The sequence below is a fragment of the Acipenser ruthenus genome, chromosome 5 (genome assembly GCF_902713425.1).
Source record: "Acipenser ruthenus chromosome 5, fAciRut3.2 maternal haplotype, whole genome shotgun sequence".
NCBI classification, from domain to species: domain Eukaryota; kingdom Metazoa; phylum Chordata; class Actinopteri; order Acipenseriformes; family Acipenseridae; genus Acipenser; species Acipenser ruthenus.
The window spans coordinates 20,882,752-21,026,930 of NC_081193.1; the positions used below are offsets into that span (position 1 = coordinate 20,882,752).

The window sequence follows — 144,179 nt, forward strand, 5'->3', positions numbered from 1 at the left end:
ATTTTCTAAATTGTAAAATACATATATTTTTCCAACATCTTTTGATGTTAAAATCAATATTTTATATATTTTTCATATACCAAAATTGGCCCCTTTTTGGTATATGAAAAATACATTGTAAAATACATGTTTCATATAAAAATACTTTAATTGTAAATATATATATATAAAATATTTTTAAAATTTATGAAATATATATATATATATATATATATAAACTGTTAAATTTTATACATTTATAATATATGCAAAGATATATTACTTTTATGTGGTACAGTTCATATTTATATAGTACTGCAAATATAAAAATGCATATTTTATATAGTATAAATATAAATTGTATATACATTTTTTATATGTTACCTAGTAGTACAATACATTATTATTATATAAATTAATGTATCCAAAATGTATGTTTAATATAATTTAAATGTATGTATTAAACACTATTTGTATATATGTTATATATATTTAACAGGTTAATATCATTAATACTTTTAAAGGGTATATTACATGTATCCATTACATTGTGAACTAATACAAGTAAAATGCAAATTGTGTGTATTTGAAATACATTGCATACAATTTTAAATACATAAAATAAGCATTTTTCCATGACAAGATACATGGAATATAATTTTTTTTACATATTTAAGCAAAAAAGACTTGTGTCAATAAATGATCCTACAAAGTATGTGCATTTGTACAAATATGACAACAGGCAATAACATGGATATTCTATTTATTCTCTCAGGTCTGTGTCTATTCCACTTACAATAATGTGCATGAGAGAAAGGATACATGAACAGATCCTAAATCAGAACATAGAAACATTTAGAAAGTTTTGAAACCTTTCTAACAACGATAGGAATTAAGCTGCATAAAACACTTTAATGATACAGACGATGAGCCAAATCTTACACTCTAGACATGCGGTTATTACAACAATTCTGCAGTTCAAAATCATCTAGGTACATGGTGTATGCTAATTACTAACAATTTCCATATTTAAGACAAGAAGTGTCTTACCAAACAAGTACCAGTAGTTAAATTTAAGAATTCAATAGGCCTATGTGATTAAGGACTCAATTGGCTCAAAAAAGAAGACAAAGGCTCTGTGGGTCAGATTTACACATTTGCCTTTTGAAATTAGTACCGAGTCAGGAGACTTATCCGTATTTTGTTTTCTGAGATTGTGTCTTAGTTCAGCGATCTTTCCGTTGATTGTTGAACCAATCTGTGACTTTGTTGCAGTTGGAAACTTTGCTAGTGTTGCAGCTGAAATACACACACACAGAAAAAAGATTAACAGCATTAATAGATGGTTAGCCAAACACCTAAACACTGACTTAAACTTTTAAAACTATAAAAACATGCCTAAATGAAGCAATATACTAAAACAACTACATCCTCTCCAATCCCACAGTACCATACAACTGTACGAAGATTGCTTCTGACAAGCGTTTCAACGTCAAACACAGCAAGTGTTAGAGAGCGTACAAATGAAGTACAGGAAGTTGCTTTATTTGTTAGAGCCCAAGCCAATTCCTCAACAAAAACATTGCTTCCTGGATGGATTTCAACCTGTGAAAATAAATAGAATTAAAAAAAGATTAACCTAAAGTAAAACCCATTTTCATCAACACACTGTTATAACAACCCTTCCATGCAATGATGTGGTAGACTAATATTTCAAGAATAAAAGAATGCTCCTCCAAATTACTTCTCAATTTGCATACTGAATGTCAAACTTACATCTAAACCTTAAGGACAAAACCATTTTATCCCACCTCAGAAATACAAATTATTTGGCAGTATAGTGGAAGCTGCAACATTGACAGTGTTTACATCTAAGTGTAATTTGCTCGAAGGGTCACAAACTGAAGGTGGTCTTCCTAAATTGCAATAGTGCAGTTACATAGACAATCCTGTCCTTTTCTGGGAGTGCAATACTTTACAAAATGTACTCAGTACATTTTAAGTGCAATAATAGTAATAAGTCGAGTTTTTGCCATGTGCTCATCTGGTCATATCTGGCCATTCTTTATCAAACTTTACTAAACTGTAGTGTAGTTTCAAGTCACACTTTTTCCAGGGTGGATTAATATATGGAACACAATGTATGAGACCCTTGAATGATGACAATAGATTTTGCAAAGTGTATTAAAACTGAAATTGAGGTAGACATTAAAACCAATGTCAGTTATTTTTCAGTCTTCAAATTTAATTTGTCACAATGAAGATTAAACAGATACGTTTTACCTTTCCAGCTGCTTTCATGGGAGGAGAAACAGGTGCTGATAATACAGACTTCAAAGAAGCTAAGGCTTCTATTGAATTCCCAGTGGAACGGGTAGGTGTTCCATAACGTGTCTGTAAATCAGAATCAGAGGAATAGATGATTCGCTCACATGTTTTCTGTTCAAGTACTTCAAGTTTTTGGAGTATTGCTGAAAAGTAAGAAAAAACACAATTTCATGAACAAGTAGAAATCCACTTAATATAATTTTTGTTTTGCCAAAGTTCATATACAGTTTTGAAAGTGGGCCTGTGTTCTCTGCTTTAATCTGCAAAGTTTTTCTTAGGGGGCCATCTTACTTAATTGTAATTCTGCTATTTTATTCTTTACAGAATATGAGAAACAGCACATACATCTTTTCACAAATGTATTAAAGTTTAATGAGTATTTCAAGGGTATACTTGTATATGTCAGATGAACTACAGACATTCTAGAAGATAATGTGTAAGTTACTTTCTATATCTTATATTGTGACTAATGTAATCTTAGCAACTGTGGTGCTAATTACTTGTATAAAAAGGTGTAATAATGCTAGAGGGCACAACTTGGACTTGCATTTCTACTTACCTTGTACTACCTTGTGCTTGAGTGAATTGTTTTCTTCCTCCAGTTTTTCAACTTTATTTTTCAATGCCATAAGTTGGTCTGCTTCACTATCTACTTCCTCATGTGCTGCCTTCAGCTTATTCAGAATGTTGTCACATCTGTCTTGCTTAGCAGACATCTTTTTATTTTGCTAAAAAATAACATTGTTCATTGCTCTTCAACATTTCAAAATACAAATTAAATTAAACCACATTTAAACATTATATAAACAGAAATATTACATACAACATGCAAACTTGCAACTCACAAATTACTATCACTGCAAAACAATTTAACTAAATGTAAACAATCATATTTCACTCATGACATTGGAATGTCTCCCCATATTTTACAGTATTGGCTTGTCAGCAAACTTCAGAACAATAGAGATCAATTTTGTATTAGCTTTAGGTATGTTCCCAGGTTGTTAATGAAAATGAAAAAATGTTCTCACTTAACATACCTGACTAAATGAAGGTTAAATAAAATAAATAAAAATAACGTTACTCTGAAAGTGACATAATTCACAATATGCAAATTGCAGGGTCAGGCTCCAATTTCACACCATTAACACTGTTTGTACTAGCTATCTATATCTGTCCAAAATCCAAGCATAACTTTACAATCCAATATGTACTTCAGTGAATTGGCATATCAGAATAATTCATATCATTAGTATGTATAATCATAATAAAACCTAAGAACAGGAAATGTCTCACTTTGCGCTGAAACCAAAACAGAAGGGTAAAGCCAAGGCTTTTCAAAATGTACTTAGTTTAATGCCCTAACTCAATGTTACATAAGGCACAGTCGCTATCAGCTACCATTTGGAAATCATTTCTGTAAATTTACCTGGATTGGTTCGGAGTCACTTGACGAATCATCCATGTATCTTTTATTCCGCATTATTAATCTTTTAGAAGCTGCCGTTTTGTTCTAAGTTTGGTCCACCTCATTTATTTTCAGGTCAGATTATTTTGCTATACACGCACACAAAATTAAAAGAAAAAAAAGAACAATGGCTGCAAATGTTGTTCTTTCAGTGCAAGTAATATATTAGCTTGAAAAAAAAAAACGGTCACACAACTTATCATAAATTACGTAATTAAATACATACCTGACATTTTGAGCACCTCGCAGTCACACAGGCCAGCCTCCACGCGGTGTTTTCTTCCCTGACCTCCATTCTGCTATATAACTTCTCGAACCTATGTCTCCATTTTCTTCAAATGTGTCTTCATCAAAATTCCTAACCCATACTGCTGGAATGATGCTAATTTTGTACTTATCTGACCCACTACTCCGTTTAACCAGCAAATACATTGCAACTGTCCAATCTTCCTCTTCGAGTTCAAACCGTATTCAACGTAAATGATCACGTTTTGAACTGTGGCGGTCATTTGCATACTCTCGAGCCTCTTCTCGCGAGTCATGTGCCAGATCAGTTCGCGCCCAATTACAACAAACCCACATACCCACTGTCTTGTCTGTGCCCGTAGATTGTTTTATTGCGCATCCTTTCCATTTGGCAATGCTATGGCATTGGGCTACTTTTTTCAATTTTTTATACAGTCAGAGAATAATAAAGATTAAACTAATTATTACGTGTGCTTGTGTGTTTAAAATGGAAGAAAAAGAAAATATTCCTCCAGTATCCCGAAGAGAACAAATTAAAGAATGAAAAGAAAGCTGTAGTGTAAGTATTACTTAAACACATATTTTATGTGGTATATTTTTGTTATTTCAGAGTTTTGTATTTTTTTCTAACTTAAAACAATCCCTAAAGCTCACAGGAATGCAGACAGTTGGAAAAAAACCGAAAGGAGTCGGACACAGAGGTAAGCAGCAACATTGTATTATTAGAAAATGTAACCAGATCGATATATATATATATATATATATATATATATATATATATATATATATATATATATATATATATATATATATATATATTTAAAATAAAAATAAGGGTGGATGTGGAAAAGGTCCTAAATAACAAGGGTATTTAATCAAGAGTAATTATTATGTAAAGGTGGGTGATGCCATGATAAGTATGGTGAATTGTGATTTTGCCAAAATATAAATTACAATTCACCTACAACCTATCTGGCATCTCCCACCTTAATATGCAATTATTTAATTTGTACATACTTATTTTTTGGTGATATTTAGTAAAATTCAGAAATAATTTATATTGTTTTGTTAAGTAATGCAAATTAAACAGTAAGATATGTTTACACTGTGCATTCTGTATTACAATTTCTTTTTACAGGGAACACCTGTATCTGAACAAGTCACTGACACTGAGATATTGGCTTGTCCAGAGGAGAGACTTCTTTTGAAGACGAACACAAACTTGGAAGGGGGGTTTGACACAGTAAAGGAATATCTTTCAAGACCCACTGCACAGCCTCACAGAACAGAAGAGGGTATGTCAAGACCCAGTGCAGGCTCTGAGATGTATGCTCAGGAAGAGGAACAACCAGAAGATAATCCAAACTGTGAAATAGAGGCACGTGTTTTCACACACAACACATATGGCCTGAAAATAATGCCCAGTCACCATGTAATGCTGTTATGGTACGTAAAATGCACAGACCCAAACATTTAAGGCCTCCTACTTGGATGATTCAGTATGTGATTATCTAATGATATAATTAGCCCCTCTTAAGATATGTAAAATTCTGTAACAAACAAGGTATCTTTAAATTGCACTTTCAGAACATTCATTTGTTGACCTAGAATAGCTAATGATTGCATCCTCTAAAACATAACATTTTAAATGAGCAAGTTGCCTCATGAGTTAAGCATTTATCTCAAAATGTTAAATTTGTTAATTTAGATTGGACATTACTTTCAATTAATATGCTGATGCTGGTGTTACATTTAAAGTATTAATATTTCAACATTTTTATGTCATGTAAAGCCTGTAATGGAGTTACAAGAAATAACTCTTATTCCCCTCTTATTTTCTCTGCAGGCTGAGACATCTTCGAATGCAATATCGTCCACTGACCAGAACTACCTCCTTCTTTTAGCTCTTAAAACTAAACATCAGCTCACTAATGAAGCCCTGGAAGACATTTTAAAACTATTAAATCACATTGGTGGTGATGGCACAGTACCAGCTTCCAAGTACTATTTTGAAAAGTACTTTTCAGACTGTAAAGGGGTAATAGATATTTATTTAATCTGCGAAACATGTGAAATGCTTCTAGGGAACAAAGCTACTTCTGGAGATTGTAGTTTTTGTGGGGAACAATGGGTGGCTAGTCACAACATAAGCAAAGGGCAATTTTTCTTCTGTATGCCACTCAAAAGTCAAATAAAAGCACTTCTAAATGACATTAGTGTACAGAAACATTTGGCTTTTCACAAAGAAAGATCAACAACCGGCAATTACAGTGACATTCAGGATGGAACTTTGTATAAAAAAGTTTTAAACAGTTCTCCTTCCAACACTTTATCAGTGAATTTCAGTTGTGATGGCGTTCCAGTCTTTAAGTCCTCCCAGTATAGTGTTTGGCCTGTATTATGTGTTCTGAATGAACTTCCTCCAGTGGAAAGATTGAAACATGTGCTTATGGCTTCTCTCTGGTTTGGTAGCAAAAAGCCAGATATGAATCTATATCTTCAGCCATTTGTTAATGAATGTCAGGACTTAATGCAGAGTGGGGTTGACTGGGAGAATGCAGTAATGCAAGAGAAGATCAATTCCAAAGTTGTGTGCACTTTAGCTATTTGTGACTCTGTTGCCAGACCACTTTTGCAGAATATGATGCAGTTCAATGGCCTACATGGATGTGGGTTTTGTACAGATCCTGGTACAAATGTACCAAAAGGCAGAGGGATGACTAGGGCATACCCTTACAAGAAAGATTTTGTACTGAGGAGCAGTACTGAAACCATAGAACAAGCAGAGCATGCTTTTCAGAATAAGAAAACTGTATGTGGTGTGAAAGGACCTAGTATTCTTATGTGTATCCCTAACTTTGACATTATCAATGGGTTTATTCCTGACTACATGCACTGTGCACTTCTGGGTGTTGCCAGACAAATGATGAGGTTGTGGGTGGAATCAAAGTACCACAGATACCCATTTTATCTTGGTACACAGGTAGAGCGTATAGATTCCAGACTCCTTCCTATTAAACCACCATCAAATATATCCCGCATACCACGCTCAGTCACTCAGTACAAGTTTTGGAAAGCGCATGAATGGTTTGCTTGGCTTGTCTTCTACAGTGTTCCAGTGTTAAAAGGAATTTTGCAAGAAAAATATTTCTTACACTGGTGTTTGCTTGTTGAAGGTATTACAATCTTAACCAGTCAGAGCATTAGTGAGGAACAGCTATACCACTGTGAACGGGTATTCATTCATTTTGTAGTCCTGACTGAAAAGCTGTATGGTACAGAGCATGTGAGTTACAATGTTCACTGTACATTGCATCTTGTGAAAAGTGTACGGGACTGGGAGCCATTATGGGCGCACTCTGCTTTCCTTTATGAGTCATACAATGGACATTTGCTTGACATGGTTAAAGGCACTCCGGCGGTTCCACTGCAAATGTGTCGTAAGTTTCTGATGGAACAATCGCTTAAGATGTTTAAAGAAAAGTTGCATAACACGCCAGCTGAAAAGTTGTTTCTTTCATTTTGCTGTAAACAAACACCAGTTCAGGGAGCTGATGAAGTAGACAACATTACTGTGCTTGGTACGCCAAAAAGAAAAAAACTGGAAAGGAAGTACTACCATGCTTTACACAGTGTTGCAGAACAGGTACCGCCTGGTTTATATTTTAAGCAGTACGACAGAATAATTGTGAATGGTGAGATAATTCACTCTGAACAATATGGCAAACTGAAAAAGAGGAATAGTTTCACAGTTTCTCTCAGAGATGGGAACTTTTTCAAAATAGAGACATTTGCTGTTGTCAATCTTGGGAATGGAGAGAAATGTTATGCAATTGGAAGGTACATGACTGTAATCCGAAACAGTTTCTGCAATGATGATGTATCACGCATAACTTTGAGCCATATAAAACGCATTCTTTCCAAATTTGGACACCTTGTTGCTGTAGAAAGCCGTGCAATTCAAAGAAAATGTGTACATGTGCATCTTCCTAGAGAAAGCCTTAATTATGTTTGTGAAATGCCCAATAATGTTGAGTGCTGCAAATAAACAGATTTTATTCCAAAGAAGGCAGATACAGTAAAACATCAGAATTTTATACTTTTACCGGGAGTAAATCAAAACTTTGACTTATCCACTAAACCTGTAGTTAATACCGTTTTCAGTTCTCGTAAAATGCCACTCTCTTCTACTTGTAAAAACATTAAATTCTGAGTTGGTTTTGGCCATTAACGGGTAGGTCAGTTTTTTTGTTTTGTTTGTTTTTTTATTGGTTTAATTGTTTAATAAGCTGGATAATTAAAATCTATCTAGACCCCCAAATATTTTATAGACAATTTTTGTCTTGAATGAACGGAACACTATATAAAATACCTTGAGAAAACAATTGTGTAAATAGTAATATAAATTACATAATTAGGAACAGACTTGAGAACAGACATTGCTGCCCTTCAGGAATGGAGCTCAGTTACTCAGTACAATGTCTGGAAAACTCATGAGTGGTTTGCTTGACTTGGTTTCTACAGTATTCCAGTGTAAAAATTGGCTTTTGCAAGAAAATATTAGGCTGTATCTGCTTGTTGAAGATGTTGCAATCTTAACCAGTCAGAGCATTAGTGAGGAACATCTTTACCACTGTGAACAGTTTTTTTTCTTTTCATTTTGTAGTCCTGACTGAAAAGCTGTATGGTAAAGAGCATGTAGGTTACAATGTTCTTTGAGTTATACAATGGACATTTGCTTGACATGATTTAAGGCACTAAGGGGGTTCCCAGGTCTTCACCCAGTTGCGGATTGAAAGGTGTCTATAAAACCTGCTGTAGAACATTTATGAATTATATAAAGTATACATTTGTAAATATGTTTGATACATGTAGAATGTATAAATTACATGTAGAATGTATGCTTGTAAAGCTATGTATTCTTGCTTCTTGCTTTATCTGTTTAGAAACTAGCACCTATTGGGGAACATAATGACAACTGAAAATGAAAAGTAGTCAAATGATACCTAATATGATATGGAAAGGATTTGTTTAGCAAAAAATAAAAAATAAAGTGTTAACCTTGGTTATCAGTTTTTCGCAGTGTTATGTTTTTGTCAAAAATGTGCAATATTCAATACCGTTGTATCATATTGCTTGCATCCCAAGTATCTAAAAAATAGAGTTTTCAGTGCTAGGAGAAAACTTAGAATAACAAAGGTTTTAACACCTTATCAAAACACTCAAAAGTAGAAATGCATGTTATGAAGTATTGTTTTAACATTTTTGCATAAAATGTAATACATTTGATATTAGTTGCACTCGTATTTGTGGCAGAATATTTTAGTATTTAATATTATTATTATTTATTTCTTAGCAGACGCCCTTATCCAGGGCGACTTACAATTGTTACAAGATATCATATTATTTTTTACATACAATTACCCATTTATACAGTTGGGTTTTTACTGGAGCAATCTAGGTAAAGTACCTTGCTCAAGGGTACAGCAGCAGTGTCACCCACCAGGGATTGAACCCACAACCCTCCGGTCAAGAGTCCAGAGACCTAACCACTACTCCACACTGCTGCCCTATATAAAAAGATATATAAAAAGCATCCACAATGGATTTAAAATATGATTTATGCCAGTTTAGAAAACATTGCAAGTTATGAGAAATGTATTTTTAACAATATATGGCAAAATATATTTAAGATTTTCTCAGAACATATATTTCTAATATATGCAAAATACATTATGAAAAAACTTTATTTGAAAATAATAGAAAAATATATTTTTTAAATCGGTGAGCCATGTATTTTTTATATGTTGAAAATATGTTGCAAGTTCAAAAATGTATTATTCATATATACAAATTATTTCACATATATATTTTATATATTAAACATATATTTCCTTTCCGTATGGGCATTACCTTTCAAAACGATTGGCAAAACATCATCTACTTTTTCTGTTACGTACTTTATTCTTAAAAGTTTAAGCTCTACATTACACTTTAAAAAAATATTTATGTGAAGCTTACCTTAAAATAGTCGGATGTAGCTGGCTAAATAATTAAATAAAATGAACCTAACTAACTACGACCTAAAATGACTAAAACACACACACAAATATTTCTCACTCTATTTCGCTTTCCTGTCACCGTCACCTTCTCAGAACATCGCTCGAGCACATTCAGTCCTTGAGGGCATATTACGTCACATAAACAGAGCGTTGCAGTAGATTATTATTGTTATTTATTTATTTTATTAGGAGGAAATATTAAGAGTGTGCTGCTCTGAGTTTGCAGCGTATTAATAGGGGTAACTCTCCCCCCCCCCCCCCCCCCCCCCGAAAGCTGCATTACCCCAAATTAGCAGAACTTAAATAATAATTAAATAATTTTGTACACATTTTTTAAAGAAAAAAAAAACATTCACCCTAATTTGGAAAATAATTTCACTTCTGAATATCTTTATAAATATCACGTTTTTAGAATGTTTTCTCAACCTTGTGTAAAACACAATCAAACCAGAACCTTGCAGCAACGTTGTGTGTTGGTTGAGATACAACATGTACAGAACGTTACAACGTTACGCCTAACCAAAAATGTTCTAAGAATGTTGTAGCGACGTTGTGTTTGTCACAACCTTCCAGGAACGTTAGGAAAACGTTTTGTGTTAGCTGGGCTGTATGTGAAGATTTTAGAAACACATTATTGATATCATTTTTATAGGCCTTTGTTTGCAGACCGCAAAGGAGAGGACCCTGTTCCAAAAGTGATAAAATACATTTTCTATTTCATTATTGATGTATTTGTGTGTTTATTTCTAACAATTTCTTATAATAAATCCCCCCAAAAAGATTATTGCAAGGGTTTGTGGTAAAAATCCAACAATTAACCGAAGTCTTCTTTGTGAATACAATAAAATGTAGGCTATCAATGAAAATCAACGAAGCCACAGCCGTCTAGTGCATTGTCAAACTGTGTATTAATATCAACAGAAAAAAAAATACCCACGAGTTTTGTGAATACAAACCTTTATCACATATCTGACCAGGCCATGGACTGAAGTTGTATACGAATGTGTTGGTAGGATATTATCACTAAATTTTGGTAAAAGAAGTAAATGCAATCTAAAAACACTGTAAATAGAGATAAGGTTTATGTGGATAAAGCATTTATCTCCACATTTATTCAGAGTGATTAAAATACTAAATATGTACTTGTTTTCACAACGATCACATTTAAGAAATGACTGCGGCTTTTAAATAATTATGCAATCTGAAATAAAACCATTGCCAAACAGGGTAACTAAGAAGTAAAATAAGCACCAGACAGATTAGCACACTGGCGTAAGAACGCAACAACAGATAAACAAAAAATACGTATCCCTGACATAGTGAAGTTAGCAAGCAGTTCGCAGTTTGCTATTCCAGCTCACATTAATCCAGATCGCTATTCCAGCCTGCAGTTCGCTATTCCAGCCTGCAGTTCGCTATTCCAGCTTGCTATTCGCTACTTCAACTTCTTATTCATTTTCCAGTTTGCTATTCGTTTCTACAGCTTGCTATTGATTTTACCGCGGTTTGATGTTTGTTTGTTTTTCGTCAATTTTTGAACTGCAGATGAAAAAAACTGAAAAATGAAAAGAACAAACAATATTTTCAGTTTTTCAATTTCTGAAAACGATAATAATATTAATTGGGGGGGATGTAATGAGCAGATATCTATGAAGCGCACTGTAAAAAAAAAAAATCTATGGTGCAAATATTAGAAACACTTGATTTTGACGTGAAGTTTACAATTATTGTGCACAAAAATAAATACACATTGTGGAAATGATAAGCGGCTCACCTCTTACTAACTCCAGTCTATCTCATCTGGTAACTTGCCTGTCACTGAGGCTACAGACCGCGCAGCACCCTTGGCAGCTCGTACTGCTGTTTCCACACCAGACAGCCAAAGGGAAGGCTCCCTGTCTGTTTGCAGGAATCACGAGCTTTCCTATTGGCTAAATGCACAGGAATTTGAGGGCACCAGTAAACTACTCAGTATCTGCAGCGCCCAATCACAAAAAAAATAGACACCTCTAGGATAATAATATAAAAACATATATAATATATTGTCTTTGATCTAGTCCACATCACCATGGAACGTAGTTCCGCACGGGGTATTTCCACTGCCTACTTCTTGACCAACTTGTTATTAGGGTTTCCAGCTTTGCTGTTCATTGTTGTGGCACCTATAGTGACGCTGCAGTGAAACCGAATAGCTAACTGGCTATTTTGACCTAGAACTACCACCAAACTTGGCACGTGAGATGTACTCGACGTCACTTACATTTTGGTACCATTCATATTGCTATGCCACCTATAGGGGCGCTGTGGTGAATAGCTAACTGGCTATTTTGACCTATTTCCCGACAGCTAGAACCACCAAACTTGGCACGTGAGATGTCCTGGCCATGGGGTCAATTGTAACATCTGACTATGGGAATTGGTAGACAACAGATGTAAGTTGTTTGTGTCAGAGTGTGGTCAGCTCAAGTCGCCTATCTCCCCTACTATGGAAACGTGGTCAAACAATAAATACTGTTTTTTAAAAATCTATTTTTGTCTGCTTGTTACTTTTTTGCAGCCAGCACAAACCCTTTTAAATGACTCTTTTTTCCTGCACAAGTTTGATGCACTGTACATACTTATGCGAATGAAAGTTGAAATATGGCTCGAAACATTTCGCCAAGACAAGTGTCAATAGGTAAAACGCAAAGTGGTCTTCTGGGCTCCAGGTAAAAGCTCCATTGTTGGCCCCGCCCATTTGTGACATCCTTGTCCTATCCTCCTTTATATAATCCTTATTAGTGCAGTTTTCAGATATTAACAATAATGTAATTTAAACAAATTTGACATTCGTTTGTGTTACCGTTGAGCTGGTTAGTGCTGTAGAAACCAAGGTTTGTGCTGCTATCCACTATGTAACACAATTTTTGTTCCTGGGTAGTAAGTATTATTTCCTAATTGCTTATGCCTCAAAAGTATAGAAAATGGCTATTATTCCCCACAAACTTTGCTTTTGTGACCAGGACAGTGATAATTTTAAATTTACCTATTTCCAATGAGAAAACGGGCGAATTTGTGTCTTTTCGTTCACATAAAGTCAGAAAAAAACAACATATGAATCCAAATTAACATGTATTTATACTAAAGTAATACAAAAATGACTACAAAAGATTTAGAAGTGAGTAGTTTTTCGAGATTTACGATTATACTGTAAATCACTTTCACGAATCAGCCCCCAAATGTAGTCTCCCATCATGTTCTCGTTATACTGTCCTTGGTAGCGGCGTCCAAAGTCCAGTATATCCTGGTGGAAGCGCTCGCCTTGCTCCTCCGAGTACGTTCCCATGTTCTCCTTGAATTTATCAAGATGAGCATCAAGGATATGGACTTTGAGGGACATCCTACAGCCCATTGTGCAGTAGTTCTTCACCAGAGTCTCAACCAGCTCCACATAGTTTTCGGCCTTGTGATTGCCCAGGAAGCCCCGAACCACTGTGACAAAGCTGTTCCAAGCCACTTTCTCCTTACTAGTGAGCTTCTTGGGGAATTCATTGCACTCCAGGATCTTCTTTATCTGTGGTCCGACGAAGACACCGGCTTTGACCTTTGCCTCAGACAGCTTAGGGAAGAAGTCTTGAAGGTACTTGAAGGCTGCCGACTCCTTATCTAGAGCTCTGACAAATTGTTTCATAAGGCCCAATTTGATGTGCAGTGGTGGCATCAGCACCTTCCGGGGGTCCACCAGTGGCTCCCACTTGACGTTGTTCCTACCCACAGAGAACTCGGTCTGCTGTGGCCAGTCCCGCCTGTGGTAGTGCGCTTTGGTGTCCCTGCTGTCCCAAAGGCAAAGATAGCAGGGAAACTTGGTAAAACCTCCTTGGAGACCCATCAGGAATGCCACCATTTTGAAGACTCCTATGACCTCCCAGCCGTACTCATCATACTTCAAGGCGTCCAGCAAGCTCTTGATGCTGTTGTAATCCTCTTTGAGGTGCACCAAGTGAGCCAGGGGAAGAGACGGGTACTTGTTACTATTATGGAGCAGCACGGCTTTGAGGATCCTGGATGAGCTGTCAATGAAGAGGCGCCACTCATTCCGGTTACAGGCGATTCCGATTGCCTCGAACAGACTGGTCACATTGTGGCAGAAGCAGAGCCCATCTTGACGAGTGAAGAAGCTGGAAAAAGGTTGGTGACGCTTCCTCTGATCTGCGACTTGCACACTTTCATCCAACAAGTTCCACTACTTGAGCCTAGACGTCAAAAGCTCGGCATTGGACTTGGTGAGACCAAGATCTCTAATCAAGTCGTTGAGGTCTTTTTGGTTGGGGTAGTATGGGTTTCTCTCCTCAGCTCCACCTCTGAAATTGTCATCTGGATCTACAACGTCTTCCTCGCTCTCTGACTTGCTGCTCTCTTCTAAAGACGGCTGCTCTCTCTCCGGAGGAGTGGGTACGGGAAGCTCATGGCAGTGTGGCACCGGGGCGATGGATGAAGGAAGGTCCGGATACGTGATAGCAGGTGCATTCTTGCCAGTCCGACGTTTGGAAGGGTCCACCATGCAGAAGTAGCAGTTGCTTGAGTGGTCAGTGGGTTCCCGCCAAATTCTTGGGATAGCGAACTTCATGGCTTTCTTTTCCCCTCTGTACCATCCTACAAAAATACATTTATTTCACCCATGACTAATGTGTTAGAGATTCTCTCAACATTTTTCATATATGATATATTTTTTCTTTAACATTGAAAATTGTAAAACATTTTAAAATTAAAAACTTTTACAATTTTAAAAATTTTAACAAATTTTATAACATAAAATTCCGAGCAACAATTGTCCATCTTACCTTCCAGAGTTTTTTTTGCAGTGCTCGCAGGTGAAATGAGGTGCCCAGGGTTTGTCTTGATCACCGACAGGCATGCCGAAATATGCCTTGTAGGCCTCACACATCTTAGCAGATGCTTCCACGGAGTACTTTTTCGCTCTTGTCTTGATAAATTGGCCGCAGACATAGCAAAATGCGTCTGCCGGTTGCTTGCAGCCTCTTGATGCCATCTCAGAAAAATGCAGATATGTATCCACTTAGGCAGCTGGAACTAAACTGAACTGGTGGGCTTAAGGCCCCTGTATTTATACTACTATTTACATTACTGGAAAGTTCTAGAAAGTTCTAGAAGTTACTCCAAGTTTACTCTGCACTGAAGCTATCTGGAATGTTCTGGAAAATTGGTAAAAATGGTAAATTTCAAACTATCACTGTCCTGGTCACAAAAGCAAAGTTTGTGGGGAATAATAGCCATTTTCTATACTTTTGAGGCATAAGCAATTAGGAAATAACACTTACTACCCAGGAACCAAAAAAAAAAAAAAAAAGTTGTTACACGGTGTTATCGATTATTTAGGGGACTGACAGTGGCATCAAGTACAATAACAGATTTGAACCAGATATGTGTCATTTGTTTGTGCTGGTTAGTGCTGTTGAAACCAACGTTTGTGCCGCTATCCTTTTCAAGGTATTAATGATTATTTTGTAGGGGAGAGACGTCACAGCCTCCCTACGATAACGGAATTAGTAGCCTACCATTTGTCCCACCTGTATTTGGCTTTTTTTTTTAAATGCCTTCTCTATATATCAGCTCACTGAAAATATGTAAATCAATATGCGCTGAAAAACCTCTAAATATTTTTTTTATTTCTACAGTTTTACTTGAACTAATTTGCTTAAAATAATAATAATAATTGTAATACATTGTAAAATTCCAACACCCTTGAATATACTGTAATACTACTATACTGTTAATACTATATATATATATATATATATATATATATATATATATATATATATATATATATATATATATACAGTGCCTTGCGAAAGTATTCGGCCCCCTTGAACTTTGCGACCTTTTGCCACATTTCAGGCTTCAAACATAAAGATATGAAACTGTAATTTTTTGTGAAGAATCAACAACAAGTGGGACACAATCATGAAGTGGAACGAAATTTATTGGATATTTCAAACTTTTTTAACAAATAAAAAACTGAAAGCTCGAGCTGTTTTGCAAGGAGGAATGGGCAAAAATTTCAGTCTCTCGATGTGCAAAACTGATAGAGACATACCCCAAGCGACTTACAGCTGTAATCGCAGATATGTTAAAAAAGTTTGAAATATCCAATAAATTTCGTTCCACTTCATGATTGTGTCCCACTTGTTGTTGATTCTTCACAAAAAATTACAGTTTCATATCTTTATGTTTGAAGCCTGAAATGTGGCAAAAGGTCGCAAAGTTCAAGGGGGCCGAATACTTTCGAAAGGCACTGTATATATATATAAAAGATATATATATATATAAAGATAAAACATAGTGAATGATGCCACTTCATTCTGTTTGGGGGATACTCGTATTTACTAGCTGAACTCTATTTTCAAATGTTAGCTGCTGTTCCAATGATTATTGTTGCCGATTTCTTTTCTGGGCGGCACTGTGGCGTAATGGTTAGCGCTGCTGCCTTACAGCGTCAGGGTCCTGGGTTCAAATCCAGCCTAGGGTACTGTGTGTGTGGAGTTTGCATGTTCTCCCTGTGTTTGTGTGGGTTTCCTCTGGGTACTCCAGTTTCCTCCCACAGTCCAAAGACATGCTGTCTTGGTTGATTGGTCACTCTAAATTGCCGTGTGTGTGGTGCCCTGCAATGGGCTGGTTTGCCATCCAGGGTGTAGTCTCGCCTTGCACCCTGTGTATGCCGGGTTAGGCTCTGGCTCACTGCGACCCTGTAAAAGAGTAAGCGGATGATGATGATGAATGGATTTATTTTTACTTGAAGAGTTCCAATTACTTAACTCCTTTAAGTATAAACATCTATTAAAGTGGAGGCCACCCATTTTATGGCAAGCCTTCCTGACTAATACTTGAAAGTAGCTGGCCAATTGTAGAATGAGTCACTCCAAGGACTATTTCTTTATATTTGTCTGCTGCATCACACTTTTAATATACCATTAAAAAGTTCAGTATTAAACTGTTTAACATATTTACTAAATATTGTTGTATTTGGTGCAAAAGCAACTTGGAATGCAGTTGTAAATAAGACATGTTGTAGTTCAACAAGATTTTACTTTGGTATAATTTAATGGCCCACGCTATGGCTTTAAGCCTGGCATTTCAATTAAGTTCAATGTTGCCAGGTGGTAAATGAGCACTTGCACACATTATGGAATGTAAATCACCAGATTTTATTAAAAAATATATATATATATATATATATATATATATATATATATATATATATATATATATATATATATATATATATATATATATATATATATATGTCCAATTGTGTATTCTGTGAGAAATGGACAAAAATGTTTTATCATACCCTGGTGGTTCTCACTTTATTTTGTAATTTAAGAGGATGGCTATTCCTCCAGTTTTATTTAGTTACAGTTATAGTCAAGCTATAATTGCTGTAATATGTAATATGGTTGTTTGTAGACTCAGTTGCTGTAACTATTGGCTGATGTGACCAAAGGTCAGTGAGGCTGATCAAAAAGCTTTTCAATGAAATTACTTTTTGGGCCCCAAATGGGGATGCAAGATAATCATTTTTATATCTTATCTTTGCTACAAACATAGCTAGGATGCTCAAATTGGGTATGATATTATACATGCCTTAAGGGTCATAGGTCAAATAAAAGATTGTAGTAATCTAACCACTGCAACTTGACACAGCTACAATGCTAAACTTTGGTATTGAGACACTATAAGGCCTGCCTAGTGGTCTTGGGATAAAATCCAAGATTGCCTCAATCAAACCTGAAGTAGCCAAATTTATGTACTGTCTGCCTAGGACATTCAAATTTGGTATTTAGGCACAGTAGTTCATTTATATGGTCAAATCTTAGATGGTCATATCAAACCAGCAGTGGTCATACCTCGGAAACCAGCGCAGCTAGGATGCTCCGATAAATATTTCTATTCCTCGTATTTTTTTGATCAGCCTTACTGACTGGTGGTGAGATCAGTCAATAACAGCAATTGGGTAGCCATACTAACAACCATATATGGTTTTATATGATTTTAAAACAACTTGAACCAAACTCACCAGTTTAACCAAAATAACCAAACTAATAATTTAATAATGTTAAGTCATAAAACAATAGTGCTTCTCAGAAAACAAAATAGGACAAATTGCCACTCTGGACCCCTGAATTAGTAACGTTGGTCACGTTTGTTAAGGAATTTAATGTAATAAATTAACACACTGTTTTACTTGTTTATTTCCTAACATCAAATAAATAATGTTTGGTACTAACATGATTTTGTTTGAATGTTACTGGGGTAAAGCCAAACTGGTCTGGACCACCAGGGAAACTTCATCATTTCCTTTATGTGCTTTCAGAAAAAAGTCTACAGTCTTGAATCACCTGCATTTACATTAACTATAACATTTCCTAGTATAATGCAAACCACTGTATTTCATCTAGCCTATTTACAGCCTCCAAGGGAGAGAAAAACGCCTGCAAAATATTCTCACATAGTCTTTGAAACCACACTACCCTGTTTCAAGAGGAAATCTGTGAAAAGTTGCCATTTCGCAGACAAGAAAAGATCTTCACAAGTGCAAAGCAAGGCACAACATGTGGGCAACATGCAAGCACATTCTGCCACAACAGAAAATAAGAAGTCTTCTTTGCCCCCCAAAAAACACTGGAGGTGCTGTCAAATTATGCAATCAACAAGATCTGATGAAAAGGGAACAAAGGGTTGTCCACATCCAAACATTTCTGAGGAAGGATATTCAAGTTATGATAAAAACCAAGTGCATCAACAGAAGGTTTCTGAATATGTAAATATGGTGATTGAACACAAAAGTGAAGAATGTAAACAACAGGGCATGAAAAATGATGATATAAAGACAGGGCCGCGAATTAATGAGAACCTAGATACAGAAATTGGTTGGATGACAAAGGATACACTACATAAGCAGCTTGATTCATCTATGATGGACAAAGATGGAATACCTGAAGAAGTCAATGAAGGGAGAACGCAAGCAGATAGAACCATAATTACAGTCAATGAAAGAATAGACAAAGAACAAATGCCCTGGGAGGAATTCGCATGGACAGACGAAGAACATGAGGGAAGTGCAGGCTCAGTGCAAGAGGGGCAATATAAGACAACATTTACTGATGAAATTCCAATAATAGACAACGTAGAGGAACCTGATGAGAAAAGTAAAATCTATGAAACAAGGGCACGGCAAGAATTTGAAGAACATGTACCCCTTGATGAAAAAGATGATGAAACACACGTTGCTAAATTTTCAAACCATGAATTTGAAATTCAGCTTACAGCAGAGGAATACACGTCTATTAAGTCATTGACAACTGCACCAGGTAGACGAAGAGGATTTCAAGAACAATGGACCTCCTTGATGGCTCCAAAGATGGAAGAAATCTTTATTGGTTGTACCTTTGTTTTTAAAATAAATCAGGTGAAGGCATTGGGCAGTCAGAAAAAGGGAGCTTGCTTCTGGAGGGGATGTGCCTTTGCAAAAAAATGCACTGCTCTTTGAAGATAAATCTAAGGATACAAATGGAACCAAACAAATGTGAGAGTGTAACAATTATGGGAGTTGCTGATTGAGAGGTCTGTCATGTGAAAGGCGAATATGATAGGCGTCAACTGAAAGGCACTAAACATTTGTTTGTTGCAGAGGAAGCCAAACATTCAGGAGTAATGAATACTTATTACAAGAGACTTGGAGAAATGAATGAGGGTATTTTGAATGCTGGAAACGCTACCTATTGTGAAACTCCAGCAGTTATTAGGAAGGCTGTATCAGAGTATGTTCAAAAGGAACTTCTCCACCATGACATCATACAAGAAGTGCTGGTTCTAAAAGAGGGATATAGAGATGATGACACAGAGGGTGGTCGCTATGCTGGGTACATACAGTATGTTGCTGTTGAGCCATTTACAATGATCCTGTTCTGTAAGGAACAAATTTCACTGGTCATCGCATCAAATCGCAACCTTTATATTGATGCAACTGGTAAAGTGATGAGGACAATTCCTGGGCAGCACCATCCATTCCTTTATTCTGCTGTTGTCAAACCAGATGCATCACCTCCTGTATCAGTTTGTGACATGGTGACAACAGATCACACCATACCATCACTTTCCCATTTTCTGATGGTCTTTCAAAGAGTTGTTTTGGAAAAAAAACCCATGTTTTAGACCCAAAAAGTTGGAAACAGATTGGAGCTGGGATCAAAGTTGAAGAAGAGCTTGAATGGTCATATACGAGAAGCCAGTCATCCAGGTCTCAGATCCACACAAAAAAAGAGGAATTACCCCATCACCTCTTCAGTCGAAAAATGGAGCCGTAAAATGAAAGGGACAGATATCAGCCAGCAAAGAAAGTGGTTTGTGGATCAGTAAAGAAACCAAAGGAAAAACAAGTAGGACCATCACAGAACGCCAAAGCAATTTCAGAACCTAGTCCAAGACCACCACAGAGTTCTGAAGAGCAGCAAGAGGCTTGAATGGCAAGTAACACTAGGGAGCTGTTTTCCAGAAAGGTACCTGCAACAAATGATGGTAATAAACAAACCAATCAAAAAATGCAATGTATTCCATTACCTAGGGTCCCACCATGGGACGGGACCAGTACACGGGGGATACAATTGATAAATACATGCACAATTGACAACTTTCTTACTGTTATGTACATAATCTCCCTGGAAACATTTCACCTCGAAGATGTATTGAGGGCCCACAGGTCAGATGTCACAAGTACACTATTGACATGTATAACTTTAATGAAGCAGCATGAATTTATTGATGCAAAGTTAGTTTGGAGCACCCTCATGAAACTACAGGTAAAAGATAACATGCTGGATTTTCATGGTGGAGATGATGAAGTTTATGAAGGGTTCTTCTACAGGGAAATAGTAACCAAAATCAGCAGTACATGTGACGGTTTAGTATGCCCCTGTCCCTACAGAGAAAAGGAGGTGTGTGGTTGCCTATTACTTGTTGCAAGGAAAGGAGAAAGGTATGATTTGTTAATGTTACATTTCACATATTGACTGTTTAGGATATATTACAACTGAAAGGATTTATACAGCTAAGTTTAGAATAAAGATTGATAATTTCAAGCAATAAAAGCATGCTATGTAAAAAAGGACCATCAGTCTGAAAATTATAGTATCACTTTTAAGATGGATTCTGTACTACTGATAATACCTACACTTTACATTTACTCCAATCAAAGTTAATTTCTTATGGACTAGCACGACTTAGGTCTAAAATTGGCCGATTAGTACAGTATGTATTTTGCTTTCATTCTGCCTTCAACTCACATTAATTATAGCACTACCATCATTTGTTGGTTTTGATGCCATCATATATATTTTTTTTAGTCAGACTTTCATGTGTATGCTAGGTGTTCATTGCAAGAATGTGTGGATGAATGGCTCAATCCAAAACCACAGTCCTTTTACCACGAATTTGCAGATCAGTATTGTGTTGATATGCCACCACATGCTATTCATAGTCCAGCCACGTGAGTAAACTATCACCATGAAGTGTCATCAATGAGCCTTTAAAGTGGCAAAAAAATGTAGAATTTGAATTTATAAAAAAATAACAATAATTTTGAAGCATTGAAATACCAAAATGTGGCCAATTTAAAGTGCTAAAAATGTAAAACATTATAGGATTTATGACTTTTTAACAACATAATTAAAATGGGATTTAAAGTGTCTAGTTTTTTTTGTGTTATGGCTTTTTTATAATTAGAATAATATAATGATATATCCTAATACTTTGTAAAATTACACTTTCCACATATTTACAACATTTCTATCTTTATCTATTATTTATACTTGCATATCCTTAAAATGCCTCTCTCACAGACATTTTTTCTCTTCTTTAGATCGTCCTGCTACTGTTCTGGTGTGAGGGTCTGTCGGAGGCAAATCGTCCACCAGCCTCCTGTGGTCATACTTAATGTATGGCCAATGCAGACTTCATCCGCCAATGTGAAGAGCATTCCTGAGACTATCAACATCGGTAATTCAAGATATTGCCTTGCTGGTGTGTCCCTACACAGACCAGGGCATTTTGTTGCAGCCATTAATTGAAGGAAGTATGGCTGTCTATGTTATGACGGCCTCCAAGCATATCTCGTACCGTACACATCATCTGGCTTTGGACACAACACGCTTGTTCAACATGTTTGATATGTTTCCAGTGAAGCCTTTGAATAAGTGCTTGACCAATATTCTTTCTGTTGTATGCAGACAGCTTTTAAAGTACTTGCCTTCCTGAACACTTTGGACTTGTGAATAAAGGTTCACTTGAAAATATAACTGGTTTTATGTATAGATTTTGCAGTAGCATTTGCATAACATTCGGTTGACCTCAGTAGTTTTATTATTATTATTATTATTATTATTATTATTATTATTATTATTATTATTATTATTATTATTATTTGGCCGACGCCTTTATCTAAAGCAACTTACAAGTGTTACGGGGCAATACAAGAACAATATTTAAATGCAGTAAGTTTACAGGACGTGCAAGGTATAAAATAAATGCAAGATGCAGCAAGTTAGGATAAAACCTATTTATAAATACAAAGAAATAATAGGAGGCTGTGTAGTCCAGTGGTTAAAAAAACTGACTTGTAACCAGCAGGACCCCGGTTCAAATCCTAGTTCAGCTGAGTGACCATGTCACTTACCTTCTTGTGCTCTCTCTCAGTTAGAAGTCTGCTAAACTAAACATTTAATCAAAAAGGTCAGCTATTCACCACAGCGCCCCCTATAGGTGGCACAGCGATATGAATAGTACCAAAATGTAGGTGACGTCGAGTACATCTCACGTGCCAAGTTTTGGTGGTTCTAGCTGGTCGGGAAATAGGTCAAAATAGCCAGTTAGCTATTCGGTTTCACTGCAGCATCGCTGTAGGTGCCACAACAATGAACAGCAAAGCTGGAAACCCTAATAACAAGTTGGTCAGGAAGTAGGCAGTGGAAATACCCCTGGCGGAACTACGTTCCATGGTGATGTGGACTAGATTAAAGACAATATATTATATATGTTTTTATATTATTATCCTAGATGTGTCTATTTTTTTTGTGATTGGGCGCTGCAGATACTGAGTAGTTTACTGGTGCCCTCAAATTCCTGTGCATTTAGCCAATAGGAAAGCTCGTGATTCCTGCAAACAGACAGGGAGCCTTCCCTTTGGCTGTCTGGTGTGGAAACAGCAGTACGAGCTGCCAGGGGTGCTGCGTGGTCTGTAGCCTCAGTGACAGGCAAGTTACCAGATGAGATAGACTGGAGTTAGTAAGAGGTGAGCCGCTAATCATTTCCACAAAGTATATTTATTTTTGTGCACAATAATTCTAAACGTCACGTCAAAATCAAGTGTTCCTAATATTTGCACCATAGATTTTTTTTTAGCGTGCGCTTTATAGATATCTGCTCACTACATCCCCCCCAATTAATATCATTTTCTGAAATTGAAAAACTGAAAATATTGTTTGTTCTTTTGTTCTTTTCATTTTTCAGTTTGTTTCATCTACAGTTCGAAAATTAAAGAAAAAGCAAACAAACATCAAACCGCGATAAAACGCCACATTCGTGTTTTTGTTTTAAATTTGCAATAAAGCAAAAAAAAAAAAGAATAGCAATCTGTAGAAATCAATAGCAAGCCGTGGAAACGAATAGCAAGCTGGAAAAAATGAATAACAAGTTGAAGAAGCGAATAGCAAGATGGAATAGGGAACTGCAGGCTGGAATAGCGAACTGGATTAACGTGAGCTGGAATAGCGAACTGCTTGCTAACTTCACTAACGTCTGATCCCTCCGAGCGGCTTCTCACGCGGCTTTTACTCTCATCAATGCAGTTAAAACATGAAAATACTTAAAACAAAGTAAAAAAAAAAAAAAAAAAAATGATATTGCTGTGATATAAAGTAATATCCTAACCGAAGTCGAAGTTCAGATTAGACAAGTACATGGAATTGTTAAACTCACACACGTATTAGCATACACAACTGAAATGAATGGCTTTGAATGAAAAACCCTTTTTATTGGTTTGTACATTCTACTGTTTATTTTTCACATAACTCCAGGTTATATTGTACCTTTAGCTAGAGAAGATTAAAGAATGTTATTCTCTCAAAAGACGTAAAAGTAGTGCTTTATTGAAAGAAAATGTGTCCTTCATATGCCTATAACAAATAGGAATTGAAAACAAGTCCCCTAAATTGCATTCATCTATTGGCTGAACAACCAAAATGTTGACAATTAAACATGTTCAATTCAAGTTACTGAAACCAATGGAAACAAGCGTACAAAGCCAACTGAACTACTAACCTCCGTTTGGCTGCGAAGGTTGGCAGAGATTCAAAGCAGTGCCGACATGGGAAATGAAACAGGAGTAAAAGGCTGAATGCTTCTCAATACATCACTATCACCATATATTCAATATTTGTTATGATTTAAATTTCTATATTCTATATTAATTTTAAACTATAACAAAGTACTTTATTATACTAATAATATACTTTACTACCACTACTACGACTACTACTACTACTACTACTACTACTAATAATAAAGTGGACGTTTTGCTACATAAAAACAACATCAGTTACTTTTAAACCTAAGCCTTAAAATCAGCATTGTATTGTATACTTGATCCCTGCATGTTATATTCATTTCTAACTTGAAACTATTACAATACAAAACATCAACATAGAATCATATACGCATGCACAAATCAATCAAATCAATCAACCAATCAATAATATGATTGCAAATGAACTGTACGGTTACAATCACATGTTGTTAAACAAAAACAAAAACAAAAACATCAGTAGCATTCCAAACAAACTGGTCGGATAATCAAAACCAGTTCCATTGGTATCAAGGTATAATACAAGAAAAGAAAAGCCATAGTTCGTAAATACCCCCCCAGCCAACTTATTTATTGTCGGTCCCACAATTTTTCTTTCTATTTGTTTTAGCTGGTGTCAGGTATTGTGTTGTTAGCAGAGATTAAACGAATATTCAAACATCGGCTCATGCAGCGCTGACTGCACGCAACAATGGGAGGCGACACCGGGAAACTTTTAACTAGAACAGCCGAGAGTTTACTCAGAGTTAAAGTGAGAGAGAGAGAGAGAGAGAGAGAGAGAGAGAGAGAGAGAGAGAGAGAGAGAGAGAGAGAGAGAGAGAGAGAGAGAGAGAGAGAGAGAGTCTCCTTGAGGAAAAAAAAAAATCATGTAATACAGCAAACCACATGGGTCTGACTGTGACGAAGTAGGATCCTATTTGTCAATGAATTGTTCATTACAAATCAATTGACCTGGGATTCTATGACAAAGGTATAAATAATAGAGGTGCACACAGATTGGAGCGCTCACAGGGCTTAGCTGTAGTTAATGTGAATGAAGTAGCGGCTGGGACGATGAACATTATTATAATGCAGATCTTATCATAAAATACTTTTTTTTAGAAAGACGGAATTCATTTTGTGGATCCTCATTGTTATTATTTATCTATATATTTTTTTTATTTGTGTGCATACATTTTAAAAAAATCACCTGCATGAAAAATTTTTGGTGTATGCAGCTAACCGGCTATTTCACATCTACATCTCCTATTCCCAGAACTGTCACAAAACACCATCTACTGAAATCGAAATCGGTGACAAGTTTGATTTGTGGACATCTGGACAGACTTCGCGGTGAAATGCAACTGTTTATGTTGTACCGCAAAGGGGAATTACAGTGAGAACACCGCATCCATAACTCCGCTGCAAAGTAACTTTCTGACAGAGTGCACGCGTGCAGTTTACCTGGCGTGCCTCTTGCATCAAGCCCTGCGTGAACAGACCGTCGGGCTGCATTCCAGTTAACAAGAGCGGCGCTTCTGTGCTATCTGATTGAGGAGTTTGGCGCATCTAAAATAACAGGTACTCGTTTGCAGCCTTTCTTAAATATAATTCGGAATTATTGAGAAACACACATCGCTGTCTTTGTTCAATTTCTCAATGTTGTAGCCCTTGTAGTCTAATTCTAAGTGTCTCCATGCCAAATGGTTCATAATCTTTGAATATAAACTATTAACAGGTTTGTCTTTCTGTAATACAGGTTAGCTATTTATTTATGCATATATGCTATTATTACAAGTAATTCAAACTTTTAAAAACACCTGTTCTGTTTAGATTGTGTGAGTTTTTCATCTCAAAAGCAGCTAATACAATTTGTGTTGGTCTTTACAGGTCCTAAAATGAGAATGATCAAGATTTTGGAGGAGATTTCTAGACCGTCTCCGCAGAGCGTTTTGCTGGTTTCCTTGACTGTCTTAGCTGTTGTGCATGTCTGGAGATGGTTTCAGCAATGGGTTAGGAACACAAAGAAGGGGACAGGTCCACCTGGCCCTTTCCCTTGGCCAGTAATCGGAAACGCCGCCCAGATTGGCAGCACCCCACATATAGCATTCACCAGGATGGCACAGAAATATGGAGACGTCTTCCAAGTCAAACTAGGCAGTCGCAACGTAGTGGTCCTCAACGGCGAGAATGCCATCAAGCAAGCGCTCATCAAGAAAGGGTCCGACTTTGCTGGCAGACCGGATTTCCTCTCCTTCAAATTGGTCTCCGGTGGAAAGAGCATGGCATTCGGTAGTTACTGCGACTTGTGGAAGGCGCATAGAAGGATCGCCCAGTCCACAGTCAGAGCGTTCTCTACCAGCAACCCGCAAACCAAAAAGGCATTCGAGCAGCACATTATAAGCGAGATCAGAGAACTGATTTATCTTTTTCTGAAGAAAACGAAGCAGGAGAAGTATTTCCGACCGAGCCAGATTCTGACTGTGGCCACCGCCAATATAATAAGCGCACTGTGTTTTGGGAAGAGATATAGCTACGAGGACGTGGAGTTTAAGTCGGTGGTTGGCAGGAACAACCAGTTCAGTGAAACAGTAGGGGCTGGGAGCCTTGTGGACGTAATGCCGTGGTTGCAGAGTTTTCCAAACCCAATTAAGACTATGTTTGGCAACTTTAAGAATCTCAACTTAGAGTTTTTTGCATTCATCCAAGATAAAGTGACCCAGCACCGTGCCACCATTAAACCGGGGATCATTAGGGATATGACTGATGCCTTCATCTTGCAGCTCGACCAAGGGAAGCGTGACACCAACGGGGTTCTATTGGGAAAAGAACATGTGCCTCCTACTGTCAGTGACATCTTTGGGGCGAGCCAGGACACCCTCTCCACCGCACTGCAGTGGATAATCCTGCTTCTCATCCGGTAAGTTTTTATATTTTGTTTGTTAACTTAGATCAGTAAAGTGAATGCTGAAATCTATTAGCGAGTCTAATATTAATATTATAAAAACAATAAGCATATAATAATACTATTATTATTATTATTATTATTATTATTATTATTATTATTATTATTATTATTGGTAGTAGTAGTAGTAGTAGTAGTAGTAGTAGTAGTAGTAGTAGTAGTATTAGTAAATAGTACTATTTGACTTACATTTAAACTGATGTATACACACTGTATCAGTGTAGTTTTGACTGAATAGTATACATCTTATTGACCCTTGTTTCATAGCCTGATGCTAAGATATAGCATCATTATAGCCTACCCTAAACTAAACTATATGCTTTGCTTCATTTCATGTTTCCAAAAAGGACATTATTCTGTTGTCATTGCTCCATATTCTGTAGTTGTGCCGTGCCTTAATTCGGAAACAGGTGGACTGTCAGTCCTGGCATCTTTCCAATACTTGCTCTACTCAACATACCTCCATTAACATTTTTTTTTTTTGCGTTTAATTTGAATTATTTGCTACATACAACTGGTAAAAAAACATGATATTTTCGAGTTCTATACAAAATGTATCATCAATGCACGTGATAGTATAATTCACATGCATAGGTTCGCAGGCATTTTGGAGGTGTATCATTCTAGTAGTACAACGCTTTCCTGAAATTCATGTACCATGATACTCAGGATAATACAATTGAATAGCGGGGAGGTTAAAAAGCTGCCTGCGTGCCCAGGCGCAATGTAAAAGTTACTTATTTAGATATATGACCCGATAAGCATACACTAGCCCTATCAGTTTTTATGAGCTTTTGTGCGTAATAGAAAATGAATACCAACACCTTTGTATTGTTTATTTTAGATAGCCTTTGATTTTTAAAACATGCATTTTTTAAATATTGAAACCATTGTGTGTTGTAGTTTTGTGTAAGATCTTTTTTTTAAAAAATATTGATATTGTTACTCAAATGAATAGGGACCGACTACACATTTGTCATACAGACTATTTTTAAGATTTATTCAGTCGTTATTGGGGTAAACCTTAAGGTTATGCAGTAAAAACAAATAATTACGATCAAAAGAAATACGGTAACATGCCTGTTGAGAAGTTTTCATGCAGCAGTGTCCTTGTCCTATAAAATAAACATGCCTGCTCTATAGCCTGCAGGTTGACCTACAGGTCGCATTGCCATAAAAACCTTTGTTGGCAAGTCGTGCATTGCAAAGGGGACAGTGCGCCTTTGCATGCCATTACATTCGCACGAGAGGTTACTTTTGTTTATGTTCACCCTGATTTTATATAGACTGGCGTGTCTCGTTACAAGCCATAGGAAACGTTCTCACGTTCTCAGAAGGTTGTCAACGTCCAACTATCAGTTTACATTACAGAAGTCAACCGAGTTTCCCCTTATAAAACGAGTTGCAACCAATTCTCCAGTTGCGAAGGTGTATTATACCATACAGTTCTTTATGTGGTAAGATTCCCTAATGTATTCGCCGAAGTGAAATTTCCTTTAAAATTGTAGAAAAACCTAACATAACTTTACGCAACACAAATTTAAAATTACATGTCATTAACGATGATCTCGGTATGCAATTCAGAGCGTCAGATTATAATAATACAGTATGTGGAAAGATCAGTCACTCCGCACGCTTTGTTTATTTATCTGTCTAAGGATTGCAAAGCAACACAGTTACCAGCAGGGGGCAAAAACCGTCATTTCAACACAAGTGAGATTGCGGCCAGAAAGGTCTCAGATCTAGTGATTAAAAACCAAATTGGAATGTGAAATACACATGGCCCATATGTATAGTAGTTGTCTGAAAAAGTTGAAGGTATAATGAAATAAGATGTGTAATACTTTACAATAATATTTAACCATTATCATTTGTACATCATACCCTCATCTCTCAAAAGATAATATCCTCAAACACAGATGACTAATCACTTTTTTAAAGGAAGTCTAGGAACTTGAAAGGTTTCCCACCAAAAACATGCTTAACCTTCCAACCTTCAATGAGTTATATACATTGAGTGATTTAAAGCATTTCTAAATTAGATTTTTCCGTAGCACACATTTCAACCCCCTAAAACCCATTTTTTTGTTTAATTTGTGACATGTTGTTTCCAAAGTTGAAAAAGGGTGTTAACCCTTTAAGTCCAGGTGGATCCCACCTTATCTTAGTACAGTTTAGAGTAAGTCCCATTTACTAAAATATATACTCAATAAAGAGTTCCTTTTGATTTATATAACTTAATTTTGCATTCTTCAGCTCAACAAAAATAATTCAGGATGGAAAGGGTTGAATCAGGTTTTCATCCGTGTAGACTGTGTTGCCTGTTTAAGTCTTTCTTTGTTTCTCTCTTTCCATTCATTAGGTTTCCTGAGATGCAGACCAGGCTTCAGGAAGAGGTAGACAACGTTGTTGAAAGAACTCGTCTGCCGTCCATTGAAGACAAGCCCAGTTTGCCCCATGTCATGGCATTCATCTATGAAGCCATGCGCTTCTCTAGTTTTGTGCCAGTCACTATTCCCCATTCCACTACTACTGACACCTCAGTAAATGGCTACCACATTCCCAAAAACACAGTTGTCTTCGTGAACCAGTGGTCAGTCAACCACGATGCACAGAAGTGGCATAATCCAGAAGTCTTTGATCCAACAAGGTTTGTGTCTGAGACTGGCGATCTCAACAAGGACCTCACAAACAGTGTTTTAATCTTCTCAGCTGGAAAGAGGAGATGCATTGGGGAAGAGCTCTCCAAAATGCAACTTTTTCTTTATACGGCTATACTGGCACATCAGTGTAACTTTATTGCAAATCCAGATGAACCAAGCACACTTGACTCCTGTTACGGCCTGACTCTCAAACCGACTCCGTTCTCCATCGCTGTAACACACAGGGGCACCATGGAGGTCATGGACTCTTATGTCAAGGACCTGCAGAAGTCTGAAAACAGCATGTAAACTAATGTAATGCAACTGCCTCTACAACAAATGAAGGTAAAGAAGAATACATAAATTGGTTGCTGGGTGGCCACTAAGTTTCTCTGACTTAGATGGACAATCAGTGAAACATAGCATTATCTTGCCTTTTTACATTACAGATCTTAAATGATGTACACAACCATTTAGAATTATTAAATTGTATTGATTTTATGAATTACTGGAATGCACTGATGTATTTTTCAGCAAATACATAAATACACTGTACGTAAACCAAACTCCTGGAATTCACAGAAAAAATAATCAAGTATTATCATAATCCCAGTAAAATGACTGGAAGGGTTTTATTCTCCCCAGCATATGAAAACACAAGCAGAAAGCACAGCTATAAAGTATGTTTAAACAACCCATGCAGATAAAATAACATGTCTCTGCAGACAGCAATGTTTTTTTTCAATTACACAAATCATTATAAAAGAAACTCAAATGAGGTTTGGAAAACCTTTGCAGTCTCTTTGTTAAACTGGAGTTGGTATTGATTAAACTGGTGTTCAGTTATAACTCAGAATAACTGGCAGTTGACTAGACCACGGGTGGCCAAAGGTGGCTCTTCCACTCCTGTTTGTTGTCCCAACACTTTCCTAAATTGTTTAATTGAACCAATTAAACCTGCACCCAGACCCTGAAGTAGTTAATTATCAATTTTTTACAACAGTTTCTAATTAGCCTATAAGGGAACTACTGCTATGTAGCCAAAATAACACTGGTTCCCATCCCTAACCTATCAATTCCAGTTCAGATATTTATTCCAACCATGTATTAAACTGATTATTTCAACTGGCTAAGGGTCAACTACGGTGACCCTGAAGTGCAAAACACAACAACATTAAGGAAAACGCTGCAACATTAAGAAAAACACAACATTAAGGAAAACACAACGACATTAAGAAAAACGCTGCAACATTAACTTCAAACCGGAATGGGTAGGTACATAGGAAAAGGGGTTCCACATCACTGATAGGAGGAACAACCTGTCAATCACTGTGCTGTGGAACTGTGTGATGAACACAGTCCATATTAATACAATATAATTTCCCTGCGCCTTGTCCTTAATATCATGTAAGGTATATATATATATATATATATATATATATATATATATATATATATATATATATATATATATATATATATATATATATATATAATAAATTATAGATAGATAGATAGATAGATAGATATTTGTGTGTAAATACTCGGGAATGGGTAAAAGCAGACCAAGTTAAACCCTGCCAGACGGGGCATTTAACCTGCTCCAATCATCTTAACCAACATCAATCAATTCCTCCTTGCCAGCTTACATAAAAAAAACATCTTTATATATATATATACACCCTACATGAGAGCAAGGATAAAGTGCTGGGAAATTAAATACAGTTCCACAGCACAGTGATTGACAGGTTGTTCCTCCTATCAGTGATGTGGAACCCCTTTTCCTATGTACCTACCCATTCCGGTTTGAAGTTAATGTTGCAGGGTTTTCCTTAATGTCATTGCGTTCTTCTTAATGTCGTTGTGTTTTCCTTAATGTTGCAGCATTTTCCTTAATGTTGTTGTGTTTTGCACTTCAGGGCCACCGTAGTCAACCAATTTATTTAGGATTTGATTGGAACAAAGTTCTGGACTGGAATACACTTTCATTGCCAGAGTTTGGAAGCACTGTTGTATTTCAGTGCCTATATTGTGCTGACAGCTGTGATATTTTAAAAATATAATTCAGCTTTTTGTCTAGCTATAGAAATGCGGGCTGTAAAATATAATACAACGTCTGTAAATATGCTGCTATTAGATGTAGCTCACCAACACACCTTGTACAGATTTTCGTACATCCTAAAAAAGATGCTATGGAATTTCTCTCATTCTGAATACAAGCAAAAAACAAGAACCTCAGGTGTTCAAAAACTGCAAAACTCAACTTAGCTTGTCCAACTACTGTGAACTACTGTAAAAAAAAAAAAAAAAAAAATCATTATCATCATCATGTTTCCAGTTTAGATCTATATTGGATCAACTTGTACTGTTTATCTTTTATATTGTGAGATATTTGTCATAGAAACAAGTTATAAAGTTGGTCTTTTATTTAAAGTCATTATTATAATATTTCTGCTGCTAATGAAGCTAACAACATATTAATGTGTAATCAGTTTTTAAAAAATAAATTAAATAAGAAATACATTGTGATATTTTTTTTTCTTATAATACAGACATTTACAGTACATTTAAATGTGCATGATATAAATAAAATCATTAATACTTTATATACCACTATAGCTAAAAAAAAAAAAGTAATACCACCCGCAGTACACCAGTTGCACAACATTTAGAGGAACTTATTGTTTTATCTATTTCAACTGTGTAAAAAACAACAGTACTAAAAAAAAGTATCACATTTGTCTAAAATACTTCCTGGACAAAAACATTTTTTTTTTACAAAAAAAGAACAAAAAGTTATGAATGACCAAGGAACTAAATAAACAAGCAGCACAAGGATCTAGTTCTTATAGTCTACACATAAGCAGAGTACTTTTAGCATTACCAGTCCCATTCATAAATTTTCTATTTGTTTTCTGGGTGTAATATAAAGTTATTTGACCGCCAGTCATCTGTTAACTTTAAATGACTGACATTTTATTTCAATTAATATATTAGAGGCTGACTTCATGGCTAACACATTTGCCCTTCAAGATTGGCCCTGTCACCTTCTCTTGTAAATGTCATGAGTGGCATTTGTTACCAACAGCACATGCCATTACATATGTATTTTTTTTTTAACCTGACCATAATTAGCTTGAAACCAGAATCCTGTTTAAACAATGCGCAATGCTGATACTTGTATGAAATATAGGTCAACATTCAGGCAACCTTTTCTGGCAACTATTCAAGCAACTTAAGTTTCTTCAAAAGTGTATAAATCATAAGAGAGACAGCTAGAAAACAGGTAATTTAAAGTTGTGGTGTTGAAAGTAATGTATTGAAGCCTATCTGAGTACAGCAGGTGAAGCGTGATGCCCAAGGCAATGCTGAATCACTAATCTTCCCTATAGATGAGAGTAAGGGCCAGGAGATTGATATTATTGGCAAACACACACACACACACACACACACACACACACACACAGCTATTAAAGTTCAAATACATTCCACCTGCAATATTAATGGGGATGAGCGGCTTTCAAGTAAGCAAATAAATAAAAAAAATACTAATTTACTGCACTTTAACTCTCCATTTCCAACCTGCCAAGTGTCAGAGAAAGTTTAAATGAGAAAGCATTTAAAACTAAACCCAACGGGTGTAACATCAGATGTGATTGGCTGAAATAACAGTACAAAATGTGAATCTTTCAAATTGGCACAGATTGAGTGCTGACAAGTTATAAAAGAAAGTGACATGCACGCACACCAGCTTTTTACATACTCTCGTGCTGCAGAGATGACTGAATACATACAAGTCGGTGAAGTGGCTTTGCTTTAAACCAAATACTTTACTTGTTAAGACAGGTTTGCTTAGTTTTTCTTATGATGTCATTTGACACATATCTAATCTTTCCTACTTTAATCTACCATTGAAAGAGGTTATTTTCAACTCACTTCCTAATGATGTGTCCACCTCTACACCTGCACTACATTGGATTATAAGAGTTACAAAAAAAAAAAAAAAAAGTTTTAGGTCTGTTGCTTAAAATGCATCATTAAATACATGAATTATTTACATAAATCAATGTACCACAGGCAGGTAATCAGGACTTAAGCACTTTAATGTTTTACAGTATCATCTGAAACCTGATACACATAAGAAATATCACTGCTACATTAAAAAGTAACTAGCATTTTTACTTACATTTCCCTTTTATGTTGTGTTGTTTGCAATCATCCTGAGTGGTTCTGGGTTCCGTTGCTACGAAGTTGACATACTACATATTTTTCTCTAAACCTGCCATTATACTCTGTGGCTCAGACTTGTTTTATCTGGAAAGCCCTGAGTGCCGGTGTCAGAGAATATATCTTCCCCCCCAAATATTTGTTTCCTCTTATTTATTTTTTTGGGGGGAAAAGTAATCTTTCTTTGCATATTAGTCTATTTCCATGCACTTTCAACTAAAACCTTAATTTTAAGACCACTTTCCCTAACCCTAGACTTGTACCCTCCAATCCTCTAGCAGGTCCAGTCTCACCTACAATAATACATGATAACAGCCTGCAAACACTGCTCACATTTACTAATATTATACATGCGTAATTTACACAAAAACAGGATAAATAACAAATATGCATGTAGGGGGGAACAAATGTTTGCTGGTGGGAACACATGTTTGTTCCCCTGGGGGTATAGATATTCCCAGAATATTTGTTTCTTGGGAAACAAATATTCTGGGGAACCAATATTCATTTACACCAGCACCGGACAGACTTCCTTATTCCATTCAACTCTTCATTTTAACTCTGCCAGCCCAGCCCCAACTGCTCAATATCCACATAAACCGAGTAGGTGGGGTATGAGAGGTCACATGATTTGAATGCAATGAGTAAGTCTGTTTACTCCAGGCACTTAGGATTCTCCAGACAAGCTCATAGCAAGCTCAAGCCAGGTAAAAGCAGATTTAGAGAAAAATGAGAGCCACTCAGAATTATAGCAAAACCACAAAACAATAAAGGGAAATTAAACAAAACAACTAAAAGGGCAATTGAAGCTACTTTAAGATTTTTTTTTTTAATCAGTGATTTGTCAAGTCGATGTTCTTTTGTTGTCACTTACCTTGGTACTCTTGGCTCAGGTACTGATAATTACACCCACAGTGCACAAAAACATGCCCAAAGAGGTGCATTGTGGGTAGCATTTCCAAGTGGCACAGGAACAAAAGGCAAGAGTTTAAGATAACCTTTCCGTGTGCACTGCTTTATCTTACACTCCCAAAACATCCTGTATACTATCAACAAGGAGCTCAGAGTCAACCAGCCAGCCTCAAGTGCGTGACAAACGCAGATAAAGAAAACCGATTGCTGATAAGTAAAAACAAGTTTAGCCCTATTTAAAAGTGTCAGTATAAAAACAAAATAGAAAGCCATAAAATATAATGAAATAAAGACGGTGCTATTCCAGGAGAAATTAATTCTGTTTTAACTGTTTGAAAAACAACTAGAGATAATCTTTAACTTACTTATACTCTGTATATGGAGTTTAAACACACTGCAACATGCAACATGCAACTACTATTAATACTATAGCCAATTAAACATAACTTGAACCATGAGCTGTGCTCGACTGGCAGACTTGTTGTATTAAAAACATCTCATCCTTCTATGTCTTTCACGATCAAATTTAAGGGCATATTAAATATGTAATTTGCTCTTTGTTTAAATATCTTATTTTAAATGACTGTTTTAAAAATCAAGAGCAGGCTTACTGCGCACCTCCACATATGTTTAATAGTCTATATGCTATTTCAATTATTATTATTATTATTATTATTATTATTAATAATAATAATAATAATAATAATAATAATAATAATAATAATAATAATAGCAGATTGTATTGACAGGTCATTTCAGCTGCACGGAGACAGAGCTAGTGCAGATGGCAGTTGATATTCTGACAAACCATAAACAGCAGACAAAGTATTACCTTTAAAATGAATACACATGAAAAGGTGACTGCAAGTCCTCTTCAGCTCATTATTAACTACATAAGCTCTGTTCAGGTTGCAGGTGGTTTGCGGGTTCAAATGTGGGTCTTAACATTGTAAGGGTTGTGACAACTCAGCTAGAAAAACAGACATTAAGAAAAGGTATCACCTGTTACAATGTTGTGCTTTTGTTATGTTTGGGTCCTCGGTCATAGTATTTATTGAAACCTGCTCTGAACCTTATTCATTGCATTTAGTGATGTTAATAAATAAATAAATAAATAAATAAATAAATAAATAAATTAAAAAAAATAAAAAATAAATAATAATAATAATAATAATAATAATAATAATAATAATAAAACACCAGCAAATTAAGGCTGTCGGTATTTAGATCTGCCTACATTTGGATCCTTCAAATAGAATCTAGCATGGTCAGCTAGGTACCAAGTACACAATGCATTCCGGGAATGCCCCTTAGAGGTACATTGTTTCCAGGTTGGGCTCCACTCTCTCTCTCGCAGGGTGGCAGGGACTGTATATCCTTCCCTTTCTCTAGGGATGATTCAGGGTTACAGCTATCAATCGCTCTGCCTTAAAACCAATATATACCATCTAGAAACTGGAGCTGTAGACAGAGATAGACGAGATAGACAGACAGACACAGATAAACTTTGAAATTAAGTAAAATTGAAATTGAAAAAAAAAGTAAAACTCAATCAGAGATCCCTTTTTATTGAAAGGACTTTACTGTACCCTTTCAAATGGAAACATGCTCTAGGCATGCAGCTTTTCACTTGGTAGATACTCCCCCACCCCCCCACCTGGGATTCAAGACATGATAAAACTTCCTCTAGTACAGCCGTCTTTCTCATCAGCTGGGCCAACAGAAACGCTGAACACGACACAGCCACAAGAGGGAGCTAGTCGTAGTGTAGAAGACACTGTATAAAATCAAGAAAAACTTATCAGGAACTTTAATTAGTATGCTGGAGACAGCATGATCTGAACTTCCCAACTGAAACAGAGCATTTTGAGCATTGCAAAGCACAGATAGTTGGTGAGAGGTACGGATCAGATATCAAACTTTTCAATTCTTAAACCAATCGTACCTGCAAAATGTCTTTTAAAGCGCTGTCAGAGGATCGTGGGCCAAAAGCTTAAAACCCTTCACATATTAAGATTAATCTTAATACAGAACAATTCCCTTTTAACTGTATTAACTGTCAGTGTTAATTGTACAAACATGTTCCTACAAAATAACAAATCTTTCTTTTGGTCATTAGCAACATTTACAGTAATTTGTTCCTGTCACTAAGATAACTAAGCACATACAAAAGCACCGTTGCCCCATACAGATGAATCCACATGTGTCTGCTTTTTTGGACAAAACATAACTCAACCAGTTTAGTGCCCTTTGAGTTTAAAGGTGCACTGATTTTATAATTAAGTACCACTGAAAAAATAGAAATAACACAATGGACTTATGGTTGTCTCATATTTCCACAACAAAAGCTGTTCTGTAACTAGGAGCAGTAGACTGGAAAAATGAAACATATACTGATTCAGATATAACCCTTTGAAGACTATGTTAACCTGTTAACACATAACCCAAGTACTGCAAATAAAAGGTTTTTGCAAAGAGCATTAAAATAACCCTTTCAATCTTCAGTCGCTTTTATTGTTTCCTGGAAGCTAAGCTTAACGACTACAGTAGTTTTTACAACCTGAGAATCAATGAGGAATTCTCAGATTTCTACAGGGCTGCCTACTTAGTGGGCCTTTGATAGAATCTTTGCTGTCGTGCCTATCCAATAATTCAGTTCCCACTGGGTTCATGGCAATACACCTTTTACTGTAACTTCTTTTATCACACATGAAGACGTTATAATCAAAGTGAGTAGAACCATTCCTTGATGCATCATAGTATAGGGAACTTCAAAGTATCAGGTGGTTATCTGATATTTTCAGTCGCCACAAATATTTACCAGAATGCATTCTGAATCGACATCAAGAATTACCATAAAGGCTTTACACTACAGAAAATGATCCTCCTCATATATCACTTTTAGAATTAAGCTGGGATTCTCATACATATTTCATTGGAAGTCTAATATGTTTTGCTTTGTATTTTAGCTTCTTTAAAAAGTTGGACTGGTTTAAAAGACCAAATGGAAGGAAAAAAAGATTTTTAGAAACATTGGAATGCATTAAAAAACACAACTGTATTGGTACTTTGAGATTATAGTGAAAAAGACACATTGAAAAAAGCAATACTCTGCTGATATTTCACACTTGTATGTATTTGTTTAGTGGCCAGCATCACCAAATAAAACTAACACCAAACGATGACAGAACTCAATGGAAATAAGAACATAAGAACATAAGAAAGTTTACAAACAAGAGGATGCCATTCAGCCCAGCTTGCTCGTTTGGTTGTTAGTAGCTTATTGATCCCAGAATCTCATCAAGCAGCTTCTTGAAGGATCCCAGGGTGTCAGCTTCAACAACATTACTGGGGAGTTGGTTCCAGACCCTCACAATTCTCTGTGTAAAAAAGTGTCTCCTATTTTCTGTTCTGAATGCCCTTTTATCTAATCTCCATTTGTGACCCCTGGTCCTTGTTTCATTTTTCAGGTCAAAAAAGTCCCCTGGGTCGACATTGTCTATACCTTTTATTTTGAATGTTTGAATCAGATCGCCGCATAGTCTTCTTTGTTCAAGACTGAATAGATTCAATTCTTTTAGCCTGTCTGCATACGACATGCCTTTTAAACCTGGGATAATTCTGGTTGCTCTTCTTTGCACTCTTTCTAGAGCAGCAATATCCTTTTTGTAACGAGGTGAGCAGAACTGAACACAATATTCTAGGTGAGGTCTTACTAATGCATTGTAAAGTTTTAACATTACTTCCCTTGATTTAAATTCAACACTTCTCACAATATATCCGAGAATCTTGTTGGCCTTTTTTATAGCTTCCCCACATTGTCTAGATGAAGACATTTCTGAGTCAACATAAACTCCTAGGTCTTTTTCATAGTTCCCTTCTTCAATTTCAGTATCTCCCATATGATATTTATAATGCACATTTTTATTGCCTGCGCGCAATACTTTACATTTTTCTGTATTAAATTTCATTTGCCATGTGTCTGCCCAGTTCTGAATGCTGTCTAGATCATTTTGAATGACCTTTGCTGCTGCAACAGTGTTTGCCACTCCTCCTATTTTTGTGTCGTCTGCAAATTTAACGAGTTTGCTTACTATACCAGAATCCAAATCATTAATGTAGATTAGGAATAGCAGCGGACCTAATACTGATCCCTGTGGTACACCACTGGTTACCTCGCTCCATTTTGAGGTTTCTCCTCTAATCAGTACTTTCTGTTTTCTACATGTTAACCACTCCCTAATCCATGTGCATGCATTTCCTTGAATCCATACTGCGTTCAGTTTGAGAATTAATCTTTTCTGTGGGACTTTGTCAAAAGCTTTCTGGAAATCTAAATAAACCATGTCGTATACTTTGCAATTATCCATTTTCAATGTTGCATCCTCAAAAAAGTCAAGTAGGTTAGTTAGACACAATCTCCCTTTCCTAAAACCATGCTGACTGTCTCCCAGGATATTGTTACCATATAGGTAATTTTCCATTTTGGATCTTATTATAGTTTCCATAAGTTTACATATAATAGAAGTCAGGCTTATTGGTCTGTAGTTACCTGGTTTGGTTTTGTCTCCCTTTTTGTGGATCGGTATTACGTTTGCTATTTTCTAGTCTGTCGGTACAACCCCTGTGTCAAGAGACTGTTGCATGATCTTGGTTAGCGGTTTGTAAATAACTTCTTTCATTTCTTTGAGTACTACTGGGAGGATCTCATCCGGTCCAGGGGATTTGTTTATTTTAAGAGCTCCTAGTCCCTTTAACAGTTCTGCCTCTGTTATGCTAAAGTTATTTAAAATTGGATAGGAACAGGTCGACATGTCGGGCATGTTGTCCGTGTCTTCCTTTGTAAAAACCTGTGAAAAGTAATAATTTAATATATTTGCTATTTTTTTTTCTTCATCTATGATTTTGCCATTTGTGTCTCTTAGACATTTAACCTCCTCTTTGAATGTTGTCTTGCTGTTATAATATTTGAAAAACCTTTTGGAATTGGTTTTAGCCCCCTCAGCAATATTGATTTCTATCTCTCTCTTGGCCTTTATAACTTCCTTTTTGACTTGTGTTTGCAGTTCCAAGTACTCTTTTTGTGTACTTTGTTTTTGGTCCCTTTTAAACGCTCTGTAAAGTGCCTTTTTTCGCTGAATATTTTTTTAAATTTATCTATTAAACCATTTTGGCCATTTGGTTTTAGATTTAGATTTGTCTACTTTTGGGATGTAATTGTTTTGCGCATCTAGTACTACATTTTTAAAAAACAGCCATCCTTTTTCTGTGGATGTAGGGTGGATAGTTTCTAAAGCATACAATTCAAATATTTTCCTGAGAAAAACAAATTGGGTAAGAAGCTGTCTTAAATCACTATTTCATTATTTTTTATCAGGGAGTTGGACGAACACCTATCTAAATATTTATTCAGTGTTACTGAAGTTTCCCCAAACATTCAGAAGCTTGTTCAAAGCTCCTGAAAGTTGTTTCTGCACATGATTAAAGTGTTTATTTAAGGGAAACAGACAAGCTACAACAAAACAGTTTATTTAATAAATGTGTTTCACTGTTGAACATACATGTTTTAAAAGCATACATTAAAAGCCCTTTAATGTCTTTAATTAAATGTGCTATTGATAATCATTTATAAATTCATAAATCATATATTTTTTATATAAATACGTACATCTTTAAATTATTACATTCTCATTATCTATTGCAATTTACCCGAAGTATTATGATAACTATAGTGTACATTCTAAATTACTGTTTAATAATTTTTCTTTTGTTTTTGAAATGAATACATTAATTCACATTACTGTAGTAGCAAGTGGCTTGAGTTCACAATAAATCTCTATCATGCTGGTAAAATGACCTATATTCTGCTGCAAGGAATTCTGAACAATAGAAATATTTGCTGACATCCTCTGTGCAGGTATCCTAATTCACTGGATTCGTACACTTGACAGTTTATATACGCAGTTGTATCAGAAATCTTTAACCCTTTCTCTTGAAGAATGGCTGCAACACAATAGCTCCCTGAAGAAATAGCCTGTTGAAAGAATTATTGCAGCCAAATAATGTCAAAAGTGATCAGTAAGTCAAATAGTTAGAAGTGGATCAATTAATAGTTAAAAAAAAAAAAAAAGTTGCTCCCAAAGGAAATCTACAGGTCTTTACCACAGTGGATATATGTACTGATTTTTTTCAATATGATTGCACAACCTGGGGTTTCAAATATTTAAAATCCGTTATTTGCAACATACAGAGACAGCAGTAACCCCAGTTGCTTTATAGCAACGTTTCACTTTTTGCTTTCTGTTCAACACGCTGTTTTCAAGAAGGTGAGTGTTTGGTGTGCTACTTTTCTTAGCACGCACTTTTTAGGAAATAGTGGTATTTTGTTTTGCCAGGAAAGAGAGATACCATCTTTTAAGGGTGTTTTTTACTCTTAAAAAAAAAAAAAAAAAAACTTGTCCTTTGAGTGCATGTAACGAACAATGTTGTTGAAACCACTTAACCGGGAGTGCGTGTCATCCAATGTCATGCTTGAGATAATTACAGTCACTTCATCCTGCGCTAAGGATCAAAGCACACAGCAGAGGGCTTGTGGTGCAGTTTAAACAGCTTACTAGCCAAAAGACATTTCACTTGTTATATAATTGGTTTACAAAATTTTGCACCAAGGTGTTTAAATGCAGTAAATAAATCTTTAACGTTGTTTAAACATTGATCTCGGAATGTATTAAAACCAGTGTATTTTTGTGCTGTGAAAGCACCTCAGGATCCCCAGGGTGCAGTCCAAAAAAATTCCATTATGAATACTATATATATATATATATATATATATATATATATATATATATATATATATATATATATATATATATATATATATATACACACACACACACACACACACACACATACATAAAAACACAACAGAGATTTCCAATAAATCTAAGAGACTACGTCACACAACACTTGCAACAAATTACACATGTCATAGTTCTAAACGTCATTTCATCTCCACCGTCTGTCAATGCTGCTCTGCCGTAGGGAAAGTGTGTCTTAGTTTACTGACTGAGGGAAGACAGAATAGAGTCCAGCTCCTTCTGGGCTTCTTTATCCTGCAAGGAAAGACAGCAGCACATAATGGTCATTGTTTAGATCATGACCATGTCATACATTCATAATGGAAAATGCACTTGTTATGACATAAATTGGTATAATCCATTGATTAAACAGGTGTGTCCAATCATACAACTGTCTAAACCAGGTAGACAAATGCATGTTGTGATTCTTTATTATTTCAGAAAATGTACAAATTATGCTAAATGGATATGGGTTTATGTTTAATCACCAAGGTTTGCAGTGAAAATAATAGGCCTTTGATGCAGCCCCAAAGAAACAAGGCAAGAACACAAGGTTGTGGTGCAGTTACATAGTAAGGACTCCTTGGGACAATAAACACAGGGGTTCAAATCTTCCCAAAATATTGTAATAAATCATACACCTTTTTCAAATAATGTATTTGTTTTGAGCCAAACCAGGCATTTCATTTTTACTTCATGAAACCTGTCCATTGTGCAACGAGTTGCAGTGGATTTTGCAATTAATGTAGAACTTTCAATTTGTTCCTTATTTCTGACAAGCTGCAGCTGACCCTGTGCCTGACTGAGTGTGGCAGGGACATTCAAGGAAAGACAGCAAATAGGGTTCCTCATTTAGGGGCTGATTTCATCAACTGATCGCTCGATATCTTGGAGGTTTTTTCATTACTGGTCCCATTTGTGCAAATGTTGAGAACCAATGTTTGTTACAGTCTTTAAAAGTATGTAAAACACTAGTGTGGGGATGGCTATTCGAATGATTTAAATTAATTAACCATCTGGGTCCTTCAAGAATGATTGATCCCAATACAGGGTTACACATAACACTGTAATTACCAACCTCATTAGAAGCTACTGCCATAGCAGATGCAGCATCACACCACTTTAGTGCATGGACTCTTTGTCCTAGATCTTTGTAACACTGAGAAAAATTAAAAAAATTAAAAACAAACAAAAAAGTTTACGACTAAATACACATATATATATATATATATATATATATATATATATATATATATATATATATATATATATATATATATATATATATATATATATATATACAGTGCCTTGCAAAAGTATTCAGACCCCTGACCAATTTTCTCATATTACTGAATTACAAATGGTACATTGAAATTTCGTTCTGTTTGATATTTTATTTTAAAATACTAAAACTCAAAATCAATTATTGTAAGGTGACATTGGTTTTATGTTGGGAAATATTTTTAAGAAAAATAAAAAACTGAAATATATATATATATATATATATATATATATATATATATATACAGTACTGTGCAAAAGTTTTAGGCAGGTGTGAAAAAATGCTGTAAAGTAAGAATGCTTTCAAAAATAGAAATATTAATAGTTTATATTTATCAATTAACAAAATGCAAAGTGAGTGAACAGAAGAAAAATCTACATCAAATCAATATTTGGTGTGACCACCCCTTTGCCTTCAAAACAGCATCAATTCTTCTAGGTACACTTGCACACAGTTTTTGAAGGAACTCGGCAGGTAGGTTGGCCCAAACATCTTGGAGAACTAACCACAGTTCTTCTGTGGATTTAGGCAGCCTCAGTTGCTTCTCTCTCTTCATGTAATCCCAGACAGACTCGATGATGTTGAGATCAGGGCTCTGTGGGGGCCATACCATCACTTCCAGGACTCCTTGTTCTTCTTTACGCTGAAGATAGTTCTTAATGACTGTCGCTGTATGTTTGGGGTCGTTGTCATGCTGCAGAATAAATTTGGGGCCAATCAGATGCCTCCCTGATGGTATTGCATGATGGATCAGTATCTGCCTGTACTTCTCAGCATTGAGGAGACCATTAATTCTGACCAAATCCCCAACTCCATTTGCAGAAATGCAGCCCCAAACTTGCAAGGAACCTCCACCATGCTTCACTGTTGCCTGCAGACACTCATTTGTGTACTGCTCTCCAGCCCTTTGGCGAACAAACTGCCTTCTGCTACAGCCAAATATTTCAAATTTTGACTCATCAGACCAGAGCACCTGCTGCCATTTTTCTGCACCCCAGTTCCTGTGTTTTCGTGCATAGTTGAGTCGCTTGGCCTTGTTCCACGTCAGAGGTATGGCTTTTTGGCCGCAAGTCTTCCATGAAGGCCACTTCTGACCAGACTTCTCTGGACAGTACATGGGTGTACCAGGGTCCCACTGTTTTCTGCCAATTCTGAGCTCATGGCACTGCTGGACATCTTCCGATTGCGAAGGGAACTAAGCATGATGTGTCTTTCATCTGCTGCAGTAAGTTTCCTTGGCCGACCATTGCGTCTATGGTCCTCAACGTTGCCCGTTTCTTTGTGCTTCTTCAAAAGAGCTTAGACAGCACATCTGGAAACCCCTGTCTGCCTTGAAATTTCTGCCTGGGAGAGACCTTGCTGATGCAGTATAACTACCTTGTGTCTTGTTGCTGTGCTCAGTCTTGCCATGGTGTATGACTTTTGACAGTAAACTGTCTTCAGCAACCTCACCTTGTTAGCTGAGTTTGGCTGTTCCTCACCCGGTCATCAGACCAGAGAACCTTTTTCCACATGTTTGCTGTGTCTCCCACATGCTTTTTGGCAAAATCCAAACTGGATTTGATATGGGTTTTTTTCAGCAATGGCTTTCTTCTCTCCACTCTTCCATAAAGCCGGGCTTTGTGGAGCGTCCGGGTTATAGTTGTCCCATGGACGGTTTCTCCCATCTCAGCTGTGGATCTCTCCAGCTCCTTCAGAGTTACCATTGGCTTCTTGGTTGCTTCTCTGACTAATGCCCTCCTTACCCGGTCACTGAGTTTTGGTGGACGGCCTTCTCTAGGCAGAGTCACAGTTGTGCCATATTCTTTCCATTTTTTAAAAATGGATTTAACGGTGCTCTGGGGGATGTTCAAAGTTTGGGATATTTTTTTATAACCCAACCCTGATTGGTGCTTCTCCAGAACCTTATCCCGGACTTGTTTTGATAGCTCCTGGGTCTTCATGATGCTGCTTGTTTAGATATGCTCTCTAACAAACTATGGGGCCTTCCAGAAACAGGTGTATTGCATCTGAGATCATGTGACACTTTAATTGCCCACAGGTGGACTCCATTCAACTAATTATGTGACTTCTGAAGGTAATTAGTTGCACCAGAGCTTATTTAGGGGTGTCACAGTAAAGGGGGTGAATACTTATGCAATCAAGACTTTTCAGTTTTTTATTTGTAAATAACTTTGAAAAATATGTTGATTTTTTTCCCCACTTTGACATTATGGACTATTTTGTGTAGATCAGTGACACAAAATCCTAATTAAATCCATTTTAATTCCAGGTTGTAACACTACAACATGTGGAAAAGTCCAAGGGGGGTGAATACTTATGCAGGGCACTGTATATATATATACATACACAGTGCCGTGAAAAACTATTTGCCCCGTCTGATTTTCTGCATTTTTGCACATTTTTCACATTGTATTTGGTCATATTTTCTGGGGGTTGTTGTAGTAGTATATAGAGGGAGTCTGAGAGAAAAAATGACTCCAAAGTTTTGTGTTTATTTCATTTGTTTGGTGTGCAAGGTAATCAAACATGCAATCTTCAGGTGTGAAAAAGTTATTGCCCCCACCTAGTTAACTCAACCCAATTAAAGGGATAATTAGGGTCAGCTGTTTGAGTACTTTGGTTAACATCCAGGCCTGATTTGGGCCAGCCCTGCCCAATATAAATCTGACTAACTTTGGCCCTTATCATCAGAGTGAAGTTGTCAGCACGCAGGTTCTAGAGGCACATCATGCCACGAACAAAAGAAATTCCTGAAGTTGTTGATGCATATCAGTCTGGAAAGGGTTACAAAGCCATTTCTAAGGCTTCTAAGGCTCTGGCTCTAAGGCTCTGGGGCTCGACCTCAGTCAGAGCCATATTGTCCAAATGGAGAAAGTTTGGGACAGTAGTGAATCTTCCCAGGAGTGGCCGTCCTGCCAAAATCTCTCCAAGAGCAAGGCGTAAAATCGTCCAGGAAGTCACAAAGAACCCTAGAAAAAACATCCAGGGATCTGCAGGCCTCTCCCGCCTCTGCTAAGGTCAGTGTTCATGACTCCACCATCAGAAAAACACTGGGCAAAAATGGGATTCATGGCAGAGTAGCAAGGCGGAAACCATTGCTCACTAAGAACATGAATGCTCGTCTCAAGTTTGTCAAAAAGCACCTGGATGATCTTCAAGAGTTCTGGAACAATGTTCTATGGACAGAGGCTGACATGGGCCCTGTTATGTCTGGTGAAAACCAAACACTACATTCCACAGGAAGGACCTCATACCAACAGTCAAGCATGGTGGTGGTAGTGTCATGGTTTGGGGATGCTTTGCTGCATCAGGACCTGGACGCCTTGCCATCATTGAAGGAACCATGAATTCTGCTCTGTATCAGAGAATTCTACAGGAGAATGTCAGGCCATCAGTCCGTGAGCTGAAGCGCAGCTGGGTCATGCAGCAAGACAATGATCCGAAACACACAAGCAAGTCTACATCAGAATGGCTGAAGAACAAGAAATTTAAAGTTTTGGAATGGCCTAGTCAAAGTCCAGACCTAAACCCACAAATGTCACTGAGTTGAAGCAGTTCTGCATGGAGGAGTGGGCCAAAATTCCTCCACGGCGCTGTGAGAGACTAATCAATAACTACAGGAAGCGTTTGGTTGCAGTTATTGGTGCTAAAGGTGGCGTAACCAGTTATTGAGTCTAAGGGAGCGATTACTTTTTCACACGGGGGCATTTGGTGTTGCATAACTTTCTTTAATAAATAAATGAAATATGTATCACATTTTTGTGTTATTTGTTCACTCAGGGTCCCTTTTATCTAATATTAGGTTTTGGTTGAAGATCTGATAACATTCAGTGTCAAAAAAAAAACGCAGAAAATCAGACAGGGGGCAAATATTTTTTCACGGCACTGTATATCTATCTATCTATCTATCTATCTATATATATATATATATATATATATATATATATATATACACACACATACATACATACATACACACACAAAGGGCATCAATATAATTTGCTGCATCAAAAAAACAAACAAAAAAAAAACAGCTCACCTTTGCTAAGCAAACATAATTGAATTTGGAATAGCAGGGACGAATTTCTTCTACCTGAAAAAAATCAATAAATAAAAATTAAATGACTGGAATGATTGTTCATGTTTCCCGTAAGTGTCTATCACAGGATGATGACCTCTCTATACAAAACGTAAAGGCTGAGGGGATTGTTGAGGTTTACAACTCATAGCACTTCGTGCTTTAAAGATAAGTGCATCCAAGAAGCAGTGGAATATTTCTCTCTGCAGGAATTTACAGAATTGCCACATCTTTTGCTTACAGTAATTCCCACCATGCAATTCCCATAAATTTCAAACTGTTCATGATGATGCATTATTTAGACACCTTAGTATAAACATGACTGTAACAGGATAGCATCAGGAATGAGACTGAGGAAGCTGCAGTTTAAAGCACTAGTGCGTAACGTTTATTAATAAGCAAAAAACACACCAACAAATAAACAGGCACAAGAGCCAGAATAAAAGGTTAAACAAAACAATTTGGCTGTCAAGCTCGGCATTTGCCTTCACTGACCATTTATAAATACACAGCTCATAAACACTCACCACCATTCCTCTCAAACCCTAATGCCCAAACAAATGATTTTCTCCTCCTTAAATATCATGGGGCTAGAGCCTAATTAACCATTAATCATTCAATTAAGACTCGAGCCACATTTTTACATGTTTTATGGCAGGGAGGATTTTAACCCCCTCCCTGCCAACCCTATATTCCCAGCACCCACACACTCTATTTACATGTAGGGCTTTTGCTCTGAAGCTGGCAGCGGGATGGGGCACTCTGGCAGTGGTGAAGCTGGCAGAGGTGCAGGGCACTCGGGCAGTGGAAAAACTTGCAGCGGTGCTGGGCCCTTTCGGCGATGGTGATGTCGGCGATGCTGGGCACTCCAGCAGGGACGGCGGTGGCGGCGATGGGTACTCTGGCAGGGGCGGCGGCAGCACTTGCAGGACGGGGCACTCCGGCCGAGGCAGCGCAGGGTGCAGGGTGCAGGGCGGGGCACTCCGGTCGAGGCAGCGCAGGGCGCAGGGCGGGGCACTCCGGCCGAGGCAGCGCAGGGCGCAGGGCGGGGCACTCTGGCCGAGGCAGCGCAGGGCGCAGCACTGGACGTGCTGACTCTGGACCCTCTGGAGACCGCAGCGGCTCCTCCCCTTTGGCCACTCGAGTAGGCAGCATCTCTTTTGCTCACCTCCGAGAACGGACACTCCTCCGCTTCTTCTTTCGGGCAGGTGGCAACTCCTCTTCATCCTGAAGGAGGCACCGTGCCATAGGGTGCCCGAACTCTCCACAGGTGAGGCACCAACATTCAAGGAGGATGTCCAAGCCACCAGTCTAGATGGCTTGGGAGGCAGAGAGGCAGGTCTCTGGCTTTCGTTTAGGCTGCTGGTCTTGGGCTTTAAGGTGGAGCCACTTGTCCGGGGACTCTTTTTTGTGGTGCCCAAACTCCAGGCAAGCCCCAAAAACGACAGCCCCTTCAGCTTGCCGACGCCTCTGCTCCTGCTCCCACTCCTCTATCAAATTTGTCATTTTTTTTAAAAACTGTAGTCCTGCTCCGAGTCTCCAGGGGCGCTATCCCACTCACACCAAATGTAACAGGATAGCATCAGGAAGGAGACTCAGAGACCAGAAAGCTGCAGTTTAAAGCTCTGGTGTCTCCTTGAATACCTATGCGGCTAGAGCCTAATTAAACATTAATCATTCAATTAAGGTAGGGCTAAGGCAGGGGCATCATTGGGGGGGGGGGGGGGTCGACAGGGGCGGCCGTCCCTGCCAAGCTCGCCAGGGGGGCCCCTAAATGGCAGTTTCTGTGAGAACGGGTACGATTCAGGGCGTACCAAAGGTCCCCAGATACATGTACCAGGGTGGTCGTGGAACGGTTGTGTGACCACATGGTACACTGGCTGACCCCCGCCAAGAAGACCAATCTGCAAATGGGGGAAGCAGTGGTAGTGCAGCAGTTTTGCCATGTGGTTGGCGCCGAAACCCAAGCCTGGATACGGCACCACTACCCCGACAACCTGGAAGAAGCTGTGAAACTGGCAGAGGATTTTGAAGACTCCCTGGTCTCTGCCCGGACAGGGATACTCATGGTTCCACATCTCTTCTGAGTGGTGTGTCGTGACAGCCACGAGGTCAGGTGGCTATCTCCTGTATCCAAGGAGACACGGCGACATACCCCACACAAAACATATATTTATTGGTAATTCCGATAAAACGTCACCTGGTAGTAGGGGTAGAGATTTGATGAAATTAATGGCAGTCTCAGACACACACGTAAATGTGGCAGAAAAAGAAAGAGGGGAACTGATTGGTGATATTTTCCCCTTACAAGCTGAAATGTTTTCGTCTGTTTTCCGTCCTAGAAAAACAAACAAGGAGAGAAGGACTGAAAAATGGGAGGGAGCATCAATGAGGTGAGGCTGGGGTTTGGTGGGAGAACGCTCGGATGGTAACAAAACTCCAGTCAAAGGGGGTCGGAATGCAGTGTGACAGAGTGGGTGAGGTTACTGGGCCATGCAGGGCAGAAGTTACTCCCGCCCCTCTCAATATACCGGACATGTGGCACTCAAGCGCGGACATCGTGTGGGGCCAACATAACGACCCCTCACTATTATTGGTTCCCCCATCTTGTCGGCCAGAGGTCATGAGGCTGACGCATGACATCCCTTTTGCGGGGCACCTTGGAGCTGACAAGACATGGGAGCGAATATTGGCTCGATTCTATTGGGTAGGTCTTCATACTGATGTGTCGAAATATGTAGCCACATGCCCAGACTGCCAGCAAGTAGCGCCGGGTCGAGTGCGCCCACGCCCTGCCGATTATTTCCACTCCTTTTGAACGCATTGCAATGGACATAGTGGGCCATTTGCTACCTTCTGATTCTGGGTATATGCATATATTATTGGTGGTAGATTATGCAACGTGATACCTGGAAGCAGTTCATTTGTAGTCCACTAGTGCAGCTGCGATTGCCAAAGATTATGGCTAGAGTAGGGATCCACGAGGAGATTTTGACTGATCATGGAACTAACTTTCTGTTGAACACGTTACAGCAGGTTTATAAAATATTAAAAATACGTCCCATCAGGACATCTGTTTATCATCCACAGATGAATGGTTTGGTGGAACGCTTTAATCAGACCCTAAAGCAGATGCTGAGACGTTTTGTGAATCAGGAGCAAAAACATTGGGCATCGCTTCTTCCCTACCTCCTTTTTGCAGTGAGAGAGGTGCCGCAGAGTTCGACAGGGTTCTCCCCCTTCAAGCTCTTGTACGGCCAACAGCCTCGGGCATCCTTGATCTGTTGAGAGAGGGTTGGGAGGAGCACAAAGGCTCGTCCACAAATGTAGTGCAGCATGGGATCCTACTTCGAGATCGCCTAGATTTGGTCGGTCGTCTGGCCCAGGACAACCTCAAAGCGGCTCAACATCGGCAAAAGCAGCATTACAATCAAAATGCAAGAATTCAAACCTTTCGACCAGGAGGCAAAGTAATGCTGCTGCTTCCCTCGTCAGAATCGAAATAATGTGCTACATGGCAGGGGCCATATGAAGTGATTCAGGCTATTGGTAAAGTGAATTATGAAATTAGACAGCCCGATCGCTGAAATGAAAGGGACATTTATCACATGAATTTATACTGCTCGAACTTGGCGTGATTGAGCCTTCCAGGAGCGAGTGGTGCAGTCCAATTGTGATAGTGGCCAAAAAGGACAGCACCAACCGCTTCTGCGTTGATTTCCGTAAGGTAAACGCTATTGCCAAGTTCGATGCCTACCCCATGCCTTGGGTCGACGAGCTTCTAGATAGACTGGGAAAGGCAAAGTTTATTTTCACTCTGGACCTGACAAAAGGATACTGGCAGATCCCCTTAACCCACAGTTCTAGAGAGAAAACCGCATTTTCAACCCCTGAAGGGCTGTTTCAATTTAAAACCATGCCGTTTGGGCTACATGGTGTGCCCGCTGCCTTTCAGAGACTGAGACTTTATGCCCAAATCGTGAATATGCAGCAGCGTATATTGACAATGTGATTATTTACAGCTCCACCTGGCGAGAACATTTGGCTAGGGTTACAGCCGTCCTTCAGTCTCTAAGGGTAGCCCAGCTGATAGCTAACTTGGGAAAATGTGCGTTTGCCAAGACAGAGACTCAATATTTGGGATTTTTAATGGGGAATGGAAGGGTGAGACCCATGGTCATCAAAATCTGGGCTTTGGTCGACGTGGCAATCCCCAAAACCAAGACTCAGGTGAGGTGCTAATGGGTTTAGCCTGTTATTACCGCTGATTTATCCTCGAGTATGCCACATGGTACATCGTGCAGGGAAAGCACCAAAATGCAGATTATTTTTCCCGGGAGGGGGGAGTAATGGGAATGGTAGATTCAGCCGAGTGTTCCTACGGCTCCGCTCTGAGCGGTGGGATATGCGACAGAAAGACAATCTCCCTCCCGATTTGTGAGGGTGCTAAGTAATGGGAACAGAATACCCTGGACTGTTTGGCCTGACAATTTATTCAGGGTTAAAAGGAAGTCGGTCATCTAGAAAGGTGGCAGAGCTTCGGTGCACGAATGCATCGACCCGAAAGGGAAACAATGTGGCAGCCGCGGACTGGAGGAGTGGCTACAATTGTTTACCAAGGGGTCATGTATGACGGTACAAAAAGGGGACGAAGCAACGTAATCTATTCCTTTGTTTTGATTTATGAAAAGTGATCTGGAAGGACCTGTGTTTCGTGTTTTTATTGTTATTGTTATTAGTAGATGGTTAACACGTCTAGAGTTGTTGTCTGAGGCCAGCATGAACCCAGACAGCACTCCACTTGTGTCACAAATAAATAATTGTAAAGCACCACGAGCACTACAGCACACACCCAGGACTGGTGACCATGTTTGTGTCAGGCCTATATTCCCAACACCGACACACTCACACACTATTTACATATAGGGCTTTTGCCCTGCCACAATGATACCTTTCCTCTTTTGGAAAGACCGGGTAATTTGTTTACAAACCATTTCTCACAAGCATATAGAAAGAATGAGAGTGAAAAGCATGCTTCATTAGCTTCCTGTAGTTCAATCTTGAAACATGCTACACTCCTCCTCAGTGCAACAAATAACCCCTGAAAAGGCCAAAGGTTCACAGCTGGGTCTATGATGAAAAGAAGGAAACAAAAATGCAATCTAATAACCAAGTTAACAGCTAATAAAACAATACCTTTTTCTAAAGTCACACAGCCGTTAGCAAAGAACCGAGTGCTTTAGTCAGCTCTCAACAACAATCAGCTCAGTCCGTCTGTTATTACGCAGCCTAAAGGGTCTGGTCATGATTTATATAAGAAAAGTTTAGTACCTTAATGAGTAGTGGGGTAGTCTTCGTAATCAGTCTGTTAAATTAGTTAATACCCCATTAATCTAGGAACCATACTTAATATACTGAGCACCAAAAGAAACTTATCACTATTATAACACATTTATTTTTGGAAAAAAAATAAGGTATACAAATGCTGTACATTGACTAAATGTTTTTGGTTTCTTTTTAATCACTTGATCATTCATCCCTGACCATGACACGCTTGAGTGACTATGACTGAAGCATATGCACTTAGTCACCTAATTAGTGAGACAGTTGATTGGACACTGGATATGGAGTGATTTCAGCTGTTGAATTGCAAGCTTGAATAAAAGCAATAAAAAAAATAACAGAAAAAAAACAATATTCCAAATCTGTCAAGACCGCAGCGCCTTCATGCAATCGGCATGTTGGAAGCTGGACTAGGGCAGCGTCCTGTGGCTCGCAGTCTTGGGTGCTCACAACCAGCAATTTCAAACCTGGCGAGACAGTATAACCAGACACACTCTGTCAATGACAGGCCACGAACTGGGAGACCAAGAGTCACAACACCCGCCCAAGATCGACAGATCATTTTGCAGCATCTTTGTGATGTCAATTGTTAATCAGCACAATACAAAGTCACTGCACCTGCTCTAAAACCGAGTTTGTCATTTTTCGATCACATCTATTGAATTTTATTCAACTATAAGTGATAAGTTTCTTTTGATGCTCAAATACAAGTGATACTTTTCTTTTGATGCTCAAATATAAGTGATGTCATATAATGTCATAAAATAAATACTGAAATATGTGAATTGCATTTTACTTTGAAATGGAAGTGTGTAGATACTTTTGGGCACCACTGTATAAGCTTCTCTCAAGGGGATGCTTTAAAAGAACCTCAGTATATAAGAGTGCAGTCTCAGTGCATCACATAGATTCGTGCTGCAATCATTTTCAAACTAGACTAATGCCAATTATTACAATTAAAGATACAACTCACTCTTCAGCAGTGGGTTAGGTAAATGACCATGAGATGTACGGAACAATGGATTCTCATCCTAGATTAATAATAAAGATGCTGTAAACATATTGAAAATAGACTATTGCACATTCTCATGATAATAATACAAAAAGGTTGTGTTTTTGCCATATAAAACTTACAAAACAAGACCCCATCCGCCTCATTAAAAAAAAACAAAAAAAAAAACAGCAATCATTACCAAATAAAACAATGAAAAAGGGTTGTTTTTTGTAAATGGACCTGCAATCAAGCCTGTATTAAAAGATCACCAATATAAATCGATCTTCTTGTTGGAAATCAAGAGGCAGAACATCCTTAATTTCCTGTAGATCCTTGCTTCCAAGCCTCCTTTTGCTGGTGGGAGACAGAACACATCATGCACAACACCGGAGAGATGTAGTCTTGTTATCTACAGGAAAAGGTACATAGAGCTAAATACCTTGTGGAAATAATGAAGTGCATCCTGTATTGTTGCAGTTGGTGGGTTTCCAAAAAGAGTAGCAGCTACTTTCCTTTCAATCCAAGATAACTGAGAGACCTGCAAGTGAGGGAATGTGATCAGTATCCCATTTGGTGAAAACAGTTTGATTAAACATAATTTTCTTTTTTAATAGATATTTTTTGGTTCAGGACAAGGATCATGTTTGTGTTTGGGGATAAGCAATTATGAAAACTCTTTTATTATGGCAGGCATCTCTCCTTGCTTCAAAAGTTTGGCAAAATAAGTCTTTCCAAGGAGTTCCAGAACAAGCCGATTAGCCAAAAAGAACTCAGGTTACGTATATGGAGGGTCTGGATATCGTTTCTCTACACTCCATTAGCTCTTACACATGTACTTACAGGTTGCACTGACAATGACAGAGTGATTCAAACAAGGCCCTTGGTTGCTTATAAACAGAGGATTACTACACAACAGCCTCTTATGCAAGACTCTGTGAATCCAGCCCATTCAAACATAACAAGATTTTTTTGAATGGAAGGCTTTTGGCTGGTGGTACTGGGTGTAGGAATGAATAAATAGCATTTCTTTTCCCTACTTAGCACACAATGTGACACAATCATGATGCCAACATTTCAGATGAGATTGCCAACCTTCAAAGGTTGTCTAGGACTTTATAACTCTATTACTTCTCGATCATTCACAATAACGACATTCCAAAGATGCAAAACACCTGCTTTAATAATTGTTCGTAAATAAAGCAGTATCGTCTTGTTAGCTATTACAATATTCATGTACCTAAAGCTGTCTTCTATACAGCAAGACCAATCTGGAATTAATTTCAGTCTGATTCATAGTAGACAATTATCAAGAGATTTACAAGAGTTGTACCATTGGATATTGTTTGTCTGTGGTCTGACAGCCACCGTAGCTGTTTTGCCTGTCAAAGACAGTGCATATACACTTCAGTGAACTGAGCGGCATTGAGGGGAAAAATAATACTAAGACAGTGCTTTCATTCCAAGATGGCAAAGCCGAGTGCCTCGGAAGTAAATGAGCGTTAATGAGTTGATGAAACTAGTTATTTGATGGCTAAGAAACTGAAATGAGGTCATTAGATTGTGGTGGGATTTTTACATGGGGTCTTGGCCAATCAGAACCCTCAGTTTGTCAAAACCATTTATAAAATACTTGTACTGCAGGGTAAAAGATAAATATTTACTTTACTAAGAATGTTACTTTTTAGAATGTTACTAAAATAAGTGATTTTGCAACTACTGGTATAAATTGTGTTTTGAATATGAAACCTCATGTCATAAATCATGCATAGTCTTTTCTGTAATCTAATTATCCTTTGAGAGACCCATTTAACATTTCACAGTGCAACATAAAAGTGAAATCCTTTGTTCTTCTTTGTATGTTTTGTATCAACAGTGCATGGCCCATGATGCTTATGGTTAATGAATTCCTCAACAATCAAAATGTTCATGTCAAGAGATGAAAGCTTACTGCATAGCACCATCTTCCCAGGAGGTAGTAAGACAGGGGATCCTGAGGTTTGAGCTCAATTGCTTTGTCTAGATGATCCTGAACAAAGTAAAATGAAAGCAAATGTCAGGGTAGTGCCGTTAGAACACATGGTCTTTTGGACTAGTGCTATCATGCATAACAATACCCACAAATATTTCAGACGCACGCACAGAAACCACACAACTCTTGCCTCTCATGCAACATTTCTCTCTCATTTTGTTGATGACCTTATTGATGGCAGATTCTACTGAAAACATTAAAAGGGAATAGCAACATGCAAGACAGTGTAAATAACAAAAACTGTTTTTCTTCATTTAAAATGATTAAACAACCACCAGCAACAGTAGCTTGACAGAGTGTTTTGATATAGTAGTCAATGAACATGTTCAGATGCTGAGAATAACCATTTAAAACAATACATTCAATGGCTCATTAACCCCTGCAGAACCAAACATTTTTGCTGTCTTGAAAAAAATTAAGACATATATACAGTATTTCCTTTAAAGTGTTATAAAAAAAAAAAAAAATAATAAATAAACCTATGAGACAGTACATTTTTGCCAGTAAATAATACCAACACATTTCCTTTTTTGTGAAATGTTAGCCTTGGGGTAAGCTAAAAGGCATTTTGGATAATTTAACATTCATTATTGCACTTACATAAAACTCAGCAAATTAAAGTTCACAATTTAAACAAGTTCCATAACTACATTGTATAGAGTTGGCAAAAGTTTGAACATCAAACTGCATAGTTTCATATGTAAAAATGTCAATGCACAGGTACTGTCATTTTATGTACTGCATGGTCACTTTGGAACAGTTGCAGGCCCCTCAACGACTGCCATAATTACATAGCTTGTACATAAAGGGAAACAATGCATAGACCATAGTGGCTACACAAAGACCACAAAGGGAACCGAACAAAGATGATGAGAGGTTACGATCAATCCTTTTAAATACAATTAGTGACTACATAAAGGCAAAAGGAGGCTTGTAATCATACAAGAAACACATTACATATGTAAGTAATTGACAATGAAGTCAGTCAGCTCTTAGAATAAACTTTCAAGGAACCCTGGTACATTAGGCATCCAATACATCCATATAAATACAAACCTGTGGTCCCTACAATCACCTGCTTTAAATGTATAATGCCAAATGGCATTTCTTGATTAAAGTAATAAAGTAAACTTTTGAGGAAACAGGGTCAAACTTTTACACACTCTTCAAAACTGTAACACTGCTCTTTAAAACTGTAACCCTGGCAAGTTACTATTCAGTGCCAGCAGAGCCTGAATCATATCTTTAAAATAATATGGGATTACTTTTCCATGAACGTACTATAGTAGTCATGTTGCTTCTAGCTACAGTAGTATTGTTTTGGTTGTGTTCATTCCTTGAATGTCTTCCATGTTAATTGCCGTGTTCCAAGTCTGGAAATCTATGCTCCATGCTCACTGGAGCCTGAGGAGATAGAAATTCAGGAGATACTCATTTCATTACTGACTTTCCCAGCCTGTGGTTTATTAAAAGAAAAACGTTAAATACAAGTGGGATAACTAGCTTACGCAACATTACTGCTAGTAATCATTACACTCCATGAAGTACGCCGATAAGACCCATTAGCCACTTAGTCCTTTATTTCTTATGCAAGAGTAGCAGTGGTTAGGGTTAACATCTGAAACCAATTTGTATCCATTTACTAAGGTTTCTATTCTCCAGCAGCATTTGCAAGTAAATCGGAGGACTCTAGGTGCAAGAAGTTTACTGTTACTTCATTAAACAACAGGCAGCCCTCCAAAAGGCATACTCAATACAGGACCACATCTTTGTAGCATCTTTATAGGCTGTTTGAGCTAGCTGTTTGTGGTTAGCATTTTAATACAAGGCAGGCATCAAAATTGCAGTGAATTGTTTTTCTTTACAAGGAAAATATTTGTACGATTCCATTTTTAGTCTTGCGTAACTGGAAGAAATGTACAAAAGCAATTAAAACATTTTTCTACACTAATTGGGGGGTGAGGGGCTGTGGTGCAATACGTCCACCAACATGTTAATAAATATGCAATAAAATATAAAATCTATCAAATATCTGTGTGTATATTATATGTATTCGTTTTGCTATGAATCTGAGAGAAGAGCTGTTTTTATTGCATCTGGGAGACATCAACATACTGATTGCTACATGTGTATCCTTATTTATTTAGTTTCAATCCTTGCAGTTTAAATGCTCAAGACGTGATGTTGTATAGACATGCATAAGTAATCTGTTAACAGAAACACTGGCACCTCAGCAAGAACACCCCCGGAGGCAGCTTGCTTGCTGGAAAAACTGAGTTTACACACTGTCAGAAAGAAGTAAATTAAGAAGCGCAGCTGCTTAGCATAACTGCCAAAACATACCTTAAAGAGATAGCCATTCTTGATTTTGTTCTGCACACTCTCGTACTCAGACATGTAGCCACACATAATGGCAAACCTGCAAAATGAACACAGGAAGTTGGGAAAATATGCTCCCTATTAAGATACAAGATTATTTCATATATCATTCTAAAATCAGGAATTTCAATAATTTAATCCATTCATCAAGTGAAGACACACTGAAAACGTTTGAATTCCAGACCAAGATATTTCTTTAGTTTAATCTCTCTTCTTTGCAGGAGAGCTAACCACCCACACGGGAAACCAGGACAAGGGTAGTTAATTCTCCACTCATACTCAAACCAGCCTCTGCATTAACCTAATTGCTTTAAAATAATAATTTTAAAGTTTGCTCTGTTTGGTTCATGTGCTATGAGGAATGTGTAAATAAACTGTTCATGCATGTGAAATATATGAAATAAAACAAAACATTACACACTGTACATAAATGTGGGATTTCTTTGATTTGGGCACTAGATAACACAATGTCAGGTGTCATGAAAAAGGGGGTAGAGATAATCTGCAGATTTAAAATGATTAGCATATGGTGAGCACATGTTTATATATTACTGATATAATATATGATAAACCAGCAGCCTCATTTTTGAGTCTCCCAACCACAATCCTTTAAAATTGACTCTGACCATTCCATCAAGCTGGTAAAATGCTGTTGTTGTGCACCAGGGTTGTGCAAGACAAAATCAGAGCAAGTTAATACTGGAAGATTAATATACAAGACCATGTCCTTGTACTAAAGCAGGGCATAACGTAACAATCCAAAGTGAATGAATTTTTAACATTCCACTGAACCACAAAAAATGAGTCAAAGATTATCAATCATTATTCATGTTGAAAAAAAATGTAATGTTCACACGCTTCATGGCAGCAATTCCAAACACTCACCGGTATCCTGCCATTGCTTTTACTACAATAAAATAATAAAAATCGTGAACTACTCAAAACACAGAGAATTAGAGAGGGGCAATTTGTATGTACTATTTACAGTCAACATGGCCTAACTGTGAATCAACAAAATTTACAAATCATCAAATTGTGAGATAAGACCAAGGTCACAGAATACCAGGCAAATCCTCCGTTTGACATTCTAATGATAGGATGAAAACTGATTATACAATATGGATGAACTTTTGTCCACTTACAGAGTTAGGAACAAACTTGCTTCCTATTGCGACTGAGCAAATCTGCAAATGTGTGAGGACTAAGAAAAATAGGCCTATCCTCTATTTCCACCGTTTATGGAACAAACTCGGTTCCTATTCACTTAAAAAATATACATGTTAACGTGGAAGTAGGTAATGACCTCTGTCTTTTGCAAGGCACAGTGCAGATGCTACGATGCTGTCTGTGTCAGTGCAGGTATCAGGCTATCATCCCAGTTTATTTAAATGTTATATTGCAGTTTGTCTTTTCCTGGTGGTGCATGCCAGAGGAAAAAAAAAACAAAAACTGTATTTCACAAGACTAAGGCAAGAAAACTTGCTTCTTCAATGCAAAAGTTGGCTACAACTAATTAATGTTAATTTCCTTGTTTTTACAAGCTTTATATTTTGATGCGGGGGTGGTGAATATATTATAATTATTTCTACAAGAAAACTATTATACACTGAGTGGGGAAATGATTTATTTATGCATTAAAAAAAAGCCTAACTCTTTCCTAGGATAGATTCTGATTGCAAGAAACAGTAGTTCTATGGTTTAATTGAGCCTCAGAGGGTTTGTCAAACATTGTTGAGCAGGATGTATGGTGTGATCAAAGCAGTATGAATATAATAGTTAATCCTGCTGGTACTCTTGTCAACTACAGCAACAGGGTACAAGCAACTTTTACGCAAAGGCTCAGGGGGTGAAAAGGTCAAGGAATTCAGTTGCTGAGGAAGGGGGGGCTGGGTAGTTAAAACCTTATTTGGCAGTTCTTGTTCAGAAACTGGCAAGAAACCTTTTTCCTTTCACTCGGTGGGTGCTAATCAGATAAACACAGCATACCGTGGCTAAACGGATTGCCGCTTGAAAAGAAAACAATGAAAAATGAACTGGCTTATCCTGTGTCTTGTTAAATTTCTCCTCTGTGCGTGACCAAAAAAAAGAGACCACCAATTTATACTGTTTAAAATAATACAGTGTCCAGCTTGGGATTTGCACACATGGTGTTCCATAAGTGAAATGTACTGCTCAATATTAAAGGACTTTTTATGCTGGTCAGTCTAGATTGTTTATGCTAGTAGGTCTAGATTTTACATCTTAAGCAGCGAATAAGCAGCTTCAAATGTCACTGACTTTCTTTATGTTGTTTGCAGTTATTTTGGAATTGATCTGGATTGTGTTGCTTCAGTATTGAGTTTTTATTTTTGCTGTACTGTATCTTGTTTTTACCTAGTTGGAGGGGATCTCCAGGCAAACTACTGTAAGGGAAATTATCATTAAGAAAAGATGAAAACTATTTGGCCAAAAACAACCAACCATTCTGTGGGAGTGTTTCCTTGTTGGCATACATTCTAAACAGAAGACAGGAACGAGGTCACACTGTTCAACAGGCAGACAGGCATCCTTTCAGAGTTTACACTAATGGAAGGAACATCGCTATCCTACGTATTAAAGATTACGAAGCAACAGCCCCCTTTAACATTTTAGGACTGTGGCAGTGTAATTTGTGTGATGTGTGAATGTGGGTCCCTGCCAACAATCGCAGGTGGAATGTTGCCATTCCCTGATTAGGCAATTGAGTGCTAATTAGGGAATGGCCACATGTATATAACTTGTTTGGTGGTGTTTTGAGGAGAGAAGCCAGTGAAGGTGTTGCTCAGCCTGGCAGTAGTAAATGTTTGTCTTGTATATATTCCTTATTATTTATGTTTATTGGAGCATTTATACTCTAAAAAAATGTAGAAAGATTGTGCTTCACTGATTAATATTCACTTATACAACAAGTTGAGAACTGCAAAGTTCATGAGCAGAGTTCTCCATAGCAGAATTGCCAGACGCCTGCTTCACCCACCCTAATATCAGAAGAAATCTGCTCAATCGAAATCATGCATCGTACACGTGGATGATCATTTTTTAAACAATACTATACTAACCTTTGAGCTGCTAAACAAAAATGAAATATTTATGCACTGTGGTTTAGAGATAATATATAATACTGTTAAAAAAACAATGCAAGATCTTAATTTAATTTTACTTTCATTTTTGCATTTCTCAGTCATCTTGCGTACACCCTATGATCCTTAAAATAACAATTGCTACTCGTGCTGGAAAGACCAGCATGATACTTGTTTGGGGTTCGTCCACTGTCTGTCTATTTATTTTGGCAAACATGTTTTGTTCTGTGTTTTGTTTAAACGTTTTGTTTGTTCATTTAATAAACCGGTGCAAGCATGCATTCACTACACAACTCTGTGTCATTCAGTTCCTGGTCATATGCCACCACACAAGTAATCCGTGACAAATACAGAACCCTTATTGTCGACCGATGACTATGAACTAAAGGTGGCATCATGTATTGAATCTTTTCATATTCTTGAGGTGTATTCAATGTTTAGTAAAATATGATGTGTTATTAACATAAACGGTCAATATTGTAGTAGTTGTTCTTTCACAGTTTACAGTACCGTATCTGAGAGACGGAAGAAGCTGCAAGGACGTTCAGACACTGATGTCGCTAGCTCCAAAAGGCGAGTTCCACGTTTTACGAAGACACACAAGATTGGGACGTGGAATGGGAGAAATATGAACCAGGGGAAGCTAGAGATTGTGAAGAAAGAGATGAAAAGAACGCGCACAGAAATTATGGGGATCAGCGAGCTCAAGTGGACTGGCATGGGACATTTTCAGTCTGATGATTACAAGGTTTTATATTCAGGACACAAAACACATACAACTAATGGAGTGGCTTTAACGTGTGGGAAGAGGAGGGCAGATTCAGTTATAGGCTGCAACCCAGTCAGTGACAGGTTAATGTAAGTTTGTCTTCAGGGCCACCCAGGAAACATCACCCTGGTACAGGTCCCAAAGATTAAAAAAACCCCTATTAATCTCACAGGCTGCCCTGTTGTGTCTGGTATTGATTCTGTGACTTCGGCTCTTTCCTCTTTCGTGGATTTTTTTATTAAACCTTTTGTTGAGCAACTACCTTCGTATGTTAAAGATACAGGTGATAAGATTTCTAATATTGAATCTTTGGAACCTGTTACAGAATCAATTATACTTGTGACATTTGATGTTGAAAGTCTGTATACAAATATTCCTCATAATGGTGGATTGCGTGCTCTTGAACACTTCCTCCAAAAACGAGATGATCCTTTACCTTCTAATTCATGTATTTTGAGGTTGGCGGAACTGGTACTTTCTCATAATTATTTTGTTTTTCAAATAGATTTTTTTCTTCAAATTAAAGGAACTGCTAAGGGGGCATCCACGGCACCAAATTATGCTAATTTGTATGTAGGCTATTTAGAGGAACAATCTATTTTTGATCTGCAAATTAATAATTTTTTGCCTAATATTTTACTTTGGAAAAGATATATAGACAATATCTTTGTTTTGTGGAGAGGAGGTGGTCAGGGGCTCTTAACATTCTACCTATTTCTGAATTCTTGCTGTGAACATTTAAGATTATAGAATATAATCTCGAGCAAATTAACTTTTTAGATTTATGGATTATTAAGGAAAATAATACAATATACTATTGTATATTTGTACAAAAAGCTTACTGATCGTAATACTTTATTGACATCAGATAGTTACCATCCTCTTCCGTTGAAAAATAGTGTACCCTACAGCCAGTTCTGTAGAATTAAGTGCATTTGTCAACGAGACTGTGATTTTTCATCCAACCTTATGGATATGAAAGAAAGATTTCGGAGACGGGGATACAGGGAGAAATATCTCAGTGTTGCTGTTCAAAAAATCTCTCACAAATCAAGAACAGAGTTTTTATAAGCTAAAACTAAAACTAAGCACAATTCTGTAAATTTTTCCACTAAATATATCAAATGTTCGGAAACAAATTAATGGAATTTTACATAAATATTGGCACATTTTAAAATTGGACAGCAATTTGACACATCTGTTTTTGGATCCCCCTCTTGTTGTTTTAAAAAAGGACAGAATTTTAGGGATCGTCTGGTTAAAACTGATTTGCTTCCCTCTCCTCAACAAGTCCTCTTAACACCTATACCAGATGGTATAAATGTGGAGCATGTGCTCAATGTAACAGTACTTTGAAATGCCATTCTTTCAAACACCCATTTACTGGTAAAAGGATTCCTATTAAAGGTATAATCTCTTACTCCACAAAGGGAGTGATATACTTGATTCAATGCCCTTGTTGTAAATCTTATGTCGGTAAAACTAAACATGCTCTTAAAACTAGAATAGCTGAACACCGTAGCACGATAAGAAGTAAAAATGAAACCTCTCCAGTTGCTACTCATTTTATAGAAGCCAAACATTCGATTTCATTGCTTAGATATTTTGGTATAGAAAAGGTTGTGTTTTCAAGGAGGGGTGGTGATTTTGATACTTTTCTCTTAAAAAGAAAAGCTTTTTGGATTCATAATCTAAAAAATCTTATTCCTAATGGTATAGACAATGTTGACCCAGGGGTCTTTTTTGACCTAAAAAAAGAAACAAGGACCAGGGGTCACAAATGCAGATTAGATAAAGGGGCATTCAGAACAGAAAATGAGGCACTTTTTTACACAGAGAATTGTGAGAGTATGGAACCAACTCCCCAGTAATGTTGTTGAAGCTGACACCCTGGGATCCTTCAAGAAGCTGCTTGATGAGATTCTGGGATCAATAAGCTACTAACAACCAAACGAGCAAGATGGACTGAATGGCCTCCTCTCGTTTGTAAACTTTCTTATGTTCTTATGAATACTGATTTAGATCTCAGACCATTCCTTTAATTCATTATTATGACTATTATTGTGCATGATTATTATTGATGAATTACGCAACATTATTCAATTGATTCTATATTTACTTTTACTTAATAACTTGTTTCAATCTATTATGTCTTTATACAACTATCAATTATGTAGATTGATTGTGATTTCTTAATTTGTTGATTGTCAACATCTGCTACTTTGTCTATAAAAAAAAACAAAAACACTCTATTAGTGTCTCTCTAAACCCCGATGAAGGCTTTGCAGCCGAAACATTGGTTTCTTTCTCAATACATTTTGTAAACGTTTAGGAGTATGTTTGAGTGTGCAGCTTTCCTTTTTTTTTTCTTCTAGGTCTACGCACCCACATCATTAACAGAGGAAGAAGAGATAGATCAGTTCAATGGGAAGCTCCAAGACGTAATGGACAGTGTACCAAAGGGAGATATCCTGGTAGTCATGGAAGACGTTAACGCACAGATAAGAGACATTGGAGAGACAGGAATAGCCAACTTTAAAATGTAAACATATTCTAATATGCTATGAATGACACATGTATTTCAGATCCTTCAGTAAAAGAAAACCCATTTTGAACATCGCTTATTGGTAGTCGACTTTTTGTTGCCAATATACTAACTATTATAAACCAATTCTTCATACATTTCTATTGTACTGCAATTTCTATTTTGAGAGACTTCAAATAAAATTATATTGGTTATATTCATGAATCGGAGACAGCTAAGTGAAACAGGTTTTCAGTGTGCTTTGAGCTTAACATCGTGTACTGTACCATGTTTTATGTTAACCATTAACTCGATGCATTTTTTTTTTGTCTAGGAAAGCAAATGAATAGTGTCAATTTTCAAAACCACGCTGACTTTTAATCAACAGCAGCATTTCATGAATAGGACAGGAGATAAAGCACCGTGTGATACAGAGACACACAATCCTGTTTCCAAGGTCTCGGTAATTAGACTACATGACAAGATGTGATCAGGATCAGGATCAGGCTGTGATAATTAATAATCCTCTGAAAATATCCTTTGATCTGGTCCTTTGTATTGGAAACATGGAGAGGGAATATCTCCTTGTATGGAATTTCAGTTGTAACTTTTGGCACTGCTGTTAGTGCACAATGAACATGGGACGCCTATTTCTTGTTCTATTCAGAACGTAATACCATTTTTAATTTACAGACAATTTACAGATTGACATCTCAGACAGAACATTTTTGTTTAGTGTAAAATGCTCCTATATTTTAAGATTTAGGGTGGAGTGAAAGCAGCTTAAGTGGAATAGTATTATATTTGTCAAGCTGAAATTCAGGCCAGCTGATTACTTTCAGATTCAAACTCGGCACCATTCTGAGACAAGGGGGCGGAGCTACAAAGCACGCACAGGCAAACGCACAAAAGTAAGGCAGTCCAAACAGCGGCAGTGTGGGGGAAGTGCTTTGTGGAAAAGTGAAGGGCAGTTTAGAAGCAGTTTGAAAGTTGACAGCTGCAGAAACTACACTTAAACTTACAAAACAATTAAAAAATGAACATGGCCTTCAAGCCATCTGTGACACCTGCATGATGTGGGAAATCAGACAAAACCCAGCAGATCTAAACCAAATGTGTGTAAAGTGCTGCAAGATCCAGGACTTGCTTCAACGAGTAAGTATGCTAGAAATTGAACTGCACGAAATGACAGAGCAACAGGAGTTTGAGGAGCTGGCACACCCGAAATTCTTGGAAGTTTGCACCCCTAACCGACTGAAAGCCACCAGGGAGATAGAAGAGGGTCAAAACAGCTGGGTTCAGATAGGCAGAGACAGGGAAAAAAAGAAAAGCAGTCAAACACAACCACCAGAAATCAAAATGTCAAATTTGACCCACTTCAAAATTTGGATGACAAAACCAGCATCAAGAGAACGAAAGGAACAACATCCAGGACACCATAAACGGTGCTAGCCAGGCAGCAAAAAAAAGGGAGGTTATGGTTGTCGGGGACCCCATATTGAGATACACAGCAAGTTCAATGTGCAGTCTGGACCCCCTTACAACAACAGTTTGCTGCCTTCCGGGAGTCTTTGTCACGCACACAAGGAGATGACCCGGTAGCAGTCGTCCACATCGGTTGGTTATCCGAGAGTGACGGAGACGAATATAATATTAGTAGGTATACACTGTATAGGAAAGACATGCAGGACAAAAGAGGCGGAGGGGTAGCGCTACACATCAAAAATAGTCTTGAAGTACAGGTGTTAAATATGGAAGAAATAAACAAACGTAGAATCAATATGGGTCAGAATAATGGACAAAAATTCAAAAGGGCATAATAATAGAAGCATGCTACAGACCGCCAAATACAGATACCGAGCAAAATAATCTGTTATACAATGAAATGCATGTAGCAAAGGAGAAGCCATACTAATGGGGGATTTCAACTTCCCCCATATAAAATGGGAAAACCTGGTGGGGAGCACAACAGCCGAAATTGAAATGGTAGAAATGACAAATGATTGCTTCCTAACGCAATTTGTCAAAGCACCAACTAGACGGCATGCCTTGATTTAGTCTTTTCAAATAACGAAGACAGAATAACTAAAACAGAGGTCAGAGAACCATTGGCAAACCCAACATGGTCTCATTTGAAGTGCTTTTTAAAACCCCAAAAGTAATGACTAAAGCTAAGGTTTACAATTTTAAAAAGGCAAACTATGAAGGAATGAAACAGAGACTAACAGAAGCAGATGGGAGTAAAATAGAGAAAAGTATGGCTATTCACATCCACAGAGAAAGGATGGCTAATTCTCAAAAATGTACTACTAGAGGCGCAAAACAAATACATGCCAAAAGTAGACAAATCTAAATCTAAACAAAATGGCCAAAATGGTTTAATAGATCAATTAAAAAAAAATATATATTCAGAGAAAAAAGCCACTTTACTCTCTCGGGTCAAGTGGATCTTCAGCGTTGCTGTGCGTTTATAGTGCACCAATGCACGATGGCAGTGTGTTGATCAGGCGCTAATTGAGCGACAACTGGCTGTCATTGGGTTTTTATGAGAGCAACAGTCAAGCGATGGGGTGTAAACCGGCCTTTATGCATCACTCATATTTATCTCCTGGGGACGGAGACGATGTCTGACACATACAGGGCTCTTAAAGTAGAAGCTTTGATATAAGCGCTCAGGCAATTCCGGCTATAAGAGATATATCCCATATCAATGATAACTTATCAATGATACCCCCCCCCCCCGAGCCTTTTTTAAAAGGCAAAGGCAATTAGAAAATAGGTTCTTAAAGTGTACAAATATCATATGGAATTATTACGATAATACTAAAAAAAGAAAACTATGTTTTGTAACAAGTAATTGCAGCATTATAAAAACACCTGTTTGGATGTAACAGGCAGCCAAACTTGGTTCCTCTCCAGTATGGCTCATGAAAAATTGCCCCAGAAATAACTTTCTGCTAATGGACCATAAACATACGTGCAAAGCAGTGTTTGCCAGCAACAATTTGTGTAAGATTCATCAAGCACATAGACTCTACTGTGTAAAACTGAGTGGAAATTGAAGACTGCCATGCAGAACTGATACTGAAATGAGTTATATTGGGCACATGATAATTTAGGCGCATTCATTAGATATTCTTAAAAACAGCACTTATTTGGGGCAGAAACTAGTTATCTAAAGTTTACATTACCAACTCTGAAAAACCTTTTTGTTTTCAAAAAGAACATCATCATAAAAGACAAACAGTGCTGGAGGCTATTTTATTTGGGTTGTGTTTTTCCTTTCATTTCAATCAATGCCTGTAAAGAGTTATATAAGGCGTCAATGCCAAACTGTTGAGCAATCTTTTCGTTAAAAAAAAAAAAACACTGCAAATTATTAAGGACAATCTTCACCTGCTTAGCTAAAGTAAGAGAAGGTTAAACAGTCAAACATTTGAATAAGCTCTGACTCAGGCTTTCCATCAGATTTAATTATTCTAGATCTAAGTACTGCCTTTGATACTGTAGACCATTCCATCCTACTGAATCGTCTTGAAAGCACAGTGGGACTGTCTAGCCTTGTCCTACCCTGGTTCAAATCTTATCTTTCTGATGGGTTTCAGTTCGTCTCTATTTGAGAGGTAAAATCGGCATTATCAGAAGTTGTCTATGGTGTTCCACAGGGCTCCATTCTAGGTCCCTTGTTGTTTTCATTATATATGCTACCGTTAGGTGACATTATCGGCAGACACGGAGTGAACGTCATTGCTATGCTGATGATACCCAGCTATATTTGTCCTTGAAGTCAGGAATTTCCTCTGCCTGGGTGTTATTAGCTACTTGCCTTACAGACATCAAGCATTGGATGTCACAGAATTTTCTAATGTTGAATTCTGATAAAACAGAGGTTATGCTAGTGGGCTCACAGAACCAACTACATGGAAATGCGGGATTACATGAGCTTGACCCTTGCAGTCTCTCATCAAAACTTAAACTAGGAATTAAGAGTTTGGGGGTCATCTTTGATCCTGATCTATCATTTGAGACTCATATTAGGGAAGTTACTAAAGTATCTTTTTACCATTTGAGAAATATAGCCAAACTTAGACCAATTATTTCTGTACCTGATGCTGAGAAACTAATGCATGCTGCCTTTGTTTCATCTAGAATTGATTATTGTAATGCACTTTTTTTCTGGTATCCCAAAACGTGTTGTATCCCGCTTGCAGCTTGTTCAGAATACCGCCGCTAGAATTCTAAAACTCTTTTTACACTGGCTCCTTGTGCAGTATAGAATTGATTTTAAAATTTTGCTGTTAACTTACAAGGCCCTGAATGGATTAGCACTTAGTTATTTGCAGGAGTTACTGACCCAGTATCTTCCAAACCGCACTCTAAAAATCACAGGCCGCTGGTTATTCCTAGGGTCAATAAAAGAAAATGGTATTTTTCTTGTAGAGCTCCGTCTGTCAGGGAAACTGGGAATGTACAGTTTTCAAGTCAAGACTAAAGACGTACTTTTATAAAACGGTTTTCTTATCTTGGTGGCTTTTAATGTAACTTTAAAATTGCTGCTTTTGTATTGTGTATACATTGGTCTGATTGTCCAGAAGTTTTGAGTATTACAGTGGCTTGCAAGTGACGCTCATGTTTTTGTGCTAACTTCATTAGACATCATAGATTAATGTTGCTGAACAAAAGAAAGTTCCAGCAGTATACTTTTTTTAATTGACAACTACTGGTAAGTTACAGATACCTTTCATAATTTGAATTTTGGAAGTGGCAAGTATATCCCTTCCTTTCTTGTGTTAGTTTGGGTATTTGTGGTGTATAACTCCCTTTTTTAACAATCTCCAATTGTTCTGAGAATTCTGCTTTGTAACCCAATTGACTACAATGTCTCCGTTGTTATTTGTAAAAAGCAATTCAAAATATTACTTTTAAGTTCTCAATATAATTCCCAATATCGGTCTCTATAATAAGCAATATTGCACGAAATTCAGCTATTTTTACACCGCTTACCCTAGCATATTTATGTCCTGCCTCTGCTCACTAATGATTGGACAGCTGCAAAACCAGGGCAGATCTTTGACTCCCATTGGTTAAACTCCCAAGACCTTCAACTGAAACAGATAATACCTTCAACAGTTTATGTCCTGCCTGTGCTCACTCATGATTAGACACCTGCATAACAAGTGGCAGATCTTTGGCTCTCCCATTGGTTAAACCTACTCAAGACCTTCAACCAAGGCAGAGAATACCTTCAACTGTGTATGTCCTACCTCCGCTAATCAACTCTTTAGTTGATTAATTGGTCCCATTAATCTGTTCATCGGAACAGCCCTAGTAAAAATGTAAGTCTTCCATATACACCCTCCATTCTGACACACTTGTAAGCTTTATCACAATTTAATAAACAGTTCCAAAAATGTTAACGTATAGCTAGATAGACTCAATGTACCCCCAGATTATGCTCAATTGCTTGAGCCAAAAGCTCAATCGGCCGGGAAGAGTGATTACAGTACATACAAAAATAAACTGCAACGGTACACAGAGTACAGAAGGCAGCAACATTAAGCAGTGAGAATTATGTAAAAATTTCCAACGTTGGAGGGGTTCCCGAGTGGCGCATCCAGTAAAGGCGCTCCACGTGGAGTGCAGGATGCGCTCTATAGTCTGGACGTCGCGAGTTCGAGTCCAGGCTATTCCACAGCCGACAGTGGACGGGAGCTCCCAGGGGGCAGCGCACAATTGGCCGAGCGCCGCCCGGGGGGAGGGAGGGTTAGGTTGGCTAGGGTGTCCTCAGCTCACCGCGCACCAGCGACCCCTGTAGTCTGGCCGGGCGCCTGCGGGCTTGCCTGTAAGCTGCCCGAGAGCTGCGTTGTCCTCCGATGCTGTAGCTCTTGGGTGGCTGCATGGTGAGTCAGCAGTGTGAAAAAAAGCAGTCGGCTGACGGCACACGCTTCGGAGGACAGTGTGTGTTCGTCTTCACCCTCCCGAGTCAGCGCAGGGGTGGTAGCGGTGAGCTGAGATTAAAAAATATATATATTTGGCCATTCTAAATTGGGAGAAAATAATAAAAATAATTGGCAACGACTAAGTTTAAAAAAAAAAAAATTCCAACGTTGGAATCCTTACATCTCATTCTAATGTTTGCGTCTGTTTAGTATTCCAGATCCTTGCCCAATTCCATGCTCATTTCTTCATTTGAATAAATTTCAAAATCATTAAAATGGATTAATGATGACAAAGTGCTAATTTGATAACGGGTGCAGAACGGCAGGTGAAAACCATTCTTTACATACGCCGCATTTTTAGTGGCCGCTAAAGTCCCACTTTATGCCCTTTATGTGCATGCAAAAACCAGATTTTGGCCACAATATGGGTGTTTTGCAGCCACAAATCACTTTGTATGTATCCTTACATCAGCCACTTAGTCAACAGGAAGACTTTGGTTGATTCCATATATTAAAGCAATTTTCAGTCATGGGGAACACCAGTTATACTGTACTGAGTCAACAAAAATCTTATATAAACCGATTTTCACAAAGAAATGAGTACAAGCAGCAACAATCCCTGGTCCTATTGTACAAAGCAGCGTTATGAAAAGTATTTAAGCATTGATTCAAAAAATGTGGCTACTAAAGACAAAGTGATTGATTGCTTTTTGCACATGGTTTTAAGGAAGCGCTATTTTGCTGACATTAAGATTACATTTCAATTCCAAAAAAACCAAGACTTTCCCATGTTGCAGTGGAAAGATCATGCCATATTTGACAAAGCTCTTCAAGTGAAATAAAAGAAGAAAAACAGAGATATATAACCTATACAGAGACAGTCTTCCTAGGCTTTTCTAATGGGATCTGAAGGAAGCAGACATTTTAAGAGACAAGCTGGGAGTATCCACAAGTAAGTTTCTAGGAGGATGGGTCACCACCCGGCTCAAAAGAGTTGACGCTGTGCAAAATTGGTCATTTAGTATGGGGGCACCAGCACATCAGAAACTTGACGATAGTTCCAAAAATTATACAGCAATTCTTAGATGCAATCAATCACTTCACTTGGACTTGTTACCCCACTGCACTCAGTTGAGCTGATTCTAAAATAGCAAAAGCATTCACAATTAAATTACTTTGAATTCAATAGACTCAATAAGAACTGTACAAAACTAGTCATGCAGCAGACTTTCATCAGTTATTTTTTGTTTCAATATGAGCATATTTAGCTTCCATACATCAAGGGGACTGTCAATTGAAACTGTCAATTTCAAGATTCTACTTCCAGCAATCACAGAGCCACTCTCACTTGTATGTGTATATCTAGTGATAGTCGCACTCGAAGTAGATTTTCCTCAATTCTCTGTTGCTCAGGAACAAACCAATCAGATGTGCTCCAGCCCTTCTGCTGAATCTAGAGCAGGGGTGTCAAACATATGGCCCCAGGAGCGATGTCATCCAGCCAACGGAATATCGCGGAAATATAATTTTTTTATTCAATAGGATACAGGTACAACAATTGCCAAAAAAATCATAAAGTATAAATAGATACTGATCCATTTTTTATTTAACACTCACCAAAAAGAACAAAGAATATTCATGACTGCTGCTGCTTCCTGATACCTAGGACTGACAGCAATATGACAATTTGTGTTGCTCATGCGAAGGAACTCGCTCAGAGGCATGTTTGCACATGTGTTTTAAGAGGTGACGGTGACTGAAATAATAAAAATATGTGCTATTTAGGGGAATGTAAATATGATATGTAAGAACATTTTTGTTAAATGCGATATGTTTGAGGCTCTGGATTTGTCTGTGTATTTTTATAATTTTCACTTGGCCAGCTACAGTATATTTGTTTTCCAGTTATTACCAAACATTATTTAGTACTTTGTAAAAAGGGAAGTTTTGATGAACAGAATACTATTACTGTGTGTGGCAGAGATAGGTGGCCGATAGTGTCACAGTTTTGAACGGAATCCCAGAGGTGCCTTAGCAGATATGCATTTTTTTTAAATGCAATGTCAACCGAGCTGATAGAGAATACAGCACAGTAAAAACTGAAAATGTTATGGTTCAGCTGTTTATACAAGGTCACATATTAATTACAATTGGACCAAAAAGAAAAGCACCAGGAAATATTGAATGGGTTGGGGAAGAGTCATAAAAGGGTGCTTTTTTTATTGTTATTATTATATATATATTTTTTAACTTTTTTTAGAATTGCTTCTGGATACTTTTTGTAACAAATTTGAGCATCATGGAATATAAATAAGAAGCTTGGCATCCAACTGCAGTATATCGATATCACTGAAAACAGTTCTCTCTCATAGAAGCAAAAGAACAATATCCAACAGATTTGCCATATAACCCAAGGCAACAGAAATAAGTGCCATTGACAAGAAATTAATTCATAATTTTCATTTTACTCATTGTTTTGCCAGTTTCCCTTTTTTATTTGATCTGAAAGAGCTATGGACCAATAAATCAAGCAATGTCTCTTATCATCCATCTTCATTACATCATTCAACTCTAAGAAAATCTGCAATAAGGATGAATGATATCGACAGAGCAGCCCATCGCATACAGCTTACATATTCTAATGAAGCATTTTCTAAATGGATAAAGGCCTACAATAAAATTGGGCTCTTGCTTTTTTATGAAAACAGTATTTACTAGCACACAAAGGAATACATGGGAAAGCAAAAATTGAATGATGAAAATGCCAAATAAATAAAAAAGAAGAAAAAGAAACCCATACAAACAGTGTGCTAAAATCACCAGATTTTTTACATTGGCTGCTAACTTCACGAAAGTTCAAAAACAATCACAGCAATTTTTAATCTTTTTCCCCAAGTAGCCATTTAAGCTTTATTATATTACACGTGGTTCATTTAAATGTGGTATCAGTTAAAATGTTCCAACAACATTGTGGAAACTGCACTTGGCATATGCTCCAGAGAAAATACATTTTAAATAAAACAAACTTCAGAACTTTTTTTTAACAGTGAAAATGTTCAGAGTAGTGCTAACTATTTACCTTTTATACCAATAGGGGATTTACAACACCACAATAAAAGGGCAACCAATTGACCCCATTTTTTCATTTTTCTGTAAGTCAAAAGCCTCAATGAATTATTTGTAATAAGACAGCCCAGTGGTGAATGCAGACCACCAGATATGGGACGACATCATCATCTTTAAAAGAAAAAAAAGTTTATATTTGCTCTGGCTGTATCTTGGACACCGAACATGCATTATTAACGCAGAAATATCAAGCTACAACTTTATCAAGTGGATCAGCTGTCAAATTATAAACATCATGTCTTATTCAGGTGAAATGTCAGACCTTGTTGAGCATATTTTTGAACTCATTGTTCAGCTGTCCCTTAAATATAGTGTATAATGGCCCTCTTAAATTATACATTTAAATCACCTGACCTATATAGAAAAATCAGCAAATCCTGCAGCACATCTCCAACAGATAATGCAGCAAGTACTTGTACTGAGCCCAGGTGATTATATTGTGTAAGCTTTCACAGAAAAAGCAATTGCCTTGCAATAGGGCACAAAGTTTTCTCATGATTAATGAATGCTGGGTTAGCCTACATGTGCTGCACAGGATTCAAGAACCAAGGCTCTCGTGCAGGTAGAACACCACAAGCATGGCTTTAGCTTATGTGGTTATCACTTGCAAAACAATCCCTTAACCGTAGTTAGATTTGAGGCTTTACTGTCACGCTTAACCAGGTTCACCACAGGCACACAATGTGACCTCCTAGTAGCTGATATGTTCTTCTGCTTCTTCAGTAGGTCTCTTTTCAATGGCTAACTGTGTTTTTTCTGAGCCTTGAAAACAAATTCTCAATGTTCCTTTTTTTATATACAGTACCTTTATGTGTTTATACAAATATAACAAGAATAGAAGATTATATAGACAACAGAATAAAACCTTGCAAGGTTTAAATTTACAGAACCTTAACTTCAAGATAGTTCTTCTTAAGTGACCACCTAACAGCAAAACATACAATTATTATTCCTTTACTGGTAAAAGTATGTCGGTTTAACTTCACAAACATGTTGGCTGTGTACCAAAAAGAGCATATTTAATTTTATGCAATTAAAGAACCAACGTAATGACTTCTATAAAAGTGCTAATGTTTAAAGATATGTCGTTGAATTACTTTTTCGTAATCAATGCTGCAGTGTGAAATACTTTATTTAAAACCAGGGTCTAGTTTCGGATAACACAGTTCGCAAGATCGGTAGATCATATAGTGTTTGGACGCTTGTAAATAGCTTCATCTAACATTTTTACTTTTTTTTTTACATGTTTTACCGGTATAAAAATAGAAGTTTACGAGGATGTCCATCATTAACAACCAGCACCCACTGGACATCCTCATTCGGCCAATAAACATAGTACAGCACGGTATCCACTACATAGCCACCTTTGGGTTAAATACTGTAATTGCATCCAGAGGTCCTAGTGAAAAACACAACATTACTTTTGTAGAATCTTGGAACATAAAACCCTTCAAGTAAAATGCATAAAATAAACAAAACACAAAAACAATTAATTGAAAAAAATAATAATGTACCACTTAAGCTTACGGGACATAAATATCCAAATAACCATGGATTGAAATGTTAATAACTGTATAACTACCAATATTTACTGCCCCTAAATGGTAACTATTACTAGAATAAGTGTGCAGTTACATGGAAATGGCCTGGAGCATGGCTTTAACTTACAGTAATTACACAGCATTTACTGTGTAAGAGCAAGAACGTTAGGTTATTATCATAACCCTGGTTCCCTGAAATGGAACTGGAACCCGGAAAGACCCGGAAACCTGAATAAGATATATGAAAGCTGCTCGCAGAGCCTGCGACACAGTCATGGCCCGCCCCCGAGGGCACAAAAGTGCTGCGCTCACAGACCTCTGCATCATTTTTCCTTCAAGCCTGCTGCAGTCATGGGTTACATTTCTATTTCAGGGAAACAGGCTCATGATAACAACCTTACGTTCCCTTTCAAGTACGAAATGTAACCATTACCGTATGGGTAGGAGTACCAAAGCTGTTACAAGGGCAATATTGCAGAGCAACTGGAATGCTATAAGGCTAAGCCAAGAGGCTGCCTTGTGCATTATCATGCAGAACCCCAGTAACAAGTAGCTAGGGCTAAAAAAATGAGAGAGAAACTCACCTGGGTTGACTGGGAAGCCAACCTTAACACACTAGTTCCAAAACCAGTATTTTGAGGATCCACAACATTCAGTCTGTAGAACCTAGTAAAGGTATGGAGAGCATCCCACACCGCTGCATTACATATGCCCTTGACAGATGCATCCTGGAAAAAAGCCCCTGGTGGAATGGGCAGTGAGCTTTTCTGAAGGGGACAAGTTCGTCACCTCGTAGGCAGTCTGTGACTGTGTCTGCTATCCATTTGGACAGCGCTGCTTAGACAGGGCTTGACCATGGGACATAGCAGACAAAAAATTGTTCGGACTGCCTCCAACTTTTCGTCCTGTCAACGTAGTATGCCAGGGCCCACACTGGGCAGAACGTATGTAGTTGTCGCTCCCTGCAAGACTGGAAAGGAGGTGGATGGAAAACCTCCTATTCCACAGACTGGTTGACATGAAATGCCAAGATCGTCTTCTGCAAAAGGCAGGATTGGTATGGAGCATATCCTTTGTCCTGGCCGATGTAAAAATTAAGCAGGCTTTTGCAATGTAGAATGCCTGCATGTCACTCACCCACTTTGCAGAGGTGATAGCAAGCAAGAAAGCCACTTTGAGCGATACAAATTTCAGCTCAGCTGAAAGCATGGGCCCAATTGGAGGCTTCATGAGTGTATTAAACACCATGATTCAGGAACAATGTCCGCCAGTCAGGAACAATGTCCTTCATAGGCAGCCGAAGCCGCCCCAAAAATTGCCCCACCAGAAAAATCAATTTTGACAGGGCAAGCCGAAATGGCTTCCAGATAGACCTTTAATGTAGAGGGGGATTTCACCTTGTCAAAAAGGTCCTGCAAAAACTGCAGTACAACTGCCATGGGATAAGGTAGTGAGGTCAAACCCATGAGGCAGGCACCACATCTGAATAACACTATTGGATAGACCGAGACGGCTCAAATGCAGCTGTTCAGGGGCCAGACCCAGAGCTGCAGACTCGATGGGTCAGGATGCCATAAAGTCACCCGTGCCTGACTGAGCAGGTCACAGCACTTGGGCCGTCTCCACGTCTGGCTGCTCAGGAGCTACACCAGGGTTGATAACCAGAGTCTCCTAGGCTAACAAGGAGCTACTAGGAGCACATTGGCCCGGTCCTGCCTGATTCTCTCCAGATACAGTGGGAGCAAGGCGAGTGGTGGGAAGGCATATAACAGTTGCCTCGGCTACTGGTGTGCCAAGGCATCTACGGCCAGCGGGTCCCCACCTCCTATTATGGAGAAACAGAGGGGACAGTGGGTTAATTCCTGGGAGGCAGAGATCTACTTTCCCGAACTTCTCCCAAATGAGGTTCAGCACCCCAGAGTGAAGCCTCCACTCCTCTGAAGCCCTGTGAACTCTCCTTGAGAGGAGGCCCACCGCCCAGTTTGTCACCCCGGGCAGATGTAGTTCCCGCCGTGTGAAGAGGTTCTCGTATGCCAAGAGCAAAAGCTTGTGGTCAACATGATGGAAACTTGGCGACCTGAGGCCGCCCTGCTGGTTGATGTAAGCCACCGCTGTTGTGTTGTCTGTAAGGACAAGTACATGTCTCCCTCGAACCTCCTGCAAATAAATTCTGCAAGGCCAGGTACATTGCCTGCAGCTCCAAAGCCCAGGCTGGAAGCATCCGTGGTGACAACCTCCCTTCTGGTGAAACTGCCCAGCCAAGGCGTAGATGGACAGACTGTTCCACCAAGACAGCACCTTAGACAGTGACGAGACACTGTCAATAGGAGGTCATGATTCAACGCGGGCTAAAAAACCCTGCTGTTGAACCAGGCCTGAAGAGGGCACATGCGCAGGAGAGCCAATGGAAAGGTCTGGGAAGCTGCTGCCATCAAGCCCAGAAGTCTCTGGAGCGTCATTACCACGAGCGCTCTATTGAGCCAAAAGAGCTCTAAACAGGCGTCTATTCTCTACACTCTGTCGTCTGATAGAGTGGACAGCATGGACCTAGATTCCACGCACACTCCTAGATAGGAGGCTGTCTGAGAAGGCTCTTTGCATGATTCACCATAAGGCCCAACCGTTGAAGGTGGCCGATGAGAAGTTCTGTGTGGGCCTCTGCCTGTGCTGGAGACTGGACACAAATGAGCCAGTCGTCCACATAATTGAGCACTCTGATGCCTTTCAGTCTCAAAGGAGCCAGGATAGCTTCCATGTATTTCGAGAAGGCACAGGGAGCGAGGGAGAGGCCACATGGTAAAACACTGTTCCCTGAAAAGCGAACTGTGGGTACTTCCTGTGCACTGGTTTTATGGGGATGTGGAAATAGGCGTCTTTGAGGTCCACCGTGGTTAACCAGTTGCTTGGCCTGATTGACTGCAACATCTGTTGCATCGTAAACATTTTGAACCTCCTTCAACTGAGGTCAAGGATCAGTCCAAGCCACCATTCCTCCAACTGAAGTGGGTCTATCATGCAAATAGCCTGGTCGCTTGGGAAGCAAGTGAACTAGCTCCTTCGTGGATTCCCGTGCACACGGCAAAAGCGCTGCAGCATCTCGTCCACTGTGGGACCCTGGTGTAATAGGGGCATCCAACAGCAGTGCTTTGTACCAGTCAGGCATGCGTGCCTGGGAAAGCCAGAGCTGCCTTAAATAAGCCTCAATCTGCTTATAGCAACCGACCGCGTCAAAACCCTGTGTGCTAAGCACCACGTTACAGACCGGCCTGTGCATAGTCTCTGTAAAAGAAACAGAAAATACAAGAGAAACTTCTCTATAAACAGCAACACAATATTACAGTAAATAATATGAGAGCAAAATGTCCCATGACAAAAAAACGAGAAATAATAACTCCAGCTAAAGATATGCAGCCAGGAGGGAGAGCACAAGTCAGCCGACTTATGTTGCTGGATCCCTGGGAAGAAGTCGCTAGCTTCATGCAGTGGAACGTAACAAGTAACAGACTGTAGTGCACAAATTACACGTAATTATTTTAATATCACATACATTTTGTGTAAAAACACAATAAATGTGAAATATACAGCAGATAGAGGTACAAGTACTTATCTGAACAAGGCTAGTCCGTCAGGTTAGTCTTAAAAGGCAAAATAGCGCAGAGGTCTGTGAGCGCAGGGGGCGGGGCCATGACTGCGTCACAGGCTCTACAAGCAGCTTTGCTATATCTTATTCAGGTTTTGGGGTCTTTAGGCGGTAAATACCCATATGGGTAATGGTTACATTTCGTACTTGAAAGGGAACCATTGGTAATTACCTAGTTATTACAATGTAGTTACAGGGTTATTCATGTCCTGTAATATGAACTGCTAATCTAAATCTAACTCAATCAATTAAAAAAAAAAAAAAAAACACCTTTAGGATTACATTAGATGTAGTCACTTGTCTCTTAAAAAGCTATCCATGCAACATTTTTGCAACAACAAAAAACTCACTTACAATACACTTCAATACAACTGAAAACCAAAGACTACAATACGAATACCTTATCTGTGGTTTTACTATCTTTTAAATCACCCAGATATTTGTCATACAGCTGATCTTCAGATAAACCAGCGTTCAACCAACAATCTGTTATGTATATCTTGAACAGGTTCTCAGGCTGCACTGCACGCAACCCAAAAATATTTTAAAAATTGTACACAGTGAATATATCCCTTAGCAAATAAACATCCAAAAGAGAAACCACAGCATACAGATAGAATATAAATGACCCGTGTGACCGATTTGTACTAAATGCAAGGATTGCAAAAGCATATAAAACTACAAGAACAAGAGAACAAAGGACAGTAACCTGAAAAGAAAATATAACCTTGGATCAGCTCACAGCCCATTATCCCTCCTCTAAGAACAAATGGTTCTAAAAGGATTGCTGCTTTCTGGCTGCATAAAGTTTGAATTCATATATATATATATATATATATATATATATATATATATATATATATATATATATGGTCATGTTGGCTTCAGAGTGACATCCCGAACCAGTTTCCGGCTTGCCCGGCTGCTCAGTTTGGGAGGGCGACCTGATCTGGGTAGTGTTTAGGTGGTATGATGCATCTTCCACTTCTTAATCATGGACTTCACTGTGATGAGATGGATAATCAGCGCCTTTGAAATTTTCTTGTACACTTCTCCTGCTCTGTGTCTCTCTATCACTTTATCCGACTTGTTTCGAAAGCTCCTTGGTCTTCATGGTTGCTTTGTTGGATCACTATGTGAGTTGCAACTTGAACGTCTTTATATACCTGAGGGAAATTATCTAAGTTAAACCACTTTGAGTACACACAAGCTGAAACCATTTCACTAATTTTGTGAACTTTCAAACAAATCACTTGCACCTGAGCTGATTTAGGGCTGCAGTAGCAAAGTGGTTGAATACTTATGCAACTGAGATTAATCTGTTTTTCTCTGTAAATCTTACTTATTTATATCTATATGCATTTTTTAACTTTATCACTGTGGAGTAGTTTGTGTAGATTCTACATGTAAAGTTTAATTTGAAAACATCGTGGAGTACGCTCAGGTGCCACAAAATGTGAAAACTTTGCAGGTTTTTTTTTTTTCTTCACAAACCATATGCATCACTGCAAAACAATAAACTTAAATTGTACTTTATAATAACTGCAGGCAATATTAGTGTTTCTATAGCAATATCAATTATGTTATCAAAGTAATCTAATTCTACATTGAATGACTGGGGGAGTAGGGTATTTTAATGATTAACTGCAGACATATCTAAATATCATCAACCGTATCTTTCAACATGTAAAAGGACTTTTAAATGTAAAGGACTTTTAAATTATGAAGGCCAAAGGTATCTAAATACGCCACAGTTGTATCCAGATAACCAATTCTATGCTGCTTCTTTTTCTTCTTTTAGTTTGCAAGCATGTACAAATCTTTAAAATGTTGTTAGTTCTAATTTTGCATGATTCATTGTAATATTGCACGGGAAGTTATATAATATAACTGTAATGCTTTTTTTGATATGTTTGAGTTTGTCTAACATATACAACACTCTACAAAGTGTAAAATAAGGATTACATTTTGGGCTTCCAAAGCCGCAGAGTCTGAATTTCTAACCAATTAAAATTTTAAAAAATAAAATAAAATAGAAAACTTAATTTTTTGATTTTTGTACTGTGCTCCCTCGCTATAAGGCTCTCAGTTATAATGTGCCTCAGACAGAATGCTCCTACAGCATGTCCCCCAATTCCTTATACTAGTGATTCATGCAATATTTCTACAGCAAATACAGTACCGGTGTTCAAACTGTAAACAACTTTGCAGTCTAACTTCTGTTTCTGTCTCTCCCTTTTGATATCTGTATCTGACCTGATGAACAGCTGCGCTGGCACTTTATAACACAGACATCTTATTCAGCATTAATTTTATAAACTAAATAAATATTAGGCCTATTACGTGGTTATCTTTCCTAATGTATTTATTTTTTTTGCTGCGAGAGGAGCTGCTGCTTTCTCCAGGAGACGAGACACTTCAGCCCTGCTCCGGCAGCCAAACCTGGGGCGAGCCCATCTTCACCTTTCCCAACCCACTCTCCTTCTCGCACTTGGTTTGCTTGTCTGTCGCTTTGAACTGAACTCCCGACCACCATTTAGCCAGGTTATTTATAGTTTAAAAACTGCTAATTAAAATGATCCATGTGTTATAGCAAGGGAGCACTGTATACTTTTTTAAAGGCCAAGAGAAGTTTAATGAAAACTTAATTTAAAGTCTATTGTGCACATATGATACTTATCCTTTTCAACATGCGGAACGGGTTGATATATTTGTTTACTCTTTAAAATCACAAGCAGAAAAACTAGAGAACCATTTAGAGTCTCTCTGCAGCCCTATATATAAACTTACAATACATAGAGCAGTTTTAAGAAATCAAAACAGCCTATTTATTAATAACATGCAATCTGTTTTGCTTTTATTTCACTGTAATCTATGTCCCTGCAACACTGTTGCAGCAGCAAAGGCCATTCAAAATGATCTAGACAGCTTTCGGAACTGAGCAGACACATGGCAAATGACATTTAATAGAGAAAAGTGTAAAGTATTGCATGCAGGCAATAAAAATGTGCATTATAAATATCATATGGGAGATAGTGAAATTGAAGAAGGGAACTATGAAAAAGACCTAGGAGTTTATGTTGACTCAGAAATGTCTTCATCTAGACAATGTGGGGAAGAGGCCAACAAGATGCTCGGATATATTGTGAGAAGTGTTGAATTTAAATCAAAGGAAGTAATGTTAAAACTTTACAATGCATTAGTAAGACCTCACCTAGAATATTGTGTTCAGTTCTGGTCACCTCATTACAAAAAGGATATTGCTGCTCTAGAAAGAGTGCAAAGAAGAGCAACCAGAATTATCCCGGGTTTAAAAGGCATGTCGTATGCAGACAAGCTAAAAGAATTGAATCTATACAGTCTTGAACAAAGACCACGCGGCGATCTGATTCAAACATTCAAAATCCTAAAAGGTATAGACAATGTCGACCCAGGGGACTTCTTTGACCTGAAAAATGAAACAAGGACCAGGGGTCACAAATGGAGATTAGATAAAGGGGCATTCAGAACAGAAAATAGGAGATACTTTTTTACACAGAGAATTGTGAGGGTCTGGAACCAACTCCCCAGTAATGTTGTTGAAGCTGACACCCTGGGATCCTTCAAGAAGCTGCTTGATGAGATTCTGGGATCAATAAGCTACTAACAACCAAACGAGCAAAATGGGCTGAATGGCCTCTCGTTTGTAAAGTTTCTTATGTTCTTATGTTCTTATGACGATTGATAATTGATTTGTACAATATATTGCCTTTCAATATATGAGTATTTGATGGGATGGGGAAAAAAGGCAATTGTGGGTTGGTTACAGGTATAGGAAGTGGTGTCTGTATAGGTCAGAACTCACATAATGGCCCAGCACAGTAATAGAACATTTTAGTACTGTGCTGTGATACTAGTGTGTGTGTGTGTGTGTGTGTGTGTGTTGGGGAGGGGGGCGGCTATTGTGGAAATCCTGTCTGTTTTTATGCACAACCCCATTTATGCATAAAAGGGTTTTAGTCGGCTAGTATAAATGGAAAGATATGTGCAGTAATATTTTTAATCCAGGAAAGATGTCCCTTCCTTAGTATAAAGTAGAACCTTCTGTCTACAAACATTGTGGTGTGCTAACCTTCTTGTTTGGATCCTAAGGCAGTTTGGTCCAAAGCCAAAACATTGGGAAAAAAAAGAAAAAAAACTCTCTAGGTATTTAAATACACTGTGGCGCCTCAAATAACTCACTCAGTGGAAAGTCCTGTTGCGCTAATCCCTTTTTTCATGGAACAAAATCAGGGGTGACACTTAAAGTATACAATAAATAATCCACCATCCCTGATGCCCTCTATCACAATAGTCTCAAATCCTCCGGAATGAGCAGCAAAAACAACACGTAAAACGTGCACTGTGGCTCAAAGCAATTATGTGAACCACTTCCTCGAGCCACTTCATCTAATTCTGTTTACATTTTTACATTACCAAGATGTAATCTGAAATGTCTGCATGAGATCGCGACAAGCAGAACCAAGATTAAAAAACTCTACTTGCTTGCTAAACTCATTGCATCAGCCCTCCAGGACATCAGTTTATAAACAAGATACAACTCAACACATGCAACACTTGTCTGAAATTACCAACGCTTTGGATTTCTTACAATTACAATCCCCTGATGTTTACACTTATTTCATGAATAAAACGCCACACCAATAACACAATTACTGTAGTGCAAATTGCAAACATTTAAAAAATTGTCCGTTTTAGTTTATTTTGTATTTTATTTTTTTACTTAGAATTTTTTAATTGATATCCATGCAAAGATAGCCTTCTTCATTCAATGGTTCATGAGGGACAGTATTGTAAGAAAAGGTGCATCCTGACCTATATATTTCTTTAACAAAGTCGATACAAAGTTGTCTGTTCTTTTCAGATGTATAGTAAAAACAACCTTAGTTTAGCTTTCAGTTGTGAACACTTTTTTTCAGATTTATTCCCAAATACACCAACACTGCATAGTTCTGTACATACAAGCAAGGCTGTTATCTGTATACCTCACCAATTCATTTATCACGAAGATAAGCTTACAAAGCAAATTTCTGGCACAGACTAAAAAAAGTCCTTGGTAGGGGGTTTCACTGCCAAGTCTTCCAACAGCACATTTTCTTCCATCAAAATAGGAACATTTGTAAAGGATTTCATTTAATAGCACTAAGCTGTCTAATCATATTCCATTTGTTTGCTTCCTTACCTGGCAAAAGGGAAAGATGTTTAAAATACCAGTGCTTGTATAAACAAGATACACATAGAATTGTATGAAGCACTAACAGGCAAAAGTAAACAGGCAAAGTAAATGAGCTGAAAAATCAGCCTGCAAGGAGACATGTCTCACTGTCGATTATTTGTATTACTAATATCACTCAACATCATGGCGTAGATTTAATTAAAGAACTGTTTCTTTTATCCTTGACTTATCAAATACAGGGCTTTAAAACATATTCTCAGGAGGGGGTTTTCAGAGTTGAAGAGTCAGTACGTATTGTTTAGGAAATGCCAAAAGACAAAAGCTGGATTTTTGGTCAGCTGGAGCTTTTACAGATACATTAGGATCATCAAACAAACATCTGGGGTGCGCAAGGGTGGAATAGTGAATACTGGCGTTTTTCTGTTTCTTTAATTGCGATTTGTAGGAGCACATGCCCTTGGTTGCTACTGAAGTTCTACCAATATAGAATAGTAAATCTCACGTGTTAAGGATCTACAGTATGTGTGGAGCTATGAGTTTCCACAGATTTATTTTGTTGGATTTGAGGGGTGGAGTTTTTAAGGAAAGTTGGTCTGTTGATGATTTAATCTTCAATGGTTTTCAATTAATCCATGTTAAGGTAAACATTTAAAAGTTATTAAACACTCATCACTGTGACTGTACAGCACGGGATGGTGACACTGACACACCTTCTGTAGTAGCTTTGTTTCTATTAAGAAAGTTTAAGGTGGCAAACCAAATGCTGTATACAAATGTAGTAACAGCAGCAATTTAAATACAAGATAAAGTAATGCGCAATTTCTGATTATTCTGATAAAATATATTTTCCTGTGTTCAAACTTTGAAAGATAAATCTAATGAAATTATGAGTATCCAAAAAAGACTGCAGGGGCCATGCCATATAAACAAATAGTTAGTTGGATTTTCTGCTTTACTATTATTATTTTCACAGGCTTGTGAGTGTGGACGTTGGGGAGCTTTATCTACAAACTGTAAAAGTTTTCCGCTGTGTGTTAATTGTGCCCCATGTACACACTTTCACAAAGACAAAAATAAAAAGATCACATTTACCCAGTTGAAGGAGTATTATATAGGTAAGATTTCCTCTCACTCACTAGCATGGTTGCCTTCTGAATATGAAAAGTTAATGATAACCTCTTTAGAAGATATTGATTCTGCTTAGCGTCTGCTAAGAAATAAATAATAATAATATTGATTATATTAACAACACGCTTTTGGAAAAGTAACATACATTACTTTACATAAAGCTAAATCACAAAGCATGTAAAAGTGAAGTGAAATAGCTGAACAGAAAAAAAAGTAAAACAATATATATTGGTAAATATGTATCTGATGCATCTGTGTCATTCAAATTCCCAGCATGTTTATCAAATGTATTCAGTTTCTTTTGTCAATTTTTTTGGGCCGCATTGCCTGTAACATTTGTGTTTCATTTGCAAAAACTCACCACTGGTGACTATCAGCACTCATGGGATCCAAAGTAATGGCTTTCTCAGCAAATATCTTTCCTGCAAAAGACAACAGAACCTTGAATAGTTTTAATCCAACCTTGAGTCATTGCTGCATCATATGACCAACTGCCAGATTCACAATACTTGTCTGTGTGGGGATCAAATAAAGCATTCATTCAGTGAGAAATTGAGCTTTTAGAAAGCTCTTAAGACAGATGGGATGGGGAGAATGACCGAGCACCTTTATTAGGACCTATTTCTACACACCAAGACAAAACCATAAAAAAGTTGAGTGATGAATGTGGTTTCATACTTCAGATAGCAATCATATTTAACGGCATTAAACAAAATATGCTCCAGAAAGTATCATGTTGCACTTGAGGTACTGGAACAGGGCATGGTTATTTTACTTCTACATGCAATTTAAAAATCGCTTTAATATTAAAAAAAAAAAAACAGATGCCATTGCCCAAAGTTGAATGATCATTAAAAATGGACAAAACTGATTTGTACCTGAACTAATCCATTTGTTTTAATAATCTGAAACACACCAGATGTGTTTATCATTATTTGAACATGATTGACTAATTGATTGATTTGTTATGTACTACTAAATGTAATTTCCTTGCATCAGATGTTTATTGACCCTTACCAAAAGTATGAATGCAGGTTTAACATTTTATGTATTGGGCATTTTGAAGACATATTTAAACAAGGTAGGATTGGTTTTCTACAACACTTCATACTTTGGATTTCAACGTTCCTAATACTGAACATCCTCCACCCACGTAGAGGTGTTTCCAAGCTGTAATAGCTACAATTCTAAGCTGTAATAGTGCTGGGATTCAGATAAAATGTTTTTGATAAAATAGAAGTAAATACTGCTACAACATAATTACTAAAAATACCCCTTGTAGCAACAATTTTATTGAAGAAAAAAAAAACATGTTATGAAATCTCTTGATTAATATATATAGTGTTTTTTCTTTTTTTACAAATAGCCAGGGTGTAGCAAATTACTTCATTACTTAAAATAAATGTGGCTAATTTATAACGTTCAACAGGTCAATGTGCCGCAACACTGTATTGTCCGTAAATATATGATGGTCAAAGAACATTACTGCCTACCAGCCTCTGTATAGCTCTTCTTGTCCTCAATGTCTGAAGTCAAGTCAAACATGTCCCCATATGATCGTGCCAATCGCCACAGAAATGGAACCTCTTGACCATACTAAAAAAAAAAGAAAAGAAAAGAAAAAAAAAGGAAATTAGAATTACAGGGGTCATTTCAACAGTGTCAGATCTAAATACAACCACCCTTTTAATCTATAGGAATCCCACTGGGTGATGATTTATTTATTTAGAAACCACGAAATATAAGAAAAATACAGTGGAAAGAGGTCCACATTGGATCTGGCTTACAGGTGTCAGAAAGGCTGCATGTTTTAACAGAAGATCTAGTGATCTGCCACTTTGGAACCAAGTTTCCTTTATTTTTGCTGGCAATACACTGCTGTGCATTAGATGGTGCCGATGCTCACTACAATAAGGCACTTTGGATGCTCCAGCCTACATTACATGTCAGGCAACTGGAACTAGACAAGCAGCTCCTGAACTCAAAGCACCCGTACACAGGCTTATCATAACATAAGATCCACCAAAACGCTTGCAAATATCATAAAAAGGTTCGGGGACATTAAAATAAATACATTAATACATAGGAATAAGCTCATTTGAAAATATTTGCTCTCTAATATTCTTAGTCTAACCCGTTCTTACATGTAATCATGTACTGTATTCTCCATTTTTTTTCTCTTATTTGAATTTGATCTTTTGTTACTGATGTAATGTGATATTTTGTAATGTGGTACTTTGTACTGTGATATTTTGTAACAATTGTAAGTCGCCCTGGATAAGGGCGTCTGCTAATAAATAAATAAATAAATAAATAAATAATTAATACAATATACATCTTATTCATAAAGCATTATGTGGGAGCTACTTTATGCAGCTTCCAGTGCACTACCCTTTGAGAATAAGGCATGGTATCTTACATCTCAAATTGAGGGATAAGGTTTATTGCACCTTAATCTTCTAATTGGACAAGAAACAACGTCTACATTTCAATATTACATATATTACTCAAACAACGTAGACAGCACTAAAAATGAGTGAGCACTTAAATATGTGAGAAAAAGAGAGGTAATAATTAAAATACAGATTGAGGATTTCCAATTGCTTTTAGATTTCTAACATTCATGATGGAGGTCTCATAACTGCAGTACTAGTCATTTGGTGTCTCAAGCTACCAATATGTTTCCATTCTCTTGTTTCACTCTAATACTGTATGTGGTTTGGAGGAATTGGAAAGAAACATGTCATGCATTTAAATTCAAGTTGTAAGAACCTGAAAGTTAAGTAGAATTTACTTTTACTGAAGTAGCCACAAGCTGACATATTGTACATTAAACAAAATAAGATAAAATGAACAGGAAAGACTAATTCTAATTACAAGCAGGAGTGTTATGATTAATTGTGTATGGATGAATTGTGATTTTTTTTTACATGATTTTATTGTAATAGAGGTATGTATCGTTTGTATTGTGATACAAGACCAAAAGCACAACATAACATGTAATTCACCAAATGTTTCTTAGGCAAATAATTTTATAGTTGGTTTGATTTTAAATTGTGTGTATGTGACAATTCGGAGTAAAGTCCTTTGATAGTCTAGTTCTAGATGTCAAAGGCTGGAAAACTTGCAAAACACAGTTATTCCAGTTAGGAGTTGTGTTGTATAAATGTATTATATGTGACAGGCCATTATTTTAAAATTGAAGAGCATGTAAGTAAAAAGCTGATGTACTCATGAATTAGAGGAATGTATGTTCAAATGAACTCCAGACAGTAAACACAGAGACTTCAAAAGGCTCTTAAAAAGCTGATGTACTCATGTGTGACCATGAATTAGAGGAATACGTCTTCAAATGAACTCCATGCAGTAAACACAGAGACTTTGAAAGGCTCTTAAAAGGCACTTCCTGCATAATGACTGTCCAGTAACAAAGTCAAAACTAGGTATTTAAAAAGGGATTTCAGTGCAAAGAGCTAATCTCACACCTGATCTTTCTTCTCTAGCAGCATCATAAATCCTTCCTTCTTCTCCGATTCTGGACCTGTGTGTAAGCTGTCAGCCTTTTGCATGAGGAGCGTAAATTCATCCTTCTCTTCTATCAAGTCTTCTGTTGTTGGGAAGTTCACAGTAGGATCTTTGTTTCCTTCATCAGATTCCTCTTCTGTGTCCGTGTGAGCAGTGACATAGCTGAAAAAAGAAAAACAAGAAAAAAAAAAGACACAGCTGTAATGTCATGCAAATACAGAGGCATATCATAAACAGGGCGGCTGCTACCATGGGAATGAGTGGTTCAGTGTGTGAAGTGGAGACAACAAAGAAGAGCAAGGATGGGAGTTTCCAAGGACAGAACAATATGCAACTGCTAGTAAACAAAAGGGCCATGATTTTTCCATTGTATACATAATTATACAGCACACTGTACTAAGAAATCTAGAAATTCAGACAATATATTATAATGTAATGTACTAGATCAGGCTGTTTTGTATTACACGGTTTTGAAAGTACCAAAAGCGTCAGGTGTGTTGATAAAAAAACCACACACTTTATAAAATGACATATACATACACTATACAGTTAGATACATTGCCCATGGTCTTGCACTGTTAGATCAGTCACCAACGCATATTCCAGGGAGTCTAATTAGCAGTGTGATATGTGTCTCATGTGTGGCATTGTGTTTATATGTCTCTGTAACATGGGAAATAAGCCATGCTTTAAAAAAGTTACATGCTTATGGATCTTTTCAATTTTCACGCATGTAAATAGGTAATGGAAAAAACTATGTACAGTCTACATGTGTGTGGCACTGAAAGAGCTGAGGAATGTCAAGCCATTTGTAAAAAGTGGGTGCCAAAACAGATTTACAGTAACTAGCCACTAAATCTGTAAATACACCACATTTTAGCCGTGTTGTGATTTCTTAGTTAACTTAGTCTACTTATTATTAATTAACTAATTAGTCATTTAGCAGAGGCTTTTATCCAAAGTGACTTACAGAAACAAGGGGGTGAACGATGCATCAACAACTGCTGCTGCAGAGTCACTTACGATAGAACATCGGAGCACAAGCGACTTGCTCAGGGTCACACACAGTGAGTCAGTGGCTGATCCTGGATTTGAACCTGGAACCTCCTGGTATCAAGCTCTTTTCTTTAACCACTGGACAATACAATCAACATTCTGTTCACAGCAATAACAAAAAGCTATAAAAGAAGAAGATATCTTGCACTGAAAAGATGAAAGAACAACTCTTAACAATGCATAACAACTCCTGGCAGTTGCTTTATGTGCGTCATAGGAAGCATTTAAGATACGATTTTCCACTAACAGCAATTCTTAAGACTACATATCAGTAGCCTTTGGGTATACTGTAGTTGACAGCCAACTTTAAACCTGGGCAAAGTACTTCCATCATGGTACCACACCCTGCCACTGATAAAAGGATTAAAGCAAAGCTCCAAATCTGCCTAAATAAAGCAGATTGCTATGAATGTCTTTGGTAAATACATTTCACTCAATTAATGTACTTTTATGTAACTATTGTCCCATGAGACCCTATCGAGATCATAGCTAATGATGTACAATAGTTACTTGCTGTGTACAATTGCAGCTCCAGCTTTTGAGTAGTAAGGCATGACCCAGACAAGTTTTTTGCATCCCGTGTATTTCAATGTTGTCACTATGTGCACGGTTGCACCATGATATTCTTAGCAACTACTTTTGGATGCTCATCCACTTTAAAGATTGTTTTGTGTTGCCTTATTCATTTTTAAGAAATGAGTGGTACTAATAAATATAAAGATATAACCTTTTTCAAGAAACAGTTCCTGGTGCAAGGCCACTACAAAGTCAAAATCCGGGCTTCAGATTTAATAGAGCATCAGTAACCAGTATTGTAACACATGCTAATAACATGCTACCAGCTTGAAGTTTAGCAAGCAACGCTATGTCCAAATGCCTTTATAAAAAAAAAAAAAAAAAAAGGGGGCTGCAGTACTGGTTCACGTAATTTCTGTTGTGTGCCTTAAGAGATGTCAACACCAGACACTTAACTGTGCCTAATGTTGCAATTGATATCCATATTTTGTTTTAGATACAAGGTTCTAAATCTGTCTTCACCCTGATCTCCCAACCATGTTGGCTAAGAGATGCTGAGGGTGTATGCTAAGTGTTTCAGAACTACAGCTCATTCAGCAAAAAAAAACAAAAAAAAAAAAAACAACATATAATTTGTTGTGTAAACAGGCTTTTCCTCAATCCCTCACTGCCTGAATTGTTGTCAGTTTAAATTATGATGGTTATACTTGTTGCTGGATCCTGTACCAGTACTTTGATTTGACATTTATCTACACTTGTTTAAAAAAAAAAAAAAAAAGTAACTTTCTTTCTTTCAATACGCAGACCTTAAAAACTGTGTTGAAATACACTTTATTTTAATTGTTCCTTCACTGGTCCAATGTATTAAAAAAACTCACAGCGTTTTACTTCCATCTCAGTCACAGATTATACTGTTGAGTCGTGTAGACGCCGATGCGAATCACATCCTGTATCAACAAAATGTACGTTTTAAAAGGTATATTGAAAATCCTTGTCACATAATTGCTACAATGTTGTTGTAACTTGAAAAAAACCTTTATCCACCGCAGAGTCGGTTTATTCCCACTTATACATTAACAACTCTAAAGTTATCTCTAAGTACATACAGTATTTTGTATTCTGCACTGTTTTCAGTGGTTGTTGGGACTGCTTCAACAGACTTTTTGGTATATTACTATTTCAATCCTTCTAGCTGGCATGATTTCTGAAGTTCCCTCAATGTACTTGCTCTCCTATTTCTATCCTTAAGCTGTCCCATCTACTGTTGAACAGTGAATGCTAATCCTTTGGTTGTAAACACGCTATTGGGTCAGTTAAATTTCAGTGTTGTTTCTACAGTACTTTGGCTGGGCACAGTCTTCTATGTTCTTAGTAGGCCTCTAAAAATCTACAACAGATTAAATAATTTTGAAACAGACTTTTTTGCATTAAGCAGCAACAAACTGGCTGGGCTTGAAAGAGCAAGTGAGTTTGTCTCTAACAAAATGGACTACAGACATTCGCACACTCACAGGACAGGGCTTACTCCCAGTATCTCCCAGTAACCTTTTCAAAATTAAAGGTCAACCAATATATTTACAAATGGGGCCCATACAAGTCTGTTTTATGGAAGTAAAGGAAGGCAGCAAACATCAGAAGCTGAGTCAGCCCCTTGGGTCTATCCCACAGCTCTAACACAATGCCACGGCATGCTGCATGGCAAAGTGGTTTCTCTATGGCAACGTCAGTATTTAAATGGAACAACAAGTGACTAAATGAGGCATTTGCTTTTTCATTTTGCAGTACACTACAAAAAAGTCAAAGAACAAAAAGGCAAATGCAATTATGCCCCACTTTAGACCAATAACAACTATTTGTTTGACTATAATGTGCAAACATAAATGTATCCAACTCTTTTCCAGGCAAATGTTTTTTAAACAGAGCTTTAGTAAAGCAAAGCATTAATAGTTACCCTGTACTTTGTGGGTTTGACCACACCCATACTTCAGTAATAACTCACTAGAAAGAAAATAATCATGTCACGAAGATAATACATGTGACTTACTGTTCTGTACACATAGACTTAATAGAAAAAAGTAGAAACATGATTTGCACACATGTGCTTCATTGGGTGAATGCCGAGCATTTGGAAAACATGGCTTTTTTTTACATTTTAATGATCTATCGGAGGTTAGTTATGTATTGTCATTTGACACAACTGTTAATAGATAAACTGATACAGACTTATTTGCTGCTTAATGTTAGTTTATAGTTTATGCATTTTCTAAATGTTTATTTCTAGTAAACTAAAGAGAGGCGTTTACATGTTAAAAAGGTTGCAGCCTTATATTTGACTTTCAGCTTCCTATACTGGACTGTAGTGGTGCACATGTAATTGTGTAAGTGACATAGAACTGCTTACATTGTATGCACATTCCTGATTCATTCCCCATATGTTAGCAATAAAAGCAGACTTCTACAGTATGTATAGCATGCACTTTAAACCACTTTTTTTCTGCTGTTGTTGGTATGTGTGACAAGGTGCTCGTGTCACGTGTGTGGGTAACCGCTGATAGGCAAGACAGAGAGACATGGGAGATGGAGTTGAAACGCAGATTTAGTAACACAAAAGAACGAAAGTAAACAAATGGATCATGTGACACTACCAACGATGGTAGCACACAGAGGACACATACAGCAGGCTGTACAAAAGGCAAAATAAAACACAGTACAAAAACTACAAATAAAAGGTGCCACCACAGGGCGAGCACTAGCCTTACTAAACGAGGCGTGCCGCACTAGGAACCTGCTACACTATGTAACCCTCGCTATGCATTACTTGGGATCAATATTCCCTAAACTAACCAACTTATGAGCCGGTATTCATATGATGACTCCTACTGCTTCATATGGCCTTGGCTGGCATTGCCTTCACAAGTACCATGTTGCAGTTTCAGGGTTGTGCGTAGCTGTAGTTCCTGCAGAGCAGACACTCTCCTCCTGAGTACGCAGCACCCCTCTCTGCCGCACGGTACTGCAGTCACCTAGAACGATCCCCACTGGATCTTTTTATGCTGACGGACACACAGTCGAGACCCGCCCACATGCTGACTGAGGACCGGCAAAGCCAATCACTTGCTGTCCCTCCTCTCAACCAAACCTACCAGGCAGCAGTCTCAACTGAGCGCCCGTCTGTAAACAATCATTTAATTCAAACATAACAACTCCAAGAAGACACACAATAAACCCATTTCCACATATAAATTACACCAACACTAATTTCCCCATGTGCCCACCTACAGTATGTTATTAATGTTTAATAGAAATTGTAACACACACACGCATGCATGCACACACACACACACACACACACACACACCTGTCATTTATACCTGTTCCTGTTTAAGCAAATATGTTCCAGGATTGAGTTGATAAAATTATTTAAATAAGTATTTGTTTTAAACAATAATAAAGGGACCACAGTTAGGGTTAGACAGACAAAACTGATTAGCGGTTCCCTTTTTATGATTTCATAAAAAAACATTTATACAGAGCGGATTCAGTACATATTCTACATAAGCGGTACATTTAAAAAAATGACTGAAAGCCAGCCACAACCCTTATAAAAGTTTACCTTAGTAAATACATAGCAAAGTGTAATAAAAGTACAGCGAAAGCAAGGTAAAATCCATGGCAAACCACGATGTACTATGTTAAATGCATAGTATAACCATGGAGAAAGCATAGGATAACTTCAAAATCACTGTACAAATTTACCAGGGTAAACTTTTATAAGGGATTCACATACTACAACTAAAACCCAGATGTGAATGTCGCTGGATTGCCAGTTTTACAGAAACATGCCTATTGTATGCCTTATAGTCCAACTGCGTTTGGGCACAGGCTCAACTCTTTTTTTAAATGGCTGAATGAGGAACCTTTTTATGTATGTCCTAATTAAAACCCCAACATTCTTCAGAGGGCTTAGCTGTGGCTGCCTTAATACAAATCCTTTATATAAAAAAAGTTGCCATCTCAACTAATTCCATCTCCTTAAGAATGCTGTGGGATACAACCTTTTACAATCTTTGCACATAAATAAGAAAACAATGAGACTGATTATTAGCTACCAACACCTGACTTGATTCAAAACTGTCTTGACAGGTTGAATTCAGAGAGGCCAGCATGAGCTCAGTCTTCTTACACAGCAGCTATTCTCTCCCATTTTAAAGTGCCTCCACCTCCTGCAGCGCCTCAGAGGCACTTACTCTTTTTAAGAACATAAGAACATAAGAAAGTTTACAAACGAGAGGAGGCCATTCAGCCCATCTTGCTCGTTTGGTTGTTAGTAGCTTATTGCTTATTGAAGATTGTGGTTACCAAGTCTACTTCCTATAATGCACTTTTGTATACAGTAATAGACGTTAGGTACATTGACCCTAAGCTACAAAATAAATGCTAGTTACATGCCCAAATAATTCTGTATAAATTACTGGTTGTAAAAAAAAATATATAATAATAACATACTGAAATTTAACATTTAAACCTTTCAGGTTCATTTTTAGTTTTTGTAGCAACACTATAATTAGTGGGTTTTCTGCTATGGTGGTTTTGTAGCTTTGTGAATTGATAAATAGATCATTTATACAAACTGAAGGGTATGTGTATGCTAAAAAATGATTTGTATTTCACTTGTTTTGCCATTCTCTGAGTGACAATGTGTTTAAAGACATACCCTTTCTGGCAGCAATAATGTAAATAACTTTTCTTTACGTGCAATACCGTTGAAACCAGACAACAGGGGCGGGGATATATATAGATGCTATCAAAACACTTATTAGAATTAGGAACATATTACTTAGATGCCGGATAACATATTATATTTTTCCCATACCTGTACTTTCTGAAGTTCTGCTGGGTGGTAATGGAAGGAATGGAACTAATGCATGTCCATACAAAGTACTGCCATGCATATTTACTCTAAATTGGAAAAAAAAAATCAATGTGGGTGGTCAGATCTTAAGATTCTGCAATGTAAAAACAATAAAAATAAAAAAAGAACTCAAAACAGCACCTATTCAAGTTCTAGAAGACAGCCACACCTCAAATGATTGTAGCGCCATTCATCTATTTAACAGTTTAAATCTTGAATAATTCAATAGTGCAGTCAAACCCTTTTCCCCTGAGTGCTTCAAATCCCTTTCTGCAGTTTTATGTAACATTAAAATGTACTGTAAAGTTCTAGTTAAGAAAAGGAAGCTTTTGTTTTAATAAAATGCTGGAGCCACAAGCTAGGCCAATGTAGAGAAGACGGCCCCCCTACAAACAGCACAAACGCCGAATCATATATCATTTGTTTGTGCCGTTGAAACAAACGTTTTTGCTATTGTGGTTTCTGAGATATAAACAATGTTTTTTTAGGGGAGTGACGTGACTCAGCCCCTCTACGATAATGGACTTGAACCAAACTTGTCTCATTTGTTTGTGCTGGTCACTGCTGCAAAATAGCACAAACGTTCGTTTCAACGGCACCAACGTAGCACAAACGAATGAGACAAGTTTGGTTCGATTCCATTATTGTAGGGGGGCTGAGTGACGTCACTCCCTGTGACAGAAAGACAATGATTCTTGGTGGTAAATCTCCCTCTCGACCTCTGAGGGCATTAAGTAACGGGAACAGAGTATTCTGGACTACGTTGCCTGACACTTTGTTCCGAGGGTTAAAAGGAAGTCGGTCATGTAGAAAAGAGACGGAGCTTCGGTACACTAACTCATGGACCCGGAGGGGAAATGAAGTGGCAGCTGCAGATCATAAAAAGGAGCTGCAATCGTTTACCAAGGGGTCATGAGTGACAGTATAAATAGGGGTCTAAGCAATGTTATCTGTTCCTTCGTTTTGGTTATTTAATAAGTGACCCGGAAGGACCTGTGTTTGGTGAAATAATCGTGAGTATTTGTTTTGTTCTGTCTAATTGTTTGTTTGTATTCACTAGACAGCTAACACGTTCCGGAGCTGTCGCCAGAGGCCAGCAAAAACCCGGAACCCATCACTAACTGTATTTGCACCACTAGCACTAACGGACTTGTGCATGTGTTTTGTGTTTATGTATAATAAAAATAGGACTATTATTTGCGGGGCAGACCCGGGGATTATAAATTAAGTAATAAACGCTGCTGTATTATTTACCTTCATTATTGTTTACTGTTTGTTTCGCCGTCAGGCATTGGACAAAAACAAATAAAACATTTTCACCTGGACTACAATTGTCTGTCTGTTCTTTAATCACCTACACCTGTACACTATTAACCACTTTGCCTCACTCCCCTACATTGTTAATATCTCAGAAACCATAATAGTGTAAAAGTTCATTTCAACGGCACAAAAGAATGAGACAAGTTTGGTTCAATTCCAGTATTGTAGGGGGGCTGAGTGACGTCACTCCCCTAAACAAATAATCATTAATATCTTAAAAACTATAGTGGCACAAACCAGCACAGATGTAGCACAAACGAATGATATACAGTATTATTCAACGTTTGTGCTGTTTGTAGGGGGCCAACTTCACAGAGCTGATGTAGCGACCTTATTGGTTTATGGCAAAATACCCTTACCCAACAAATTAATAAAGACTGGCACAGGCACTAGAGTACGCAACTTATAACAAATCACCTACAAATGGCCACTGCAGTTCATCCTCTGAATGAAAAATGTAATCACCTTGCATGTTTTTGCAAACTTATTTCTCACCTTTTCTTCAGCATACTGTATTTGAGTCATTCCAGCTCATGTGGACCAAGGCAGGATGCTCTACCCCTTTGTCAATTATATCAACTAATTATAAATAGGCTGACGTCAAAATGGGCATCATTTTGCACGCAAAAACACCACCTTATCCTGAACCCTTTTCTCCCTCATATGTGGTATATGTATCATCAACCACTTATGGAGAAAGACCTCCACAGAATCTGGGGCACTTGAGGTAGAATGACCCATATGTGATTCACAGTAACAAAAGCCCACCAAAGCACTACTCCACATTTGAACTGTTCTCGGATTAGCATGCTGAGTTTGGAAACAAAATATGAAGATTATACCAAATTGCACCTCAGCAATATCCCAGTCTTAAATACTGTGAAATACAGTGGCATTTCATAAATCATCTACTTACCCGGGTGTTTAATGTTTGTTATAAATAACCTCACGTAAATAAATTTGTTTACAGCCCAGTTCTGGGCGTTATAGACAGTGCTTCCATCTTATCTCCCTGCATGTCAGTTCAGAAATTCTTTCAAATATGATAAATGTCATGTTCAAATTGTATTATTGAAATACAACTGAAATTGAAGTCAAAGATGCCTGGGGCTTCAAAGTGCAGCATACTAGAGATTGAGTCGGAACTGTAAAAGGAATTACAAGTTCCTACACAATATTGTAAAACGCAACCCTCGACAGCTTCTGGGAAGCACAGCAAACAGTCACTTAGATTTACAGCCTGTTTGATTCAGATGATAGAACTGATGTGGGCAGTTTTGACAGATTAACAAAAACAATATGAAATTGTTAATGTTATATCTAAAGCACACATAGACCTTAAATTCCCTTGCTTTGGGAAACAATCAAAGAAAAAAAATGTACAGAGTAGACACAGCAATGTTGTCATTTTGGCCGAGGTGAAAAGGTTGTGTTTAGCCCCAAGTGGAACATTCTCTGCCTAGAATTTTGATGTCATCACATCGCCATCGTACTATATATTTTTCTAGATTTTGGAAATACGTGTTCCAAGTTTGGAACGTCTAGGGAAGGTAGGCCAGTAGCAGTTTGGTACAATTAACATTGTTCCATGGGTCAAAATGGGTGAAATTCAAGGAACAATCTTAAAACTCATCTTACAGAGACAGAAATACACTTCATTATCCCTTGTAACAAGGCGACGTTTCATATGTGCGACGTCAATGAATAATACTGAGGCAGACACAGAGCATGGGGTGTTGACACGTCGCACAGGTGCACATATTTAATAACAACACAGGTCCTGACACTAGGGTACCAACAATGATAATCCTACCACCGGATTTAATAAAATAAACAAAAGCAAGGTAAAAAAATACAAAAGTTTGCCACATAAGTGGCAAGTGCTACTCCCACTAAAAGGAACGTCGCACTCCAGGAACCTATTACACTACGCAAACCCTCGCTATACTGTTTGGGATCAAAATCCCCTAAACAGACCTACTTCTGGGAAACCAGAGTCCTGCAATCCTGACAGCGACTCCGGCCTATTCAAACGGCCTCGGCTGGGCAACTCCTTCACGAGCACTGTTTTGCAGTGGAAGGGTTTCGTGTAGTAGTTCTCTCCATGGAGCGGACACTCTCCTCCTCGATGTCAACACAGCAAGCTTTCGCGGCCATGCAGAAGACTTAAGCCGTGCACAGCCTCCCTGAGCACGCCTCCCAGTCAATCCGGACCTCCTGATCAGCTCAGAGGTACTGCATGTTTACTTGTTTATTTAAAATATTTCTTTTGCACCATGGACTACATTTGTTTGCTGATTAAACTGGACAGTAAGACTGTACCTAGTTTTGATTTAATCAATATATAGTAACACTTGTATGTGTTTTTTTTTTTTTCTTCTTCTTTGATTTCCATAAAATATGGCAGAGTAACATGTTTATTCTGTTTTTTTTTCAGATTTTAGTAATGTGATTTAATTAAAAAAAAATTAACTAACTGTGACTTTGTTTTTCTTATTTATTAATATTCATTAACAATGTTTCATTACAAAGTCATTGCCACAGAATTTGACAAGTTCTTTGCAGAAAACTCACTTTACTCTGGAGATTTTAGGACATTTAACTGCAGATTTCCATGGGGACTAGATAATGCATCAACCTGCTCTTTCAAACTAAACACATTCTCAGCCCCAGAACTTTGGAGGACTGGGCAGGGGCAAGATGAATTACCTCTGATGTATTACCCCCACCACAGTGTTTAAAAAAACACGTTATAAGGTAATTTCAACATTACCTCAAGCAGCTGTTGCTAAAAGACTAAAAAAAAACAAAAAATCAGTGCAGAAAAAAGAAGCATGGATTTTATTCCCATTCAATCCTGTAAATATTATTATTTATTTTTTTTAAATGCACATAGTTTTAATTTAATGTCATGTTGTTTAAAATTATTACCAATCTTGGAGTTGGAGGATATGACTGCAATTACCATACAGAATTACAAAAGTGTTCAGATGCATGGATCTGGGGGAAAATATTGCCATCAATAAAAATATATATGTTTAGCTTCTGCAATAAGTTGCCATTATACAACATTACAATTTTTATATATTTGCTTACGTTATAGTGATAACAGATATGCCTTAAAAAAAAAACAAAACAAAAAAAAAAAAAAAAACAGGTATGCCCAACAGGAAAAGCACTAACTAATTTTGCTTTTTAACTGAAACACACCTGTACTGGCAATGTTACATCAGACTTTCTCCTCTTACTTTTGTGACTATGAGTATCCACTTGTTAGAAGTGCAGTAAGTGGCCACAAGTAACTTTATTCACGGAGGACAGCAGCTGGACATGTTCATTTACAGGAGGGAGGGAGTGAAAGCCGGACTAAAACAAAACAATGTGAAATGCCTTGAAAGCTATACCACATGATTACTCCATCTCTATAGGTCAAATGCAAAACTAGCTGATAACTCCTTACAGAGTGCAGATAGGGTCATGGTTACTATGGTGTATAAAGTATCGTGAGATAATGAACTAATGAATTGAAACTGCTCCATAAAACTGATCTGTTGCTGACACTTGCGCTGCAATGCTACAGCTTGCCAAAATTTCTAACTGGTACTGAGCTTGGAAACCGTAAAACTGCCTGACAGTTCTAGTTGTTATTATTATTATTATTATTATTATTATTATTATTATTATTATTATTATTATTATTATTATTATTATTATAATAGTAAGCAGACAGAAATGGCAGTCCGGTATCAGACCCTCCGGAGTTAGCTGCACCGAAACCTAAAAGAAGATATTTCAATCCTGCTTGGGAAAATGAATATTTTGTTTTTGAATGGTGCAGGGGTGGAATTAAAATCTGCAGTGGTCAGAGATCATGCCAAGAAATGGTGTAAAAAGATGATGAAAATATTAAACATGTCTGCAGCAGAAAATATGTTTGTAAGAGAAGCGATAGAAAACAGGAGGGTCACGTGCAGGTTGGCATTTGTAAACTTGGACCAAAAAGACGCACAGAATGAGCTCTGTCTTGCCTACAGTTTGGCAAAAGCTGTTACAATTTACAACCGGTAAAGAAATGGCCACAAAAATTGACTCAAATTTATCTGCCTTCAGACAGCACTGTAGGCATAAACTATTGCCAGAAACAATGAGAAATTTGGCAACATGTGACATTTCAAAATCTAACATGAAATACTGTACTGCTATTATGGCTTCTGGTAGACTTTTGCGATATAATTTAGTAGTTTCTTTGATTAAATGGTGTTAAAAAAAAGATCTAAATTATGCTCATGTATTTTTTTGTTCTTTTTTTATTTTTTTATTATGACTCAATCCTAAAACTTAAATCACCAGCTTATAAAGGTAACATGTTATTTGTTTATTGTCATCTGCAATCATATGCATTTGCTCCAAATATAATCATTGTAGCCCAATGAATGTGAAAACTAGCACACGATTACTCTATAATTTCTGTTATTTGTGTGTGCATATGATTTTGTAAACCGCAAATAGTAATTTATTTTAAAGAACACATTCACACTATAATTAGATAAATAAGATAAATATGTTTTTCTGGTGTAGGCTACATAAAATCATAGACCACAATGTAGTTTACCTAATACATTGAAACTTGTATGCAAGGAACAAAAAATGCAACAATCTAATAAAATAAAAATAAAATCTACTTGCATGTCTAGCTAATAATCTCCTTAATAATGACCTTAAAATTACACAATGTGCATGAAAAAATGTCTACATTAAAGTACTTTTTAAAATAAAACTTGAAACAAATGATTCTATAATAGTGATATATCAGTGCTTGCATTTCTTGTCAAACTGGATGCGTTCTTGCAAATGTCATTCTGCTCTGGACAGAATGTGCTCTATGTGAAAAACACAATTTCTTTGGGGGCCCCTTTTTTTATGCAACAGGAAAACATTTTAAAAAAAAATGCATGGGAGATATATAACGATTTTAATGTCCACTCTGCAAGTAAGAGACTAAACATCCGAAAAAAGGTGAAACATGCACAAAATAAAGACAAGCAAAACAAAAGCAAACTTTCATACCTGTCAATATTTACTTTAACTACAGAACAAATAATGCAAGGGCCAATAGACTTGGTATCAGTACCCTCTGTGCAGCTCAATCAATATAAAGCCTCAGCTTGCGGTCATAGCCTTTCTTTGAAAATGAATTGCTTATCAGACACATTTTGTTTTACCTTGGATGACGTTTTTAATTTGTTGTAGCTTCAGCATTTTTTTAATAATCTTGCTTACAAAACAACTAAATTATAAAGCACTATCATTGTATGAATCAAATGGCAATCGTTTGAAAAGTTGAATAAAAGGCATCATATGAAAAATAATAAAGAGGTATATAAACGGTTCAAACTGCTTATTTTTTTCGTATTTGGTCAAAGAAGCTTGATGGCTACTTCCAGCAGATCGCCGAGAATAAAGGACTGCTTGGTACGGCCTTTAGTTATAGTAGAAAGTTGTGCGAGAGAAAGTTGCGCTGATGTTCAGTGAGCATACGATACGGCTTTCAGACGTGTTTCCATTGTATGGCCTTTCAGTGAGAAGACGACTTACCCTCCGTTTAAAGACAATGTTTTAGACGCACACTTCCTGTTGGGTGCGTGCTACGTCATCACAAAAGTCATGACAGTGGAGAGAGAATTTGGAGTTTATAAACTGCATGGAAACCTGGCCAATGCCATCTGTTTCTGCACAGTTCTGCACATTCTAACATCACATGCACAACACATTTGATAGATTTGGAGAAATAAGCCAAAACAATCATAACTACCCTTTTTTCTTTTTTTAGTGCCTGTTGCAACAAAAGGGGGAGTAGGGTGCAAGTCAGGCCCAGTGTGCTATAAAATGTCTCTTTTTGTAGATATGACTCTAGTGTTACAGTAAGTGCACAATGCACATGGACATATAAAACCAAATACAATATTAAATGTTATCATTAGAGTTGAGGTTGTTTTTGTGTATATATATATATATATATATATATATATATATATATATATATATATATATATATATATATATATATATATATATGGCGACAAGTGCATTGGAGATCAGTCAATCTCTACCCCTGTACCACCTCCACATGGAAATATAAAAGCCATTAGATTTGAATGATGTCAAACCACTCCTACAGTAGGTCCAATAGGCCAGGTGTAAATCCAAGCCCAATGTTGAAAGGCTAATTATAGTATGACAGACAGTTTTGGATCTGGATCAGACAACATTTAATCTATACATAAACACAGGAGTGGGACCTATGGATTATGTCAACCTATTAGTTTACATATCATTCACTCCTCTCAACAATACAAAGGGCATTGCATCTTCAAATACAAGAGTACTTTTGCACTTTGACAACAACAAAACCAATAAACTTCCACCAGCCTTTAAGTTTTAACAGAGAGTGGTTTGCAGCATTTGACACATTGCATGAAAGAAGAAAGCCAAGCGGATTCAGCAGTCAGGCAATGTCACAAGTAATCCAACAATTTAGAAAGCTACATCAAACCAGCAGGAAAATAACACCACTTAATTAAAATTACTTTAAAGGGTAAACATGTTAAAGGAGACAGTGTGGACTGAACCCTGTATTTGTTTGGCAAGTAATAGGTTGTGTAATAGGTTGTGTCTAAGTCCAATCAAACATTGCCTCTGCAAATCAAAAGTGAGATCCACTGTTAATAGGTAATTGCTTAAAGTAGATGGAACATGCGATACAGAGCAATAGTCAAGATTCACAAGGTATATTTAGATGCTGAATTTAATTTCCAATGTGGTTATGATTGTACTCATTTTACACTAAAGCAGAATCAGATAAAATGAGTTACAGTTAGCCAGTGACTGCACTCTCCATGTTTTTTCTACAATACAATCAGTATGTGCACTTTGTTCACAGTGGAATTGATTCATAGCCTCTCTTTAACCATTAACAATCTGCTTAAAAAAAAAAAGTCAAACGGTTCCGACAGCCTAGCACAGGGTGAATAAAATAGTACCTTAAATGGCAATAGTGAGTGGTTAAGAGAGAGCATTAAAGTGGAATACATTCAATTTTAAAACGATAAATCTCCAGATTCTAATTTGGTTTTGCTTATAAGCCAAATAAGCAGAAAATGGATGATAATATACTGTAGCCATAATTAAGTTTAATTCAACCACTACTGAACTTAAGAATTTAACATAGCTTTGGTAACCACAATGCATATTTTGAAACCTAACATCCGGAAATACTGAAAACAACATTAAGTGAAACAGTGAGAATGTGTTGATTGAACGAGAGGACATTAGCAATTCTGAAAATCCTTTTGACTACTTATACTGGCACTTTCAAGTACTGTAGCAGCATGAACATTTAATTTTGAAAAAAAAAATGTTTCCCATAACTTCAAAAGAAAAAAAAAAAATCTATTTCATAATTCTATACCTTGTTTGTATTCTTATTGAAATAAAGCCAATATTGTTGTAAACTATTCTGCCATTCCTTTTTCTGGATACGATTCAAACTGCCAGAATATAATCTTACAAGTAACTGCAAATCACTACTTCCATAATTCTTCCATATTTAGTTTTGGGATTTTAAGAAAATAACTGAGAAAACAAAAAACAAACAAAAAAACCAAAAACATCCTGTATAGAAATACAATACGCAATTTCCACGGTAATAGATTAAGCTGTACTGTCTACCTAAGCCTCTGGGTTTGCAATGCGCTTTTTCAGGAGTAAAAGATAGGTTGCTAATGGTAACTAATAAGTGGTTGATGCAATCCAGGCTGATTCCCCATGCAGTAAGTATTGTATGACAACCGCTAAACACTACGTAATTTTCAGAAAATGTATAAGTTTCATATTTAAGTTTACATACCAATGTTCAAAGCTGATTTATTGTGTTTCGGTGCTGAATCTTGGTCTGCTCTGACCTTTGGGGTGGATGTCAGCTACTGTATCAGACTGTATCATACAGTACCCTCTACAATATTATATCTGGCGTTCAACCTTGTCCAGCAGTTACTTAACAGAAATGTACTGCAACAATTTAAAATATTAACCTTAAAAACTGCAAAGGGATAAACTGGGTATACATACAGTATTGAATTGACTTCCTAGAGCATTACAGTGCTCTGCACTCCTGAATTACACAGTTAATTTAGCAAATTGCTAATTTTGTTCGTTTTGACATGCTGGTTCTTTTCAGTATTTATATGACTAAAGTTATAAACATTGTGGGTGTGCAGGTGTGCCAGTTAGGTATACTGTTATTATACAAGAATAATACGACATATTGTCTAACAGCTTCTTCTGCAATGCTTTCGTCTTGTAAGGAATGTTTACAATGCCTAAAAATAACCAACGTTTTTTTTTTTTTTTGTTTTTTTTTAAAGGAAAAATTCTGTTGCCGGGTACTGTACATAACACTTACTTGAATGAAGCTAACAAACCAACAGCAGGTAAAAAACAATACAGGCTTTACAGTCCAAAAAAAATAAAAAGACCAATAATATTTTAAATAAATAAATATCATATATGAACTAAGACGTGCTTGTTTAATGAGTGGCACATGAAACATGACACGTCTTTTAGGCAACAAAACATGGTGTACATTCAAATGTGTGAGCTGACTCAGAAACCTGTAGACCTGTATTGCATGCTTCACTTAGAATCACAGGACAAGGCCCCATGCTACAGTTACTAGTCATTACTGTGATTCATAAATATGCATTGCACTGTAGCTTTAACCCCCCCACTATCCTGTGGATATACAACTAAAAAGATTTTTCTAATTTTTATTTTTAGATAAGACTTTATGAAAACAAGTCAAGTAGACTAAATGTATTTTCCAAGGTCTTCCTTGTTTTATTCTTTTTTTCTGAAAACAAATTCAAATTCTGATCTCACACACTGCAAAAATCTAGCACTGATCCTTGCAAGTATTTATGCTTAAATAAGTACATTTCAACGTCAAATCTATTAATCTGGTGAAATGCAAAACGGCAAGAAGCAGACGTGCTTCTTAAAATATTCAAGGTCTGGGTTTTCCTCCCCCCAATGTTCTGAGGGTTTTGTTGGTATTTCACCCAACAGTAAATCCATTCAATGCAGTCAAAACTGGCAACAGTATGCTTTGATTTTGTTTAGCTTTTCGTTTTAATGTGTTTCGGCACCTTTCCAGTCTTTCCCTTCCACAGTACACATGAGAAAAAAAAAAAAAGTCAGTCAAGATGCACCCTGAAGGTACTTGAAACCAATCCAGCCTGTACGACTGCAGGAAGAGAACAAGCTTATGCAGCATTAATTGCAGGGTATGCATGAAAAATCCAATTCACCATGAGCATTTTTTAACCTCATTTTTGTATGTATTTGTTTTATAAGGTGAGACCAAAACGAATTAATGCACTGACGCCTTTAGAATCACAATGGAGTGAGCATGTACAACTAATACTGAATGTGGTGATGTCATGATTTCATAATATGGGAATTTTGGTGGCTGGCATTAAAGCATTTAGAGAAGGGATATGTGTTTTCCCCACACTAGCGTCTAGCCAAAAATAAGAAGCATGCACAAAGAAACAAAAAACACCAAATAAAGGAAATGCTCTTTGTCAAAATGTATACCCAGTAATAACTTTACTTGTACTGGTATACAGCAATACAAGACCACATTTGTAACCATTTGACAAAATGTATATTGTTGTTTCCAATGACCTTAGAGGTCACCTTGGTAGTCTGGGAGTGTAGCTATAAGGATAACAAAAATATTTAGCCAAGGCCAAATTTACACAGAAATCAGTCAGTTATGTAGAACAGTAACATTCTCTATCCTTGTACACCAGATAATGATGACGATGCATCACAGCAGTATCAGTGATACTATCTTTGTCCATGGTTGTACCTTGTTTGAAATACAAATTCATTCCTGAGAAGGAAAATAATATTAAAGTGACAACAATGCTTAAGTTTACTTTACTAACTGCTACCACTTTGAACCTGCAAGCAGTGGAATGCAGATTTAGTTGTCTTGAATATGTATAAATAAAGAAGGCATTTCAGCTCCACTATAATATGCACTACCTAAAGGACATCACTGAGGAGGCAGCAAACATAACTTAGAATGTCAGTCCTCATCCCACTACAGGGAAACTATAGTGCAGACATGTTTGGCTTATTTCAAGCCATGATCTTTACATGAAATCATAACTGAAGTACTTTGATGAATATTCATTACTCAAAATAAAAATCTATTAGAACATCAGCCATGTTAGTGACATTAATGATGTTTGAGACACTGAAGGTTAACGCAGAACAGCAACACATTTCCTGTTTTCTAAAAGTAAACCATGCAAGTATTTATTAGCTTAGATTACAGAATGGACTACTCTATGATTAAACAGAACTGCACGTTTCATATATATATATATATATGTATATTATATATATATGTATATTATATATATATATATATATACACACAGTACTGTGCAAAAGTTTTAGGCAGGTGTGAAAAAATGCTGTAAAGTAAGAATGCTTTCAAAAATATAAATGTTAATAATTTATATTTATCAATTAACAAAATGCAAAGTGAGTGAACAGAAGAAAAATCTATATCAAATCAATATTTGGTGTGACCACCCTTTGCCTTCAAAACAGCATCAATTCTTCTAGGTACACTTGCACACAGTTTTTGAAGGAACTCGGCAGGTAGGTTGGCCCAAACATCTTGGAGAACTAACCACAGTTCTTCTGTGGATTTAGGCAGCCTCAGTTGCTTCTCTCTCTTCATGTAAACCCAGACAGACTCGATGATGTTGAGATCAGGGCTCTGTGGGGGCCATACCATCACTTCCAGGACTCCTTGTTCTTCTTTACGCTGAAGATAGTTCTTAATGACTGTCGCTGTATGTTTGGGGTCGTTGTCATGCTGCAGAATAAATTTGGGGCCAATCAGATGCCTCCCTGATGGTATTGCATGATCGATAAGTATCTGCCTGTATTTCTCAGCATTGAGGAGACCATTAATTCTGACCAAATCCCCAACTCCATTTGCAGAAATGCAGCCCAAATCTTGCAAGGAACCTCCACCATGCTTCACTGTTGCCTGCAGACACTCATTCGTGTACTGCTCTCCAGCCCTTCGGCGAACAAACTGCCTTCTGCTACAGCCAAATATTTCAAATTTTGACTCATCAGTCCAGAGCACCTGCTGCCATTTTTCTGCACCCCAGTTCCTGTGTTTTCGTGCATAGTTGAGTCGCTTGGCCTTGTTTCCACGTCGGAGGTATGGCTTTTTGGCCGCAAGTCTTCCATGAAGGCCACTTCTGACCAGACTTCTCCGGACAGTAGATGGGTGTACCAGGGTCCCACTGTTTTCTGCCAATTCTGAGCTGATGGCACTGCTGGACATCTTTCGATTGCAAAGGGAACTAAGCATGATGTGTCTTTCATCTGCTGCAGTAAGTTTCCTTGGCCAACCACTGCGTCTACGGTCCTCAACGTTGCCCGTTTCTTTGTGCTTCTTCAAAAGAGCTTGGACAGTACATCTGGAAACCCCTGTCTGCCTTGAAATTTCTGCCTGCGAGAGACCTTGCTGATGCAGTATAGCTACCTTGTGTCTTGTTGCTGTGCTCAGTCATGATCATTAGCACCTGTTTGGTATAATTGCTTAATCATACACCTGACTATATGCCTACGAAATCCCTGACTTTGTGCAAGTGTACCTAGAAGAATTGATGCTGTTTTGAAGGCAAAAGGTGGTCACACCAAATATGGATTTGATTTAGATTTCTCTTCTGTTCACTCACTTTGCATTTAGTTAATTGATAAATATAATCTATTAACATGTATCTATTAACAATATACACTTTAAAATGCACTATACAATAATACTTATTTATTAATATTAATGTAGCCTTAAGTGGCAAATGCTTTTTTTCACAGAGTTTTACATATAGAACATTGGGATCTAGAAGCAGCACACAATCTGATGAGGTTAAACCTTCGGAATACTTAAACATGGTCATCATACTATCTCCCCATCTAAGAGCAGAACACTGCATGCTGTTACAGAAGGTCGGATGTTACCTGTTGGGCGATTTGTCACTGAATGACCCTTTGGCAAGATCAGTTAGTGTCTAAAATATGGTATACGTAAATGGTACAATTTAGTTTCATGTGCACGTAGACATTTTGGTAAATGTGTACGCCTATTATGTAATAATGTAAATGGCAGTGTTATGGTGGATAATGTATATAAATACATTAGGAATCATAGGTATCTATACGCACATCCATTACTCAAAAGAGATACAGGGTACGAAGTAGTCAAAACAATAATAAATAAATTAAATACCTGCACACTAAATAAGCTCCAAAATAAATAATTTAAATTGTATTTAACAAAACACCATGCCAACAGGACAAATCAATGTTTCGCTCTACGAGAGATCTTCATCAGGATCCTTAATTAATTATTTATTTTGGAGCTTATTTAGTGTACGGGCATTTAATTTCTTTATATAGGTATATTGTAAATGACAACAAGTGCCACGGAAATACTCACCCGCCTTCACTTTCAGCCTCCTCCGAGCTCAAGCAGTCCTCTCTGGGTATCTCAGTTCTTTTCCTGCGTGTTGCTCTGTGCAGGGGACTCATCCTGCGTGACTCAAGCTTGCCCCGAAGCTCTTCCCTCACCTGCTCCTGCAGCTTGGGGATGCCTTCCTTCAGGCTCTTCACCTCGTCTTTCAGCTCGGACACACATAGGATCAGGGTGTTCAGCTTCTCCAGCATCTCTGTCTGCTTCCCCTGGAAAAGAAGCACTGCCCCCCCACTCCTGTCATCCGCATTGAACTGCAAGTGTCTCTCGTTATTACTGAGATAATAATCAGTTAAAGTCGTGTACACTCTGGATTTCCGGCTCTTGTACCACACAAGGGCCAAACTGATCCCAGCCGCTCCAATCAGTACACTCAACACCAATGCTCTGCTGTCTGGTTGCGACATTCTGCTGGTCTGAAAGAATATAAAGAAGCTATCAATAATAAATAGCGGCCTAGTTTCCTCAGTCTTAATTCTAGCAACTCTTCAAATTAAACAAACATTTGTAGAACGTGTAGCATTACATTACCTGCTTGCATCAGAGCCAGATGCTTTTTAAAAATGAGACTTCCTTGCAAAATAAATACAGACAAAATGTGGATCTAGGATATCTCCCTTGGCTACCATTCTGACACACTACTTTGCTAATCTATAATACCCTGACTGTCCGTAGTCACTTGTACTTATGCCAGAGCTACATAAGCTCAGAAAGGAAGTTTATGTAGTGTACTGATAGATGTAATACAGTCATGGAACATTAACAGTACTGTATTCATGTCCAATTACAAATCTTAAAGAATGTATATCATCTTTTTGTTTAGTGTCTTACCACTTACTATATAAAATGTAAAGACGGTCATTTAAATGATAAGAGAGCATGCAAAGTGTAAACATATCCATTCATTAACATCCAAACACCCATTTTGAGACACTGACTTAAAACGGGTAGGGACGAGATGTTGGGAGTGCATTAGTTGTGTGCAGGAAGGGGCAACACATTGGTGTGGGTGGTGGGTGGTATATTTGGGGGTCATTTTTTCACTTAAATTACTAATTTTTCAGTTATATTGTGACGTTGCAGATCACTAAAACAATACTATTACATTGAAAACAACACATACAACGATATGCACCTGTACTTTTACGATGTAAAATAGACAAATTACCGGGCAGTGGTACAGAATATGTACTTTAAGACATATGCAATTGGAAAACAGTACTTGGATAACGTTTCAGTTTAAATCTCAGATCACGCGGACTTTAAACCAGATTAACGTGTCTAATAATACAGACAAGACGAAGAAGATTACTAAATTGGTGTCAGACGACTAGTGCACTCAACCACTGTAAGAAAAAAACATATACAGTAAATATATGCACCTGCTGCTATACATTGAGGCACGCTAGCACAAAACATTATCTCACAATAACTATTCATATACAAATACAAATACAAATGTTATTCAAAAAAAGTCCAAAGTTCTTACTTTATCTCTGTAGCGCCTGTCCTTAACAGAACACCACTCTTATTTTGACAGCCGTGCACAGCACTAAACCTTCCTCCAGACTAGACCCCACCAGAGCTTTAGAAATAAAGTTCCGCCTCCTCACGCAAGTGCAACAGTAGTAGTAAAAGGCGTCCTTGATGTCACCTACGTCATCGCCTTGGTCTGCCTTCTGAGGGGAGGAGCGGCGAAGTGCCTCATTCATAAACTCAGTTCAGAAGCTTGAAACTTTGCATCAGTGCCCAGCTTCGAGTCTTGCAGAAAATAAATGTTGCAGGTAGGAGTAATACTTTCAGTGTAAAGTGGGCCCTGTCAAAACTGTTTGCTCCAGGACAATATACACCAGTTTTGTTTTTGTAAGTAAACTAGAGGTTTTAATCAAATCATGTCTTCAACTATTCTTAAATAAGCTTTAAAGCGGGCAAAATATAGGGACCAACGTATTAGAACAATAGAAGACTAGCCATACTTGACTTCTTTTGTACAGATACTGTACAAGGCACTAGCACACAGGATCAACATGAATCAGGCTTTAAGCTCTCAATGACAATGTGGTAAATTTGCTTTTGCTAGCTGCTGTAATAAATTGTATATCACTGTGATAAGTAAGGTACCTTCCTAAAAAGAGGAAATTAAACACATTTCTATATACATGTACTGTATAACCATAAGTTCTTTCACCTCATCACCTAGAATTTGCTTTTTATTATTTTTTAAAATAACAAACTAAATAACTAAAGGGATAAATACAATCTCCAAATAATTACACAGGTCTCTCTTGGCTTGCATGACAGTAATGTCGGCAGTAAGATACACTGTGACATGAACGCTGTTTACATAAATTAATTATAACCCAGTGGTGTACTGTTTATCTTTTTGATTCTTCCTCTGAGAACAGAATTGAACTATTCAGCCCTGTGGCATCTCTTGCAGTAAAACAGCATTAAATGGTAAAGAAAGATGGAGTAGATACATGCTAAACCCAGAATATCTTTCATTGAAAAGTAGTCATCCAGGCAGCCCATTGTGTCCTCGCACCCTATTTTTTTCTTATCCTTGTAAATGCTGGGGGATAGGGCACTTGTTGACTACTTTACCATGATATACCATAGTAAAAGCAAAGTAAATTAAAGCAAAGCCAACCGTGGTAAATCACAGATAGAAATGTAAAATAAATAAATAAATAAATAAATAAATACATTTACCAAGCATAGTTAACCTTGGGAAAGTATGTAAAATACATAACATAAGTAGCAAAAAACATGATGAAATGCAAATAGCCCATTTTAGGGCAACATATTTTAATGAGGAAGACTTCCTAGAAGCGACGTGAAATCTTATCCATTTCCTATCAATGCAGAACAATATATAAAACATATTTCAAAGTATAAAGAGCATATTACAGGTGTACTGTCGTATAACAAGTGCAAAGATTCATCAAAATTGTGCAAGCTGATAGCAAGATTTAGGCTTTACTATTTCAGTGTAATATCCTATTTTAATCAAACAGTGTTTGTTTAAAACCTTATCTTCAATGAAATGGGCAAATTCCAACTTCTGGATTGCCCCGCATCTAATTTTAACCTTTCTGTCTCCCCCTGCCAATCATAAAACCAGTTAGTTACCTTATCTTAAGAACAATCTACCTACCACATTTATACTGTCAGTACATCAAACACAAATAGCGGGCTTGTGCCACCAACGGCTGTGAAACTCGATGTAGCATGAACACAGAGTTAGAATCAAAGAAGTGTTCCAGAAGATATGATGGCTGGGTACGTGCAGTTTCTTCCATCAACAATGTGGTGGTTTTTAGAATGAGGGTTATTGTTTTCAGCCCACATCCAACATTCAGTTGGAACTTAAAAGGGGCATGCACCTCATATATAATAATTTCAGTAACACCTCACTTCCAGCCTTGGGTTTGTTTGGCAGCAGGAGATTAGGTGATAAAAGAAGCGCATCCAGCCATGACCCAGCATGGATTGGGTCAATGCCTTGAGATAGGACACTTCACAAGACACATATATCACAGGGCAGCTGTTCAAACAGGCAGCCTTACAAAGCATCACTCTCATTCTATCAGAAATATAATTAGTTTTTACCTGCTGTTCACATATCAGTAAATGGGAAAAGGACACACTAATCATAATTTTACCATCTTTTGATCCAACTGTTTAAGGTTGTACCAGCAGACAGCTTGCTTGCTCAATCCAGTTTGTAGGCCCTATATATCTTTCATTTTACATCTTTGTTTCAACTATTGTTTATTTAATTGAACTATACCTTCATCGAGGTCCTAAAGCAGCTGATTTTTCTATTATCAAACAGGATAGCTTGGCATTTATTTTAGAGAAATGTTCAGGGAAAGTCATGGTATAGTAAGCAAACTTGTTAAATTTGCAGACGACACAAAAATAGGAGGAGTGGCAAACACTGTTGCAGCAGCAAAGGTCATTCAAAATGATCTAGACAGCATTCAGAACTGGGCAGACACATGGCAAATGACATTTAATAGAGAAAAGTGTAGTAAGTACTGCACACAGGCAATAAAAATGTGCATTATAAATATCATATGGGAGATACTGAAATTGAAGAAGGGAACTATGAAAAAGACCTAGGAGTTTATGTTGACTCAGAAATGTCTTCATCTAGACAATGTGGGGAAGCTATAAAAAAGGCCAACAAGATGCTCGGATATATTGTGAAGTGTTGAATTTAAATCAAGGGAAGTAATGTTAAAACTTTACAATGCATTAGTAAGACCTCACCTAGAATATTGTGTTCAGTTCTGCTCACCTCGTTACAAAAAGGATATTGCTGCTCTAGAAAGAGTGCAAAGAAGAGCAACCAGAATTATCCCAGGTTTAAAAGGCATGTCGTATGCAGACAGGCTAAAAGAATGGAATCTATACAGTCTTGAACAAAGAAGACTACGCGGCGATCTGATTCAAACATTCGAAATCCTAAAAGGTATAGACAATGTCAACCCAAGGGACTTTTTTGACCTGAAAAAAGAAACAAGGACCAGGGGTCACAAATGGAGATTAGATAAAGGGGCATTCAGAACAGAAAATAGGAAGCACATTTTTACACAGAGAATTGTGAGGGTATGGAACCAACTCCCCAGTAATGTTGTTGAAGCTGACACCCTGGGATCCTTCAAGAAGCTGCTTGATGAGATTCTGGGATCAATAAGCTACTAACAACCAAACGAGCAAGATGGGCTGAATGGCCTCCTCTCGTTTGTAAATTTTCTTATGTTCTTATGTTCTTAACCCTTTAAATGTTTGTAGCACAAAAAAGTAGCTGAGATTGCTGCATAATTTGTTTTTGTTTTCTGAAATATAAACCACTGTAGCCAGTGAAGCATCTGACAATTATGTTATAGAGTCAAAAACCAAAAGTGCTGAGTGTTTAAAGTGGCTTCAGATTAAAACTGTAAATATGTCTTCCTACTGACTGGCTGTGACACTGGAAGGCACACCCAGCTATCAAAGGGATCAATGTTATGTGTTATTTTCTTTGCCTTTAATGAACAGAGTCATGTTACCTTTATTTTAGTTAATGCAATTGTAACTGGATAAATCATAATATCTATTTAATGTTTTTTTTCCCCCTGATTGAAAATGTGAAGCTTTGTTAGAAAGTAAAATAAAAAATGAACTTCATGCATTGAAAAACTGCAAGGAAAATAAAAGAAGTTATGTAGTGTTTAAAGTTATGAGTGCTTACTGCAGAAATTCTACAACAGGAAACAACAGGATTTTAAAAAGAAATGCTAAAACAAACAAGTCAGGTCCACATTGGAACCTATTAGCAGCAACTAGACTTCTAATTTAGCTGAGCGTGTAGATCTCAAACTCAGAATGTCAATGACAATGCATTTTAAATGTTTAAACCACAACAGGTTCTATATAAATAGATTAAATATGATAATATCAGCTTTATTGTCTGTTTTTATTTACATTTAATGATTTATAATATGTTGTGCACATTTTGTATGTTAGACTGGATTTGCACTTAAACATATGGGTAAGGAAAGCTGCATATATAAAATGTTCTGTTTGTAAACATAATGAAATTCCGAGACAGCACTCTCTGTGAAATTATAAGTGTCGTGGCTACTAATAGGCTCCAGTGAGTATCTACTGTATCATTGCAGTCTGAGTAGCTCCAAACACACATTTTAATGTTTTTACAGCATTTTGAGTCAGTGCCAGGCTCATTTACAAATTTGAATTGGCCAATATTGTCACAGACTTTGGTTAAACCATGGTTCTGATAAATGCATGAGACACTACCATGCAGATTTACCGTAATAAACTTTTTTAAAGGTTGCCAGCTAATGTGTGACCATCAGCATTAATAGTGTTTGACAGTTAGTTCTGGAACTATTTCATTAGATTGAAGTGCTTTGAACTCAGTGGCGTGCCGTGACAAAATGGACTGGGGCAGCAGAGTCGTCGCAACCAAAAAATCGAAATAATTAGATGTTGTAAAGGTATTTGTATTTATCAATGTATATTTATAAGCAATTGTTATCGTGCGAAATCCAGCTATCCTCCTAACTGCAGTGCTAACCAAGGAATATTCATGTTTTGGGGTTGCTCACTAATGATTGGTCAGCTGTCAGAGCTTTGACTTTCCCATTGGTTGCTAAAGGAGGGCCTTCAAGTGAGGCAGCGAATACCCTGGGAGATTTATGGCCCGCCTCTGCTCACTCCTGATTGGTCACCTGTCTAAAAAAAAGGACACTCGCCTATTAGTTAAACTCACCCAAGACCTTCAACTGAAACGGAGAATACCCTCAACTGTTTTTTTCTAGCATCTGGTCGTTGTTTTTGACTAATGCGGGGGAAATGCAGATCTCTTATTGGCTGATCACATCCCCTTCAGGAAATCCCTAGACTCTTAAAAAACCTCTAGTAAACCCTGTAAGTCATCTTGGATAAAGGCGTCAGACAAATGAACAAATAATAACACTGTGTAACAATTTTTTTATTTTTTTTGGTTCCTGGGTAGTAAGTGTTATTTCCTAATTGCTTATGCCTCAAAAGTATAGAAAATGGCTATTATTCCCCACAAACTTTGCTTTTGTGACCAGGACAGTGATATTTTGAAATGTACTTATTTCCAATGAGAAAACGGGCGAATTTGTGTCTTTTCGTTCACATAAAGTCAGAAAAAAACAACATATGAATCCAAATTAACATGTATTTATACTAAAGTAATACAAAAATGACTACAAAAGATTTAGAAGTGAGTAGTGCCTTGCTCCTCCGAGTACGCTCCCATGTTCTCCTTGAATTTATCAAGATGAGCATCAAGGATATGGACTTTGAGGGACATCCTACAGCCCATTGTGCCGTAGTTCTTCACCAGAGTCTCAACCAGCTCCACATAGTTTTCGGCCTTGTGATTGCCCAGGAATCCCCGAACCACTGCGACAAAGCTGTTCCAAGCCGCTTTCTCCTTACTAGTGAGCTTCTTGGGGAATTCATTGCACTCCAGGATCTTCTTTATCTGTGGTCCGACGAAGACACCGGCTTTGCCCTTTGCCTCAGACAGCTTAGGGAAGAAGTCTTGCAGGTACTTGAAGGCTGCCGACTCCTTATCTAGAGCTCTGACAAATTGTTTCATAAGGCCCAATTTGATGTGCAGTGGTGGCATCAGCACCTTCCGGGGGTCCCAGCCGTACTCATCATACTTCAAGGCGTCCAGCAAGGTCTTGATGCTGTTGTAATCCTCTTTGAGGTGCACCGAGTGAGCCAGGGGAAGAGATGGGTACTTGTTACCATTATGGAGCAGCACGGCTTTGAGGCTCCTGGATGAGCTGTCAATGAAGGACAGTATAACGAGAACATGATGGGAGACTACATTTGGGGGCTGATTCGTGAAAGTGATTTACAGTATAATCGTAAATCTCGAAAAACTACTCACTTCTAAATCTTTTGTAGTCATTTTTGTATTACTTTAGTATAAATACATGTTAATTTGGATTCATATGTTGTTTTTTTCTGGCTTTATGTGAACGAAAAGACACAAATTTGCCCGTTTTCTCATTGGAAATAGGTAAATTTCAAAATATCACTGTCCTGGTCACAAAAGCAAAGTTTGTGGGGAATAATATCCATTTTCTATACTTTTGAGGCATAAGCAATTAGGAAATAACACTTACTACCCAGGAACAAAAATTGTGTTACATAGTGTAATTAGAGTAGTATGTTTCATAGTATAAGTAAGCACACTGTACGCAAGTGAGTGAGGCAACGTAATGTCATTTGACTGACGGTTTGCTTGGCACTGTCTAGTCAGCAGAGAAATACTTGAAGGTCCTGACGGCACGCCACTGTTTGAACTGTTGTCACAGAAACCGTCAGAGAAACAGAAAATGGTGGGTTTGAAAAATGACTACTGTATAGGAGGCTGTGGCGTCCAGTGGTAAAAGAAAAGGGCTTGTAACCAGGAGGTCCCCGGTTCAAATCCCGGCTCACTCACTGACTCACTGTGTGACCTGAGCAAGTCACTTAACCTTCTTGTGCTCTGTCTTTTGAGTGAGACGTTGTAAGTGACTCTGCAGCTGATGCATAATTCACACACCCTAGTCTGTGTAAGTCGCCTTGGATAAAGGCGTCTGCTAAATAAACAAATAATAATAATATCTGATCTAAGTATGGGGGTGAGGGGGGGCGAGTGGAACCGGGAGAATGCGTGTAGGCTAGACAGGAGTGAGGCTGTGAGGGACAGAGCTAAAGCTTGAAAGAGAGATCTGTGAAGTGGTGAAAGAGCCCAGAGTGAGATGGAAGAACAGAGAATGAGAACGAGAGAGAGAGGGAGACTACATAAAAACAAGGGCAACAACTCAGGTAAGATAGCCATTAAATGTATTTATCTAAATGCTAGAAGTCTCAAAAACTAAATGTTAGAACTTGAAGCTACGCATTAACAAGTAACTACGATGTGATAGGTGTTACATAAACTTGGTTATCCGAGAGGGATGGAGACAAATATAATGTTAGTGGGTATACACTGTATAGAAAAGACAGGCAGGATAGAAGAGGCAGAGGGGTAGGCGCTATATATCAAAAATAGTCTTGAAGCCCAGGTGTTAAATCTGGAAGAATAAAACAATGCAGAGTCAATATGGGTCAGAATACTGGACAAAAATTAAATGGGCATTATAATATTGGCATGCTATATATAGCCAAATTCAGATACAGAGCAAAATAATGTGTTACACAATGACATTAGAAATGTGTGTAGCAAAGGAGAAGCCATACTAATGGGGGATTTCAACTTCCCCCATATAAAATGGGAAAACCTGGTGGGGAGCAAACAGCGGAAATTGAAATGGTAGAAATGATAAATGACTGCTTCCTAACGCAATTTGTCAAGGCACCGACTAGAGGGGAGGCATACCTTGATTTAGTCTTTTCAAATAACGAAGACAGAATAACTAAAACAGAGGTCAGAGAACCATTGGCAAACTCAGATCACAACATGGTCTCATTTGAAGTGTTTTTTAAAACCACAAAAGTAACGACTAAAGCTAAGGTTTACAATTTTAAAAAGGGCACATCCACTGAAAAAGCATGGCTATTTTTCAAAAATGTAGTACTAGAGGTGCAAAACAATTACATCCCAAAAGTAGACAAATCAAAATCTAAAACACAACTGCCAAAATGGTTTAATAGATCAATTAAAAAAAATATCCAGAGAAAAAGGCACTTTACAGAACGTTTAAAAGGGACCAAGAACAAAGTACACAGAAAGAGTACTTGGAACTGCAAACGCAAGTCAGAAAGGCCAAGAGAGAAATCGAAATGAGCATTGCCAAGGGGGTTACAACCAATTCCAAAAAGTTCTTCCAATATCACAACAGCAAGAGAACGTTCAAGGAGGAAGTAAAATGTCTCAGAGATACAAATGGCAAAATCATAGATGAAGGGGAAAAAATAGCAAATACATTAAATGATTAATTTTTACAAAGGAGAATACGGACAACATACCCCACATGTTGACCTGTTCCTATCCAGTTTTAAATAACTTTCGCATAACAGAGGCAGAAGTGTTAAAGGGACTAGGAGCTCTTAAAATAAACAAATCCTTTGGGCCGGATGAGATCCTCCCATTTGTACTCAAAGAAATGAAAGAAGTTATCTAAGTCAAATCTGCGTCATTGCTTGCAGCATAGTATAGTATCCAATGCCTTCAGAAAGGTGGTACAGTATAATTAAATCTATAGAACAAGAGCGCAGTATGGTTCCAAAGGTGTACTAAAATCACAGTTTTCCAACATTAGTATGTTTTGGCCTCCTTAGTTTGTAAAGCCCTGTAATCCATTCCCATTTGAAACTGTCAGGCTTCCACAATGATGACTGCTTTTGACAACTTAGGAGTTTACCAGCGATTACAGTTACTGGCGGCACTTCTTTGCAGACTTCGAATTGAATGTAAGACTTTAATGTATCCTTAAGTGGCACCGTGGTGGTCTTTAATGCATTAAAGCCCCTATAAATGAATCTAGCCCAAAACCATCATGAAGGCACGAAGGCAATAAGGCATCATATTGGAAAAGGCAGGTGTATTGTAAAAAAATACAAAGCTGTTTGAATAAAACGAGGGAGGCTTACTTACATTACATGCAGCAGTGTGGAGCAGCGGTTAGGGCTCTGGACTCTTGACCGAAGGGTCGTGGGTTCAATCCCAGGTGGGGGATTGAACCCACGACTGCTGCTGTACCCTTGAGCAAGGTTCTTTACCTAGATTGCTCCAGTAAAAACCCAACTGTATAAATGGGTAATTGTATGTAAAAATAATGTGTAAAAAAGAATGTAATTGTATGTAAAAATAATGTGATATCTTGTAACAATTGTAAGTCGCCCTGGATAAGGGTGTCTTCTAAGAAATAAATAATAATAATTCCATTCCATTGCACTTCATTATATTATCATGGATTGGGAACTGATAACTACATTTTTCTTTCACATGAAACCAATGCATATTAAATCAAAACTTCATTTAACCCCATCCAGGCTGCCAAACAATAATAACAATAAAACAGTGTTTTTAACACCAAACCATACATTTAAATAACAACACAACACAAATACAAAACAATACATATACACACAGGGGAGGGGTGTACCCGGTCACAGCAAGTTAAAAGGAAATGAGGTTTTGTATGTTTGGGAAATAAAATAATGCCAAATATGGTTAATTTCTGTACAAGACCAAAAAGCATGTAAGAGGGTGTCATTTTGAATCTTGCATTTCTGACAGCTTGGGTCCTATCCAGGAGCAAAATGTACTGAGCTTAGATCTTATAATATATTCTGTTGGTGACCTTGTATTGAATAAGTCTTAAGTTTTCAATCCCAGACATTCCATCAATGTTGTCTATCCCCTTCTGTGTGACTTTGTAACCTCATCATGTGAATCTGTGCAGTGTTAATCCTGGATTACAGCGTCTGCACAACATTTGGCATACTTATAGATACTGACCAAACAGGTAATTCCTGATGTAGTGCCAAACTGACAAGAGCATCGTTACCATGGACACCACATGTAAACATTCCATCATGTAATAACAGTGACAACATCACCATTCTAACATGTTTAAGCCATTATCTGTCCTGTACTAGCCATATAAGATGGTAACTTCTTAGTTTTAGTGTTATGGATCCTCTTATTGCTCATCCCGTTTCTCAACAGAGAGAGCAGAATAGGTGGGCCTGGATTGAGAGGTGATGGGAAAACGCTGCCTGGGCACTCCAAATCCCCTGAGTATGCTGTTTTTCATTTCTCTCTCATGGTCTCAGACCACATAGACTTAAAGCTTTCAGCTGATTGGATGAGGTCTCTGCATTGCCCGCCAACAACCTGTCATACAAGATGCTGTCACAAAGACGGCCAGAGTGGGTGGCGTCAGACCAGAAAAGGAATACACAGAGACGGTGGTTGTGATGATGAGCCGAGTGCAATGGCTGCACTCGGCGTTTAATAACAAATAAAAGGTTTGAACAATGGAATACAAAACAGGACACGGCACTTGACGCCAAAATAAACAGACAGACAAAACGACTAAACACTTAACAAACGGTGCACGGAGACAAACAAACACGGTGAGTACAAAACACTTATAATTATGATTTAACACTATTTAGTTTCTCCTCTCTCTCTCACCCGTTCTCCTCTTCCGAACACCCAACAACCACTGAGTGAAAATGTGCATCTATATATACTGTTGTGCTGGGATTCAATTACTAATTAATTATTCACTTGAATCCCAGCACGTGAATTAATTACGTGAAACCCCGTGTTCACATATTATATTTTAAATGCACGTGCGTGATGTGCAATCCCGTGCCTAAATACAAATATACACTTTTTAAATACACGTGAAACACAGACCCGTTTATATCCCGTGTACCAATGACTATACACCAACATTTACACACGCAACATACAACACAAAACACACAAATGCACACAGGGGCGGGGCACTTTGCCACATATACCCCCCCTTGTGCGCAGCACACATGGCCTCAACGGCCACCTCCCCCCTTAAAAACCCAGCAGTCCAGAACAAAGTCTCGGGCTGGGAAGGGAGGCTTCAGTGGGCCCTTGGCTGGCAATGCTGTCAGCACCCCTGCCGGTAGTGGCACGGCTGACAGCCTGTTGGTCCCGTCCTGCAGCGAAAAAGCTGCGGGGGCAGGTGGTCCCCCGACCTCCCCCTTCTTCGTAGCCGGCAGCTCCCTCCTGTGGGGCTCCGGCCACAAGAACTCCTGCAGCGAAACTGCTGCTGGGGAAAGTGGTCTCCAGACCTCCTCCCCCTTCTTCGTGGCCGGCAGCTCCCCTTTCTGGGGCTCCGGCCACCGTACTCCCTGCGGAGGTACGGGCAGCAGAGGCAGCTCCTGCTCCTCTGCTCCGGGCGGTGGTGGAGGCAGAGGCAGCTCCAGCTCCTCTGCTCCTGGCGGTGGTGGAGGCAGAGGCAGCTCCAGCTCCTCTGCTCCTGGCGGTGGTGGAGGCAGAGGCAGCTCCAGCTCCTCTGCTCCTTGCGGTGGTGGTGGCGGAGGCAGAGGCAGCTCCTGCTCCTCTGCTCCTGGAGGTGGTGGAGGCAGAGGCAGCTCCTGCTCCTCTGCTCCTGGAGGTGGTGGAGGTAGAGGCAGCTCCAGCTCCTCTGCTCCTGGCGGTGCTGGCTCCCTCTGCTGTGGCGGCTGGGCATGTGCACGCCGTGCTGCCTTCAGCAGCATAGCGAGAGGCTGCTGGGGGACACCAGCATCCTGCCCTTCTCCCCCCCAAAAATTTTCAGGGGGTTGAGCCTGTAACTCCTCCCCTTCTGGCTCTTGGGGCTGAACCAGCAGGCATTTTCCCTCTGCTGGTGGCTTGGGTCCCAGGGCTGTGGAAGCCCCGACTTGCCTCCCTTTGGGCTGTGGACGCCCCGACTCCTCCCTTTTGGGCTGTGGACGCCCCGACTCCTCCCTGTTGGGCTGTGGACGCCCCGACTCCTCCCTGTTGGGCTGTGGACGCCCCGACTCCTCCCTGTTGGGCTGTGGACGCCCCGACTCCTCCCTGTTGGGCTGTGGACGCCCCGACTCCTCCCTGTTGGGCTGTGGACGTTCGGGCTCCCCCCACTCAGGCGTAGGACGTTCGGGCTCCTCCCACTCAGGCGTAGGACGTTCGGGCTCCTCCCACTCAGGCGTAGGACGTTCGGGCTCCTCCCACTCAGGCGTAGGACGTTCAGGCTCCTCCCACTCAGGCGTAGGACATTCGGGCTCCTCCCACTCAGGCGTAGGACATTCGGGCTCCTTCCGCTTGGGCTCCTCCCATTTGGGCTGTGGATGCTCAGGCTCCTCCCATTTGGGCTGTGGAGGCAAAACCAGCAGGCATTCACCCTCTGCTGGTGGAGATGGGGACAGCAGGTACTCACCCTCTGCTGGTGGAGATGGGGACAGCAGGCATTCACCCTCTGCTGGTGGGCCTGCTACCTGGGCTGCTGTTCCTTTTATCGTTGCCTCCAGGTAGCTGAGGACAAACTCCACACCTTCCTCCAAGGTGTTTGGGGTGTGTTCCTGCTGATAGGCCTCCCATCTCTCACTGTCCATCATCCACAGGGCCCGGACGACCATGGGCAGAGACTGGGCCTCCAGCCCAGCATTCTCCAGGAACCAGCCCCGCAGTTTGATGGCGTCTTCTGCCATTATATATATATATTTTTTTTTTTTTTTTTTTTTTAAAACAAAACCCCTCCTGGTCTGACGCTTGGAGGCGCGGCTATCCCACGATGACACCACGTGTCACAAAGACGGCCAGAGTGGGTGGCGTCAGACCAGAAAAGGAATACACAGAGACGGTGGTTGTGATGATGAGCCGAGTGCAATGGCTGCACTCGGCGTTTAATAACAAATAAAAGGTTTGAACAATGGAATACAAAACAGGACACGGCACTTGATGCCAAAATAAACAGACAGACAAAACGACTAAACACTTAACAAACGGTGCACGGAGACAAACAAACACGGTGAGTACAAAACACTTATAATTATGATTTAACACTATTTAGTTTCTCCTCTCTCTCTCACCCGTTCTCCTCTTCCGAACACCCAACAACCACTGAGTGAAAATGTGCATCTATATATACTGTTGTGCTGGGATTCAATTACTAATTAATTATTCACTTGAATCCCAGCACGTGAATTAATTACGTGAAACCCCGTGTTCACATATTATATTTTAAATGCACGTGCGTGATGTGCAATCCCGTGCCTAAATACAAATATACACTTTTTAAATACACGTGAAACACAGACCCGTTTATATCCCGTGTACCAATGACTATACACCAACATTTACACACGCAACATACAACACAAAACACACAAATGCACACAGGGGCGGGGCACTTTGCCACAGATGCCTTAAGGGGATATGTGAGCGCTTGCCTCGGACAAGGTCAAGGAGTCTTATGGGTCGGCCACCTAAGATTGCTGGTTCTGTCTTAACCTCAATTAAGACATTGGATCTTATCAGAGGGCGTAAGGACCCTAATTGCCCAAATAAGCAGCTGTTTCATGACATGTAACAAGCTTTGCTTGGTGCGCCTTAGTCCTAGGTGGCTGCCGCTAACAAGCCAAAGCATGGCCCATCTACCAGTGCTTTACAACCGCTATGGTGTATGGACTGCCATTATGATGGACAAACATTTGAACTGGTAGCGCTCTGGAATTTGTGAAAGCTCCCCCTCCTTTTGTGGACCTCACTCAGACAACCTTTCTTGCATATCCCATGCAAGTGGGGCTGGTACACTGTTTAGAGACGATTAGAAGCATTATCAAAGCACTGTTTAACCAAAGAGACCTTCCTCAATAAACAGGCAAAATATTTTTTCTTTAAACAGTTTTGTGAATCAATAAATCAATCAATCTTTTATTTGTTATAGCGCCTTTCACGATAGATCGCCACAAAGTGCTTTACAAGGCTACAAACAATAAATATTACAAAAAGTAACAATAAGCAGTAAATATTAACAGAATAAAAACAAAACAATAAAACAGTAAAACAAACAAGAAACGGTAAGAAACCATTTTAAGATAAGAACTTAAGAACATTCAGCCCATGTTGCTCGTTTGGTTGTTAGTAGCTTATTGATCCCAGAATCTTGTTAAACAGCTTCTTGAAGGATCCCAGGGTGTCAGCTTCAACAACATTACTGGGGAGTTGGTTCCAGACCCTCGCAATTCTCTGTGTAAAAAAGTGCCTCCTGTTTTCTGTTCTGAATGCCCCTTTATCTAATCTCCATTTGTTCCTTGTTTCTTTTATCAGGTCGGAAAAGTCCCCAGGGTCAACATTGTCAATACCTTTTAGAATTTTGAATGCTTGAATCAGATCGCCTAGTAGTCTTCTTTGTTCAAGACTGAATAGATTCAATTCTTTTAGCCTGTCGACATGCCTTTTAAACCCGGGATAATTCTGGTTGCTCTTCTTTGCACTTTTTCTACAGCAGCAATATCCTTTTTGTAACGAGGTGACCAGAACTGAACACCATGTGATCTGAGTTTGCCAATGGTTCTCTGACCTCTGTTTTAGTTATTCTGTCTTCGTTATTTGAAAAGACTAAATCAAGGCATGCCTCCCTTCTAGTCGGTGCATAGACAAATTGAGTTAGGAAGCAGTCATTTGTCATTTCTACCATTTCAATTTTGTCTGTCATGCTTCCCACCAGATTTTCCCATTTTATATGGGGGAAGTTGAAATCCCCCATTAGCATGGCTTCTCCTTTTCTACACACATTTCTAATATCATTGATAACAGATTATTTTGCTCGGTGTCTGAATTTGGTGGTCTATAGCATGCCCCTATTATTATGCCCTTTGAATTTTTGTCCATTATTCTGACTCATTGATTCTGCGTTGTTTTTTTCTTCCAGATTTAACACCTGGGCTTATTTTTGATGTATAGCGCTACCCCTCTGCCTCTTCTGTCTTTCCTATACATTGTATACCCACTAATATTATATTAGTCTCCATTCCTCTCGGATAACCAAGTTTCTGTAACACCTATCACATCGTAGTTACTTGTTAGTGCAGTAGTTTCAAGTTCTAACATTTTTAATGGCTATCTTACCTGAGTTGTTGCCCTTGTTTTGATGTCTCCCTTCTGTTTTTTTTTAAATTTTTTGTTGATTTCTCTCCCCTTCCTTTGTAGTTTATACAAGTCCTGTCTACTTTTGGCTTTTTGGCCACTGGTACCTTTCAAAGACAGATCGGAGACATAATTGGCATTTCACAAGTCTCTTTAGTGCACTGATGCCAGTGGTTTTGGACACCATCACTGCCATTTGTTCTCAGTACATTCAGTTTCCTTATACTGATGGACAGCAGATTGAAATATAAATGGATTTTCATTTAATTGCTGGGTTCCCCAATACCGTTGGTGTTATAGACTGCACCCATATAGCAATTAAAGCACCAACATTGAATTAATTGAATTTCGTGAACAGGAGACAGTACCACTCTATTCATGTGCAGGTTATGTGTGACACCCAACTCCGTCTACTAAATGCTGGGGCTAAATGGCCAGGCAGAACTCACGATTAATTTATTCTTCAAAACAGCAGTGTGGGCACTCGTGGAGAAAACTGAGCCATAACAGACAGCTACATTTACCATATAAGGCTATACAGGGGCGTTAAATGCAAACTTCCACGTGCAAACAATTTTAGTGACACTGAGATTTACTACCACGTATTACTTAGAAACGTGCGTATGTGTCTTACGCAAGATTGATAAATCAGAATTTAATTGTGCGTGTGAACATTCTGAGCTTTGTGTGCATGAACAAGTTAAGTAATGTTTTTACGCATGATTGATAAGTATAGCACCTGGAGAGGTCGAGGTCTGAGTCACTAAGTTTTCCTGTTGGAGTTGGAACAAACAAACACTGCTGCAAGTGAGTGGAGTACAGCCCTCAGTCACTGGGCTTTCCTGTTGGAGTTGGAACAAACAAACACTGCTGCAAGTGAGTGGAGTACAGGCCTCAGTCACTGGGCTTTACTGTTGGAGCTGGAACAGTCAAATACATTGCTGCAGGTGAGTGGCGAACAGGCCTCAGTTACTGATCTTTACTACCTGGGGGCTTCCAGTTGTAACCAATCTTGATCAGCTGCTGATGAAAATGAATGAGTCTGATTTCAAATCCCTGTCAAGTCCCAGTGGCATATGGAACCTAAGAAATCTTCCAAAGACAGGCTGAAATGTTTTTCTTTAAACAGTTTTGTGAATAGGGCCCATTGAAAGGTTCAGTGCCTCAATTATGAGTGCATGAAGAGCCTGCAGGAATACTGAGCTTCATGCATGGATGCAATGCTGGGACACTCAAAAGACTGGCATTAGCTCTGTGTGATGGAAAACTCAAGTGCTTTCGCAATGCAAATGATTTATAACTCCATTGATATTCTTATGACACTCTTCCAAACATTTGGTGACTAAAATCACAGATGCCAGTAATATCACTGACAATCTAATAATAAATCCCTCTCATCAAATGTTCTCAAATACTCTACTGAATGATTGAATGAACTTTATATATTAAATTACCTTTAGGTTAATATACTAAAGGATGACTGTTCTTCTGAATAGAAAGGCAACTTTTTCATCAGATCTTTTTTTTGTTGTCTTGGGTCTGATCTGAGTATCTTTTGCATTTCTTGCCATTCCATTGTTAACCCTCCAATCTGAAAGCATTAACAGGTTCACAAACTTTTAAAATAGACTGAAACCACCACACCCTTGTTTTTATTTTTTTAACAGCACATTATTGTATCCAGTCAATAGAAGTCTGCTTTAGTCATCACATCCTGGTACACCATAGTGTAACCATTAACCTGTCTTCCTACAATAACCCTTGTGGATGTAAGAAATACCAAATTTGTTCAATGTGGTATATCTTACTGATGTGTTTCTTATAGCCACTGGGGGCACGGTAGTGCTGGGGAACAGGTCGTGGGCTAATGGCTATGCTTTGTTATGCTACCAGCTGCACTTAGAGACAATACATGTTTGAGAGCACTGCTAATACCACAGGGCAGCTTTAAACTTATTTTAGTTTTGAAGAAAAATAACCAGGATTTGATGTGTGATACCAAAAATGATATTCAATGTGAACCTAGACAACATAGATAAAGTTAACTGTAATAATTCATACCCTACTAAATTGCTGTCAAGGATGACCTTACTTACAAGCCCTTAAATTAAATATTTGAATTGCTTATTTCTGTAGGTAAATTATTGGGGGTGTTTGTGTGTGTAATGCCGGAGATACACAAGCAATTTTTTAAGCAATTTTTTTTTTTGGCAACTCTAATTGACAATAAAAAATGACTGTGTGTCACTAATTGACAACTGGAGTTATCATACAGCTCAGGTTCGTGTCCTGGCTATGCGAAGTAGGCCAGTCTTCGCTGGGGACTCTTAAGGGAGCATCACATTGACTCTAGCACTCCCGTGGTTTAAGGGAGGCAAAACTGTTTCTCCTCATTGCTCTAAAGCGAACCCTGCTAGCCAGGCACCCAGTGAGCTCAAAGGCGGACATCTGCAGGGCTGGCCTTTGTCCTCCAGAGGTCGGTAGCTTGCTGACATCTGCTCTCGAGTTCCTGGGTGAAAAAGGAAGCTGGCTTGGTCGTGGGATCGGAGGACGTCCACTGAACCTTTGGGTCTCCTGACCATGTGGGGAATTGCTGCGGTGAGGGGAAAAGCGATTGAGCATTCCAAATTAGGGGAAAATAATAATTGGACACACAAAATGTATTAAAAAATAAATAAATAAAGCTGTGAAACAACTAATAAATCACTTCACTTTTATTTAAAAACAAAACAAAAAAAAAAAAACATTGCCATGCTTTTGCTGCAAGGAATATTCCAGGTGACTCGCATACTCTTATGAGCCCAGGACATTGTTGATAACACGGTATGTAACTAGAGGTTTGTCTGTCAGCCCGGAGATATACTTTCATGCAAAAAACCACAGGTCTTAATTAAAGCATAGATATACCTTCTGCTGATACAGTAATAACACCATCTGCCTTAGTCGGGGGAAGCAAAAACAAGAAGATGCACCTCAAATGTTAAAACAACAAACAGACAAAATAACACTGTGAAGTGTGGCTGGTTTCACAGACTGAAGTGTGGCTGGTTTCACAGGCCCTGGTACTGTTACAAAGGTAAGGTGTGACATAGACTTTGGTGTAGTAGTCCTCACTTCCAGTTCTTAAGGGCTATTCCAGTCCAGGTCTATATTTATTTACTGTAATTGGCCCTTAGCAGTTTAATTAAATAATTTGGAACCTCTTTGGAATAAAGACCTGGACTGCAAGTGAGGACTGTTGCCTTAGTGTCTAAGGATTGAACCCTGGTCTCCAGATTGAGATACTTATGCATTGTGCTGTGCTAAAGCGAATTCCCCCTAAAAGGAAATCATGTTAAAAATCCATTGGTTTGCTGATTGTAGATATGAATAAAAAACTAAAAAAAACCTCTTTCATATGTCTGTGTCCAAATACCCATTTTGTAAGTACAGTAACAGGAAAATCGATTGTATAATGCTGCCACACTGCTTTTGTGGTTTGAGAAGGTACTACAAGTTATATCTTTAAAAACTGTGACAAAGACAGCAAAATACACACACTGACAGAATGGTAGCATGATCACCAATACATTTATAAATGTGTAGGTGTCAAATGTGTCATTTTTCTGACACTAAGGCATTGAAACTGAGAACTGCCTTTAACCTGGTACCAGCTATTATCTTTAAAATGAAAATCATTCTGCTGTAACGTGTTTCTTTCAAAACTCAACATTTGAGACCAATGTAGCTAACAAGTGCAAAACAGATAGGAATCACTTTAGGATGCTGCTATGCCAGTGGTTTCTTACAACAGGGTTACCCTATACTTATTTCAGGCTAGTGTATAAACTCTCAGTGGTGTAATAACTGGCATGGAATTCCTAATACACAATACACATTTGTGTTTATATAGCGCCCTTTCGTGCCATGGTACCCCAGAGCGCTGTACAAAGTTAAAAACAAAACAATACACTCCAGCTACAAACAATTATATAAAAGCTCATTAAAAAAAGTATGCTTTCAATTTAACATTAAAATAATCCAATGTTTCAATCTGTCTGTCAACCGGAATAGAGTTGCACAAACGAGGAGCACAACAGCAAAAAGCTCCAGTTGATTTAAGACAGTTTACTGGACAACAAAAATGTTTGCATTTTCTGATCTCAGGGAACAAACATGAATATACAGAGTTAGTAGTTCAGACATCGCTGCAGAATAATATTTCCTAGACTCATTAGAAGATCTGCTGACTATTACCTTCTGTTTGACTAGCCTACTGCACTTCTGTTTTCCTGGAAAGCCTTGCACCGGAGTGTAAAATTACCTAAAAATAATAACCTGCTGTGTACCTGGGTCTCTCTATTTCTTTTGGTTCATAGACTGACATTCTACAAAAAAAAAATCACTCCTCCCAACTACAGTTCGCAGGCTTGTACTTATTCCTTAGTTAAAACTGAATCCTTCCTGTTGAGAGTTCTAGAACACATTTTTTTACAAACCAGGTGTGCCAGAACAAGAACTGCCTGAGGCTGTGAGGTGGTTCAACTCAGTTCATGAAAAATGATATGGCGTACTTTGAATAACGTGCAAGCTGGATGGTATTCAGTGGAAGATTATATAATCCTTTTATCTGTTTACATACAAGTAAATTGCGGTGCCAGGGAGAAGAAAAAGAAAAAGAAAAAAAAAGCTCTAGTATTTTAAACATATTCCACTATTTAAAATAAAGCACATTTGATCAGTTGCAGACAAAGACTGTATAACTATAAAACCCCACTTTTTTAATTGACAGAGGGTTTGGTGGCATGGAAGATAAATGCACTGCACATAATTATTATCTTTCCACTATGTGTCAGCATGCAAATTGGCTGTTTATGTGGTGATTACTATGAACTGGCTCATGACCTAATATCAGGTGACAGTTTGCTTAGTAAAATGTTTCGATAACTGTCTGCATGTTCATTAACTCCATTCATGTCCCTATTTATCATAAAGTATAACTATGTTGTTTTTCATCACTGCATCTACTCCTCCAAAACAGAAGGATATTTTGTTTATTGTCCACACTGCAATGATAAGTAGTATTATAAAAGTAGACTGTGATGAGGAGCTTATTACTCATAGTCCTAAATGAAAACCTCCATAAGACTTTATAAAGACTGTTTTCTTTTAAAAGAAAAATGAACTCTGGAATGTTTATTTAAAGTGATGTGTACATGTTTGTCTAAATGGAAAACTACTACTTGCTGTGAAAGAAAATATGTTTAACCTAACAAAAAACATACAAATGAAACCCAAAGTAGGCCTTACTTACCTGTTTGTGGAACCATAGCTGTAGGAGACGGGAGACGTCCTGGTGTAGAGCTTCTAGAAAGAGACCCTTAATATTCCAAACTTAACTTCATATTTGTATTGCAGAAGTACCTGATGCACTCACTAACACTAGTGTATCAAAAGGCAGCTTTTTAATGTTATACAAACAGGACTTAGGTTTTAACAAGAAGATTGTTTTCGTTGTCTTGTTTATCTTTTTTTAAATAAATGAATAGCATTATCAGCGGGTTTTGCTCTACTAAATAAATACAGATTGTATTAAACTTGTATTACGAGTTTTCTCAGGATTAGTGCCAACAGAACGTAGTGAAGGGTTGTGTATGAATAAATTGTGAACATGTTTTAGGGACATCATAAATTTACCAGTGTCGACTTGCATAATTCTTTGCCTGAAGTCTTACCTCCAGATTCTAAACAATTGTTACCTGTCAGATTTAAAATAATTGTTACAGGTGTGGTCTCCCTTACGAAAAGTACAGTGCCTTGCGAAAGTATTCGGCCCCCTTGAACTTTGCAACCTTTTGCCACATTTCAGGCTTCAAACATAAAGATATGAAACTGTAATTTTTTGTGAAGAATCAACAACAAGTGGGACACAATCATGAAGTGGAACGAAATTTGTTGGATATTTCAAACTTTTTTAACAAATAAAAAACTGAAAAATTGGGCGTGCAAAATTATTCAGCCCCTTTACTTTCAGTGCAGCAAACTCTCTCCAGAAGTTCAGTGAGGATCTCTGAATGATCCAATGTTGACCTAAATGACTAATGATGATAAATAGAATCCACCTGTGTGTAATCAAGTCTCCGTATAAATGCACCTGCACTGTGATAGTCTCAGAGGTCCGTTTAAAGCGCAGAGAGCATCATGAAGAACAAGGAACACACCAGGCAGGTCCGAGATACTGTTGTGGAGAAGTTTAAAGCCGGATTTGGATACAAAAAGATTTCCCAAGCTTTAAACATCCCAAGGAGCACTGTGCAAGCGATAATATTGAAATGGAAGGAGTATCAGACCACTGCAAATCTACCAAGACCTGGTCGTCCCTCTAAACTTTCAGCTCATACAAGGAGAAGACTGATCAGAGATGCAGCCAAGAGGCCCATGATCACTCTGGATGAACTGCAGAGATCTACAGCTGAGGTGGGAGACTCTGTCCATAGGACAACAATCAGTCGTATACTGCACAAATCTGGCCTTTATGGAAGAGTGGCAAGAAGAAAGCCATTTCTTAAAGATATCCATAAAAAGTGTCGTTTACAGTTTGCCACAAGCCACCTGGGAGACACACCAAACATGTGGAAGAAGGTGCTCTGGTCAGATGAAACCAAAATCGAACTTTTTGGCAACAATGCAAAACGTTATGTTTGGCGTAAAAGCAACACAGCTCATCACCCTGAACACACCATCCCCACTGTCAAACATGGTGGTGGCAGCATCATGGTTTGGGCCTGCTTTTCTTCAGCAGGGACAGGGAAGATGGTTAAAATTGATGGGAAGATGGATGGAGCCAAATACAGGACCATTCTGGAAGAAAACCTGATGGAGTCTGCAAAAGACCTGAGACTGGGACGGAGATTTGTCTTCCAACAAGACAATGATCCAAAACATAAAGCAAAATCTACAATGGAATGGTTCACAAATAAACATATCCAGGTGTTAGAATGGCCAAGTCAAAGTCCAGACCTGAATCCAATCGAGAATCTGTGGAAAGAACTGAAAACTGCTGTTCACAAATGCTCTCCATCCAACCTCACTGAGCTCGAGCTGTTTTGCAAGGAGGAATGGGCAAAAATTTCAGTCTCTCGATGTGCAAAACTGATAGAGACATACCCCAAGCGACTTACAGCTGTAATCGCAGCAAAAGGTGGCGCTACAAAGTATTAACTTAAGGGGGCTGAATAATTTTGCACGCCCAATTTTTCAGTTTTTTATTTGTTAAAAAAGTTTGAAATATCCAATAAATTTCGTTCCACTTCATGATTGTGTCCCACTTGTTGTTGATTCTTCACAAAAAATTACAGTTTCATATCTTTATGTTTGAAGCCTGAAATGTGGCAAAAGGTCGCAAAGTTCAAGGGGGCCGAATACTTTCGCAAGGCACTGTAATTTTACGAAAATGTCCTTTAGACTCCTATAGCAGTACTATAGGACTCTGTATAGGACTGAAAGGGTTTTAAAGGCATCCTATAGTCACCATCTTCTTTACTCCTGCTGACTCTCCCGTCTTAGCTAAACAATCCCTGAGTCAATCACACACACTGACACAGGCATGGCAAATCAAACATCACTGAACATTCCACCAAACATGTCTTACAATCATTTACAACATGTGCAAGAGAAAAGTATTTTTACTTTTTTTAAAATTTCTAAATGAAAAACAATTAAATCACATCACACTATGAATACATCTTAACTACATAATTTAAAATACGGCAATTTTATTTTTATTCCTAAACAAAATGAATTGCTGTATTTATTTCTAAATTAAATGAAATGAAAAATAATTAAATCACATCTTATCTCAAGGTGAGACACCTGCAATGTTTTAATGCTAATATACCAAAATATGTATGCCCATTTTAAATACAATTTACTCATTTTAACAATACAATTATTCTTTTAGTACTTCTGAAATACCAATTAAAAGCAAAGAGATGGAAAAGCACAGTAGTACATCAGTGGAAGTGAAACCGAAAACCATGACTGAAGATCATTATCAGAGGGTTAATAAGATATATTTAATTTTATTCTGGCCACAATTTATCATTCTTTTACGCTTCATCCAGATTAAAAGCCATAACACAGACACAGATGTTTGGAAGACACTGGTACAAATTAAGTGTACATTTTCGATGCTGCTGCAGTTATGGGTAGTTTTGCTTATTGAAATATTTACCTATTTTGGAAGCATGCAACAATATTTAACAAGCAGTGTTGGGGAAGCTATAGCTAGAAGCTACTCCCAAAAAATATAGCTAGCTACACTTATAAGCTATTTTGAAAATAAGTAGCTAGCTACACTTAAAACTACTTGTAAAAAATAGCTTGCTACTTTCAAAGCTAGTTACTTTTACATTGTTACAAAAAATATATAAAAGAAAAACCTATCTTCACAATAGTCAACAGGGCTATGCATTTATTGGTACTTCTCAATATAAATGCTTCTTAGTTTGAAAAAAAAATGAAAAAATATTTTTAACCTATCTTTCCTTGTTTTTTGTGAAGTTTTGAGGGGGAAAGGTGATTTTGATAACAAAAATCATGTTTGATGGTGTAACGAGAGATCTGTGCTGACTGTCTGGCGCATGCGTGGTACTGCAGGAAGGGGGCAGCAGCCTCGTAGATCCGCCTGTCAGTCATAACAGTGACACAGAGAGGTGGGGAAGAGAGTGTGTTGGCTTTCCCTCTCTCTGAGTGGCTGAGAGGCGGGCCTTGGGGGATTGCTGACCCTATAAGATAACGCTCTGTTGTTCCTTCAGCCTGCTCCTCTAAGACGAAACGAGCCAGCTGGCAGAAGCTCTGCTGCTGGACTAAGCACAGCCGGAGAAGAACAAGCACAACAACAAATTAATTAAAAAGAAAAAGAAAATGAATTTTTAGTAGCGGAGAAAAAACTTGGGCAGAACCCCGAACAGTATCAGCAGGTTGAGGGAACAGGTGAGCGTAGGACGGAGACCCGGGCCATGTGGCACTTTTATTTTGTAGTTTTATTACTGTGTTTTATTTTCCCTTTTTCTTTCGCCTTTTGTTTTCATTATTCTTTTGAGCACCCGTGAGTGCAAAACATTGGACTACCTGTATTGGTATTACTGTGGACCTGACTACCGTTGTCGGTATTCATGCCACAGACAACAACGCCCTCTGTGGGCTAAAGAGAAAATAAAGCCAGAAAAAAAAGAAAATAATAAAACTGGGCACCAGTGTGGTGTTGCAAATAAACCTTCTGTCTCCCATGTGTGTCATGGGTTCCTAACTGCTTATTAAATAATACAATATACATAATGAAAAATAAAAATATAAAAGATTTCCCTGATCTGTAGTTGACAGTAGTTTTTTTTTTTTTAAAACAATTTTAACAGCGTGGGAGCGATATCATGTGGGAAGTGCTTCGTTGAAAATTGCAGAGCAGTTGGAAGCAGTTTGAAAGCAGGTTGACAGCTGCAGAAACGATAGGTTGTGGATGCAACCCCGGTTCCCTGAAAGAGAAAATATCCATCAAGGTATGGGATATTGCCGTCAGGCAGTAGGGATTGGCTGAGCTTTATAGCAAAGCTGCTGATAGGCCTCTGCGCGAGCTGCCACGTAAGCCCGACCCCTGGGAGCTTATTATACGCAGCGCGCAGAGACTCTCTTCCTCTTTTGCTCTTTAGGCCGTGAAGACTTCCGGAGCAACCTCGCGGCTTAATGGTTATTTTCTCTTTCAGGGAACTGGGGTTGCATCCGCAACCTATCGTTCCCTTTCAAGTCGAAAATAACCATTAAGGTATGGGAACAGTGTACCCAAGCCGTCGCGAGGGAGGATTCTCGGCAGTAGGACAGACTTACGTCATAACACCACTGCGTAGGCAATACATCTACGCATATGCGGAGCCGCGCCTCAGCGTCTACGCTTGCAGTGACACCTGTCCTAAGGTGGAAATCAACACCATATCGTGACAATACTCAATATGACCGCCAACTAGGGTGTCATAGGGTGTAACACGGATGCTCCAAATGACGGAGCAGAGGATTCCAGTACATTTAAACGGTAGAACCTCGTAAAAGTATGCAGTGTAGCCCAACTGGCTGTAGCGCAAATGTCAAACACCGGCACCCTTCTAAAGAGGGCCCAGGATGTCGCCACACCCCTAGTGGAATGTGTCTTCAACTGCCCTGGTGGTGGAAGGCCTGCAGATTCATACGCCAAATTAATTTCATCCACTATCCAATGGGAAAGGCGTTGTTTAGACAACGGCTGACCCAAATTCCTAGAACCATGGCATATGAACAACTGTTCTGTTTGCCTCACTGTCGTTGTACGGTCAATATAATACCTCAATGCCTGAACTGGGCAGAGCATGTGAAACCGTTCTTCCTCTGGGGAAGAAAAAGGAGGAGGATGGAACGCAATCAACTCAACTGGTTGGTTCATATGAAACGAAGATATGACCTTGGGTAAAAAGGCCAGATTTGGACGCATGGAGATTTTAGAACCGTCTCCTGCGAAAGGAGTACTTGATGAATGCACTGATAGTGCATGTAACTCGCCCACGCGTTTGGCTGATACCACTGACAGCAAAAACGCAGTCTTCATAGACACAAGCTTCATATCCACACTGTGGAGGTGCTCGAACGGTGCCTTGGTAAGGGCTTCTAGCACCACGTCAAGGCTCCATGACGGTAAATTGGTCGTCCTGGGAGGTCGCAAGCATCCTGCGCCCTTCAGGAATTGAGACGTCAGAAAATGACAACCTGGTGATAACCTGTCAATGTGTACATGGCAAGCCGATATGACAGCTAAATACACCTTAAGTGTAGAAGGAGACTTTCCTTCACCTAACAGTTTCTGCAGAAACTGTAGTATTACTGCCATAGGGCAGGATATTGGGTCATGACCCTCAGCCAGACACCAATCTTGAAACAACTGCCACTTGTACGTATATTGCGACCTAGTAGAGGGCGCTCTAGCACTCTGAATGGTCGAAATCACTGCCGTCGAGAGCCCTAAGGCTGACAGGCGCTCCCGTTCAGGGGCCAAGCCCATAGCTGCATGAGCTTCGGGTTCGGGTGCCAAAGCACTCCTTGGGCCTGGGACAATAGGTCCGCTCGCAGGGGGAGCTCCCTCGGGCGACCGTGCAGCAACTACACCAGGCTCAGGAACCATATCCTCCGAGGCCACTGAGGAGCGATCAGAATCACTGTCGCTTACACTACCCTGACCTTCTCTAAGAAGGCGGGGAGCATCGGAATCGGTGGAAACGCATAATGGAGCCCTGGCGGCCATTCGTGAGCCAGTGCATCGACTCCTAGGGGGCTGTCGAGGTCCTTCACCGAGAACCATAGGGGGCAGTGCGTGGCCTCTCGCGAAGCGAAGAGATCCCAAACGCGCTCTACCACCTGAGGGTTAAGACGCCATTTGCCCGCAAGAGGGCCTCCTCTGGATAGGAGATCCGCTGCATAATTGACTCTGCCCGGTAGGTGAACTGCACGCAGAGAGGTTAAACGCGGTTGTGCCCCTAGCAACATCCGTGTTACCATCTGGTGAAGGCGGTTAGACCGTAGGCCGCCCTGGCGGTTGATATACGTCACAACTGTGGTGTTGTCTGACCGCACTAACACATGCTTGCCTAGAAGCACTGGCAAGAAGTGCAGGAGGGCGAGGTCCACCGCTCTGAGTTCCAGAGGATTGATGTGGGCTGACCTCCTGGGTCCTGACCACACTCTGGTGTTTGTCTCTCCACGGATGCAACGCGAAGGCATTAAATCAGGCCTGCAGAGGTCTCTGGTGTAATAAGCCCAAAGGAAGGGCTTGCGAGGCGGCAGCCATCAACCCCAGCATGCGCTGACACAGCTCCATGCTGACTGTTTCTCTCAACCTGAATAGGGAGAGACACCGCTCCATCGAGGCAACTCTTTGTGTCGACAGGGTCGCTTCCATGGACACTGAGTCCAGATGCAGACCCAAGAATTCGGTCTGTTGGCTTGGCACGAAGTGGCTCTTTTCTGAATTGACCTTCAGACCTAGCCGCTGAAGATGGTCGTTAACCATCACTGTGTGCTGTGCCGCCTGCTCCTTCGACTGCACGCAGACGAGCCGGTCGTCCATATAATTCAGCAGTCGGACGCCTTGAGCCCGCAAGGGAGCTAGAATGGCATCCATATATTTCAAAAAGGTTCGGGGAGCTAGTGACAGGCCGAATGGAAGGACACAAAACTCGTAGACCCTGCTCTGAAATGCGAACCGCAGATACTTGCTGTGACCCGGGCAGATGGGAACGTGAAAGTATGCATCTGTCAGGTCCACGGTGGTGAACCAGTCACCTTGTCGGAAAGACTGGATGATGTGCCTGTGCGTAAGCATCCTGAACGATAACACCCGCAGGTATTTGTTCAGTAGCCGCAGATCTAAAATAGGACGGTGCCCGCTGTCCTTCTTGGGCACCAGGAAGTATTTGGAATAGAACCCGTGGTCGGTCAGAGCAGGGTCTACTTGTTGGATGGCATGCTTCCTGAGCAATGCCTGTATTTCCACATTCAGAGCTGAGGACTGAACCGAGTCCTTCACTGCAGTTACCACCACTCCCCGGGGGGGGGGGCGGGTTTTTAACCGGAACTGAAGGGTGTACCTGGTGAATTAGTTTTGTGCACCCAGATGTCATCTGTGCAATGTTGCCAGAACTGGAGCTGTGGGACAGTGTAGGGGTGGGTTGACAGCTGCCTGGAATTTTCAGGGCTGTTTCGGCTGCGCTCGTTCACGAGGGACCTGGCCAGAGCCTGGTCTGCCACCTCCTCGGCAGTGCGGTCTTGCAAACGCGGGTTGGCTGCACGCTGATGCACCCGAAGTGGAGATTTTATTGCCCCGTGGTTGTGCCTGCTGCTGTGGCGGTGTCCTGCGCCACTGGTGCTCCTGTGGCCGCCTTGGCTGGAAAGGTTTGTTTGGCCACATCTTTGCCAATTGCTGTGATGCCTCACGCGCCTTGACGGAGCATTGCAGCATCTCCTCTACTGCTGGGCCAAACGTGTGCCCCGGAGATATTGGAGCATCCAGCAATGGGACATTATCAGGCTCCAGTACCCTCGCCTGCAAGAGCCAGAGCTGCCTTCTTGCCACCACAAGAGAAGCGATGCTCTTGCCCTGCGCTCGCGCATTTAATTGAGCCAGCTTCACCAACAGCTGAGCAATTGTGCCTAGCTCGGTCCTAAGGGCAACGGAGGGGCACTCAGGCAGATCCCGGATGAGCGCCGCCTGGTAGATCGTCAGGAGGCTGGCCACGTTAGACAGCCTGACTGCCTCTGTAGCCGCGGCGTACCCCTTTTTCAGGTGGACCTCCGTAATCTTACATTGCCTTTTAGGGCATGCAGGATCCTTGGTCAGACCCGATAATGTTGGCGCCTTTACTAACGCGGCGAACGCAGCACCCACCGGTGGGAAGGACGCCAACCCAGCTTTGCTCGCTCCTTGCATGGTGAAGGCTGATGCCTTGCGAGAAGTTGCAGGGGCGGAGGTCGGGGCCCCCCAGGTGGACTGCACCTCCTTAACAAAATCTGGGAGTGCCGGTAGCATCCTGGACTGAAGGGGCTGGGCTGATGGCAACTCAAAGAGGGAGCTCCGTGTTGGCTCTAGCATGGGCCAGTCCACGCCCAAGTGACGGGTTGCCCTCTCCACCACTGACCACATAGGGTCATTAGTGACCAGTACTTCAGGGTCGGTCTCCTGCCCAGAGTGCTGGGAGGCCACCTCGGCCTCTGTGCTATCCTCCTCCAGCAAGGGCTCCATGTCGGATGCGTCCCTTGAGATCGCATCGATGTCCCACACTTCCTAGGGTTGGCCGTGAGCAACTGGTGGATGAGGCACCGGCTGATTAACGATGGGCCCGGTCGGTTGTTCTGGGACACGAGGCGCCACGTTCGCTAGGGTCATGAGGAGGGATTGCTCTCCATAAACTGTGACATTTTGGAGGTGAGCCCAGCCACTCCAAATCTATCCTTGTGTCGCCAGTCCCATCGAGGGGAGCGAGAGTACCTTCTACGGCGAGGCGATCGAGATCTCGACCTGGACTCCCGACGGGGACGTGCCCCGCGAGAGGAGGGGCTGCAGGAACGTTCCTGAGCACGCCTGGCTGGAGACCTCTGACCAGCTGTAAGGAGGAGCTGGGAGGATGGGCTCCTGGAGAGCTGCAGCTTCACCGGCGGCGTCGTAGCAGACGACGGCGGGGCCGAGACTGTATGGGACAACCCTGATGATGGAGAATGACTCCCAACCGCCTTCTTTGCTCTCTGGCGAAGGGTGCGTGTCTGGAACCCTGCACATAGATGGCAGTATGCCTTATCCACCAAGGCAGATGCAGAGTGCTCCGGCCCCAAACACGCTACACAGTCATCATGCAGATCGCTGGCAGGCAACTTAGCCTGGCAGGTCACGCATCGGTGAAAGCCCGACATAGTGCCTTGTCTATCGCAAGCACTGACGAGCAGCGAACGCCGAAGCGTCGCGCACCGACGGTACGTGCATTGAGCACTGAAGTGCGTGCATCGAGCACCGAGCATCGAGCGCCGAAACGTCGAGCACCGAAGTGCATGCGCCGAGCACCGAAGTGCGTCCGTCGAGCGCCGAGCGTCAAGCGCCGACGCGTCAAGCACCGAGCGCCGAGCGCCGAACGTCGAGCACCGAGCGTCGAGCACCGAGCATCAAGCACCGACGGTGCATGCGTCGATGGAAGCGCATCGAGCACTGAGCGCCGAAGCGCCGAAGCGTCGAGCGTCGAGCACTGAGTCCCCAAGCGCAGACGCGCTAGCACCAAGCGCTGAAGCGCTGCACAAAGCGCTGAAGCGCAGCACGCCGGAGCGCGAATACCGAGCATAGAACGCTAGCACAGACGCCTAAGCGTCAGCACACAGGAAGGCTTCACCTTCCTTGAACACTGGACCACATTCTATAACAAGGACTATCTACATAGGCGGGACGGACTGCAGTTAAATAAAAAGGGAACCACTCTACTCGGAGAAAGGATCCTCAAGGAGGTTCAGAAGCATTTAAACTAGAAAGGAAGGAAGGAAAAATCAACAAAAAAACAGAAGGGAGACTACATCAAAACAAGGTTAACAACTCAGGTAAGATAGCCATTAAATGTATTTATCTCAATGCTAGAAGTCTCAGAAACAAAATGTTAGAACTTGAAGCTACTGCACCAATAAGTAACTACGATGTGATAGGTGTTACAGAAACTTGGTTATCTGAGAGTGATGGAGACTGGCACGTCCCTTTTGTGCTAGAAGTCATTAGATCGGTTGCAAAGGTGTGCGGTTCTTTGATTGACCCAGATTCAGTTCAAATGTGTTTGCCCACTGACGATGGGAATAAAAATGTAAAGATGGGAGCCCAGCTAACAAGATTTAAGTTTTTGCAGGTATTTAAGTAAAGACCCTGGTCGCCCACATATCTGATGTAAAACGCTGGATGCACAGGCCTGTTGCAGTGTTCGCAGAGCCACTTCGAGCTGAGCCAGGAGGAGAATTTGAATCTTGCTGGGAACAAGCTGACTTATTAGATATGGATTGGATGCTATAGAATGAAATACATTGCTAATAGTAATGTTGTAGGATTCTGTATTTTGTATCCTTTTGAATAAGTCTGTGTAAGGTCTGAAAAAGAGAACTCCTGGTATCAAAAGGTCAGGCCGACCTTATTTAATTAGACTCAGAGCCTTAAAACATTCTGATCCAGCGAGATCAGAATGGCAAACTCTATGGAACAGAGTTAATATGCCAGAAGCAATCGAACTAGGTTTGATTATAGTAAGAAAAAACAAAAGTATTTCAATAAATAAGAAACCTAATATAATAACTGTTGCTATAAGAAACCTAATATAATATCCTGGCAAGAAGAAATGGGAATATAAAGCATAGGACAGTTTACTGTGTTAAGCTACAATATGGTCTAAAATAATGAGTATTAGAAAATACTTATGGTAATGTCTCATATTAATCAAAACTAAAATTGGCAAAAGGAGAGGTTGTCTTAAAGCCTGCTTCAACTGGATTTTGTATGAACAGAGAAAAAGATCAGACTTAGTTCAGTCACTATAAAACTATTACATTCTAATATGTTAACAGTGACTTGAATTTAGATGAAAATAACTGGACCCTCCATTGAAAGCTTAAATGATTTCATAACATTTCAATGGAGTAAAATAAAATTATTGAAGTATCTGAATTGGAAATATATGTTACAGAGTCATTTAAAGTTAAACTGTTGAAAGAACACATTGAGAGTTCATTGTAACAGATGCTTGACATTGACAATGTTGTGAACAAACTGTTAAAACACATTTGAGATAATGTTCATTTAATTTAATCAATTTAAGAATTGGTTCAGTTTCTGTTTCCAACTAAACAAAAGTCTTTTAGACATTATAATATCAATTAAACCAAAGAATATAAATGTTTAGTTTATATAAAGGTTTTACTGCAACTAAAAAACAGAGGAAATGTTAGGTTTGAATATAAGACAATAAAGTGTAGAACTGTGTTTAATAATTTTAGTACACAGTAGACTTACTAAAAATAATTAAATTAATAGCCTCGCCTCTACCTGCTTGCAGCAGAACAGTGCTAGACCTGGAAAGTTCTTTTTGGCAGTCAAGTCGAGATCTACTTTCGTCAGCAATTCTGAATCCAAGGCCTTTCAATAATGAGCAAAATTAACTTTCTTTATTATATCATAGAAATTAATGAAAACTTGGCAGCTGAAGCGAGCATTTCATTTAAATTAGAAAAGTTGTCTACAGTATCAGTTCTTATCAAACAGGTAGCGACTTTAATTGGGATGATGTTTGTGAGCCAAAAAATAACTTCATGCAGTGAATTTGGAAGAGAGCTTACAGTGGAGTTTCATATTAATTAAAACACTAGTCTTGGCAAGTAAACAGGGTGTCTGGGTCCTGCTTGTGCAGGCAAATTTTTAGAAACAGAGGTCAGGCTGAGTCGTACCAACTCCCCAGTAATGTTGTTGAAGCTGACACCCTGGGATCCTTCAAGAAGCTGCTTGATGAGATTCTGGGATCAAATGGCCTCCTGTCGTTTGTAAACTTTCTTATGTTCTTATGTTCTTATTTCATTTTGGCAATATAGCATTATGTTTGAGATTACATAGTTGAAGGGAAAATGTGAAAATGTAATTGTCATGCTGTGGCAAAGTGGTTGCTGATTATTTACAGGTGCAGAGGTGATGCAGTGTAGGAAAAAACAGACAGAGATTTGTAATCCGGTATGGAAAAATATATGTTTTATTTTCGTTATAATCCAGGTCTGGTGACCAAATAATAAACTCTGGTTATACACAGCGATGCGTAAAACACGGAGAACAGTAACAGGGATTGCAGCCCTAAACAATAAACACAGTATCTCTCCCACAATATACAACCACGGTCACCAGTCCTGGGTGTGTGCTGTAGTGCTCGTGGTGGGTGATGCAGTTTAAAGAGTGACAAATAGTGCAGTGCTATTCCGGGTTCAGTGCTGGCTCTTAGCGACAGCTCCGGAATGTGTTAGCCGTCTATAAACACACAAGTAACAATTATAGACAAGACAAACAAAACAAACACGATACTTTTAATACACAGTGCATGGGTCCTTCCGGGTCTATTTCAAAACCAAAAGCGAAGGAAAAGATTTACAATTCTCCGGCACCTTTTATGCGATTATGCATGACCCCTTGGTAAACGATTTCATCTGACTCTATTGCCTGCAGCTGCTAACTCGTTTACCTTCCAGGTCAATACAGTCCCGCACCGGAGTCGTCTTTTTCCAGTCTGACTGACTTCCTGGGAATGAACTGTCAGGACAACCTGTCCAAAGACTGTCCCTTTCGCTACTTAGTAACCTCACAGGTCGAGAGGGAGATTTACAATCAGAACTCATTATATTTCCGTCACACACACGTACTAGAGTATAGGGCAGGGAGTCTTAGCTTAAAAAAAATAACGTTGCTGGTTGCTGCTATGGTAACTTAAGACTGTAAGCAAAGTTACCTCACTAATACAGTAACAGCCGTTCAGAATGTCAAAAATGACTTTTACAACTGGAAAAACCTTAGCTAAAAGACTTAGAAATAAAAAAAAAGTTGCAAGTAAATCAGTTAGTTCCCTGTTCTTGTAGTTATTTTAGTTTTTTACTGTAATGACTGATGACTAATACAGTGCATGTAGGCCTCCATTCATTGCATGTAGGCCTCCATTCATTGCCTCCTTGTATGACTAGGCATTCAACTACTATGTGTATTTCACTTAGATTTTCTATTTATTTATGTATTTATTTTTTCAAGAATGCAATCAACTCCACCTCCTCCCGGACCCTGGACCACAACGTCCCTCCCTGGTAAGTACGCTTATCTTTTAGTGCACATTTTATTATTTTTCAGAATTTCAAACTGGCAGATGTTTTTTCTTTTTTTCTTTTAAAACTGTATACATATAAGGAAGTATGTATTGTGGTGTGTTTGCTATATACAATGTTTATAATGTCTTTGAGTTGGGAATGGAATTCAGTCTGTTACAATGACATTTAATGTCCTGGGAAGTCTTACAGATTTCCCAGGACAACTGCCTCAAAAAGAGGCAACCCTAATATATATATATATATATATATATATATATATATATATATATATATATGGAAGCAATAAGACCCGACATAGAGGGCATTACCGGGCAATATACGACCGTTCGGGTAATGGGGTAGGCTAGGCTATTACAACCGAACAGTCGTATATTGCCTGTTAATGCCCGATGTGGAGGGTCTTATTGCTTATATACTTCAAAGTTACAGCACAATTAACTATAATTTTTATTGATTTTAAGTGAATTTATTTAGGTTTTCCTTTTTTTT

The 144,179-nt window shown here is 38.7% G+C and overlaps 4 protein-coding genes and 1 long non-coding RNA gene across 9 annotated transcripts; 2 read left to right on the top strand and 3 right to left on the bottom strand.

Moving 5' to 3' along the window:
• Positions 1-483: 483 nt before the first annotated feature.
• On the bottom strand, positions 484-4,235 carry LOC131737097 (uncharacterized). Its single transcript, XM_059023804.1, has 5 exons — positions 4,002-4,235; positions 3,737-3,864; positions 2,867-3,035; positions 2,263-2,450; positions 484-1,584 (listed from the first exon to the last, which is right to left on the bottom strand). Exons 2-5 carry the CDS (start codon positions 3,788-3,790, stop codon positions 1,378-1,380), a joined length of 618 nt encoding a protein of 205 aa, XP_058879787.1. The 5' UTR covers positions 3,791-3,864; positions 4,002-4,235; the 3' UTR covers positions 484-1,377.
• Positions 4,236-5,165: 930 nt separating this feature from the next.
• On the top strand, positions 5,166-9,003 carry LOC131737218 (uncharacterized). Its single transcript, XM_059024775.1, has 4 exons — positions 5,166-5,467; positions 5,868-7,461; positions 8,688-8,719; positions 8,968-9,003. Exons 1-4 carry the CDS (start codon positions 5,465-5,467, stop codon positions 9,001-9,003), a joined length of 1,665 nt encoding a protein of 554 aa, XP_058880758.1. The 5' UTR covers positions 5,166-5,464.
• Positions 9,004-25,479: 16,476 nt separating this feature from the next.
• Positions 25,480-32,458, top strand: LOC117403234 (cytochrome P450 1B1). The gene is made up of 3 exons (XM_034005228.3): positions 25,480-26,059; positions 26,369-27,398; positions 29,806-32,458. The coding sequence occupies exons 2-3, from the start codon at positions 26,377-26,379 to the stop codon at positions 30,392-30,394; spliced, it is 1,611 nt and encodes a 536-aa protein (XP_033861119.2). The 5' UTR covers positions 25,480-26,059; positions 26,369-26,376; the 3' UTR covers positions 30,395-32,458.
• Positions 32,459-40,737: 8,279 nt separating this feature from the next.
• On the bottom strand, positions 40,738-110,814 carry LOC117403346 (regulator of microtubule dynamics protein 2). 5 transcript variants are annotated; one of them, XM_059023807.1, is made up of 12 exons: positions 110,616-110,803; positions 109,094-109,542; positions 88,655-88,856; positions 86,663-86,765; positions 85,531-85,591; positions 58,154-58,229; positions 55,730-55,807; positions 54,221-54,319; positions 53,761-53,818; positions 47,406-47,459; positions 43,160-43,240; positions 40,738-42,336 (listed from the first exon to the last, which is right to left on the bottom strand). In XM_059023807.1, the coding sequence occupies exons 2-11, from the start codon at positions 109,531-109,533 to the stop codon at positions 43,194-43,196; spliced, it is 1,218 nt and encodes a 405-aa protein (XP_058879790.1). In that variant the 5' UTR covers positions 109,534-109,542; positions 110,616-110,803; the 3' UTR covers positions 40,738-42,336; positions 43,160-43,193. The 5 variants fall into 5 exon arrangements, with proteins under 5 accessions (XP_058879790.1, XP_058879791.1, XP_033861316.1 ...); XM_059023808.1 differs by lacking the exon at positions 43,160-43,240 and having other exon boundaries at positions 110,616-110,804; XM_034005425.3 differs by lacking the exon at positions 53,761-53,818 and having other exon boundaries at positions 110,616-110,796.
• Positions 110,815-124,844: 14,030 nt separating this feature from the next.
• LOC131737098 (uncharacterized) lies at positions 124,845-130,905 on the bottom strand. Its single transcript, XR_009328674.1, has 2 exons — positions 130,573-130,905; positions 124,845-127,872 (listed from the first exon to the last, which is right to left on the bottom strand). It is a non-coding gene; the product is annotated as an uncharacterized LOC131737098 (long non-coding RNA).
• Between the last annotated feature and the right edge of the window lie 13,274 nt (positions 130,906-144,179).

Excerpts from the sequence above, each read along its gene's own strand:
- LOC131737097 (XM_059023804.1), bottom strand. The coding sequence starts at position 3,790 with ATGCGGAATAAAAGATACATGGATGATTCGTCAAGTGACTCCGAACCA. Across the intron at positions 3,036-3,736 it reads GTGACTCCGAACCAATCCAG|CAAAATAAAAAGATGTCTGC; the intron begins GTAAATTTACAG and ends GTTATTTTTTAG. Across the intron at positions 2,451-2,866 it reads CAAGCACAAGGTAGTACAAG|CAATACTCCAAAAACTTGAA; the intron begins GTAAGTAGAAAT and ends CTTACTTTTCAG.
- LOC131737218 (XM_059024775.1), top strand. Across the intron at positions 7,462-8,687 it reads GGTTCCACTGCAAATGTGTC|TCCTGACTGAAAAGCTGTAT; the intron begins GTAAGTTTCTGA and ends TTCATTTTGTAG. Across the intron at positions 8,720-8,967 it reads AGCTGTATGGTAAAGAGCAT|AAACTAGCACCTATTGGGGA; the intron begins GTAGGTTACAAT and ends TTATCTGTTTAG.
- LOC117403234 (XM_034005228.3), top strand. The coding sequence starts at position 26,377 with ATGAGAATGATCAAGATTTTGGAGGAGATTTCTAGACCGTCTCCGCAG. Across the intron at positions 27,399-29,805 it reads ATAATCCTGCTTCTCATCCG|GTTTCCTGAGATGCAGACCA; the intron begins GTAAGTTTTTAT and ends TCCATTCATTAG.
- LOC117403346 (XM_059023806.1), bottom strand. The coding sequence starts at position 109,533 with ATGTCGCAACCAGACAGCAGAGCATTGGTGTTGAGTGTACTGATTGGA. Across the intron at positions 55,808-58,153 it reads AGAATGGCTATCTCTTTAAG|GATCATCTAGACAAAGCAAT; the intron begins GTATGTTTTGGC and ends TACTTTGTTCAG. Across the intron at positions 53,255-53,760 it reads ACCTAACCCACTGCTGAAGA|GTTTGAAATTGCTGGTTGTG; the intron begins GTGAGTTGTATC and ends CTGTCTCGCCAG.